The 116,249-nt window shown below is 36.6% G+C and overlaps 5 protein-coding genes, 1 long non-coding RNA gene and 1 other non-coding gene across 8 annotated transcripts; 6 read left to right on the top strand and 1 right to left on the bottom strand.

The window, feature by feature from the left end:
• Positions 1 to 10,945: 10,945 nt before the first annotated feature.
• LOC106050427 (uncharacterized) lies at positions 10,946 to 23,952 on the top strand. Its single transcript, XM_056041066.1, has 9 exons — positions 10,946 to 10,966; positions 12,230 to 12,333; positions 13,606 to 13,719; positions 14,620 to 14,782; positions 17,378 to 17,480; positions 19,237 to 19,398; positions 21,724 to 21,905; positions 23,268 to 23,474; positions 23,671 to 23,952. Exons 2-9 carry the CDS (start codon positions 12,264 to 12,266, stop codon positions 23,744 to 23,746), a joined length of 1,077 nt encoding a protein of 358 aa, XP_055897041.1. The 5' UTR covers positions 10,946 to 10,966; positions 12,230 to 12,263; the 3' UTR covers positions 23,747 to 23,952.
• Positions 23,953 to 26,656: 2,704 nt separating this feature from the next.
• On the top strand, positions 26,657 to 27,721 carry LOC106060512 (pyrokinin-1 receptor-like). The gene has a single exon (XM_013218422.2). The coding sequence runs from the start codon at positions 26,657 to 26,659 to the stop codon at positions 27,719 to 27,721; it is 1,065 nt and encodes a 354-aa protein (XP_013073876.2).
• Positions 27,722 to 30,551: 2,830 nt separating this feature from the next.
• On the top strand, positions 30,552 to 31,649 carry LOC106064867 (uncharacterized). The gene has a single exon (XM_013223502.2). It carries the CDS (start codon positions 30,552 to 30,554, stop codon positions 31,647 to 31,649), a length of 1,098 nt encoding a protein of 365 aa, XP_013078956.2.
• A 7,779-nt stretch (positions 31,650 to 39,428) lies between these two features.
• Positions 39,429 to 62,479, top strand: LOC106077242 (tyramine beta-hydroxylase-like). 2 transcript variants are annotated; one of them, XR_008779903.1, is made up of 12 exons: positions 39,429 to 39,556; positions 43,937 to 44,120; positions 45,176 to 45,305; positions 45,871 to 45,972; positions 46,923 to 47,099; positions 49,412 to 49,572; positions 49,977 to 50,115; positions 50,341 to 50,448; positions 51,023 to 51,119; positions 52,586 to 52,663; positions 54,108 to 54,270; positions 61,361 to 61,500. XR_008779903.1 is itself a non-coding variant. In XM_056042160.1 (12 exons), exons 1-12 carry the CDS (start codon positions 39,534 to 39,536, stop codon positions 61,626 to 61,628), a joined length of 1,722 nt encoding a protein of 573 aa, XP_055898135.1. In that variant the 5' UTR covers positions 39,429 to 39,533; the 3' UTR covers positions 61,629 to 62,479. The 2 variants fall into 2 exon arrangements, 1 of the variants encoding a protein (XP_055898135.1); XM_056042160.1 differs by having other exon boundaries at positions 52,586 to 52,755; positions 61,361 to 62,479.
• A 919-nt stretch (positions 62,480 to 63,398) lies between these two features.
• On the top strand, positions 63,399 to 64,415 carry LOC106077243 (uncharacterized). The gene has a single exon (XM_013238008.2). It carries the CDS (start codon positions 63,399 to 63,401, stop codon positions 64,413 to 64,415), a length of 1,017 nt encoding a protein of 338 aa, XP_013093462.2.
• Positions 64,416 to 70,228: 5,813 nt separating this feature from the next.
• Trnay-gua (transfer RNA tyrosine (anticodon GUA)) lies at positions 70,229 to 70,314 on the top strand. Its single transcript is given in 2 exon segments — positions 70,229 to 70,265; positions 70,279 to 70,314. It is a non-coding gene; the product is annotated as a tRNA-Tyr (tRNA).
• A 6,884-nt stretch (positions 70,315 to 77,198) lies between these two features.
• LOC106077247 (uncharacterized) lies at positions 77,199 to 80,298 on the bottom strand. Its single transcript, XR_001219576.2, has 4 exons — positions 80,079 to 80,298; positions 79,654 to 79,798; positions 79,466 to 79,545; positions 77,199 to 77,624 (listed from the first exon to the last, which is right to left on the bottom strand). It is a non-coding gene; the product is annotated as an uncharacterized LOC106077247 (long non-coding RNA).
• Between the last annotated feature and the right edge of the window lie 35,951 nt (positions 80,299 to 116,249).

Here is a 116,249-nt window from a genome sequence, read left to right as displayed (position 1 = left end):
GTACACCCAAAATAGCTTGCTGTGAGTTGCACCAAGTGGATAGTTTCCTTCCGGTAAAGTGCAGAGAGCTGATACTTAAAGAGTGGCATTACGTCATTAGTAGCGTGAGTGTCCAACGCCTAGACAGATACCTCTGATACCCAGGAGGATTCACAATCCAGTTTGACCACAGACCATTGTCTACTAGCTGATACTGTCAAGACTAACCTAGCAACTTGGCATAGTTATATTAGTTGTAATTGTTAGAATTCATCTTTTTTTATCCCAATACAATGTGAAATGCGGTTTTAACTATTAGAGATGGTATCTTGTCGTATATTATTGCTATACATAGGAGTTGATCTTTTCTTGTATTTTTCCTGTTCTTCATATTAAATATTAACGTGGGAAGGACTATGCCTGCCGATTTCAAATTGTAATTTAACTCTCCACACCACTAATTTTGTATTTTTTTTTCTCATTTATTCTTGTCTCCCTTTCCCTTTGTTGTAAATAGTGTCCTAGAAGTGATAGCCTTAGCTGGACATATTTCTTTTGTTAGGTTAAAAGGGGCTATTTCACTTTAATGTACATAATATACATTTGTGTGTAGATATATATGTTTATATATATATGTATATAATATGTGTATGACACAGTGTGTGTATGTATATATTTGAATGACTGTTATCTAATAACAGTCATATCGTGAGAGGGGGGATGTCAGGGAGAGGTATGGCGAGAATGAATGTTAGTTTGATATTTTGGTATGATTGTTATATCCCCTTGTTGTGAATGCGAAGTGTTGCACGTGTTGTGAACTGAGTGATTAAGTCTTCTTTGAATGTGCGAGAGGTGTGTTAGTCAGTAAGGTCTTGCTCCCGGTCCAGGAAGGTTGGACGTTGCTTCCTGGACTTGTGTTTGTTTAGTAATATTTATTGTGCACTATTTGAGCTATATTGGTTATTAAAATATCATTGTTATATTCTTGGAGATCTAGAGTTGGAGTTGATGTGTATCTAGTGGTAACTGTTCTTATTTGAGTAACTAAGCAAGTATTAATAAGTGTAATTGAGTATTCATACCCCTAAAGAGCTACGTCAAGAAACACAGAACAAGAGCCAAGCAGTATATATATAATTTAGAACCCTGACAGGTCTCATATGGCCACTTTTACTTTTCCCCAACTAATGTCAGGTACCCATTAGAGCTGGGTGGGCTCAGAGGCGCCCGAATATTCCGAAATTAACAATCCCAGTCCTCACCAGGATTCGAACCCGGGACCCCCGATTCAGAAGCCAAGCTTTACTGCTGAGGTCCACCGCGCCTCACTGTCTGCTATAATGAGAACTAAAAGTTTACTTTAAATTTTTTTTTATAAAGACTAAGAATGCACATTGTGTGTCAAGATTACTCACATTTAAAAAAAATACATGATAGTTTGGTCCTACGGATCTAAACGAAGATCACAACCCTCTTAGTCCAAAATAATTTCATTAGGTAGGGAGCATTAAACTTTAAACTGTATTTAAAATCCAAAAGGGTAACTAGCTGGCGGTTATGAAAGAAAGTTGATATCAAAATCTTATCTTATATATTATATATTGGGGTGTTATAGAATGATCCTAACCATGAAATTCGGGTGTTATAGAATGATCCTATCCATGGAATTGAAATGTCAAAGGAGGATCTATCCATGGAATTGGGGTGTTATAGAAGGATCCTAGCCATGGCATTGGGATGTTATAGAAGGATCTTAGCCATGCAGGGGTTGACTGGGTGTCAAAATCGGCCCGGGCTTTTCTATACAATCCGGCCCACAAATTGATGGACATCCAATCATAGCCTACCTGTCCTCAAAAGTATCGTGTCAAGTTTGATAATGGATCGGAAGTAGCTGGTATTTTAATAATTTAGTAGATGATTTTGAAACTATCTAAAAAAAACTCTATTACTAAATGAATAAAGTATAACATTTGGATTGGGTAGAAAATTCCACCAGTTAGGCTACAAGGCATCTGGAGGTCCCCCATCAACGAACATATAGTTTATGATATAGTTTCACTCCTTGCCATTTTCTCAGGCGTATAGACTTCAATTTACAAATACAACTCTTCATCCTCCATTATTTAACTGCCCATCTCACAAGGTCATTGGAGCACAAAGTCTGAGTGGTTAAGCGATTCCGAAACTGCAGTCCTGGGTTCAAATCTCGGTGAAGATTTTAAATTTCGGGATTTTTTTAGGGCGTCCTAACTCTAACGTGTACCTGACTTTAGTTTGGGAAAGTAAAGGCGGTTGGTCATTGTGCTGGCCACATGACACCCTGCTCGTTAACCATTGGCAAAAAAAAACAACAGATGACCTTAACATCATCTGCCCTATAGATCGCAAGGTCTGAAAGGGGAACTTTACTCTACTCTAACTGCTTTCTCAATAACTTAGAAACCTAGTTTGTCTGTCTGCATCTTAGAGCTGGCTACACACACAACAGAACATTAAGTCCACTTGTTGGAAGGTAATTTAATATCCTTACGTCCAGTAAAACAAATACTGTCAAGATTGTTTCATATTTTAGCAAAACCTCTTTGTATTTCTACTTTCACCTATCTCTTTGTTGTCTTGGGCCTTGAGCCTATTCATTCATAAATGATCACCATAAGGTTGGTGAATCTCTAGTGAGAAAATATTAATAATTTAACTACATTTTTGTTGGCACAGGATTTTAGCAATAGTTGCTTTTTCTATGTTACTTATTTTCTGCTCCTTTTTTTTTTATTCTCTTGCAATTTTGAATCCAATCAACACATTTCTACACTGTCCAGGATAGCCTAATAATTGTGATTTGTGAAGGACTTCTTAACGGGAACAACATGAAATCATGTAACAACTCCACCAAACCAATAAGAATTCGTATGTGACAGGACATGTCATCTATAGGACTTGGAACGTTCTAGATTCATCTGAATATATATTCACACTGACGTCGATCTCAATAAGAAATAAAGTTCTTAAGTTTCTTGTTGATCGTTTAGTATGTATAACGAATTGACGTCTACTAGACGTACTACAATAGGATGAAAGGGTATTTGCGACAATGCTTTAGATTAGTATTCGACATTACAGTGTATACAATTATTTTTTTAATCACAACGCTCAAAGTCCTGCTTTTAAAGAGAAAATTATAAATCTTTAAAACTAGCATTCATAAGGCCCACTCGGTGGCCCTACCGGCCTTGTAGGGTACCGGCCCACCGGGCATTAGCCCAAATGCCCATATAGCCAGTCCGCCCCTGTAGCCATGGCACTGTGATGTTATAGAAGGATTCTAGGTATCGAAGACCGCATCACAATTTAGAAAGTTTGAAACAGAATCACCATAGCAATTGGCCTAATGAGCACAGAAAAAAAAAAACGCAAACTTTAACGTAACGGGTTTTATTGCCTTTTCACGATGTCCACAGGGCTCGAAAAGATCTTCCTGCAGGGAACAGTACCAGGGAAAAAAATACAGGCAGACAGAAAACGCGATGGGAAGACAATATCTAAGAATAGAATAGTCTGTCACTGAAATGGACTGAAGATAAAGAAAAACAGAGACGAATGGAGAAAAACGATTGACAGATCACGCGTGGTGCCCCAACGGTCTAAGAGACTAGGGCAGGGGTGGGAAACTTTTTCCTATCAAGTGCCGCATTACAAAAATTTTGGGATTGGGGGGCCGCATATATATGTATATATATATATATATATATATATATATATATCATGGGCGTAGCCAGGGGGGGGTTTTGGGGTTCAAACCCCCCCCCCGAAATTTTTTAAAACCCCTTACCAGGGGGTTTTAAGTTTAAAACCCCCTACCAGGGGGGTTCGAGTTTAAAAACCCCTAACAGGGGTTTTGAGTTTAAAACCCCCTACTAGGGGTTTTGAGTTTTAAACCCCCTACTTGGGGTTTTTGCAGTTAACCCCCCTCTTCTATAAACAAAACAAAACAAAAATGCAAACGAAAATCCCCTAATTCCAAGAGCACAGTTAAGGAAGAAATTGATTTTAAAACCCCCTCCAAAATTTACGATAAACCCCCTCTTCAATATAAAAAAAAAGTTAATTACGCACTCAAAATGTTATGAGCGTAGCTAAATGGGTTTTGACTTAGTTTTTAGTTTAAACCCCACTTCTGCGGGGTTTGAAGGTAAAAAAATACCTCTTTACTAATAAAAACAAAGCAAATTATACACTCAAAATGTTTTGTGTGTGGTCAAAGGTTTTTTTTAGATTAAACTCCCCTCCAGTGGAGTTTGAAGCTAAAAAGTACCTCTTCAATATAAATAAAAGCAAATTACTCACGCTAAAATCTATGAACGCAGCCAAAGGGGTTTTGAGTTTAACCCCCCCCCCCCCCGCCACCGGGGTTTGAGGCTAAAAAATACATCTTCAGTGTAAGAAAAAAAGCAAATTACGCACTCAAAATGCTATGAGCGTTGCCAAAAGGGGTTTTGAGTTTAAACCTCCATTCAGAGGGGTTTAATGCTAAAAATACCTCTTCAATATAAAAAAAAAGCAAATTACACACTAAAATTATTTGAGCGTAGCCAATCCAATCGGGGGTTTTGAGTTTAAACCCCTCTTCTACAGATGGCGTTTGTTTAAGGTTTAAAACCCCACCAGATGGTTTTGAGTTTAAGATCCCCCTTCAGAGCATTTTGAGGTGGCAAACCCCCAACAGATGATTTTGACGATAAAACTTCTCTTTTCGATATAAAATCTAAAGCAAACTACAGTCACTTAATTCCAAGAGCGTATTCAAGAGTGGTTACACATTTTTACCAGTGGCAGGGCTCCCTTAATAAACTGCAGTGAATAGTCATCTGCCGAAATTGAATAATACTAAATGTGCAGTGGCTCAACAAAGATGGCTAAGACAGATTTTAGAAGTCCGTTATAGAGATCGGGTTTAAATCAAGGAAATCCTATGCCGAACTGGGAGTCGATCCCTTAGTAAGATTGTGAGAAAGCGACGCATGAGGTTTGCGGGACATGTTCTCCGACAAAATGAATTACGCATAAGAAGAGTTGCAATGATATCCTAGTACAACTTGACGCCCCTCATTCATTGAGTTCCTCATGGCAGGTGGGAAGAGGCTTCAGACATTACAAGTGACAGATTTTTATGGAAACAGCTTGACGTCAAATGATCCGAACGGCGCGGTAGGGTCTAAGTCAGTAAGAATAGCACATTAGGTTTTTGAAATAAAACTTTTTAATAGCAGGAAAATGCAGTGTAGATACCTCAGAATATGCATTTTGTTGGCTTTCAATATCAGAAATAGTGCTTGGCGGCGGGGCTTCGCCCCACGCTTGGGGAGCTCCTAGCGCTCCCCCAGACCCCCTTGCTAGTATTCGCGGGGAATCTACAATTTTTCCACTAACTCATGGAAGAACCTATTCTAGGGCACAATAAACGTCTTCCGAAAGAATGATGAGTCAGAATGCAATAAAGATTATGTACACACACACACACACATAAATACATATATAAAAAAAATTCGCTGGAAAGGGGGGGGGGGGGTTCGCGGGGGGGGGGGGAGAGAAAAAAATCCCCCCCCCCAAACCCTTCCCCCCCCGAAAAAAAATCCTGGCTACGCCCATGATATATATATATACAACTTACAAAAATGAGCTAGCTAGCTGTGCATACTATCGTTCAATTCGCATTATACTGTATTTAGATTTCATTTTTTTTTTGCATTCCCAATTAGGAATTACAACAAGAGTTAGCAATTTCTGAAACCAATTTTACTAACTTTTTTTTTTAAATTTTTTATCGTCTGTTTACATGTCACATTTCACCACAAATGAATAGTTGTACTTAATTTAAAGTTTTGAACTAATTACACTCGTGCATAATGTTCGGGAACTGTGGAACTAGCTTACTATTTGTTATCCTCGTGACTGCTTCCAGATTACAGACAGTCAGCATTGACCTGTTTTTATTCTAGTTTATTTTCAAACCAAAAAACTCTTGTTCACAAATGAATGTGGACCAAAATAATGTGAAAGTTTAGCATCAACTTTTTTAAAGTGTGTAAAAACAGCTTTGGCACCCATAAAACTCCCGCGAAATAACTGAATGGAACTTCTCTTTCAGGTCATAATTTGCTTGGAGGTATTTCCTTTAGAACTGAATCAGATCCTGCAATAAATGGTGAGCTGAGGGTATTGAAAACTAATTCCCAGTTCTTGACGTCTTAAAATTGGATTCCAAGTTCCACAATCAAAGTATCGAAATAAGTCTTGTACTTTTCAACCATTTCATTTTTAACGAAACAAAATGACAAACCTGTTTTCACGTGATTGCCTGTAGAAATCGGATAGCTTTGTTTGAAAAGACTTAACGTGTATCTGTGTGTTGATGAAAAACATGAAGTCTGTCTTTTACTCTTCATCAGAAATATTAGTAATAACGTCACAGTCAATCTCTTTCAAGGGACATAACACTTTCTTACGTGTGCTCAATACCTTGGCCAGGCTAAGCCAGAGAATACTGCTGTGATACCAAACATCGGAATGTTTTGTTTCCAAATCTTCAAGTACTTCTCGGAACTAACTGTGGTTGAAGACCCCTGGCACTGATAAGTTTGATCATTGAGATAAATAAATTAACAACATGTCAGATATAAAATGCAGCTTGCTCTTCTTTAATTTATTAAAAAAAAAAAACACTATTTTTCTCAGCTAAAACACGTCATTTCGTTCTAAGCTAACCTAAGACTTTCAACACAGTTCTTCAAAGCATTGAATAAATAGTAACCTGAGTTCAATATGTAACTGAATGTTTCGAAATATTGCCAATAGGAATAATGTAAGTTTACTTTAAGCTTTTTAGAATGACATGTAGAGACAATGTTTTTTTCGCATCTTCATCCTAATGATAGGAAAGGGAAATTTCAATATTTTATATAAATATTTAAATTTGTTATTTTTAATATATTAGCATTTTTATATGTATAATCTGTAAGTAAACCTGATTTCTATAGGTGTCCGCGGGCCGCATAAAACAGTCCGGCGGGCCGCATGTGGTCCGCGGGTCGTAATTTGCCCACCCCTGGACTAGGGGATATTTGAAGGTGAAAACAAACAAATTTTAAAAATTTATTTTGTTCGTCTACAGAAGTCGTGAGAGGAGAAAGCCATCTCAAGATAACCTGATAAATTATAACATAGTCTCTTATCTTATCTTATATAATACATACGTTACTTCAAAAAAGAAGTTGATTACGTCCTACGCGTCAAACATTCAGTCATGCATATTAACCAATGACTTAAATTCTGCCAAGTCACTGTTTTTTCTGTCAACCCATTCCATGCTCAAATAGCACTAGGGAAGAAGGAGTATTTGTACAAATTTGTCTTAGCATATGGGATGAGGAATTGTCTAAATTGTTATTAAAGGCAAATGACAGAGAAGTGTGCCTATGGATAAAGAAGGTTGACAGATCTTGTGTGGTGCCCTAACGGTCAAGAAGACCAAAGGATAGGTGAAAGTGAAAGGGAAGTTAGATGTGATCCTGGCCTTCATTGTCATAGTGCATTAGACTTCTAAACTCAGGTCCAACAGTACAGGCAACGTCATGGCCAGTCTCACGGACTCACTGTTTCCATCGGCTTCGTAAATGTCCTACTAAAAATGTTTTTCTTATGGTATGCGCTTCTTGGCAAGTGACTAACATGTTTTAGGAACATTGTTTTCTAAACAAGTTCTTTTTTTTTCTCCTTTCCACTAGTCTTAGTCTGGCTGAAAATATTCTCACTACATCAGATATTTGGAGTCGCGGTGGCTGAGTGGTAAAGCTCTTGGCGTCCGAACCCGGAGGGTCCCGTGTTCGAATCCTGGTGAACTGGGATTTTTAATTTCGGGATCTTTAGGCCCCTCTGAGTCCACCCAGCTCTAGTGGGAACCTGGGATTAGTTGGGAAAAGTACAGGTGCTTGGTCGTTGTGCTGGCCACGTGACACCCTCGTTAACTGTTACTTAGACTTAGGTCCTCCCGCGCTTTCGGGGCATTGGGCGGCCAGCTGTCTCCTCAAAGATCTGTCACTGGCAAAGTCTGAAGCCACTTCTCACCTGGTGTCCACTGTTCTGAGGTCCTCCATGAAAGTGTGGCGCCAAGTTAGATGAGGACGTCCTGTTTGCGCTTTCCTCGTATTGGCCTCCATGCATCGCAACTCTTGGTTTGCGTAGTTCATTTTGTCCTTAACTGTAGGCCACAGAAACAGATGACCTATAGACCGCATGGTCTGAAAGGGGAACTTTAATTTTACATTAGACATTTGGACGAAGCCTTTATGGACATTTCGTAGTCACCAAAAAAAAACATAGGAACCCATAGGTACTGATTGTGTGTGTGTGTCTGTTGTCTTGTTCTGCAGTGTGTATGTTGTTAGTGTAGGCGTCTGTACTGTAATTGGAGAGTTTCACTTCGAACAAAACAATGTCAAGGGCGCTAACTTGAAAGTCACTCTTGCCAACTAAATAAAAATGCATCGAACTATTATTGTAACGAGATCTCAATGTCTGGCAGTTGATTAGCGTATAAAATCTCCTTGATTTCCGCTAATCAGTTGCCGATTTGTTTTTCATTGTTTGAAGTCCTATTTAAAAGTCTGGTGCTTTTGGCATATTGAAATTATTTTGCTCGACAAATGGAAGAGCCTAAAAAAAAACTGGATTCTGCAGAACTTAAAAGTGCAAAAAAACAACAACGTTAGAAGACATAGCTTACCGATTCTTCTTTTACTTTGAACACCATTTGTTAGTTCTACATGGCATTGTACATGCCATACACCAAAAAGTTAGCTATTTATAGATCTTTCAACATGTATGAAACTCTCCAATAATTGTAATGCTGATATGGACAATTGTAGTCAAATCGAATTTCAATTTGCTAGAAAAATCAAAATAATCTTATATTATCTTATATCTTGTGCATTTTATACTTTTTAGAGGCTCCCGAAAGTGGAATAGACGCTATTGGTTTTGTGTGGTCTTTCCGACCGTCCCGATTAGATCTCGTGAACTAGAAAAGATAGTGACAATCTGACATCATGATATTTTAGACCATTCAAAGTTCTGGTGCAACGGCTACTTTTTTTCTTTTCTGAAAGCAAAAAAAATAATTTTTAAAAGGAAGTATGCAAGCAGTTTTTTTCATTAAAATACTTCCTTTTTACAACTATTCATTATTAATAAAAACTAACACTGGAGGCTATTACTATATACGATACACACTCATGCAAACGGTTTTAGATTTAAAAAAAAAAAAATTTCCCTTTGTCGAAAATGATATATAAAGCATACTAAAACAAATAAATTGCATGCAAGCATCACGATTTTTATTTTAACGTTGGCCTGTCTTTACAAGTGATTTCTTTATAGATAAAACTGCTTCTTTGAACAGGCATAGACTTTGATTATAAAGCCCGTCACCTTTGTTTATCTTCTGGACTTGCTATTCTTCAAAAGCCTTGTGAGGACAAATCCACCATTTCACGTCTATGTATTATAAAGACGTTGATGTTGCATAAATCCAATGCCACTAGTGAACTGCCATTATCTTTCTGCATAATTATAAAGCCATGCATGTCAGTAATTGTATACATAAAGTTATCATTGATTATAACGTCATTTTATTTGCCCAAGCTGTGCAGCTATAACTAATAGGCAAACAGTGAGAGAATAGTTTGAACCTTCTTACCATTCAATACTATGCCTCAGGGCTTTAATCATCAATTTTTTATTTTAAATATCAAAGCAGATTATGTTGAGGTCGAGAATACATTTTTAGTTTTGTTTCAGAAATGTCCAGAATTATTACATCGAATCATTAAACGCGAATTATTTGAATGTATTTGTATATATATATATATATAAGTATGCACATTTACATAGGCAACAAGACGATTTAGTGGCCTAATCATTAAGTCGAATAATACTTCATAAAAAGACAATGCAACAGCACGATAAGCTTTAGTAAACTTTGCGTGTTCTTGAAGAATTCTATGTATATTATTGCAAATCATTTTGTTTTGAAATAAAATTTTAAAGTGCAAGACATTCATATTGCAGATTTGGAAGCGACCAGAAGCACATTCTTATAGAGTTATGTGGCATGAGTATGCAACAAAAATATATTAACAACGCTCTTTAGATTAAATTATTATTATTATCAACAGGCGGAAGTGTGAACGACTAGAATCACGAAATAAATAAAAAAATAAATAAATATAAATTCCTGACAAAGAAATAAGTTATTTTTTTATATAATTCCAATTATCTAATCATTTAAATTATGCAATTCTTTTTTAACTTAACTCTAAACACAAAAACACAAGAACGAACAAAATAAGTACAGTTATTCCCCTTCGACTACAGGTTTAAAAATATTTAAAATATTTAAAAGAGATTTACCCGAAAAAGGAGAAATGAGCCATATTACATTCACGAACAGCATTTCAGGGAAACCTTTGCAAGCAGTACAAATCTCAGTAATAGTAATACAATTGACTGAACTCTATAATGTACTGTGGCCGGATGTGGCCAGATGTGGTCAACCTTGAGGACGTCCCCTCCCGTCGATGCACTATTTGATAAAAAAAAAACGAGGCCTGAGGTTCAACTGTACTTATCTCACTAAATATCTGTAACTAAAAATAGACAAAATCAACATATTATCTCAATGCCACCTTAAATTTCGTTTTAATTAAAGTCACAGATTGATAATTTTTGTTGACGCGTTGTGCCACTCACGGACCTAAAATCCAGCAGCCCTCACCAGCTTCAAAGATAACGCTCGATAATAAAGTTTACTTTCTGAATTAAGTGTTCGTGGAATTATTCCAAGCTTGATTTATAGCATAGCTAAGGATTAAATACTGATGGAATGAGACCAATCCGTTGGTATAAATACATACTCCTGGACTGTATGGTAAGTACATCTTTGGTAAGTTGTAAGAAATTTGTAATGTCTTTAAAAAAACATAATAATAGTTGCGTACGTAGCTTAAGGCGCTGGTTAGTTGAGGTTTTGAAATTATATAGTTTGTCAGTCTAAGTTGTAAAGAAAAACAAACTATTTTCTATTTCACAAGATTTTAGCAGTCTAACATTTGTGTTTGAGTTATGCTAATAATTGCAAAAAGTATTACATTGAAAAAAGTACAGTTTAGAAATCATTTATACAAAGTGACATGAATGCGAGATTCTCTACCTGCGAAGATTTGTGAAAGGACTCTATCACAGACCTATATATAGAGAGAGGTTATACCTGGACTGGAAAACGAAAACAAATGTTTATCCAATCGTGATGTGCGTAACTCTTTTTTCAAACTTGAATCTTGGAAAAACGCTTTTTTTTGTTTCTGTCTTATGAAAGTAATGATCTTTAGTTCCCAAAGTTTAAAAATAATGCAAATCCCATTTTGCGGAGTTTAATTAGAATGTGCTATTGATCACAGAACTATAAGTCCACACAAATCTATGATATAAAGGCATTTTCTATTAGTTTCCATTGAGATATCGCTTCCACAATCCAAGATATAAAATAATTCAAGCCTGTTGATTTTACATTGTACATTTAAATAGATTGATTAACTACATCTTTCTAGATCTACATTCTGGATCTAAAAATTACAAAATAAAAATTTTGAGACAAGTGTGTTGTCATTATTGGCCATCTTCAGTTCATCGGACTAAAACATTATGACGGTTATTAGTATTATGTGTTACATAGTTAGGTTTAAAAAACAACAACATTAATTCAATGAACTACTTTACAAAACAAAAACTTGTTTCAGATCTTTTTTTTTTTTTTCACGACATTTTTGTGTTGTGTTAACGATAGTCTAGATCTATATAGGTCTGTGGCCGTTATAGTCGAATCTCTCTTTTGGAAGAGTGAAATCATGCTGCTTCTTGGTTTTTCCTATTGAAGATTTTCAACGATGGCAATAGCTATCTGGTGTATCCGGCGTTCGTAATATAAGACGTGTTGATAAGTTAAGAATTTTAAAAGGCATAAGATAATTTTGTGCTCTCCTTAGCACTATACTCGACAGACAGACAGTTGTAAAATGCAATTAAAGTTCTATTCGTAATTCATTATTTACCAAATACTCGTACTTGAAATTTGAATCTGTTTTTAGCTTTTTAAAAATTCATATGATATACATTTTTATGGTTTTCTTTTCAGCCTATCGTTAGCACCAAGCACCAACTCACAGACAATGTCGCCACTGTCAGGGCTCCTTTTACTTTCAGCTGTAGCTGTGGTCTGCCTGGGATGGTCATTAGAAGGTAAGTTAATGATGACTAACGCATTTATTTTTCGAGTTAATCCTTCGAGGTAATCATTTTTTTAAATTTGGAATCATAAGATGCCGACAATAGAGATTTGAAATTGGTAATCGTACTATAAACCAGAAAACGATTGAATGGACACTTCGACCACACACATGTTTGTTGTAAAGGGACGAAACCTGGAAAATTTTATAACGTCCTATTTTTGTTCCAGATTGATGTTGTTAAATAGAATATTTTGGTTTCCTAACTATAATATACGGTTTGATTTAAACCCTAAATCCTTCATGCTTTGGTGTGTTGTTACATAGAAGCAGTTTACTGTTTTAATCACTTTTTAACAAGATAACTCGATAAGAGATAAACGTAGATTCTACTGTCTGTCTATCTATCTATCTATCTATCTATCTATCTATCTATCTATCTATCTATCTATCTATCTATCTATCTATCTATTTCCTTTCTTTAAATGAAAATTTGGAACTCCAACTGAAAAAAATGGCTTATGTCGTGGATGAATGAGAGCCTGGGAATTAGCCATGATGCGCACCTCGTTGCACGCACAAAAGTTCTCCCATCTCAACACAGCAGTGGAGTCTAAAAAGAATGCTAAATAACCCATACAGTTTGGAATCAGCAGCGTCGCAAGGTCTTCCAGACGTTAGCATCGTGCTACAAGCTGCCTAAGGGTCACCAGCTCATTATTTTTTCTTTATGTTTAACTCAGAATTTTATTATGCAGGATCGGATATAGACTTCATAATGCCGTAAGGTACTTGGCTTGAGCTCTAGCTTGTGTTGCCTTTAAGTAAATCCAGCACTGTAAACGTGGTTTTAACGTGGGTACGTGGGTTGTACCTCAAGGCAGCGGAAATTTAGATTCAGAGTTTTCATTCTCCTATGTGGGTAGCCTTCCAAGGTTAATGAGACTTTCTGATTCTCGCCTTGGCCCATTCTCTTGTCAATTAGAACATTTCCGCGGACGCAATAACTAAGCCACACGTGAAGCCCTTGATTTGGGTAGGTTGTTAGGGGCTATTTGAGGCACATGACACTAGAAGCAATTTGTAGGTAGTGGAGTACTCGTATCCATTACCACTTCCTGTAATATCAATGGCGACTTTTGAACTCCAAACCACTCGGTTTAAAAGCCAAGCTTCTAACCACTCTACCACCCCATTATATTTTCTGACAAATTGTTGGAGATTCCAGGTTTTTTTTTCCTTCATAGTATTGTTTATATATAGTTTAATCATTTACACTCGCCAGCTCTACACCCAACTCCCCTGTGTGTCGCTAATGCTAGATACGATCCATTCTCCAAAAGATGCAAGTGTAAACCTGGATTTAAAGGCAGTTCAAGATTGTGCTGTGGTCCAGAAAGTAAGTTTTATAGATTTTACATTATTAGGTTGGATATGTAGGCTATGTGTATGTGTAGGCTATGTGTTGTGTAGGCTATGTGTATATATATATGCAGGCTATGTGTAAGAGTATATGTAGGCTGCGTATATGTGTATGTGTAGGCTATGTGTATGTGTAGGCTATGTAGAGTATCTAGATGTCCATGATCTTTGGTTTAAGTATATTAGATAAGTGTTTATTCATTAAATCAACTTCCATTTATAAAGTTTCTGACAAGAGCAACTGATTGACTCATTCTTTTTAGCGTACATATATATCTATAGCATTAGCACTGGTCATTGTCACATTGGAGGTAGATAAATTAAATAACCACTATGAAAAACAAATCCCCTTTTAGACCTTGAGGTCTATGGGGAAGATGATGTAAAAATCCTCTGCTTTGGTGACCCAAGGTAAATGAGGTTGTCATATGGCCAGCGCAACGACAAATCGCACTACTTTTCTCCAACTAAAGTCAGGTACCCATTATGGGTGGACTCAGGGACCCCAAAAAGCCGCAAATTTAAAATCCCAGTCTTCACCAGTATTCAAACCCAGGACTCCCAATTCGGAAGCCAATCACTTTTTCATTCAGCCACCGCAACTCCAAATCACCACTATGACTTAAAGAAAAAAAAATTGAATTTATTTTTTTTTCTGTTCAAAGACAGGACGAAATTAAAAGTTTTCTTAATGTGTGAAATAGAAATGTCTTGTGGCTTCACTGTCCATGGGACCTGGATTATCTGACATCAACAGGTTAAGCGTTTTGTTCTGCCGCCAGTATTTTCTTGTCCTTATCTCTTCTGTTAACAATTATTTGTTAGATATATATATATTCAAGACGTATTTCTAACGTATACAATGAATCCTGTTTAGACGAAGGAGTTTGCCGCTTGGTGAGTGACCCAATCTTAAACACTGCCCATGACTTTATCTCTGAAATCAGCTACCCGTGTACAACAAGTATCGCAGTCATCAAAAATAACGATGGAGGCAGGGATTGCAGTGTGAGAATCACTGTGGCTGGACCCTACAGGGAGTAAGTCAATTCTTTCAAGTCATACGAATCCCGTGGCGTCAGGGCCGGCCTTAGATAATTGAGGCACTAGTCAAAGTAAATTTGGTGACCCCAAATAAAATATAAAAATAAACAGCGAAAAAATAAAACTACACAATTTTTTTTAAAAAAACCTAATCTACTTTAATAACAATAACAGTGGAAAGAAATTTCACAATTTCCCGAAAAAAAAACAATTTTTTTTTAGTTCAGTGCGAGAACAGCCACATGAGGAGGCACAAAACACAAGTACAAAGTCCTCAGCCCCCCCCCCCATGACAAAAAATGGTCATCATCAAACCACAATGGACGATCTATATAATTATTATCGTCTCTATTGCTGCTACACTAATAGCTTGGTAGGGAGGCGTGGTAGAGAAGCTAAGTACGCTTAACTTGGCTTGACTTGGCTACCTATGAAAGGGGGCTCGAGGTTCGACACCCGACTCGAGCAGAGTTGAGTTTACTGAGCTCCCAAACCTACTCCCAGATACCCCCTCCACCCACTGGTCCACAAATGAGATTGGACCATAGCGCTCTGAGCATGCTATAAGCATGAAAGTAGAGCTATATAAAAGCCCTATTTTATTTTATTTTATTTTATTTATTTATAGTCTCTAACCTAAACGCTTCGTAGTTTCCTGTCTAACTCTAGAACCACTTTTATTTTCGACATTGCTATACATAAAAATAAAACTTTGTCTAATTCTACTCATCATGTATCCTAGCATAGTAAACCATTTACATTGATCGATAGGACTATCAACATTTAAATCCGCATTCTAAAGAAAAAAACGTACACAGCTGAGTCAAAGCTGTCGAAGCCGTGTACAACTGAGCTATGCATGAACGGGACAGTTTTTCAGCTCATTCGAGAGGGAATGCTTATGATAAAAAAAAAAAAAAACGAGCTCATTGAAATAAAGATTATTACAGAGGTTGGCAAAAGACTTGACCAGTGTCAGGGATTCAAGGCAATGCGTGAGTATTTTCTAAAACAAACAATAGAAGACTAAACAGAGAACTAGGAACTGGAGAACAGAAGTCAGATTTCATTCAGTCAGATGTCAGACTGACCCATACCATATCATGAAAAAATATCCGCTATAGACCTGGTCTGTAAACGCCTTTTTGGTCTTGACAAATATACCCATGTGTGTGGAATTTTTAACTCTCAATACAACTAACTAGAAGAAAGAAAGAGCGTGTACCATGCCTGCACAGCAGACAAAATGACTCTCAATACATCTCAGATGCAGACCAAGGAAACGATGTATCGGTGTAGTCAACTCTTTACCACATACACTCAAGGGACAGAAGTTAATCATAGATTAAACTATTGACTTAAAATACAACACTCGTAATAACTTATCTTGTTGACACGTAAACCTTGTATATAAATTAGCAACCAGATGTTTCATTAAATCAATGATACTAACAACATTGTTTGACAGTAATTCAATAATTTTATCAAGGGCATAATTGTCTTTGTTGCTTCGAGATTACCTAGACGCCATGGACCTGATTTGACTAAGTTTCATTTCTTTCATATCCCTATGTTGTTTATCGGGTACATTTAATACGTTTTAACTGTAAGGTATGGACGTGGTTTTGTTATAAGCTTTGAAAGAGTGAAGTAAAAAGACGAATTTCAAATAAAGCGAAAGTATCCGGCAGACCCTTGGAAAAAGGTGAGGCACGAAAGATGCTGCGTGATGTAACCCAGTGACTGCGTGATGTAACCCAGTGACTGCGTGATGTAGCCCAGTGACTGCGTGATGTAACCCAGTGACTGCGTGATGTAAACCAGTGACTGCGTGATGTAACCCAGTGACTGCATGATGTAGCCCAGTGACTGCGTGATGTAACCCAGTGACTGCGTGATGTAACCCAGTGACTGCGTGATGTAACCCAGTGACTGCGTGATGTAACCCAGTGACTGCGTGATGTAAACCAGTGACTGCGTGATGTAACCCAGTGACTGCGTGATGTAACCCAGTGACTGCGTGATGTATCCCAGTGACGTGAATGTTTTTCAAAAACACTGAGAAACAAGAGTCTTTAAAAAACTCACATTTGACCTTTAACCCGAATTTTTGTTTACCATTTTTGTGTGTTTTTTGTGTGTGTGTGTACTTTTCCTACCTTGAATGTCTGGGATCCCTACTTGCCTTAGACCCGAGATAGTCTCTTTGAATGTTCCTTCAGAAGTGAAGATTATTACATCCTAGCCTAATCCAGTCCCCCACCCCAGTGGCCGGGGAGGGGGGGGGGTGGAGACGGGTAAAATTCGAACATTGAGACCAGTCCAGAGCGCATGCAGCCATAGCGCATCTTCTACTCCACTAAAGGAAACCAGTTTTAATGTATAATGTCAAAGTTTTAATGTCTACCAATTATGTCTGTAAGAGAAATAAAGAAAGTTAAGCTAAAAAAAAAAGTTATTAAAAAAATCCCATTACAAAGCCTACGAAACAATGAAACAATGCCTAGTTGAAATTAGAGATCTCAGAAACAATGTTACGTCATTCCAGTCGATGGTGAAACCTTTTCCGTTTTCCTTTTATCTCATTACAGTGACGGAGCTCTATTTTATAACAGTGCCATTCTCCATTTGACTGTCGATGGGAAGACCAGAGTTGCTGAACTCATTGATCATAAAAGAATCCTGTTTCCAAAGGTATCTATTGGCAGATAAAATGTTACAGATAAGAAAGTTATTCATAAATTTAAAAGATCATGTTTATTTTATCTTATTTTCTTAGAGAAGCACTTTTGTGATCCCAAAAAAATTCTCTACCACAAATCCATATATACACATTAATTTCATAGTACATAATTTAGGCTTTTCAGTGCTAACATTGTTTTGTCCAGTGTTTCTCAAAAGTTTTGACACATGAACTCTTTTGTAACCAAAACTTCACGCAGATACCCAAATGAAAGAGCAACATGCATGCACAGTATAAACAAAAAATGTTGAAGAAGTAATTTTTGAAATTATAACTTCTGTTAAAAAATACAATGAAAACAAAATCAATAAACTGGATGAACGTGGTGAGATTTGATGAGTGCACTGATGTCCTGCTCAAAGCTTGTTTCTGAGCAGCAACCGGAATTTCCCACTAGGCCGAAGCCAAGGTTTTATTTGTGTGTTCTTTTTGAGAAGAGGCTCCAGACAGCAAGGAATCCACGTTTTTACCAAATAGGAAGACTGGAAAGTAGATAACAACTACTGTACGATGACCCAATAATGCAGAATATAAAAGTGTGATTTACGTACCTATACCAGAATGAATGGTATCCTTGTTCAAACTTTGGCTCAAGATTCTCATGTCTATGAACTCATCTGTGTTTGGGATCTGTCCACACGCAAAAGAGTTCAACACCAAGTCGGGTTTATGCAATGGAAAAATGTTTTTAAATCTTTGGTTCATTTCTGTACGAAGAGTCTTTAAGTTTAACAGTGAGCAATCAAATCCTAATCTCCAATTTGCAAAGCTAAAACCTTGGAAAACACAACATTCTCCACTTCCCATGTTTTGTTAGTACACACAAAGTTTTGAACCAAACGGTGATTTTAAGCTTCTTGTTTTGATTCAATGTAATTGACAAAAAAAATCATATATATTCTATCATATTAACTATTATTTTTGTGGGTAATTTAAATTGTCAAAATTTTCTATGCATTACAGTAATTCCAAATACCCAATCAAAATAGAGCATACGATAGATTTAAACGTGCACTTTTAGATAACAAAGTACTTCTGTTTGAAGCAATAAACAATTAATGTCTACGTCTTTGAGATTTTCTAGACAAAATTGAGCACATTAGCTCTCATTGAAGGCGTTCCTTTTGATTTTTTTAAATGCTGCTCCAGTGACGTAAGCTAGTGGTCCGTACAAACGTTCAGGAAATTTGTGAGACGCTTGACCAGGCAGTTCACCAAATAGTTTTTTCTTCTATAGGAGGGTTTCGGGTCCAGAGTCTTGTTCTGGCCTCTCGATAGAGTATACAGCTTTGAAGGACATTCTCTGGTGATTCTCTATAAGGGCAAGTTTCGCTAGTCCCGACTTTTATCTTTCGGAACATGAGTAGTTTCATTCTGCTGTTTCCGGTTCTGGGGCTCCATTTCTCATTTCTGGTACTCTCTACTCTATCATTTTCTTTATTTCTTCTGGGTAGAGAGGAACTTTGATTTGTTTATTCATTCTCCTATCAGATGCACTTTTTTCCCACTGCATTCTATTTCAATATGCGCTGAAATCCATAGAAATGCTATAAGTTGCTCTATTGAATGTTTTTATGGTGTAAAACATTGAGAAAAACTGGGCTTGACTGTACAGAAATGAATGTTTTAGCATATGTTCTAATTTGAAATATTTCAATATTGAAATGTGTAAAATGATGACCAAATTATTTATTTCCTGATATCCAGGAAAACAGGAATCAGACTTTAACAGAAAAGACGGAAAACACCATTGACGTTGATAACTACAAGTTCAGTGTCAACGTAGACGATCTGGATACATACAAAGTAACTGGATGTGGAGGATACTTGGTCTACAGACCACCAAACCCTGCAGTTCAGTCGCAAGAGGTATAGACACCAATACATTATCGGGAGCGTAGCGAGGTGGGGGATGTCAAGGGGGTGGCGATCATGTCCTAGCTCTAATTATATCCAATAGGTCACTGAAGTGAGAGAAAGGATTGAGTGTGTGTGTACTTAGCGAATCTAGGCTCTTCAAGTCTGCTACCGCAAGTATCTAGATCACAGCTGGGTCTGCCAAGCCAAATGAAATACTGTACTCTCCCTTAATCTCCGGATTCATGAAACTTATCAATGAAAGCAGTTAAGCACATCCAGGGCCGGATTTAAGTATATGCAGGCCTCGGGGCAGAGTTTTTGTAAAGGTAATAGCATGCCAAATTATAAAGGAAAGAGATTAGTTATAAATTAAATTAAATTTAACTTTAAAAAAAAGTATTTAAAAAACTAGTTAGAGAATACGAGCACACTATAAGCGAAGACTTTTTAATCATGACATTGTTGCCAACTGTAAGATTTTTTGGTAAAAATGCTAAACCATTAAGAAAAAAAAATGCTGAGCCGGCGAAATATAGATTTTTTTCTCTTTTTTGGGAACTTATTGTTGTGGGCTGGCCTTCCTTATATCCGGCCCTAAACACATTACTACTAAAAGAAGTCAACAATCATTAGATGCAACGGTTTCTTTCTAATATATATATATATATATATATAGTTCGTTAGCAGTATTTGTGTGTCCTTGGTGACGTAATAATTTGCCTTTGTGTAACCTTGACACTGAACACCATCTTGACCTAATCAATTTGTACAAATCTCAAATTTTTATGTCTTCGTGGTGGTTGAGTTGTAAAGTGCTTGGGTTTCGAACAGAGGTGTCTCGAGTTTGAATCTCGGTGAAGATTTTCGGGATTCTTAGGATGCCCCTGAGTCCATCCAACTTTAATGCATTCCTGACATTAAATAAGGAAAGTAAAGGTGCTTGATTGTTGTGCTGCCACATGACACCCTCGTAAACCATTGGCCATACAAGCAGGTGACCCTTACGTCATCATCCCTATAGATTGCAAGGTCTGAAAGGGGTACTTTATCTAGTAAATAGAACCTTTTAAAACTATTTTAAAGATAGATTTCTGTAACAATATCGCCTCAAAAGTTTTAATACTATACTTTCCCTTGCGCATCTTTTACTAAAGTTAATTGTACGCTGAAGATGCCTGTAGAATGCATTTCTTGGCTCTGATTGAAAGTCAGCTGTTTAATATTTGTCCATCCCACAATCATTACTTTATTTTTTTCTTTTACTTACGCTTTTCTTATTAGGAGAAAAAGTGCGTTTTAGACGTTAGGATAAGGAAATTTTATAGCTCAGAAAGAATAAAAATTTTGGTTCCAAAGCTCCAGCTAAGCTGGATGAACTTTCACTGCGAGCCCAGACACCTTTGTGGTCGGAAGGAAAAATTGCAGTCTGTCCAATGCTATCTTGTGAAATAAACTTTTTTTTTTAGTATTGAAACACTTAAATATTACCTACGAAACACTGCGTCTATTGTCATGTGGATTTCAAACATATTGTAAATATAAAGAGATACAAAGAAAAACCGAAAAATTGTGATATGATTTTACGTGTTCTAATTAAATTTCTCTTTTCATTGCATTCTTAAAAGTCTCTTAGATCCAGCGGCAAAGCCTACACGTTCTCCTGACTCCAAGCTGGCTAAGGGAAGCGCGAAGGAGTTGTCGTTTTTTTTTCGTTTAGAGGTCTGTAACATTTTACGTCTCGAGAGACGGTCTTTTCCCTTTGCAACTTCTTGTGTGACTAAAGAGGCCAATCTTTGATACACAGGAGCGGTCTCAGGTTGGGCATATGTAGTCACCAGGCGCCGTTTTCACCCTTCTTTCTGCTGCTGTAATGTATGGCATCTGCAATCTGAGACTCTTTCTATATGCTCTCTCTCCATGCGGATCAATCCAGCGCCACTTTTATCCAGCTGCTAGTGTCGATTTTGAAGAGCTTCATGTCGCGTTTGCATACATCCATCGGAGGTGGAAGACATTCAGCTTTTTTTTTCCAGACATGAGTAGCTTGACCATGTTTCACCTCCGTAGTAATAAGTGCTCATCACACAGGTTTAGAGGACGCCACTGGTAAAAGAAGAGAGACACTGACGTGCACTGTTGGGAGGTTTAGGGGCGCGCCAACAGTCCTTGCCACCATGGACGCATGTCTATCTCAATACTCTACTCTGATCGAGTTGTTTATGTTTGTGTGTGTGTGTGTGGGGGGGGGGGGGGACTAGAGAGACTCTCGCTGCCAATTTTCTATTCTAATCACCTAGAATTTCAAATAAATATTTTTGTATTTGTTTTAACAAGTCAAGCCCACCAGGTATCTGTGTTGTCGCCCCTCAAAGAATCATCGCCGAGAGTCTCAGCGAGGGAGAAGTCTGTAACCTTGAGCCGTCCTTCCAGCCCGCACCTTACGCAACCAAGGAGCAGGCTATACTGGCCAGTATGATTCTTGGCTATCCCGCTATTGTGGACAGATACAATCACGAGTAAGTCTTTACAAAGCTTATATTAACTCACCCTGTCCGTATGTCTGTCTGGTAAATGGCTTGTACACGTTATTTCTTCGACACAGTCTCGAATCAAGCTGAAAGTTTGCCCACTCATTTCTTTAATCTGACAACACAAGAAGTGGAAAAAAAAATCACTATTCGTAATTAATTACATTGTTTGGTATCTCGAACAAGGAAAAGAAAATGTACTTGACTGAAGTGGTGGTATAGGCTGAATTGGTCCCCTTTTTAGGTCGCCGCTCTAAATTGAAACAAACAATATATAACTAAGCAATCTTCTTTAGTCATGAGTACATCACTGGCAGAGTGGTTAGCACGTCGGCTGGAGAAGGCGTGAACCACGCTCTCGAATTTACGTCGTTTCCTTTTTTTTTTAATTGTATAATTATTATTTTTTTTTTTAAATTATTTTTTTTTGTTATTTTTTTTTTTAATTTTTTTTTTGCTTTAAAAAAAATATTGATGATAAAATCCACCCAGATTTCTCTTCCCCCCCCCCGGCCACTATCCCGATTGGTCTAGATAGGATCATAACATACTGAGTAAGCTAAAAGCATCAAATAGCACTAAACAATTACAATTGTTAAAACAAGCAAAATATAAAAATATCCTTAAAATAGGCATATCTGATCTAAAGAGAAAGAGGACCGTCCTTGAAACTACATTTACCAATAATGTTCAAGTTATTTTCCTTATTCAATAAATGAGGGTAATTAATTGACTAATTGAGTATTATTGTTTACTGATTCATCTTTTGTAAGGTACAATAAAGAATTGTTTAAATTATCCACTTAATCGGAGAATGTGTGAGGGGGAAATATAGTGAACAATTATTAAAGTGGACTAAACTCAACAAATTTAGCCATATATATGAATACTGAAGTATTAGTTTCCCTTGTTGCTATTTAAAAAAATAATTAATTACCAGTAATTAAATGCCTAATAGGTAATTTTTCTTTATTGATTCATGTCTTGTCTATGTTAATAAATAATTGTGTAAAGTTTCAACTTGATCCGAGTATGGCTGTGGCAGAAATAGCGTGTATTATACCAGACGGACAGACAGAGTGAGTTGATATAAGTATTGTAATAATATTAATCACACAGATTTATTATTGTTAGTCTAGATCTATTAGAAATTTAATTACATGACTGAACCTTATTACAGTTGATTTTTTTTTAAAAGTATTTTTTTGTGTTTTCTTGTTGTCTTTCAATTTTCAGCTGTTTAAAGAAAGTTCCTTTTATACTCGTTAGAATCACTTTTCCTTAAAATGTATTTGTATCATGTATTTGAATTATGTATTTTCATTATATATTTGTATTTGCATTATTTAGCCCCCCAGGTTACGGCGATAGATGCAAAAGCGTATCCGATAACTTTGCAGAATGCAGAAGTGAAACCGACAAGACCAAGGCCATCCGGAACTGTGGCAACATTTTGTTGTTTTTCAAGAATAGACACTGTCTGAACAAGTCCAGGAACCAGATCTTCGAACTCTTCGATGACTGTATCAAGGCCACATGCAGCAATAACCAAGCGGCGTAAGTAAATTCATCCGCTTTCTGGAGTTTTTAAACTTAAGTAGTTCGTAGAAGCATAGGCTACCATTTTATACCCACATTTATCGAGCTGGTCAGAGCTTTCATATTCCAAACTGCTTAGTCATATCTTAGTTATTGACAATGAATTGTCTTAGTTGAACTTTAAAGACATCTTCTCGTACTTATTGTTTCACAGTTGCACACGTCTTCAAGGAAACCCAGATATTCAAAGATGTCTGCCTAATCAGATTGCATGTGGTACTTCCCCCTAATAAGCCTCAACTGTTAGAGAAATGAAGACTGACCACGTACTCATGGACACGGATTCTTCCACGTCGATCTATTTCTTCGTAGTTGCTTTTTTTTTAAAAAATTAAACCAATGATTTCTTGAGAAAAGAAAGAACAATTATTTCATTGCTTTTTAATTATCAGATAATGGCATTGAATAATAATAATAATAAATGGAATTAAAAACATTGTTATTTTGTTCATTTTGTATTGGAATGTTTCCTTTTGCAATCATTGCTACACTGTATTGAGGCTTCATTTTCACACAAAATTGGACAACTCACGACTGGGGTCTTTTGTGAACATTTAACTTTGAGTTAATAGGTTTTAAATTCATCAGCACTATTTACACTAGACCCATTTTAAATATTGGCAAATTTTCTTAAAATATACTTTTAAAAGAGAAGCTAATTTAACAATCAAGTATTCGCTTTTTCCCTGTCATCGTTGGCTGCTTCATCTAGCAGAGAGGCCTCTTAAGGACATAGCAAGTCCCACTGGAACCAAATAAACTACTAGACCAAGTTGCATATTAATAAATAAAATAAAATAAAGCATTACGAGCCGGATTAGCTACTAAACTCTGACCTTCGTGAGGATGAGTTACTTAGACCTTAGTTTGAAAATGTTCATTTTTATTCTTTGACACTAATGAAACATCAACATCTGTTCTACACGTTCTGCAAGTACATGGAGATCAATTAAGTCTCATTTTATGTAGCACTACCTTTTTATGACTCAAACCTTTAAATGATATTAAATGATATTTAAATGATATTATTTACATGTGACTGCTTCTGTCTCAAAAGACAGACAGAAGGCATGACACCCACAAATGACAATTGTGTCTATTTTTCAGGAGATTTTAATAAGTGCAGAACATTTCCAGGAATTTTACGTATATATTTTGCAATTAATAATTACACATCAGAATTAGCGCGGGGCCTATGAAAGCGCGGGTCCCACTCCGACCGCATAGGTTGCAATGGCCTAAGGCCGACCCTGTCTCCATGCTGTCTTGGTCAATTTCATCACACGCGCTTAAATTCATGCATGTAGCGAGTCCATTCATTAAAGAAGGCCTGAACACTGACCTGCAACATCACAACCTTACAGACTTGATACGTGTCAAAGAGCAATTGGTCTAAAGTGCCCACAGGTCGTGACGTCGCTGGTCAGTGTTCATGCCTTGTATAACGATTGGTCTCGCCTGCAGTCCTGAGATCACGCTTGGAGTTCTCTGTAGGTTAGTCTTGGGGCGTCCAATGGTCTGACTCCCTCAGCATTAATATACATTTTCATATTTAGATATGAGATCCCAGAAGTGTTCTAAAACACACGATACTGTCTACCACTGACATTGCAGCATTTCGGCGGGATACGATGAGCCAGAAGTGACCTACTTATTATGTTCTCTTCTTGTGATCGTTTTTTTCCCCCCGATAATCTAGATAAAAATTACAGCCAGTGTAAGAGGTTACATACAAAATAAAAAAAAAATGGCTTCCTTAAAAGGTATGTTTGGCACGTGTATGTGCAGAGCCGGCTTAAGAGGTGATGAGGTCAAGGGTCAAGCCTGCCTTGCCCTAACTACGTTCCTGTGTATGTGTGTCTGTGTGTGGGCATTTGCAAAGCAAAGTTGCCTTCCTCCAGACCTAGCGAGCCATGTAAAGCTTATCTTTTTCTATAGACGTCGGTTGTCACGTGAAACTGATGCAATTGAATGTCATCTCATCAACTGGGTATGACTTTGTCATGGGGATATTACGTACGCCAGACTACACAGCGTGCATATAGCTAGAGATCACTTGCTATCAAAACCATTTGTCTAAACTTAAATCACAGTTTTATTTCATTTTACAACTGAAGATCACTTGCGGAAAAAAAAAAAGCGTGTGTCTAACAAAGAATTTTTAAGCAAACAAAAATGTGTATTTTTGTTAACTCACAAAATCTCAACCAAACCAACTTGTTAATTTTTTAACTGTTTCCCCTTGTTGGGTTTTTCAATGTCATTTTCTTATTAATTAGACAAATAGTTCAACTTCCTGTATACATAGCAGGCTCGGTGTTAATATAAACAAGAGCGTACACTCAGGTCAAAAATGGAATTCACAGTTTGCTAGGGTATGGTAACTATGGCATAGAAAAAAATCCATGTTATCTGTTTAACATTATAATTTGTTGACACAATAAGGAAAACTAAGGGAGATAATTATTCCCTTCTGCTGTAAAATTGGAAAAAATTAGATGAAAAATAATACTAATTAGGAATATCAATTCGATAATTCTTGTAAAGCAAAATGGTATATCTAGTAGGTTAGTTAGTTCACACAAAGACTGAATCAGGGTAGATATTAATTTACTATGCCATCTCCACTTTCCATTCCTTTATTGATCGAATCGTAATATTGTAAGAATGTAGGCGTTACAGGATTCCACCCACAGTCACCTATATCACAGATAATAATATATTTACTATTTTATTGTTTAAATGATAGGTTAGTCATTCGCAAGTAAATCATTGACTGCGATTAATTTTTATGGATAATTTAGCCACTCGTTTAGTGTTTTTCAAATATATTGTTAGTAGCAATGTTATTTCAATAATGTGCCATTGCATACTGACAGTACACAAATATTCCAACTAAATACAAAAAATATTTAGTTATATCTAATATCTCTTAAGAGTGAGCTTACTGCGCTTTGGTAATAACTAGCTCAAATGTTGTTTATGTGATACAGACTAGACTCATATTGACTTATTAGATTAGAAAGACTTTTGACAAAATTTATTGTAGATATCAACATTTCATTGCGCATATAAAAATGAATGCACCTAGGCAATGGTTTCAATTCCAGAATTTGTTACTTCATGTATAATTTCAGAAAATGAATAATTTCACAAGTTTACAGACGACCCAAGCCAATACTTTAACCCTTCAAGTCCCACTTATCAGCTTGCAGACGTACGAGCTCTGGGTGGAGATACTGCACGTGCCGACTCTGGCGCTCAGCATTCTGGGAATCATCACCAACATCGTCAACATCCGTGTTTTTCTAAGGCAAGGCGTGACATCGGATAGCCCCACCATGTCTCTCTTCGCCCTCTCCGTCTCCGACTTTCTCGTCTGTTCGCTCATCTTTCCCCAGGCCGTCTGCTTCTACTTCGACGCTCATTCGGATATTCAGAACGTGCTGATCAAAAACTGTTTCGTCTTGTCCACCATGGCGTCGACTTACCCTCATATCGTATGCACCAAGATAACTTGTTGGCTGACAGTGTACATCTCCGTGGAGAGAGCTGTATCTGTTGTTTTACCTCTAAAAGTCAAGTCCATGTTCAAGGTCCAGAACACGGTCAAAATCATTGTTTTGATCTGTTTGGTGTTGGTGGTCGCGCATATACCATACGCCACGACTACCTCAGTCATCTGGCTATCGGATCCGAACCGCAACAACTCGTACCGGGCGGTCAACTCGCACTCGGCGCTGGGCTCCCTGTTTTTCCAACTCAACAACATCATCATCAACTTATCTCTTACTTCCGTCGCCATGGTCGTCGTCGCCATGGCGACGTTTACTATGGTTACGCGTTTGATCCGATCACGAAAATGGCGGGCTTTGGTTTCTTCAGCGAAGTACACCCAGAGGACAAGCCAAAACGATAACGCGTCTGACGCTCTATCCTTGAAAGAAACGGAAGTTGTCAAGACGATGGTTGCTATAACAACCATTTTTCTGGCGTGCCAGGCAGTCAGTCACATACCTGCCATAGTCATGTCCACTGTTCCTGGCGTAGCAGTCGATGGGTATAACAGATATGTATTTAATCTTATTTATTCTGTGAGATTTGTCTTTGAAGTGCTCAACTCTGCAGTGCATTTCTTTGTCTATTTCAAGCTAAGCTCTAAGTACAATAAAACTTTGACGGAACTAAGAACAAACACTTCATGAAAATGTTCCACAATATAATCTATTATATATTTGTAAAGTACCACTGACACAATCATTGATCACGAGATCTCTTAAGTCGTCGTTCAAATGCACATGAAATTTCGTACACATGTTACATTTAAAAAAAAACCCAACAATCTTAATAGCATTAATAAGATAGATCTAGTGTCTGTTTCTTTTTCTCGAGAATGAGAGAGAGAGAGAGAGAAAAGAGAGAGAGAGAGAGAGAGAAAAGAGAGAGAGAGAAAGAGAGAGAGAGCAAGTATTTTGTAGCAACTAACTAAAAAACAACTAAATCATAATAGCATTAAAAAAGATAAATCTAGATCTATTGTCATCTCGCTACATTCAAAAGGAGTAAGAATAAAAGGTTACAGTTAATAAAATCAAATCTGGCCTTCAATTGGGGCCTTCGGAAAATGCATTTTTTTTTATCGAAGCCTGAAACTGATAGTATGAAGAAAACTATTTATAGTCCAACACGTGCATTGCTTGCACTAAGATTAAAAGTTGAAAAAAAAGGGGTGGGGGTCACGGTCGAAAAGTAATATAGATAGAATTGAGAAGCCGAAGAAAAAGTAATATGAGTGCGTGCATGTGTCGGGGGCGCATAATGGAGCGGGTGTTTCCAAATCAAGTCAAAAGTCTATGTCGGAGAAATTACTTTGCGCAAGTTAAATGAAAACTAAATGTTTCTGAGAGCAAAAAAGAGAGAGACAAACAGACAGAAAAGGAAATAGAGAGCCGGCCGTAGAATTTCATTGCAACAGATACACTAATTCACGGGCTGAAAAAGTTTGTTTGGTTGATAGTTAACATGTGTCAGTATCGTCATACTTATTTTAATATGTTAATGGTGATTTTTTTGTCTGGATGACTTCTACTGACCTCTGATGTGAATGACTTCTCAATGTTTTGATTTGCGAGAATGACCAGTGTCAGTGTGGCTTGTATATGGTATATTGACTATGACTGTATCGTCTAGTCTAGGAGTCTAGAAGATAGAGTTAGTATGACTCAAGACATGAGGAACTAGAGATTGTGGCGTGAGATGGATAACACGTCCAGCCGTAGACTTTGATCTTTGAGGTACATCAATTCCTGTCAACTTTTGGATGTTAAAAAGGATATTTACCTGTACATGTTTCATTCTGTTCTCTATTCAAGTATACATTTTGTGTGTGTGCAATTTTGCATAACTGTTTAATCTAATTCATATAGCTATTTTAGAGAGTACATATACATTTCTTATATTTTAATTTCATGTAAATAAACGTATGTTACGTACATAGAAGCACCCATGGGCGTCAGTTTATTACTCAAGTAATTCGTTGCTGTTCCTGACAGTGGCCAGTTGATTACAATGCAAAAACTATAAAAAAAGGTGGTGTTCCGGTCATAATTATCAAGGTCATAATGGACCTCATTCACCAATCGTAAACAAACAACATTTAGCACGTGGTGCTCTATCTCTTCTATATAATTTACGATCTCATGTTAACACACAAAAAAGAGTTTTCTTTTTTTAAAGAGAAAAAAATCTATTTAGTATGCATATAAGTGAAATATAATTTAAAACATCAAATAATAAGTATTTTTTTTATTTCATATTATCGCGTGAACAGCAGCGCAAAACACTATACCAAAAGGAAGGGGAGATTTTTTCAATTTTTGTTTTTTACGAAAATTTTTTTTTCCTTGAGGCTTTGAATAAGAGATTGACCAGTTACAAAACAATTAGATAAATTAGATAATCATTATATGACATCAGTTAGGCCAGGATCGCATCAAAATTCACTTTCACCTACCCTTGGTATGCTGGACCGTTGGGGCACCACACAAGATCTGTCAACCTTCTTGATCCATACCTCTCTGTCATTTGGCTTTAATAGAATTTCATTCTGATATTCTTTCTGAAAATATTGAAACCTATCTTTTTTACCAGCATTGGTGGACCACTTCGGGGTCCGATTTTCCACACAAACTGTCTTTGTAACCTTGTTTAAAGTAGTTCTTTGTTATTGTAAACCTATAATTTTATTTGATACAGCAAGTTCGCATCAATTTCTTTGTCTAAATTTCCCTTTGTCGAAAATGATATAAAAAGCATACAAAAACAAAGAAATTGCTTGCAAGAAAGGTGATTTTTATTTTAACGTTGGCCAGTCTTTACAAGTGATTTCTATATTGATAAAACTGCTTCTTTGAACAGGCATAGACTTTGATTATAAAGCCAGTCACCTTTGTTTATCTTCTGGACTTGCTATTCTTCAAAAACCTTATGAGGACAAACCAACCATTTCACGTCTATGTATTACTTGTTGCATAAATCCAATGCCACTAGTGAACTGCCATTATCTTTCTGCATAATTATAAAGCCATGCATGTCAGTAATTGTATACATAAAGTTATCATTGCTTATAACGTCATTTTATTTGCCTGTGCAGCTATAACTAATAGGCAAACAGTGAGAGAATAGTTTGAACCTTCTTACCATTCAATACTATGCCTTAGGGCTTTAATCATCAATTTTTTTTTAAATATCAAAGCAGATTAGGTTGACGTTTACATTTTTAGTTTTGTTTCAGAAATGTCCAGAATTATTACATCGAATCATTAAACGCGAATTATTTGAATATAATTGTATATATATAATAAGTATGCAAATTTAGACAGGTAACAAGACGTTTAAGTGGCCTAATCATTAAGCCGAATAAAAAGACGATACAATACAGCGATAAGCTTTAGTAAACTTTGCGTGTTCATGAAGAATTCTTTGTATATTATTCCAAATCATTTTGTTTTGAAATAAAATTTTAAAGATAAAGTCATGAATATTGCAGATTTGGAAGCGACCAATAGCACAGTTGTTTCTGCTTCTATAGTAACTCCGGAAGTTTATAGGCTGTGTATTGAGATACTTCAAGTGCCACTGTTTTTCTTCGGCATCTTTGGAATCTTCAGCAACGGTTTCAACATTATGGTGTTCGCCAAGCAAGGGGTAGCCTCAGACAGCACCACCGTATCCCTTGTCGCCCTCTCACTCTCGGATTTGCTGGGCTGCGCCTTCATGCTGCCCCAGCCCGTGTGCTTTTACCTCAAGAGCACCTCGGACTCGGGCGCCGCGCTGGAGCACAACTGCTTCGCCCTGACTACGATGACCTGCACGTACACTCACATCATCTGCAGCAAAGTCACGTGTTTCATCACGGCCTACATCTCGGTCGAGCGGGCCGTCAGCGTCGTTTTCCCGCTGCAGGTCAAGCGGATCATACGAATGCAGAGCACCGTGACTATCATCATCGCGATATTCATCGTTGCCGTAGCTCTGCACGCGCCTTACGCAGCCAGTATTGAGATGGTCTGGGGTTCTACATTTGACAACAGCACAGTCGTCACGCTCAGAGTTACAGCCCTTGGCAAGTTGTTCAACGCGATCAACAATATTTTAATCGCCATGGTTTTAACGACCGCGTCGATGGTAACCGTTGCCATAGCGACCGTCGTAATGATATCACGCGTTCATGTCTCGGTGAAATGGCGTCTAGGTCACGCGAGAAACGGGAATTCCTTTTTAGCCAACGCCAAGGCATCGGACAAAAACGACTGCACGAAAATGAGCGGGAAAATGTCCTCTAAAAATATAGAAATGTGCAAGACAGTTATGGGTATCATGACACTTTTTCTCGTCTGCTCTGCCTGCAGCCATATTCCAGCCATGGCTGTACTATCACTACCCGGCATGTCAAGCTATGGCGTTAACAGATACTTGTATGAAATCTTCTACACGATGAAGTTTGACTTTGACCTCATCAACTCTTCGGCCAATATGTTGTTTTATATAAAGATAAGTTCCAGATATAGACAGACAATGGTTCACATGCTTGGAAAGTTCAAGTCTGAGCCTCGCACTTTGAATATGAAGTGAATTAAGTACAGAACAATGCCACGCTTTGAAAATTTGAAAATCCACCCGGGCCCCCACTTAAGAGGGCCCCCAAATAAGTATTCGATTTTTTTTGAAAATTAAATATTAAATATTACATTATCTCATGTCGAATTTTAAAAATCCAGGGGCCCCTAAAGAGGTGAAGCCCCCGTCCCCCCCCCCTCAATGATTGCATTATTTTTTTTTCCCTAGCTACGCCACTGTTAGAAAGTATGTAGTAAAAAGGTAAAATATTCAATCCACTCCATAAAACATCCCCTATCTCCTTATATATGTAGGATTAAATAATTTCATTTAATTTGGGTAAAATATAGAGACTTTCATATAGTGATCTTAAGCCTAAATAGATATACATTTATAAAAATCTACATGGTATATCAAACCATAAATATTTGGCATCGAGATTCTGATGTCAAAAGAATTTTTTTAGGGCAAGACAATCTATCTATCTATCTATCTATCTATCTATCTATCTATCTATCTATCTATCTATCTGTCTATCTATCTATCTATCTATCTATCTATCTATCTATCTATCTACCTACCACCTACCTATCTATCTATCTACCTATCTACCTATCTATCTATCTATCTATCTATCTATCTACCTATCTGTCTATCTATCTATCTATCTATCTATCTATCTATCTATCTATCTATCTATCTATCTATCTAATTGTCTTATATTACTTAAAAAAATATGTCTTTTTATGTTATTTTAATATATCTCTCGTCTCATCTATATAATAAGTAAAATAAATAATAAAAAAAAAGCTTATGTAAGAGAACAGCAAAAATCAATGTCATATATCTTAATAATGCAGGGATAAGCTCCCTTTTTATATAAAAAAATAAATTTAATTAATTACCACGAATTGATACATAATTGGTTATTATTTGTACGGACCTAAACTCTGAATAATTATGCAAGAAATTCAACTTGATCCAAGAATGGCAAGTGGGAGAGATAACGTGTGCTGGGTGTAAAAAGGGAAATAATTCCACATATATAGCTTCATCTCTCAATAAGTAGCATTTATTTCTCTTTTCAATGCCAAGCAAAATAAGTAATTACCAATAATTAGTTAACTAATTGTTTTTTTTTTATTCATTATGTTTTGTTAGGTACAAGAAATAAATATACGAAGTGCTAGAAATAATTTTTACAAAAATTGTGTCAGACAGACAGACAGACAGAGTGAATTGATATAAGCTTTGTCAAAATCCTGTTCAAATCCGGGCGCATTAACAAGATCTATTTTTTGAAACAAATTATCTACCGTGAGAAAGAGTCGTCTGCAAGGAAGTCTGTGGTAACGCCTCATTGCGATCTCAAAGATAAAAAAAAACATGTTTGTATCTAGCGGAAAGTTCCGAAGCAGATCAAATGGGCGTTCCCAGCACACCAAAAGTCACGAGGCACATGTCGATGTGTACCAAAAAAGAATGTTGTTTGAACCATATATTATAGACACGGGATTAAGGAACGTGGAGGGGGGGGGGGCGCTGAGCATGCTAACCTTTGAAACACGTAAAGACTGGGTGAATTTTAAGCAGGGCTTATAAGCAACACACCTGTGGAGGCTTTCAGGGTATGTCAAGGAGTCCCATTAAGGATTATGGGAACAATTACCTGCTATAACTCATCAGAATTACAAAGACACTCAAGATAAGTTAGTTAGAAGTCCAAAAACAACATAAAATGTATTGTGGGTTATATTTTTTTTTCAAATCAATCAATTGTAAATATAGGCAATTAAAACAAATAATTTAGGATAAAGAAATAGATCTTTCAATCTTTGGTCGACATTAATACTTCCTCTTATTGACCCATTTTGATCTACATAGGTAAGGTAAATACAGTCTAGACACCCAATGACTCACATCTGGAGTCAAGACCATGTAACTGAAATACGCCTAGTAAAAAAGTAAAGTTCCCCTTTCAGACCTTATGGTCTATAGGGCAGATGATATAAAGGTCATCTGTTTCTGTGGCCTACAATTAACAAGGGTGTCATGTGGCCAGCACAACGACCAACCGCCTTTACTTTTTCCTAACTAATGTCAGGTACCCATTAGAGCTGGGTGGACTCAGAGGCACCCGAAGATCCCGAAATTAAAAATCCCAGTCTTCACCAGGATTCGAACCCCGGTCCCCGGTTTGGAAGCCAAGCGCTTTACCGCTCAGCCACCGCGCCTCCTAAATTCGCTTATATCTATCTACGTCGTATCCACACGACGCTTTACAATCTGGACTGCATCCATAAGAAATGATTACTATCATTAGCAGAAAAAAACAAGGTTACAAAGAGAGTTTATGTGGAAGCACTAACTCAGAATTCATAGTACAGCAATAAATGGACAACGCGATGACATCGTCAAGGCGGAAGTAGCTAGACTATATTAAATACTAAACCACAACTTGCAGATAGAAAAACAAAACATTACGAAATACCCAGAAAGACACAAAGGTAGAGGTCATGGGCGTAGCCAGGATTTTTTTTCGGGGGGGGGGGGGGGTAACCCCCCGACCCCCCCCCCCCCCCCCGCGAAATTTTTTTTTATATGTATTTATGTGTGTGTGTGTGTGTACATAATCTATATTGCATACTGACTCTTCATTCTTTCGGAAGACGTTTATTGTGCCCTAGAATAGGTTCTTCCATGAGTTAGTGGAAAAATTGTAGATTCCCAGCCAATACTAGGAAGGGGGTCTGGGTGAGCGCTAGGAGCTCCCCCAGCGCGGGGCAAAGCACTATTTCTGATATTGAAAGCCAACAAAATGCATATTCTGAGGTATCTACAGAGCATTTTCCTGCTATTAAAAAGTTTTATTTCAAAAACCTAATGTGCTATTCTTACTGACTTAGACCCTCCCGCGCCGTTTGGCGCATTTGCCGTCAAGATGTTTCCATAAAATTGTAGATTCCCTGCCATTACTAGCAATGGGGTCTGGGAAGCGCTAGCGCGGGGCGAAGCCCCGCCGCCAAGCACTATTTCTGGTATTGGAAGCCAACAAAATGCATATTCTGAGGTATCTACAGTGCATTTTCCTGCTATTAAAAAGTTTTATTTCAAAAACCTAATGTGCTATTCTTACTGACGTAGACCCTACCGCGCTGTTCGGAGCATTTGACGTCAAGCTGTTTCCATAAAAATCTGTCACTGCCAGTCACTGGTAATATCTGAAGCCTCTTCCCACCTGCCATGAGGACCTCAATGAATGAGTGGCGTCAAGTTGTACTAGGATATCATTGCAACTCTTCTTATGCGTAATTCATTTTGTCGGAGAACATGTCCCGCAAACCTCATGCGTCGCTCTCTCACAATCTTACTAAAGGGTCGACTCCCAGTTCGGCATAGGATTTCCTTGATTTAAACCCGATCTCTATAACTGACTCCTAAAATCTGTCTTAGCTATCTTTGTTGAGCCACATTTAGTGTTTTTCAATTTCGGCAGATGACTATTCACTGCAGTTTATTAAGGGAGCCCTGCCACTGGTAAAAATGTGTAACCACTCTTGAATACGCTCTTGGAATTAAGTGACTGTAGTTTGCTTTAGATTTTATATCGAAAAGAGAAGTTTTATCGTCAAAATCATCTGTTGGGGGTTTTCCACCTCAAAATGCTCTGTAGGGGGATCTTAATTAATCTCAAAACCATCTGGAGGGGTTTTAAACTTTAAACAAACGCCATCTGTAGGAGGGGTTTAAACTCAAAACTCCCGATTGGATTGGCTACGCTCAAATAATTTTAGTGTGTAATTTGCTTTTTTTTTATATTGAAGAGGTATTTTTAGCATTAAACCCCTCTGAATGGGGGTTTAAACTCAAAACCCCTTTTGGCAACGCTCATAGCATTTTGAGTGCGTAATTTGCTTTTTTTCTTACACTGAAGATGTATTTTTAGCCTCAAACCCCCCACTGGCGGGGGGTTTAAACTCAAAACCCCTTTGGCTGCGTTCATAGATTTTAGTGTGAGTAATTTGCTTTTATTTATATTGAAGAGGTACTTTTTAGCTTCAAACTCAACAGGAGGGGAGTTGAAACTCAAAACCCCTTTGACTACACTTAAAACATTTTGAGTGTATAATTTGCTTTGTTTTTATTATTAAAGAGGTATTTTTTACCTTCGAACCCCGCTGAAGTGGGGTTTAAACTAAAAACTAAGTCAAAACCCATTTAGCTACGCTCATAACATTTTGAGTGCGTAATTAACTTTTTTATATATTGAAGAGGGGGTTTATCATATATTTTGGAGGGGATTTTAAAATCAAAATCTCCCTTAACTGTGCTCTTGGAATTAGGGGATTTTCGTTTGCATTTTTGTTTTGTTTTGTTTTATAGAAGAGCGGGGGTTAACTGCAAAAACCCCAAGTAGGGGGTTTAAAACTCAAAACCCCTAGTAGGGGGTTTTAAGCTCACAACCCCTGATAGGGAGTTTTAAACTCGAACCCCCCTGGTAGGGGGTTTTAAACTCAAAACCCCATTGGTTGTGCTGGTACAATTGATGGTTTAGTATTAAAATCTCACCTAAAATAAACAAAATCAAAGCAAAAAATCATTCACTAAATTCCGATCCCCCCCCCAAGGGGGGATTTCATTTCGGGGGAGGGGGGGGGGGTGAACCCCAACCCCCCCCCTGGCTACGCCCATGGTAGAGGTACATTTCTTATTCCAAACGCTAGAACAAATTCGTACAAGCGCTCCTTCTTCCCTAGTACCATTAGAGAATGGAATGGGTATCATGAATCGGCCAGGAAATCTAACGACTTGGCAGAATTTAAGTCATTGATTAACAAGCAGAACTAGATTGACACATGAAATACATAGGGCGTAATTATCTTCATTTTGAAGTAACGTCTGTAGTATATAAGATAAGATAAGATAAGATAAGATAAGAAGAACGACCACACTTTGCGCACCAGATCAACAGTGAATCTGGCCTGATGTTATTGAATGATTATTTAATTTATTGTGCTACTATTCTATATTGCATATTACACTCCCCCTGCACTCCTGCTTATTAAGTGTTTTTGTTTAAATACAGTCGACGTATGTAAATTCTAAAGGGTCTCGGGTTCAAATCTCGGTGAAGACTGGGAATTTTCAGCTTTGAGGTTGTAATGACGCCCCTGAGTCTACCCAGCTCGAATGGGTACCTGACTTTAGGAAAAGTAAAGACAGTTGGTCATTGTGCTAGCCCAATGACACTCTCGTTAACCGTTGGCCATTGAAACAGATGACCATTTACATCATATTCCCTATAGATCAGAAGTTCCCGGGGCCCCCTTTATATAGCCAAAACTTGTCCACGGACCGCTAAGGAAGAAAGCTACATAAATAAATTAAACATGTAAAACATTTTTTTTTCAAGTTGTTATTGAAATTATAAGATTTGTTGAAAATAAAAGTTTAAAATAATGAATGACTTGAATGAGATTGATGAGATGTTATGAGTGTATTTATGTCCCGCTCAATGTTTGTTAGTAGCCACCGCAAATCTCCACCAGCGCACATTTCTAGTCGGTTTCTTGTATTGGTGATAAGGTTTATTACGACAATGAATCCATGTTGTATCAAATAAGTAACAACTTCTGTACAGTGACTCATAATGCAGGAGATACAAATTGGAATCTCTATATTTGTAACCAGAATTTCTGGTCTCCTTGTTTAAATATTGGGTTAAGTTCCTCGTTTGTGGATATTTCAATAAGCTGCCACTGTACTAGTATTGATTTATGTGTGATTGGGATCTAAGTTTACGCGCAAAAGGGTTCAACATCCTGTCTGGAATATCCAGGTGAAAAATGTTTACAAATATTTGGTTTAGGCGGTCATAGAATAGTTCGTAACAAATATATAAAACAAGAGTGAGTGGCAAGTTGATTATGATTCAAACTCTCGGATTAACTAGCTTTCAGCGAAGACGTTTATTTTAATTTCTTAAAATAAATTTTATTTATCTGAGGATCCCAAACGGTCGTCTTGAGGACCCCACTATAGATCAGAAGGTCAGACAGGGATACTTTGTTTTTTTTTAAACCCAAGAATAATGTAATCAGGGCCGGCCTTAGGCCACTGCATCCTATGCGGTCGCAGTGGGCCCCTCGCTTTCATAGGCCTACGCTAAAAATATGTGTAATTATTAATTGCAAAATATGTACGAAAAATTCCTGGAAATGTCCTGCACTTATTAAAATCTGAAAACTCATAAAAATCTCATGAAAAATAGACAAAATTGTCATTTGTGGGTGTCATTCATTACGGAAAATGCATTGTCAGCTTTCATGTTGCAAGGTATAATTAAAATAAAGCAGTGTTTCTAAACCTTCGGCGTAAGAAAAACACACGCACACAAAAAACAGCCTTGTTGAGATCTTTCTCTTGACAGCTAAGTGGTCTGGGGGAGCGCAAAAGCGTTTTCTTACATTCTTCACTGCAGAGACGCATTTTCTTGACATCTACAGCTCATTATTATCGTATTAAAAAAGGACCTTTTGAATAATGTTTTACTTGAAAAATATTCTAATATGAATTTACAGGCCCTTACTACATTGCAAATACAACCGATTTGTTCAATGAAAAAATAAGATATCCCACATATCGGCGCCGAAAAAAAATATTCGAAAAATAATATTTAAAAAAAAAGCTCATTTGTAAGTGATACATTTTGTTCATTAGGCATGTTTGTAACTTTGTTTTGTTACAGAACTATAATTCAAAGCTCTAAACAAAATATTTCGGAAGTGGGAGGAGAAATTAAGTGGGCCAATTAAATTCTACTCTAAGATCAGAGTGTGTGAGCGACATAATATACAAATGGGTTAAAACATCAATATTTTGCTTAGATTATATAGATATTCAACTAATTTTGTTCACAAACTATGATTTCTCCTTAAAAATAGGACCGCCCCCCAACTTAAAGGGCTAGAGTGGGGAGGGCAGTAGAATAAAAAAATGTTTACTTTTAGATAAAATTTAGTCGTTGCACCCGAACCTAGCCAGACTTCAAATATCATAATATTTAAATACATTTTTATTATTTGTGATCTAAACTTGACAGACGGAGAGACAGACAGACTAGAGCTGCTAACGAAACGTGCGAAAATAAAAAAAACAAGGTTACAAAGACAGTTTGTGTAGAAACACAAACTCAAAATCGCCCCCCCCCACCCCCAAGTGGTCCACCCAGGCAGTAAAAAATGCAGGTTTCGATATTTTCAGAAAGAATATCAGAATGAAAATCTATGAAAGACAATTGACAGAGAAGAATGGAGAAAGAAAGTTAACAGATCTTGCGTGGTGCCCCAGCGGTCCAGCAGACCAAGGGATAGGTGAAAGTGACGAAGAAGATAGATGTGAACCTGGCCTTACTGATGTCATATAATGGCTATCGCATTTATCTAATTGTTTTATTAAGGGTCAATCTCTAATTCAAAGCCTCAAGGTAAAAAAAAATGTTTCTTTCAGACTCAGATATGCATTCCATTTAATGATGGTGCCGATAAACACAGACAAATGAAACTTTTATATGTTTAGCTGTTTGGTTTCATTTTGTCTTCAAATGAGTGCATTTAAAATCAGATATATAGATCTAGATTAAACATGACTAATCTGAATAACTTGGCCCACTTTAAACTTTCTTGAAATACAAACTTACGGGAGTTCCAAATTATTGGGAACTTCTCTGTATCAAAGATAAGGACATAACCATCTATATATATATACACATATATACGTTAACACCAAGTGTCAATAGCTAAGCACTGATTGCTGATCACGTCATACACACTGAGTTACTTTAATAAAAAAAGTAAACTGAAAGATTTTATTTAAAAACAACGTTTTGGATTTTAAACAATGTCAATCGCTGTGATATTTAGGTACGTGACTAATTTTTCATCTTCTATAAATGTTCCACTAGTGATTCTCAACCTGTTTCGTACTTATAAATTTCTGATGTGTGCTCTTGGGTTGCATCGCCATAAAAAGTCAAGTCCAGTTCCACCGTTCTTCTGAAGCTACATTATATTTTGTGAGCTGAAATTTCTAGGGTCCGGATAGCACCGACATAGACCGGATGTGACCCATGGACCGTAGACTCGGCATCACTGTTATTAACATTATACGACAATTAACAATAAGACAAGTTAAACTAACAAGTTTCCTATAAAAGAATAAAACAAGAATTGTAAATTTGTTGATTCTCTAAAATTTTTTGAAGAATTTCGAAATTAGTTTTTTGGCACATTAACACAACTCCGGCAATGTGATGCCCTCGACAATGTGGTGCCCTCGACCATGTGGTGCCTAGGGCCATGTGATGCCCTCGGCCATGTGGTGCCTAGGGCCATGTGGTGCCTAGGGCCATGTGGTGCCCTCTGCAATGTGGTGCCCTCGACAATGTGGTGCCCTCGACCATGTGGTGCCCTTGGCAATGTGGTGCCCTTTTTCTCCAAGGGAGCCACTTATGATCACACACACACACATACAATTGCATCTCTTACTATTAACTGAGAACGACTTAAAGTGAAAGAAAATTGTTAATATGTTAAAGAGGGGCACATTAAATATTTTTTTTAATCTGTTTTTTAACGCGGCACCATAGTTCAAAGGTCACATATATTTGTTTTTCAGAGGTCAAAAATAAGAATAGAAAATTGATCGTGCAATCGACTGCATCAAGTTCTCTAATCATTGTTGTTTGAAAGTATGTAAAGGTGTTTTAAGCTACTAAGTTTTAACATTTTAAAGAAAAAAAAATTGAACAATGATACTCTTAAGACAATCTGGTGCTCCGAAGCACTATCTCAACAGAACAAAGTCAAACAGGATCTTTAATACAAACGTGAAGTCGGTTCTTTTATACGGTTCTGAGACATGGAGGGTCACGAAAAGAGACATGGAACAAACTCCAGACCTTCACAAACAGATGCCTACGCCGATATTGAGATTTAGGTGGCCTGAAAAGATATCTACTGTCAACTTGTAAGAAAGATCCAAGTAAAATCCCACTAGCCCAGGACAGTAAAACGTGAAAATGGAGCTTGACAGGACACACATTGCGAAAACCAAATACCAGTGTTGCAAGGCAGGCACTTGATTGGAAAGAGGGAAGTGGGCAGACCCAAGCAAACCTGGAAGAGGTCAGTCATCAGTGTAGCGGAGGGTACTGGAATGACATGGGAGCAGATGAAGAAAGCTGTTACGAACTGAGTCTGGTGGAGAGATTGGGGGGAGAGGGTCACAGGAATAAGTAATTAAGTACCATAATCAAACGAAGGAGCTACAGCATATAATAAAATATAGTTACTGAGTGGTTAAGGGTTAGGGTGTGTGCGCGTGTGTGTGTGTGTGTGAGAGAGAGAGAGAGAGAGAGAGAGAGTTTGAAAAAGGGAAATCAGAATTCCTAAAAAAAATATTATAAGTTGGAAATCAGAATCACAAAATGATATTGGAAGTTCACTGAACCATGTCGTAATATTTTTCTCTCTGTTTCTCTTGTCAGTCAAAGCTGGAAACTTCCGGGTACATTGAAAAATAAAGTTCAAATATTTTCTTTGTTCTCTCTCTATAGTTATTTAAGTGCTATCCTTAATATTCTAACTATCATACTAAACATTCTGACAAACTGCTGTTTTAAACATTCTAACCTAGTGCTGTCCTAAACATTCTAACGCAGTGCTGTTTTAAACATTCTAACGCAGTGCTGTTTTGAACATTCTAACGCAGTGCTGTTTTAAACATTCTAACGCAGTGCTGTTTTAAACATTCTAACCTAGTGCTATCCTAAACATTCTAACGCAGTGCTGTTTTAAACATTCTAACGCAGTGCTGTTTTAAACATTCTAACTCAGTGCTACACACTTTAACTTTTATTCAGTAATATCACCAGTGTTAAAAAAAAAGGGGGCATTACACATTTTTAAAAAAGTCTCAAAACGTTACAACCGTTTAGACACAGAGGTTAGTGTAGTTCACATGTGATATTCGAGATTTCATAATAACAATAAAAGTTTTTAAATAAAAAAACAAACTCTACTATGTTTGTCACTTTGTTTGTTGATAACGGTGCACTGTGTCAGTCGAACAAATGCATACTACAGGCAGTACAGGGAAGCGAGATGATGACGTCTTGGTGAATCAGAAATACTTGGGAAAAGAAAATGCATTCGGATAAGTTTGTAATGAAACAAAAGACAAAAATGATTTCTCCAGGCGGGATTTCGAAAGGAGTTTCAAAGCGGCAAGTTTTGGCAATATTATAACTGGATATATTTATAGACCAATAAATGTTCTGTGTTAGCATGTGATGTGTCATGCTACATGAAGACTACAAGAAAAATCAATTCTGCTTTTGAAAATTATGTTTAATCGTTATAAAAGACTTAACGTTACCTAAACATTGGAGACCTGCGCAAGGGAAATAACAATGTTGACAGAACCAAATCAATAAGACTCTATGTACAGGTATTTTTTTTTTCACGGAGAGCGAATGAAACGCCATGATAATCTCACGAAAGGTGTAAATCTTCAGCGAATCCGGGCAGGGGCGGACTGGGTGTTAAAATCGGCTCTGGCATTAACATACAATGCACCCCACAAATTGTGTAGCATACAATGAGCGTACAATCGTACCAGTCTTATACATTTAATTATCTATTATGTTACTAATCTATCGAATACGTTGTTTAAAACTGTATACATATGCACCCAAAAAGTCTATGTTGTGCTATTAAACATTGTATTAAAGCTTTATATATAGACTGCAGCCATTTAGGGGAAATACCGAAAGTAAATACAAAGGTTTAATAGAAAGCATTTTTTCCCCTCGAATTCCACGCTCAGGCTGTAAATCTGTGTCTGTTCAATTTTTGTGTATGTTTCTGTTGTGTTGTCTTTATATGAGAAAAGAGTCCTTGTAATCACAACAAATTTCCTTAAGGATCAATAAAAGCAGTCAGTCTTAGTCTTAGTCTTAAATTTATCAAAGTCGTTTCTTAACCTTTGAGATAAAAGAAACCTGTGTGCGAAATTTCAAGTGAATCCGTTTAGCGGTTTCATAGATCTCTTTAAGAGCAGTGAATGAGGGGTATTTCGCAAATATATCGTAGATAAGGCCTTCAGTTATTTCATAAGCAATTGGTGACGATTTAACAAGGGACAGAAGCCCATAAGAAACACGGGCTGTAGGTACAGGCTAATAGTAGGGGTGCACCGGATAGTACTTTTTGATATCCGGCCGGAGCCGGATAGTGAAAAAGTGCCGAATATTCGGCAGAAGCCGGAGCCGGAGCGACTATCCGGTGCACCTAATAGGCATACATAAAATTGAAAAAATGCGTTTGTCTTTAAAAAAATGTTTATAACGTAAGGCTAGGAACAATCGTGAAAATTTTTACAATCTTTTGACAGTGCAACAATCAGAGCTTTACTGACCTTCACGAACCCGTCCGGCGACATCAACGACCCATTGAGTTACCATCCTATAGGTCATTTTCCTGAATGCCAGTGTAGCCCCTCCGCCCCCTGAATTGCATAGTTGAGACTTAAAATAAGTTATTAGAAGTAAAGTTTCGTAGCTATACATTCCAAATTCAATTATTCATTATTTCTTGTATCACCTACTGTGAAATATTTTCATGCGTGAGGGGCTAACGTATTACGGTACAGAACAAACTTGTCAAATTGTCATTGCCTCTATCACTGCATGGACTTTGTCCTACGGGACTAGGACCTACTGAAAGTTCACCAACATGATTGATTCAAACAATCTACTGGAGACTTTCCGACTTAAAGTTAATCAGCTCTTTGTTTATGTATTTATATTTCTATTTGATTCTACGGTACTAAAACAAAGCGCTAAAATGTATAGTTTATTTATGCTTCCTTGCACGCCAGATACACCAAAAAGATAGCTTGCTATTCATGGCTTTGCCTTCACTTTATGAGAATCTCCAATACAAAAGAATATTTCAATATAAAGAAGTCTCTTAAACTCGTAATTATATAAAACATGCAGTGGCGTAGCTATGGTGGGGGAGGATGGGGAAATTTGAAAATCCCCCCTAGCACCCATTTGAGGGGGGCCCAAAATGAGTGTTTTTTTTACATTAAACATTAAATATTACTCAAAATGCAGGGGCTCCGAAAGAGGTCAAGCCCCCCCCCCCCCCACAGGCCCTCAAATGATGGAAAATTCCTAGCTACGCCCATGAAAACATGATACTATTGGCTAATCCTGTGATTTGCTTTTATTCCAGCGTGTTTCTACTGATCCCTTCCAGTTGGACTTATCCTAGCTTTCAAGACCAAGTACCTAACGGTTACAACGTCAGACATCCTTGTATTCCGAATTATCGGTGGCCAGGCCTGGGGCATATACATCGTAATGGCGGAGGAGCCCGAAATGTCTTTGGTCAGGACTTTAATAAAGCTGGACAGCAGGTTCTTATCATCTAACACTTACATACGAGTATTATTATTGACTTCTTACAGATGGTTAAAGTTATTTGTATTCAGGCCGAATTGAGAAAGAAACAAATGTAATGTGATACTATATCAGAGTATGCTGTGCATAACAGTTGATAGATAACCATTAGGAAATATAGAAAAATATCACCCTTTTTAGATCTTGTGATCCATGGCAGCAGACTATAAACGAGGGTTTCATGTGGCTAGCACAATAACCAACCACCTTTATTTCAGGTAGTCATAGCAGTTGGGTGGACACAGGTACTCAGGAATTCAGGGACACAAAGACTCAGGGATGTCCTATAAATCTTGAATTTCAAAATCCCAGGCATTCAAACTCGTAATCCGAGAGCATTATCACTCGACCACCAAGCACCAAGGGGAATAAGGGAAAGAAATTTTATTTGACTGAGGTGGTGGTATAAGCTGAGTTAGTCCCCTTTATAGGTCACCGCTCCAAATTGTCATAAACAATATATAACTATACAATCTTCTCGATTCATTAGTACCTCACTAGCAGAGTGTCTAGCTCGTCGTCCCGAGGATACGAGAGACACAAGTTTGAATTCAGGTTGTTCCCTATATTTTTTTTTTTTTTTTTTTTGTAAATGCTTTTAAAAACCATTTACAGTAAAATTCACTCAAATATCCCTTTCTTTCTCCCCCCCCCCCCCCGATTTTCTCAACTGGTCCAGACAAGTGACAGGATGATAGCGTATTGAGAAAGCTAAAAGCATTAAGTAGCGCTAAACAAAAACAATTGGTAAAAATATTATTAATTGCACATATATATTATTGTTGGTCTAGATGCTAGATCTATTACAAACTCAAACAGGGCTACACAACTGATCCAAAGCTTCGTTTTTTAAAAAGTATTTTTTAAATGTTTTTCTTTTTAAGTGACTGACTTTAAAATGACTTTTTGCCTACCAGTGGTGGTCGATGCCAATCGAGTGTGTGTGTGTGTGTGTGCAGGGAGATACTGTTTTGTTTCATCATCTCACGTAGTGTACATTTCATCTTACTAGTGGACCACATCACTATGTCAACTAGATTCGGATGGTGATGGACGAACTAACGGAGATGAACTCGGTGACCCAACGTGTGTCTGGTCACCAGGTCAAATTCCTACCCGTACAGTGGACATTACACATCCAGGTAAACAATAACCAGCTCTAATGACACCTGTGTGAACTACAACAGCAAACACACGTATTTAGTTGCAGATAATGGTAGGAGATAAAACAGCAAACATTGTGATACGATGGGAATGAAGCTCAAAATAAACATCAATAGTATGTAATCAAATTAAACATCAATAGTATGTAATCAAATTAAACATCAATAGTATGTAATCAAATTAAACATCATAGTATATAATCAAATTAAACATCAATAGTATGTAATCAAATTAAACATCAATAGTATGTAATCAAATTAAACATCAATAGTATGTAATCAAATTAAACATCAATAGTATGTAATCAAATTAAACATCAATAGTATGTAATCAGATTAAACATCAATAGTATATAATCAAATTAAACATCAATAGTATGTAATCAAATTAAACATCAATAGTATGTAATCAAATTAAACATCAATAGTATGTAATCAAATTAAACATCAATAGTATGTAATCATATTAAACATGAATAGTATGTAATCAGATTAAATATCAATAGTATATAATCGAATTCCTACACGGACCTTTTTTTTACAGGTGTGTGTGAGCCTATGAACAGTTCTGCTTGTGCCGGAAAAAATAGTTTTGTGTCATGTCAGTTAGAAGCTCTAGACAACTGCCCCGTGTTAAATAATTCAGGTACATTACACATTGTTCTACGTCTGTTTAATTACTTGAAGGCGCGGTGGCTGAGTGGTAAAGCGTTTGGTTTCCGAATCATAGGTCTCGGGTTCGAACCCTGGTGAAGACTGGAATTTTTACTTTCGGGATCTTTAAGTGCACCTGAATCCAACCAGCTCTAATGGGTACCCGACATTAGTTGGGAAAAAAAAAAGCGATTGGTCGTTGTGCTGGCCACATGACACCCTCAGAAATAGATGACCTTTACATCATCTGCCCCATAGATCGCTTGGTTTGAAAGGGAAACTTTACTATTTAATTACTTAATTTATTATAACAGGGTTTGCAAATAAGGCCTAATAATGATTTTCTAAATAATTATAAAAAAATCATTGATTTCACCTCAATAGATATTACACATTTTAAAAAAATGGGATTATCATATATCAGAGGAAACGCCATGACTCAATCTAGTTTTTATAATTAGAAACTTATATTAAAAAACCTTAGTGAAACTCTGGGGTGATAAGATTTAATTTAAACACTCTTATGTAAGATTGAAACCCAGTTCCAGTTATCTTACAAGTATTAGACTTCAGGTATGCAACAATGACTCAAAAAGAATGTTATATTAGATCAAAGGGCTGTATGTCACTGCAGCAAGGTGGCAATAGAATCTTATAATATAGCTCAGTGGTGAAAATAGTTATCCACAATGGCTTGATTATTTGGACCATTGCTTTGTGGCTTTTGTTGGTTTGAGGGAAAAAAACGGAATTCAGTTTTACACAAATATTTTATTTAAAATTATTAATTTAAAAAAAAAAAGGACGAAATATGTAAAAGTAAATATATTCTGTTGGTGTATGTTAAGTACCATTCGAAAATAGATCAACAAGACTTAGGCCTATATTACTTTGAATTCTTTTTTATACGACAATGTTTGTTTAACCTGTAAATGTTCTCAGATGTCAAAATGATCGATCTGACTTTCACACCATTCACCGTGCCTGGAACTGAGACCAATTACATCTGCATGACCTTTGACCTACCAAGTGACCAGGACTATCACATCATCGCTGACCAGCCAATCATCAACAACAGTAATGTACTTCACCACATGGTGCTATATGGCTACGAAAGAGGTACACCCCTTCCACTTCTCTTTGAGCTATATTGCTACGAAAGAGGTACACCCCTTCCACTTCTCTTTGAGTTATATGGCTACGAAAGAGGTACACCCCTTCCACTTTTCTTTGAGCTATATGGCTACGAAAGAGGTACACCCCTTCCACTTTTCTTTGAGCTATATGGCTACGAAAGAGGTACACCCCATCCACTTTTCTTTGAGCTATATGGCTACGAAAGAGGTACACCCCTTCCACTTCTCTTTGAGCTATATGGCTACGACAGAGGTACACCCCTTCCACTTCTCTTTGAGCTATATGGCTACGAAAGAGGTACACCCCATCCACTTTTCTTTGAGCTATATGGCTACGAAAGAGGTACACCCCTTCCACTTCTCTTTGAGCTATATGGCTACGAAAGAGGTACACCCCATCCACTTTTCTTTGAGCTATATGGCTACGACAGAGGTACACCCCATCCACTTTTCTTTGAGCTATATGGCTACGAAAGAGATACACCCCTCCCACTTCTATTTGAGCTATATGGCTACGAAAGAGGTTCACCACTCCCACTTCTCTTTGAGCTATATGGCTATGAAAGAGGTACACCACTCCCACTTCTCTTTGAGCTATATGGCTACGACAGAGGTACACCCCATCCACTTTTCTTTGAGCTATATGGCTACGAAAGAGATACACCCCTCCCACTTCTATTTGAGCTATATGGCTACGAAAGAGGTTCACCACTCCCACTTCTCTTTGAGCTATATGGCTATGAAAGAGGTACACCACTCCCACTTCTCTTTGAGCTATATGGCTATGAAAGAGGTACACCACTCCCACTTTTCTTTGAGCTATATGGCTACGAAAGAGGTACACCCCTTCCACTTTTCTTTGAGCTATATAAGCCGAGTTTACAGAAAGAAGACTTAGCTTAAATGTATTGCAAGTAGACGGCCTTAACCAATTTAAGTTTAAGCCTACATGCATAGCTAGTCGAGTTTAGGCTTACTCAGTTAAATTCTGTCTTAATTGTTTGTTTCGGGAAATAACTTGCTGTTTACAAATCTAGAGGTCGAGTTCGAGTCTATGTAGTTATCGAGTTGATTCTACTCTTATCAATGTGCTAAGCACATAATCCCGTCATAAAGGATTAAGCAACGAAATATATGAGCTGCAACACTTTGATTGGACATTTTAACTTTTTAGGGGGTGTGAAGGGGCTGAATAAAACATGATATTCACCCCTTCTTTCGAGGGTGGTACCGTAAATTTGCCCCAAATACTATTCGTAATAATGAGGTGTACATAAAGGAAAACAACATTTCCAAGTCCAGGTCTGGTACTGGAATGTTTCAGTTGTAGAGTAAACAAGAAAAACACTTGAAGAAAATATTTAGAAATAAAAGACAACACCTCCTATTCTTATAGAGCGACTATTTTGCTATTGATAACTAATGAATGTTACAGTAAAAATAAAAAAATAATTGCCCTGCCCTATTCCCTCCCTCCCAAAAAAAAATCTGGTTATAATTTTTAAATGACAGACCTTTAGATCTAGACCATGTATATCTATTGTTGTCGGATTTCCGAATTCTGAAAAGTTGCATAATCTTCAGTCATAGAGATTAAACAAAACTACACTGCTGTATAATAAAGTACACAAAATTGCAAGTCACAAATTTTCGTTTCATAAAACTCTTTTATCGGCCAGACTATATTTATTTATGTCCATGTCCAGACTCCAGAAAACCCGGAAGGTTCCAGGTTTTACCCACCCTGAATGGGAGACTTAATGAGAAGTACTGTTAAACAAAACTGGCATCAATTTTGAATGAAAATAATTTTTGATTGATTCTGAAACAAACTGTTTGCAATTTGTTTTACCAAGCTTTATATCAACTCAGTCCGTCAGTCTGGTACAAACTTTGTGCATGATGTTTCACCCACTACCCGTCCTTGGATCAAGTTGGAACTTTTCATAACTATTCATTGTTCCTAATGAAACATGAATCAATAAAAAAAAAAAATTGACCAATTAATTTCATTAGTGGTATATCATTATTTTTCCTGTATATAGAAAAAGGTAAATAAATTGTACAGTATTGAGATACATTACTTTAAATGTGCAGTTCTTTCTCTCATATAAGCTTTTGTAAAAATATTTTTTTTACAGTTTTTCTTGTTTCTTTTTTTCAAAGGTTTACTTTAAAAAGTTTACAGAGAGAAGATGATTTTTTAAAATATATTAATTTGGGCTCAGAAATTGATCATTATGTATTTTAAACTATACAACGTTCAAATGTTTTTCCGGAAATATTTTCATAAAGCCAGTATCGCCAACATCTCCTCTCCGTCAAGCTGCAGTATGGACCTGGATTCATTCACCACGGTCATCGCTGGATGGACAGTCGGCTACTCAGGCACATGTTATGGTGAAACAGTTGGGTTTAGGTTCGGCTCTACAGGATACACCAGAGTCAGACTTGAGGCAAGTTTTTGTATTTGTTTGTCAAAGTTTGATTTAAGCTAAAGATTTCTATTCGCGGCTTAAGTTACAGTAGTTTGATAAAAGAGAAAGAACGCAATTATCACATGCAAATGTAATAGCCTCTCCAGTGGTCATTTTTAAAACCAAAAAAATCAATTACTTAAATCCAAAGAAATAAACAAACAAAACTTTTTACTGTAGATCTACTGCATGACGCGTAGAACGTAGTTATCTTCTTTGTTGAAGTAACGTCTGTAAAATATACGATAAGAAGATCTTAGTGCAAGACAAGCAACATAACAGATGGTATTGTTCTTATTTATATCAATTCCTTAATATGCGTTATGAGTAAACTACACCCCAGAGACATGCTTCCATTCAGCTGCTGTTCTTATCAATCACAGATCCACTATAACAATCCAAAGCATATATCAACCTACATGGACGCCAGTGGACTGCGTCTCTACTACCGTCCAGCCAGACCTGAGGTCCAGGATTTGTTTAGTTTCACTACTGGTCAAACGTTTTTGCAACTACCTCCAGGTAAAACATTTGAAAACGTCTCTAGTTTGTCCGCCTTTAAACTAATGTTAGATTGTATTGTTAACTTCAAGCCGTATGACATAATTTAACATAATTATATTTAGTTATTAATTAATTGAAGTCTACGGTATAAATGAATACGTCCAATTCTATTAGTGCATTGTATTAGATCTAGACTATGTGGATGTTAAATTATTTGTATGTAAAGGTAAACTTACTGTACAGGTCAACAAAGAGTTGAACAGGTTGGTGTCTGTAAAGGTTCCTGTACGTCACTGCTACTGAAACAACCTGTCTACCTGATCATAGCCCTAAATCACATGCACTATTTTGGTGAGTAGCACAGTCACAGTACAGTTAACTATTGTACAACTTTACAGGTGTACAGTCTACTGAGTACTGACATTCAGTGCTGTTATGCAGGTTGGCGATATTCAGTCTTTGTTCTACTGTTGTATAGTTATTAAATGTCGAAACATTCTTTACATGTGTTCATAGAGAATTAGTTTCAGCCAGCAGTTAAGGGAATTAGTTCCGACGGTACCTATTAGTAGGAGCGTATCTTGTGGATGGGGTGAACAGGACCTTTCTTTGTGGCAGTCAATTAATTTCAAAGTTAACTTAACACTTGTTCTTAAAAACAGGTAAAATGGGTACCGGTATCTGCGTTATATAATTAGCTGTATGCCCTACGCATCTTCCTTTTTCAGCCCATAGTAAATACATTTTGGCTACGCCTTTGTTTATGAGTCTTTCCTTCGTCTCTCTACATTAATCGTATGGGAAAATAACTAAAAGGATATTTTACATCAGATTTAAAGATATCAAATACAGGCTATATGAACAAAGAAAAAATTGTTAATTCTTCGATTTAATATGCTAAATGTTTTTTCCTCCATGATTTCAGGTCGTTCAATGAAAGTGGAGCTCTTCCGAAATGGAACACTTATAGCCAATTTAACCAATGATGAGTACTACAGCTACGACTCACCAGTTGTTTACGTGTAATGCCTTATAAAGTCTTTTCACACTTACACTAAAAGTCTGTGCACTCCTTCACACATACAATCTATTCACATCTTCACACATACAATCTCTTCACCCCATCACGCATACATTTACGAGAACAAAAATTAATTGAAACTTTATAAAATAGCTATATTTTATTTCTATAATAAAAAAAAAAGGCTCTAAGCCAGTGGCGTAGCAAGATAGGTCTATCCATGGCCCGGGTATTTTAGTGTGACTGAACACAAATTTTATTCATACTGTATTTATGAGTAATTTTTCAAAAATGTATTCTATTATACATAGGCCTAACACCTTTTACAAAGAATACACTTGAGGCATTATGTCAATGCTTGCACAACTTTATGTTTAAAAAAGATGAACAGGTGTTTCATATTGAGAAACCTATGTTTATGAGACCTTTTCTGATTACTCATATTTATAGTCTGAATAAAAAACCGAATGAAGTGTAAAATATTTACCAAAATCTAGATCCAGACCTAGATATGCTTTTATAAATAGATATCCACTTTCTATTTTTGTACTGTGTAGTACTGTGTAGTATATTTTTGTTAAATGCTGCGTTGCCTGAGCTTCCAAGTAGCTGACTCAGAAATAAAGTTTGCTTGTTGTGACTCGTTCAATGGAGAGTACTAAAAGTGAAGCCAACCTGCTTTTTGACAGAGAACTTTTATCAATCACAACTTTGAAACTGACCACTCTGTTTAACGAACTGTCCATCGCAAACTAATGAATAGCAAGTATGTAGTCATAACAATTAGTGAACTTCATAATAAAACATAGTTGTCTAGCAGAAATTAAATTTTGTAATGAACACACAGTCTTAATAAACAAGCAAAATACATAAACAAGCAAAATACATAAACAAGCAAAACATAAAATAAATACTTTAAAAAAAGACAATACCTCTTCATACAACTTACATCTTACATAGCGATATATATATATATATATATATATATATATATATATATATATATATATATATATATATATAAGAAGGTCAGCCAGGAAAACCAGTGAATTGGGAGAGTCATTGATTAACATGCATGACTAGATTGACACAAGGACACGCGTAGGACGTAATCATCGCCTTTTTTTATGTAACGTCTGTATTTTTATAAGATAAGATCCATAAGATATATGAAAATATATTTTAATAACTGTAAATGTGCAATAATTTTAAGTAAAAGTAAATAAGAAAATGTAAACTATGTATTTTCTGACAGTCAACACTATTATTTCCCTTTTTTCTTTCTTACAAGAGCCCGTTTTGGGCTCCTGTTGGGCGTGGGCCAGGGCGGACTGACTCCCTTCGCACCATGGTTGCTAGGCCGCTGCTCTAAGGAGTGCATTTTCAAAAACTTTTTTTTTACACTTGTTTCGCAAATAATTCATATCTGGCAGATATTATTAGTAATAAATATAATATTTTTTACAGACACTATCCGCCTATTCAAGTATTGCCGGGTGATGAGCTAGTATCAACCTGTGTTTACAGCACACTCTCGTCTAAGAGGTGGGTCTATTTTGGAGAAGGAACTACAGATGAAATGTGTTTTGGTTTTTTGAAGCTTTTCCCCAAAAGTGCGCTGTCTGGTTTAACTTTAAGTAAGCTGGAAATAAAGTTAATTTTCTGACCATTTTAGTTTCTATTTAGTAGCAAGTTTGTTTCAATAAGCGCTTTGCTGAACTTTATCTTGAACTAAAATATAGTTTTGATACATTTTCCGGAAACATCAAAGTTGTTAAGAGCGTCACTTCAGAGTATTTCGTCCAAACCCAAGACCCCTTCAGGACGGGAGGGGTGTGGAAGCGGACAGGGCTCAAACTCATGATCGTCGTGTTGACAGCTCGGAGCGCATAGCACACCGACCAAGGCAGCCGTGCTTCTAGACTATGCTATCTGATCAAATTAAAATTATTTACCGCTATATAGTTCCGTGATCATATTCATATCATTGTAGCAAGATTTGATAGAACTCTATTAATGCTGCATTCTTTGTCTCCATTGTTGTGACTTGGCACATTGTCTGTTAGATTGTTGATCACATTCCACTTCTAGTCTCATGTTGTTTTTTCCTCCTTCTGCGTCTCATTTAGTGTGAGGCCTATTCAGTGTGAGACCCCTCTAGTGTGAGGCCTATCCAGTGTGAGACCCATCTAGTGTGAGGCCTAACCATTATATGAGGTCTCTTAAACTTTTTAATCTTTCGAACTTAGTGCTGCATGTAGTACACCCAGGGCAAACTTTGACCTATGTCAATAGCATCTTATTTTATAGTATCTTATAAATTTCAGATAATCTTTCAAAAGAGAAGATAATTGCCAAAATAAAAAAACGAGTATCCAGGTTTAAGTCTAGTCATGAATGTGAATTAGAGACTAAACTTTGATAAGTTTGATTGGCTGATTCAGGCAGCCCGTTCCAAGTTCTTGTGGCACTAGGAAAGAAGTAGCGCGTGTAGAAATTTTCTTAGCGATGCGACTATGAATCATCCCATAGAAATAAGATGAGCGATGTCGCCCAAGCATAAGTTCCCCCCTCTCCAAGGGAACAAGAGCCGATACAGTTTGGGATTACCGGCGATGCAGGCTCTGCCGAGGTGTAACACTGTATGCTGAAAACTGCCTAAGGGTCGCCGGCTCCTGATTTTTCCTCAGGGTTGACTCCCTAAGACTTTCCATTGTTGGAGTATAGCTGAAAGGCAGCAGAGATCTGACTTCAGAGTTTTCTTTCTCTTTAAGTGGGTAGCCACCTAAAGCTAACGATCCTTTCCTGCGCTTGCTTATGGAATTAAGAAATAGGACTTCATGCAACGGTAGACTTCATATTATGACTCTAGCCACTGTGGCCAACATTTGAGTTCGGGACTGCTCGCATTGACAGTGGAAAACTCTACCACTCAATTAAAAATGTATCTTTATAATTATGTTCTGTTTCATTCTGTTTCGTCTTTCAGGTGGATCTTGTGTGTCCAGATCAACTTTGTCATCATGTGAGCTCAACCTCGGCACACCAATCAACGGATGTGACTGGAAAGGTTTATCTAATGCCAGTAATCCAGAGACTTTCAAAATGGCAACAGATCTGAGCAAGAATTGCAACTTGGATGGATTCTGCAGGTACAGTTCTGTTGAAATGTTAATCACATTAATGTCAAAGCAACAATGTGTTAATTTTCTATAATGAATCAAATTGAGAAAATAAAATTAACCATGGGCGTAGCCAGGATTTTTTTTCGGGGGGGGGGGTTTTGGGGGGGGGGGATTTTTTTCTATTGTATATGTATTTATGTGTGTGTGTGTGTGTGTGTACATAATCTTTATTGCATTCTGACCATTCATTCTTCTTTCGGAAGACGTTTATTGTGCCCTAGAATAGGTTCTTCCATGAGTTAGTGGAAAAATTGTAGATTCCAGCCAATACTAGCAAGGGTGTCTGGGGGAGCGCTAGGAGCTCCCCCAGCGCGGGGCGAAGTCCCGCCGCCAAGCACTATTTCTGGTATTGAAAGCCAACAAAATGCATATTTTGAGGAATCTACAGTGCATTTTCCTGCTATTAAAAAGTTTTATTTCAAAAATCTAGTGTGCTATTCTTACTGACTTAGATCCTACCGCGCCGTTTGGCGCATTTGACGTCAAGCTGTTTTCATAAAATTGTAGATTCCCTACTATTAATAGCAATGGGGTCTGGGGGAGCGCTAAGAGTTCCCCCAGCGCGGGGCGAAGCCCTGCCGCCAAGCACTATTTCTGGTATTGAAAGCCAACAAAATGCATATTCTGAGGTATCTACAGTGCATTTTCCTGCTATTAAAAAGTTTTATTTCAAAAACCTAATGTGCTATTCTTACTGACTTAGACCCTCCCGCGCCGTTCGGAGCATTTGACGTCAAGCTGTTTCCATAAAAATCTATCACTGGTAATGTCTGAAGCCTCTTCCCACCTGCCATGAGGACCTCAATGAATGAGTGGCGTCAAGTTGTACTAGGATAACATTGCAACTCTTCTTATGCGTAATTCATTTTGTCGAAGAACATGTCACGCAAACCTCATGCGTCGCTCTCTCACAATCTTACTAAAGGGTCGACTCCCAGTTCGGCATAGGATTTCCTTGATTTAAACCCGATCTCTATAACTGACTCCTAAAATCTGTCTTAGCCATCTTTGTTGAGCCACATTTAGTGGCAGATGACTATTCACTGCAGTTTATTAAGGGAGCCCTGCAACTGGTAAAAATGTGTAACCTCACTTGAATACGCTCTTGGAATTAAGTGACTGTAGTTTGCTTTAGATTTTATATTGAAAAGAGAAGTTTTATCGTCAAAATCATCTGTTTGGGGTTTTCCACCTCAAAATGCTCTGTAAAGAGGATCTTAAACTCAAAACCATCTAGAGGGGTTTTAAACTTTTAAAAAACGCCATCTGTAGAAGAGGGGTTTAAACTCAAAACCCCCGATTGGATTGGCTACGCTCAAATAATTTTAGTGTGTAATTTGCTTTTTTTTTTAATATTGAAGATGTATTTTTTAGCATCAAATCCATCTGAATGGGGGTTTAAACTCAAAACCCCTTTTGGCAACGCTCATAGCATTTTGAGTGCGTACTTTGCTTTTTTTCTTCAACTGATGATGTATTTTTTAGCCTCAAACCCCCCTGGCGGGGGGTTTAAACTCAAAACCCCTTTTGCTACGCTTATAGATTTTAGAGTGAGTAATTTGCTTTTATTTATATTGAAGAGGTACTTTTTAGCTTCAAACCCCACTGGAGAGGAGTTTAAACTCAAAACCCCTTTGACTACACTCATAACATTTTGAGTGTATAATTTGCTTTTGTTTTTATTATTAAAGAGGTATTTTTTACCTTCAAACCCCGCTCAAGTGGGGTTTAAACTCAAAACTAAGTCAAAACCCATTTAGCTACGCTCATAACATTTTGAGTGCGTAATTAGCTTTTTTTTATATTGAAGAGGGGGTTTATCGTAAATTTTGGAGGGGGGTTTAAAATCAAAATCTCCCTTAACTGTGCTCTTGGAATTAGGGGATTTTCGTTTGCATTTTTTTTTTGTTTTATAGAAGACTGCAAAAACCCCAAGTAGGGGGTTTAAAACTTAAAACCCCTGGTAGGGGGTTTTAAACTCAAAACCCCTGGTAGGGGTTTTTAAACTCAAACCCCCCTGGTAGGGGGTTTTAAACTCAAAATCCCCTGGTAGGGGGTTTTAAACTCAAAACCCCATTGGTTGTGCAGGGGCAAGTGATGGTTTAGTATTAAAATATCACCTAAAACAAACAAAATCAAAACAAAATATCATTCACTTAATTCCGATCCCCCTTGGGGATTCTATTTCGGGGGGGGGGGGGGGGGGTTTGAACCCCAACCCCCCCCCCCCCCCTGGCTACGCCCATGAAATTAACAGGATATAAATGAGATAAACTTAAACATTATTGTACTATATTATGTAGTATGATATTGTTCATCCATCATGTTTGATTCATAACCAATTTGGTCATCTAGGGGGCTGAGGGCGTTGCCCTGCTGTTTTGTGCCTCCTCATGTAGCTGGTGAGACCTCTGAGAGCCTGAAATGTTCGCTACACTGCACTCTGACTCTTCTCTTCTGCCAGCTCTGTTCTCTTGATCTCGGCAATTTTCGCGCCAGTTTTCACCTGATGTTCTATCGTGTGCTTCCGTCTCCCAGGTGCCAGGCTCAAGGTCGTTGGCTCTCAGAGACACTTTCTGTTAAAATAATAATTATTATAAGGCAGCGTCTTCGATTCCGGAGATTAACGATGAGACCAATATTGTACGCAACATTACTCGAGTATTTTGTCACATATGCCGGACGTCCGCTGGGTGGTTATAATTATCACTTGTATAGAGCAAGGCAGCTGGCAGAAGATGTCCTCTAAAAGCTACAGCTGGAGATGCCCCACGGTGGTATCGGGATAAACCCTTGAAACCTTAAGAAAAGGCCTTGCAGATGACAAATGTTAGACACCTTATTTATATAGGTTAGTTATTTAGCGACGCACCATAGAAGACGCATATTGAACGGGACTAGTGACGTTTGGGATATGTTGGGTTAGAGACTGAAAAAAATCAGTTAGCGATAGAACAATCCAGGGTAACGACGTGTTTAGTGACAGAGACTTCTACTGTGGCCTTTTATCATAATAAACCCATGTACAAGTGTTCATCAGTGTTGACTACATCTCTTCACTAGTTATAATCGATGTGCCAGTTCTTGTTTGACTTGTTGGTCAACTGCACGTAATACACCCGAACAATTACACCCAAATTTATATATTTTTACTTAGCCTATATTAGTTATGGCTATACTTTAAACTTATTTTATTTTTAAGTTTTTTCAAACTTTTATATAAGTTTTAAATGTTATGTCTCTATCTATAGATTTAGTAAATGTATAAATCTAGTATGAGTTATTATGGTTATATTCAAATCTGTATATTATGTCCAGTATCACGCAAATTTAAATCTAGTATATTATAGTGTATATAATAGTACTATTTAGATCTATAGTTATCAAGAGCACTATGACTATTAGTATGAATAACTATGATCAATTTTAAAATTTGATGTGACTGAAGTGTCTAGAGTAAATTCAAAGACTGTCTAGAGTCTAGATCTAGAGTAGATTATGGTTCTATTCAACCATATGAAACAAATATGTTTATACAATGTCAAATATATCTTCAACAAGATATATATATCTAGAATGTACTACCTTCATTCATCTTTCAATTAATAATATTTCAAATTCGAGTCTAGATAATTTAATTGTACCAAAGAGATGTACAACAATTTGCAGATCTAAATTTAGCCAGACGACAGTGTTTGACTACATAGCCAGTTTCGGCATTATTCTCATGGCAAAATCATAATTGATTTTAACCGCTCAAACTAAAATTATTTTAGTCTGATTCACAGTAAAAGAATCCTACCCGCACTTTCTATCATTAAGTGAAAAAAAAAATTACAGATCTAATTAAATTAATAAAAATAAATAATTTAAAATAATATAAACAAATGAAATAATTAAATGAGACTATCACTATGGGTTGGGATGTGACAATATGGCACACAATGATAACGTCACGAAGTAACCAGGCAACAACGGATATGACGTTTACACAAACAAAACAAATTACAACTCTAAACGTATAATATAGCTTTTCATCTAAATTATGTCTTTACCCCGAACGGGTTTAAGGCTTCAGCACCACCTGAATTTACTCAGGCTAACATACCAAATTTAGACAAAATCTATTTCTAAGGGCAATCTAAACATACACTAATAAGAAAAATGGCACTTAGCTTTTGATAAGAAAGATCCCTTTGTTCGGACTCCCGAATATGCTAGATCACAACAAATTCCACTGCCTCTCTTCCAGTTCTGACTCTGTTCTCCGGTGCTACCAGTATCCCACGTAATGCCACAGATGTCCTGATATGCCACAGCAAAATGTTTCAGTTCCTTCGGCGACTGTTGATGACCGTATGTGTAGTTCTGACGACTTTGTGTACACAGTTACTGACGAATAGGTTAACGGTTCTTCTGGCGATGACTTGACTTGTGTAGACGACTACTGACAAATAACAGTCTCTTGACGGCAACTTGATCTGGACGACTGACGAATAACGAATTTCTTGACGATGACTTAATCTGGGCTGACGAATAACGGTTCTCTAAAATAGTTCACTGCTTCTGCTGCTACTCTGGTAGTACGACGAAGTTTGCTGTTGTACGTTGCTTCACTAGACCAAACTGTCCAATGTAGACTAGGTGAAACCAAGGTCACCTCCGACGACGTTCCGTTAGACGATTAACGGTTTTCAACGAAATTAGGTGGATGTAGCTGTTTCCACAACTTCAATATCAGTACGTCTAGATATCGTCTAGACCGACGAATACTAAATATATCAATGTTCAGTAATGATACATACAACTTTACTAACCTTCCAAAGGTTAAACACAGTGACCGTTATAAACGTGGCAAGCAACCGGTTCAATGAGCAAACTGCTCCACAAGAATCTCTCCAAGGGTAAGACGACAGAGCGATTTCGATTTAGTTAGCTACCAAACTTGTAGTACTCACAATACTTCTGACAGCGGGCAAACTGTCCTTCTCGAACTGGCGAGGTAAAACTTGATACTCAATGTGGCTCCTATGACGAAGAAAAAAAAAATATATGTCCAACAGGTTCACTAACGATCTCTCACCCGTTATGAATGAACGGTTTCTCTGGTTGTAGGTCGATTCAGCATATGAAGATTAGGCTTTGATAATATACTGGTTAAGTAGACCAGACGTTACGATGATTACTGTCCTGACGAAGGTCACCCTGAGTTAACGGCTCGTTGAACGTACGATCAAGAACATGTAGATCTAGAACAAAGTCACTCTGCGCTGATGTTGTGTTCAGCCGTACTCCGATGAAATCTTATATCTTCGAGTGCACGACCCTCACCTGAGTAAACGTTCTGCTTCGAGGTCCGGTTCGAGGTTCGTCGGGCTTCGAGGTTCGGGGTCGCCACTGTGATGTTGCTAGTTCAGGCTGTCTTGAAGTCAACCAATTACTCTGCAATCGTTTGGGTGTAAGTGTTCGGGTGTATTACGTGCAGTTGACCAACAAGTCAAACAAGAACTGGCACAAGTGTTCATCAGTGTTGACTACATCTCTTCACTAGTTATAATCGATGTGCCAGTTCTTGTTTGACTTGTTGGTCAACTGCACGTAATACACCCGAACAATTACACCCAAACGATTGCAGAGTAATTGGTTGACTTCAAGACAGCCTGAACTAGCAACATCACACAAACGAGGAAAAAAAATCTTTCGGAAAATTAATAATTATATGAGTAACTTAGACTTTGACAAGGTTGTCTTTCAATAATTATATATATATATATATATATATATATATATATATATATATAATGCAACAAAAGTAGGCGACAAAGTCTATTGCTCATGGAGAGTCGACAGCCTACTTTTGTAGCAAGAGAGAAAAAAAATGCAATGGATATAGTGGTGTCTCCTATTGTTGCTTCTCTTAGCTGGCAGAGCTTTAAGATTTGATTAAGTATGTGTTTAGACTTTTGGAATTCTGCATTTATTTAAAAGTCGACTACCTTTTATTTAACAGCTACAAGCTATTTATTTCATGCAGTCACAAACAACAAAATAAATTATGCACTTACAAAGCTTATATCAACTCACTCTGTCTGTCTGGTAGAAAACTTATATCAACTCACTCTGTCTGTCTGGTAGAAAGCTTGTATCAACTCACTCTGTCTGTCTGGTAGAAAGCTTATATCAACTTACTCTGTCTGTTTGGTAGAAAACTTATATCAACTTACTCTCTCTGTCTGGTAGAAAACTTATATCAACTCACTCTGTCTGTCTGGTAGAAAGCTTATATCAACTTACTCTGTCTGTTTGGTAGAAAACTTATATCAACTCGCTCTCTCTGTCTGGTAGAAAACTTATATCAACTCGCTCTGTCTGTCTGGTAGAAAACTTATATCAACTCGCTCTGTCTGTCTGGTACAAATCTATTTTGTATACGTTATTTCTCCTATATTTCGTTCTCGGATCAAGTAAACATTTTGCACAATTATTCATTGTCCCTAACAAAACATGAATCAATCGAAGAATAACTAATTATTTTCTGACGTAGTCGTAATTAAGTTTGTTTTATATAGAGACAGTTCTAGCAAAGGGGAGATAAACTTTGTGTAGAGAAATAGGTCGTTGGCTAAAATTTTGAAGCTAACAAAAGATAACAATAAAACCTTGTATTTTTTTTTTATAAGTACTTCTTTAACTAATCTCCTAGCATGTCGACTTTCCTTCAGGAAACGTTTTTTTTTTCTTGCTTAAATTGTTTTTGGAAAGGTAGAACGGAAACCTTCTTTCGGACACCCTCTTCTCACTCCCCCCCCCCTTAAAAACAACTGGTCCACACAAGTGATTAGACCATAGCGCACTGATGCATAAAAATTGCGCTATAAAAATAGTAATATAAATATTCCCAATAGTACAAATGTATTATTGTTAGTCTAGATCTATTAAAAATGTATTCATTAAATCAAAATAACTGATACAATTTTACTTATTATAATCTCTGTGGGTATTAAAAAGTATTTTAAAATATTTTACTTATTCTAAAAGTCAACGGTGTTCTTTTCAGACCGGAATGTAAGGACCTGGTGCAGAACATCACATCGGGTCCGTGTTTTCAAGGCCAGACTTCACAGTTTGTCAAAAGCATGCTAGCTACAAGTAAGGAAGGTTTAGAGATGCTAGGAAGACTACAGTCGTGTCCAGCTGGTCAAGGAGATACCTGTCCACAACCAACCTGTCCCAATCTATGTGAAAACAATGGAAGTAATTACCATAAAGTGTCAAGGGCTTTAGTCCTAGTTATAACCTTCCTAATTGTAGCCATTAGTTGTTAGGGTATCAGTTGTTATGATTCGTTATTGGTCTTAATAGGTAAAGTGTTATGACTTGGCCTACATTATATTGACTGATTTAAATGAAAAACAACAACAACAACACAAAAATACCTATATATGATGAGCAAAGATTGCAAACTGTTTAATCATAATTGTATTGAATGAAATCATGACTTTATTGAATGTATATTCTATTATAAGAATGACATTATTGTCTGTGATAGTTCAGAGTTGACTTCTGATTGCTGTATAAACAAAACACTTTCCTGTAAATATAAAATATTTTAATATAAAAACATGTTACTGTACAAATAAAACACGTCTCTATGCTCTCTTCTTCAATTTATGTTTATGCTTTTGTTTATATAACATACAAACCCACTGTGTCGGAGTCAACAAAATATCATTTGACTTTGTCTAGATCTTATACAGGGAATTTGAATAATGTGTTTAATTTATTAGCCTTTATATGTTTCAATTTATTTTCTTATATCAACTCACTCTGTCTGTCAGGTAAAAAGTTTGTACACGTTATTTCTCCCACACCCAATCTCGGGTCAAGCTAAAATTTCGCACAATTATTTCTTGTATTGGTAATTAATTATTTTGTTTTGTTTCTTGAGCAAGGGAAAGAAATTTTTATTTGACTGATATGGTAGTACAAGTTGAATTAGTCCCCTTTATACTTTGTAGAGAGAAAAGTTTGAAACTCACAATAGATAACTATAAACTATAGTGGTTATACAGTTTACGTGAGGAGGCTGGGGAGGCTTTAGCCATCGAATTCAAATTCAGGTCGTTCACCTATTATTATAAATGCATTTAAAAAGCGATCACCGAGATACTCCTTTTTCTTCGTATTTAATGTGCCGTTAGTGTTCGGTTTTAAAACATGATTCTACTTGTCTGTTTTAAACTCAACTCGAGCAAAACCTTATTATATTTTTTGAGCCGTCTTTCACGAGTTAAAACAGAATGCCACACCTTAGAAAAAGTCATACAGTCATAAAGTATAAACTATATTTAAACTCTACAATTATAAAGCACTTACATGTTTGTCCAATGTCGTTTGATATTACATCATTACTAGTCATTAAAGAAAGATAACTGTGATAATTGTCAGTATCTACGGTAGACAAATCGAACACCAGTGTTGTTCATCTATTGTGCGTAAAAATCAATGCAATTTCTAGTAGTGTAGATTCTAGTTTTAATTTTTAAAGTCAGACATTTATTGTAAATCAAAAGCTTATTTAGTATTTTGTTCTTTTTAAGTGGCCCCATCTTCCTATTAAAAGTGTTTGTCGCTAGTCGAAAGCAAAATAAGTTTAACTGTTCTTTTTTTAGCCTATGACTCATCAAATTTGGTCACGTGCCAGGCGTGAGCAGGGTGAAAACCAAATGGCGAACAATGGTTCGGTAATTTTCCAAGACATAAATGTCTTAATCGAACAAATCATTCCCTTTTTTTTTTTGCGACATTACAATGAATTAAATTAAATCTGTCAAATTAAATTTCACAGTCAGCAATGTAATTATAACCTAATCAAAATTTATAGTAGTTTCTCCTCTTAAACTTACACGCCTAAGTTGAACATGTTTGGTCTATGCAACATCTGATGGGTGGCCATCTGTGATATACGTAGTCTATTATTATGGTAGCAGAGTGTGTACTGTCCCTGTGACTTCTACATAGTCTTCAACATAATACTAGAAAAGTAGTGAAGAATATTAGGTCTACATAGTAGTGAATAAAAGACCGACCCAAGAATGTCTGTATTAAGTGTTGATGTCTATCATCTCTGCTTACAAATCCTGCACGTCCCGCTCTCTGTCTTTGTCATCCTGGGCATACTGACAAACGGTGTGAACATTGTGGTCTTCGTCAAGCAGGGAGTCACGTCTGGAAGCATCACCTGGGCTCTATTCGCCATGTCCGCTACCAGCTTCCTGGCCAGCGTCATCCTTCTGCCGCAGGTCGTGTGCTATTACGCGGAAATGGTGAACGCTGACGTCTACAACGCGTGCTCTTTGATCTCCACGGCAACGATCTTCCTTCACTTTATATGGAACAAGGTCACGTGCTTCTTCACTGTCTATATCAGCGTGGAGAGAGCTATATGCGTGGTACGCCCACTGCACGTGCAGACCTACATGAAGCTACAGTACAAAGTTTTGATTGTCCTCAGTCTGTGCGTCGTTACCACCTTGGCTTACGTCGGGTATTCAGCTACGCTGAAAATAGCTTGGGTCCCGAGTCGAGTGTGGAACGGGACAATGGTGTTCCTGTTGTCGCAAACAGACTCCAGCCCTCTGTTCTACCTGTTAAACTTCATATTCAACTCCTTGGTCGTAACCAACGTAGCCATTGTTACCATCGCGACATCAGCCGTTGTCATGGTGATGCGGCTCAACGCCACGCGCAGGTGGAGGGAATCCGTATCACACACCGCCAGACCTGCTCATCCCCGTAAAGGATCCAAACCCAAACCTTCGTGTAAATTGTCGTCCAAAAACGTCGAGCTCTGTCGTACTGTGGTGGTCATCACCTTGTTTTACCTGGCCTGTCTGCTGTGCAGTCACCTGCCAGTGATGACCTTCTTGGTCATGCCCGGGGTCTCGTTCGACGGGGAGAATAAGATGTTGCTGGACGTCATTCTGACCATCAGGTTTGACCTGGACGCCCTCTACTCGTCTCTCAACATATTCTTCTATTTAAAGCTCAGCTCCAACTACAGAGAGATCTTCTTCTCACTATTTAACTCTCCAAAATCGGGTGTACATTGACGTCGATTAAAGAGAAAACAATTCTTGTTCACATCAAGCTAGGACAGCGGTTCTCAACCTTTTAACCTCGGCGACCCCTTTTTTACAATCCCCCACTCTGTCGCGACCCCCAACCACACAGCAATAGAAGAGTAGACAAAAACAATCCATATTTTTCGATGGTCTTAGGCGACCCCTGGCAAATCGTCAATCGACCCCCAAGAGGGTCGCGACCCACAGGTTGAGAACCCCTTAGCTAGGAGAATCTTTTCATTCTCAACAAATTTGATAAATGCCAACGTTACGGTCGTAGCGCAGCATGGCGTGAATGACAAATGGTGCGAATGTGGGTGATGTCATTGTAAGTGTGGATTTTTTTTTTTGTCTTTTTTTTTTTTTTTAAGTGGCTAGTAGTGTATTGTGTGTGTGACTGTATGGATTGACCATATGACCTTCATTGTGCATGGATGAGTGAACAGCGAAGAAAGTGTTCAAGCCAGGACTGTGTGGAACTGGGTCAGAAGACTACAGGATGCTGGAAAAAAGAAGACGAATACAAAACTAATAAAACAATGTGTTCATTTAGACTGTTCTTGTTTTTAGTGTGTCAGGTTTGAATGGAAGGAATGTTAAAAAAAAACTAGAAGCCGGAAAAAACATGGATATGAACAGAGTTTCCAATGTTATGATAACATTCTTTATAAGAATATGAAAGTGTTTCTAAAAATATCAAGGACCTGAGAGTGTGATAGAGATAGAGCCGTGAGCTCTCTAACTATTGAATAGTCACAATTTTGAAAAATACTAAAATTATAGACACTACAGGACTCAAGAGTAAAAAGTACATCTATCTATCTATACATATAATTCTCTTCTTCGCTCAAGAGTTTGGACGAGAAGAAGAAGTATAGGAAAGATCCCTCTATTATTTCTGCGGATAGAGTTATCCCACGAACTTTACGAGCCTTAAGTGTAGTAAAGTCATACAGTATATCATGAACATTTTATTTCCTACGTAGATCACGCTCAATAATAACAACCTATAATTGTTACACTCTGTCTACGAGAATTGTTGACCTCAAGTAATTCTTCGTTAGTATGAGGCGCGAGAAGTTTCTTTAACCAGATTACATAATTACGGGATAATGCCGTTGTTTTTTTTTTATCGCGCGTAGGATTGGCATTTTCCATATTAAATGACACACCAAAATGACAATTTTTGTCTATATATTTCAGGAGATTTGTATGAGTTTTATAAAGATTTTAATAATATCCGGATATTTCCAGGACTTTTTCGTATATTTTGCAATTTCAGGAGATTTCAAGGAGCTCCTGAAAAATCGACAGGAGGCCGCGGGAAATCTGTTATAAGTTAAACAATGGTTTAACTTAATAATTTATACACTTAGAATTTGTGCGGGTCCTATGAAAGTGCGGAGCTCACTGCGGTCACTTAAGGCCGTCCCTGCAAATAGCGGCGTATGATACGCCGCCGGTCGACTAGTTTGCAATAATACAATATAATAATTATAGAACACAACTCTGATGTAAAACTTTAAAAAATACAGACAATAACAGAACTATAGCTTAATGAAACAGAAAGACTCAAATATGATACTAGGCCTATAGTTCTTATTCCATAACTCGTACAAGTGCACATTGTAACGGTTTAACCGTAAACTATACATAATGTATTGTGTATGATTTTACTCATGTGCCGTTAGAGAATAGAACGAGTTGGCTGAATACGCAAAGAACACCAACGACTTAATAGAATCAAGAGTTTAAGTCTCAAGTTAACATGCAAAAGTTCTCCTAAAAGACCTTGCAATCTATAGAGCAAATGATGTAAAGGTCATCTGTTTATGTGGCCCACGGTTAACGAGGGTGTCATGTGGCCAGCACAACTACAGACGGCATTTACTTTTCTCCAACTAATGCCAGGCACAGCTTTGTGGACTCAGAGACGCCCTACAGCTCCAGAAATTTTAAATCCCAATCTTCGCCACGATTCGAACCTGGGACCTCGGATCGAAAACGAAGCGCTTTTACCACTCAGCCACCGCGCGTATGGCTTGGCTAACGCATAGTGTGTAATAATTATATCTGTTTTCTTGATCATTAATTTAATTTAGTAAGGGCTGGCTTAACTTGTATACTTCTTTTGGTACAGGACTACCCTTGGAAAAGGGACGTCACTCTTAATTATAAGTATAGAACTTTCCAAAACATATAGATCTACTGAAGCCATAGACTATATATCTATACATAGTCTATGACTGAAGCAGAAACATGCCAACTAAAAATATAACACAATTTTGTACATCGACGATTGATTGAAATGGTTGACGCGAGCTTAACAATAATAAGAGCAACTCTTATAAGAAAGTTCGGGGATGGGGTAGAAAGAAGACTTTTGTAATGGCGAACAATGAGAGAAACAAAACCAAAACTAGTTGTGTGTGTGTGTGTAAGTGTCTGTGAATGGAGACGGGTGAGGGGAGCTGAAAATAAACAAATCTGCCTCTGAGTGACATGCAAGACATGAGAAGATAAAGACAAATCTGCCTCTGAGTGACATGCAAGACATGAGAAGATAAAGACAAATCTGCCTCTGAGTGACATGCAAGACATGAGAAGATAAAGACAAATCTGCCTCTGAGTGACATGCAAGACATGAGAAGATAAAGACAAGCGGACGTGTTTCGAATTGTTCTCTTTTAATGTGTGTGTGTGAAAGAGAGATAGAGAGAGACAGACAGACAGAGAAATAACAAAATTATTTGTCATTCCTAGTTTCTTGTTTCTTTGTTGCTGACTCCTACAACTGGGCTACAACCTAAAAGTTTGAGAATGTCATGTAAATTATTTTAAATACTGTGAAAACCTATTGCTAATACATTTTGGGACTCTACGGCCATTGACTAAAGTCCTGTTTCTCCACTAAACTTTAGACTTTGGACTAAAAGATTAAAATCCACCACAGGTTTATTTACATCTGGTGCTGTTGTTGTTGCTGCAGACTATGGCCGAGACCCTTAATAAAAAGCTTTATCTTATTAAGTGCTGTTTAATGAAAGCAACAAACGTTTCTATGATAACAGACTTATATACTTAAAATAGTCCCATACAAAATTAAATAGTCATAGATCGTTTCTTTTTAAAAACCGTTTAAAACAATATATTTATATTAAGCACATTGCAATGTTATTACAACAGTAGAAATACCTGCTAAGGGAGATAATTCCTTTTTTTTTTAAATAAAAAAATCAAGATCCCCGAATCATTAGTTATGTACCTTTATTCTTAAACAAACACACACCTGAATAAATAGAAATAAAAAGTGAATGAATAAAATAAATTAATTTCACTGCGTTGCTGTCATGTCCTTACAAAAATAATAAAACATATTGTATAGAAAAAAATAACAGTAAGAAATAATAATTTAATACCTTAAAATGTGAGAATGCAGTAGCTAACTAATGCTGCATAGGCCTATATTACTGGTATATCATAGACCTCTATACAATATGATAATTATAGTTTCTAGCTCATTGATACCTCTATAGTTACAGCTTGTCAATTTCTGAAATACTAGGAATAGTAGGAAATACTAATTATTGCGTTATAAACCAGATATTGTGCAGGAGGTCAGGTCAGATGGAGGCATGATGTATTAAAGAAATAAAAGAAAAGAATCAGCATGCGTCACAACATCCAAGTCATTTGAATGTACAGAATTGAGATAAAGCGGTGAGACATGCTGGGTAGTCTTGTATAGAGACTCCAAGTACGTATCGACATGTTGGTCAAAATATGTAGACCCATACACTGTGCCTTTATTGTGTGCCTTTATTATTGTGTATTAAACAATATTGATGCAAATCAAAGTTCTCCTTTCAGACCTTGTGATCTATCGGGCAGATGATGTAAAGGTCATCTGTTTCTGTTTCTGTAACGAGGGTGTCACGTGGCCAGCACAACGACCAACCGCCTTTACTTTTACCCAATTCTACTGTTGACCCATTAGAGGTGGGTGGACTCAGGGGCGTCCAAAGATCCCAAAATTAAAAATCCCAGTCTCAACAAGAATTGGAACCCGGTAGCTCTTGTTCGGAAGCCCACGCTTTACCTGTCAGCCACAGCGACTCGTAAATAAGATTTGAGTACATTGAATTTTCTTTCGGCCGGAACCGAATGCATGCATAAAGATGAATTCTAAAGATCGAAATCTTTCTTATATTTCCTAAGACGTTATTTGTTTCTGAATGAGCTGCCCGGTATGTTGTTTGTTTTTTTCAGTTCGTCTATCTACGCATATCCTCTCTGAGGGCATTTTCTGACCATCGACTTACATCATACGTTTCCTGAAATCCAAGGCAGGAGTACAGATAAAAAAATAAATAAAATGAAGGGGCGAAAGAGAGATTACAAGAGAGCCTTGCACATCATCGGGTCTCACACACCTTCATCGGACCTCACGCATGGTCGTCAGTCCTCATGCTTATCATTGGGTCTCACACACCTTCATCGGACCTCACGCACGGTCGTCAGTCCTCATGCATATTCATCGGGTTTCACATATTTAATCTCCACTCGTGGCCTTCTAGGTAAAATATATATATATATTATCTATCTCAATGTTTCCCAAACTTTTTCTTTATCGGAACACTTCGCACGTTCCGTTTATTTAGCGGAATACTTTGCGTATTTTTTTTAGAAAAATTAATTCTCATCGTAGTTAATTATTCCAGTAGTTCGTGGAACACTTATTCAGGCCTCGAGGAACACTAGGGTTCCATGGAACACCTATTCAGGCCTCGAGGAACACTAGGGTTCCGTGGAACACAGTTGGGGAAACACTGATCTAGTTGTTAAAAAAATAACTTAATACATTGAGTATATTACAACCAAATTAAAAAAAAAAACTAAAACAAACAAACAGAAAACTGTTGAATGACTTCTATGAACCTAAGGCCTTCTAAATACCGTAATATTAAAATTATACTTTGGACATTTATTTGTAAGTAAAGAAGAAACGAGGTCACAGTTGTATACACTGTGGGGAGGTGGGTGAATTTGAATAACTACCGGTACTTATTAATTGTTGTTTATAATTATGTTAGAGTTATATGCATACTAAATATATTTTTTTCTCTTTAACAAAAAGTAAACATTTCTTTTTTTTTGTAAATGTAGTAATTAGTATGACAAAACTTATTTAGCTTAGCAATACATTTGTAAAAAAAAAAATGTTGACAAAAAATCTAAAACCATCTGCATAAATGTGTTGAAAATATGGTACGTAGCTATCTCCCTTATTAAATAGCCTCCCGTGTTTGTAACTATTAATAATGAATAGTTGTAAAAATGGTATTTTTATTTTAAAAAAAACTGCTTGCATAGCTGATTTTAAAAATTAGATTTTTGGCTTTTAGAAAAGAAAAAAAAGTAGCATTGCATCAGAACTTTGAAAGGTCTAAAGTCTAAAATACCGGTATCATGATGTCGGATTTTCATTATCTTTTCTAGTTTACGACATCTAAACGGGACGGACAGACAACATAAAACTAATAGCGTCTATTCCACTTTCGGGGGCCGTTAAAAAAGTTAAGGCGAAAATAATATATATATAAAAAAAGCAAAAGCTAAAAGCACTTCCGATCGTTCATGGTGTTTGCTTGTATTATCTTTGTATTTATCTTTATGCAAGATCTAGATTTCCGTGACGTCACTGTCACAACCATGACTCTTAAAATAGATAGCACATCTATAACGCGCATTTAGTTAAGAAACTGATGAAAGAAGATAATATATTCACTCTGTCATAGTATCCCGCGATAGCTCAGTTGGTAGAGCGGAGGACTGTAGAGGTGTGCAAGCAATCCTTAGGTCACTTGTTCGAATCCGGTTCGCGGGAATTTTTTTTATATATATATTTAGCTAACGTTACAAGTTATACAATAATATGCCTACGTTATTGATACTATAAAGCCTAAACCATATTTGTTGTGTAATCTATGCCTAGATTTAAGGCTAAATTTGCTTTCGCTTGTTGATACGCTGGCAATATACAAAAAATGATAAATTATTTACGTTCAAATCTCATTAGTTCATTACTAGGCCGATATATTTTGATAATTATTATTAAACACTTATTTACATTTAGATCCTCACGTGCCGTTCGGCGCATTGGGAGGCAAGCTTTCTCACTGGCGATATATGAAGCCTCTTCCCAGGAGGTGTCCTCTGCTCTGAGGTCCTTAATGAATGTGAGGCGCCAAGTTATACGAGGTCGTTCCTTTTTGCTCTTTTCTTGTGTCGGCCTCCATGTCATTGCAACTCTTGGGATTCGTTCTGTCATGTGATTAAACCTCATTCAACGTTCGGTCTTCGACCTCATTAAGTGGTCTAGTCCCAGTTCGACATAAGTTGTTTTGTTATCTCCGTAAGTGACTCCTAAGATCCTCCTGAGCCAGTAGTTTTGCTGAGCCACATTTAGCCTTTTCTCGACTATGTTCCCATTTGTGGACCAGATTGGGGAGGGGTATCTGGGAGAAGGTTTTCATGCTGCCTTTTCAAATGGCTATTTAAAATCAAAAGGTTGCTAGAGTCTGTATTTGAACTTGAGCTATCACGTCTGCCGCACATGATGGCAAGCCGACGTGTTAGCCACTGAGCTATTCATATTTGATAGAAAGTTTTAGAGTCTAAAAAAAAACGTCTATAGTTGAACATTTTTAGCGAACGAAATTATCAATGTTAAGGACATTATGTTGAAAGAATACTTTATGCTAGATGCGTAGAAATTAGTTTTTGCCAATCTAAAAAGTGTAGGCTACAAAAACCATATATACCGGTATTTTGTAATAACTTAAGGGAGGCAACTAAAGGAGGCAGGGATGTTTATTCACAGGACATCACAAATACATCATAACAACATCTATCTTTAGCACAATCTCTTCACTTCTGCTCTCGACTAAGGCGGAAATCGTTCTTCTTCCTAATGTAAACATCCTTCCTAGTCTGGTTTCTAGAAGTGCGCACCTTCTGCACTAGCCTGGATGGCGGTGCGCATGGCAGAGTTATAACAATATATATATACCGGTATATATATATATATATATATATATATATCATGGCGTAGCCAGGATTTTTTATTATTTATATGTAGTACGTGTGTGTGTACATACTCTTAATTACATTCTGACCCTTTATTCTTTCCAAAGACGATTATTGTGCCCTAGAATAGGTTCTTCCTGGAGTTAGTGGAAAAATTGAAAACTCCCCTCCACCGCCAGGTAGAGGATATGAGGGAGCGCTAGGAGCCAAGCACTTTTTCTGGTATTGAAAGCCAACAAAATGCATATTCTGAGGTATCTACAGTGCATTTTCCTGCTATTTAAAAGTTTTATTTCAAAAACTTAATGTGCTATTCTTACTGACGGAACATTTGCCGTCAAGCTGTTTCCACAAAAATGTCACTGGTAATTTCTGAAGCCTCTTCCCACCTGCTCTGAGGACCTCCATGAAAGTGTGGCGCCAAGTTGTACTAGGATGTCATCGCAACTCTTATTATGCGTAATTCATTTTGTCGGTGAACATGTCCCAAACCTCATGCGACGCTCTTTCAGTCTTACTCTTGTCACGCGACAACCACGATGAGGTGAGATCTGGAATTTCACCAGATTATGTAGAATATTTGTATTACACAAATAACAAACTAGTGTTTAAGAGGGAAGACATATTAGGAACTCCATTTATTACGTAAACACAAGCGGTGTTGCACTGACGCGCTAGTGTGCAAATGTACTTATAATACTATTATGTTACATCTCTCTTCTTTAATTCAGAAAATCTATTTATCAGAATAACTAACAAACTAGTCAACTAAAAAAATCAAATCAGTTCATCACAAATCAAGTCTCTTGGGTTTGTTAACTATTCTGCCTGAGCGTGTTACGTAAGGTTCATGTGGTCTAGATGTGTTGGAAGAAGCAGTGTGTAGTGGCGGCTCTACATCTAGCGTAGTTTGTAATCTTGGACTCTCTAGATATTGTTGTTCTGGTTGTTCTGAGATGTCATCTGGAAAGTCATAATTGTTGTCAAATCTGTTTGCTTTCTGAGAAGACTTTCTGATGTGTTTTCTGTTTCTTCTGTAGACCTTATTTCCACTTTTGACATTATATGATCTAGGCTTAGAATGCTTCGAAACTACTGTTCCTGGTTTCCACTTAGAATTAAGTTGCATTCTGACTGCCGTTCCGTCTTGTAGTGGATTATGACTCTTAACTCCTTTCCTCTTATCAAAATAATGTTTCTGAGACTGTTTCTCGGAGTCAAAGTGTTTCTTCACCATCTTGAGATCTGGTGTCTTAGGTGTGAGTATTTCCTCGCTCGAAGGTAACAAATTTCTGGGTCGGCGTCCCATGAGTAATTGTGCTGGCGACAAATTAATATTACTCAGTGGAGTAGTTCTGTAGTCTAATAGCGACAGAAATTTGTCTTCGCTTTTCTTCCACAGTTTCTTCACTGTCTGAATAGCTCTTTCAGCCTCGCCATTAGAACTCTGAAAATGAGGACTCGACATTTCATGCTCTATTCCGTATGATTTACAGAAGTTCAGGAATTCCCTTGAAGCCAACTGTGGCCCGCTATCTGACCTTAACCTTGTAGGCATGGGCGAAGCCAGGGGGGGGGGGGTTCTTGGGGTTCAAACCCCCCCCCCCGAAATGAAATCCCCCCCTTGGGGGGGATCGGAATTAAGTGACTGATTTTTTGCTTTGATTTTGTTTATTTTAGGTGAGATTTTAATAATAAACCTTCACTTGCCCTAGCACAACCAAAGGGGTTTTGAGTTTAAAACCCCCTACCAGGGGGGGTTCGAGTTTAAAAACCCCTACCAGGGGGGTTCGAGTTTAAAACCCCTACCAGAGCGGTTCGAGTTTAAAACCCCCTACTAGGGGTTTTGAGTTTAAAACCCCCTACCAGGGGTTTTGAGTTTTAAACCCCCTACCTGGGGTTTTTGCAGTTAATATAACTCCCCCTCTTCTATAAAACAAAACAAAAAAAAAATGAAAATGAAAATCCCTTAATTCCAAGAGCACAGTTAAGGAAGATTTTGATTTTAAAACCCCGTCTAAAATTTACGATAAGCCCCCTCTTTAATATAAAAAGAGCTAATTACGCACTCAAAATGTTATGAGCGTAGCTAAATGGGTTTTGACTCAGTTTTGAGTTTAAACCCCACTTCAGTGGGGTTTGAAGGTAAAAAATACCTCTTTTTAATAATAAAAAAAAAGCAAATTATACACTAAAAATGTTATGAGTGTAGTCTATGGGGTTTTGAGTTTAAACTCCCCTCCAGTGGAGTTTGAAGCTGAAAAGCACCTCTTCAATATAAATAAAAATAAATTACTAACTCTAAAATCTATGAGCATAGTCAAAGGGGTTTTGAGTTTAAACCCCCCGCCATCTTCAGTGTAAGAAAAAAAGCAAATTACGCACTCAAAATGCTATGAGCGTTGCCTAAAGGGGTTTTGAGTTTAAACCCCCATTCAGAGGGGTTTGGTGCTAAAAATACATCTTCAATATAAAAAAAAAAAAAGCAAATTACACACTAAAATTATTTGAGCGTAGCCAAGCCAATCAGGGGTTTTAAGTTTCTTCTACAGATGGCTTTTTTTAAAGTTTAAAACCCCTCCAGGTGGTTTTGAGTCTAAGATCCCCCTACAGAGCATTTTGAGGTGGAAAACCCCCAACAGAAGATTTTGACGATAAAACTTTTTTGCGGGACATGTTCTCCGACAAAATGAATTACGCATAAGAAGAGTTGCAATGATAACCTAGTACAACTTGACGCCAATCATTCATGGAGGTCCTCATGGTAGGTGGGAAGAGGCTTCAGACATTACCAGTGACAGATTTTTATGGAAACAGCTTGACGTCAAATGCTCCGAACGGCGTGGGAGGGTCTAAGTCAGTAAGAATAGCACATTAGGTTTTTGAAATAAAACTTTTTAATAGCATTAAAATGGACTGTAGATACCTCAGAATATGCATTTTGTTGGCTTTCAATAAAAGAAATAGTGCTTGGCGGCGGGGCTTCGCCCCGCGATGGGGAACTCCTGGCGCTCCCCCGGACCCCCTTGCTATTAATGGCGGGGAGTCAACAATTTTATGGAAACAGCTTGATGGCAAATGCGCCGAACGACGAGGGAGGGTCTAAGTCAGTAAGAATAGCACATTAGGTTTTTGAAATAAAACTTTTTAATAGCAGGAAAATGCACTGTAGATACCTCAGAATATGCATTTTGTAGGTTTTCAATATCAGAAATAGTGCTTGGCTCCCCCAGACCCCTTTGCTAGTAATGTCGGGGAATCTACAATTTTTTCACTAACTCATGGAAGAACCTATTCTAGGGCACAATAAACGTCTTCCGAAAGAATGAAGGGTCAGAATGTAATAAAGATTATGTACACACACACACACACACACACACATAAATACATATAATTTTTTTTTCGCGCGGGGGGGGGGGGTCGGGGAGGGAAATTCACCCCCCCCCCAAAACCCTCCCCGAAAAAAAATCCTGGCTACGCCCATGCTTGTAGGTATTCCATGGCATGCGAATATACTCTTCATTGCTTCGATGATATCTGATGTGGTTTCCTGTGACAGTTCTTTGACATCAATAAACTTTGAGAAGTAGTCAACTAGAAGAACATACTTTTTACCCTCAAAGTTAAACAGATCACACCCAACCATGCTTTATGGAAGGTCTGGTGTCTTGGTAGGCATTAGCGGTTCTGACACATTTTGATTCTGATGTTCAGCACACCTGCTACAATCCCTAACTGTCACTTCAATGTCTGCATTCATGCCTGGCCAATACATGACTTCTCTGGCTCGCTGCTTACACTTGACTATTCCTAAGTGAGACTTGTGAATCAGATTTAGCATGTATTTACGTAAGCTCGGTGGCATGACTATTCTCAGACCTTTGTATATAATACCATCCGAAGTTGATAACTGGTCTCTTGAATCCCAATATGGTCTGACTTCAATTGGAGTCTCGCTTCTTGTGTCTGGCCAACCAGTCATAATTACTTCCAGAAGCATTGAAAGTTCCTTGCTTGTACAGTCTTTAATCTCACTGTATTTCGAATCACTTACAGAGATCATATGCACTGAATCATCTGTAAATTTACATGTCTGTGTATCAGTATTTGGTAGATGTGCACGAGAAAGTGTATCGGAGATAAACATTTCCTTGCCTTTTCTGTAACAGACTTTCAGATCATACCACTGCAGTCTTATTAGCATCTTCTGTATTCTCATTGGTGCTGACAATAGAGGTTTCTTGAAGATTTGCTCCAGAGGTTTGTGATCATTATAAACTGTTACTTCCTTACCAAATATGTAACAGTGAAATTTGCTTGTACTATACACAATTGAGAGCATTTCCTTCTCAATCTGAGCATATCTTGTTTCTGTATCTGCGAGAGCTCTTGATGCGTATGCAATTATACGGCCTTCCTGGAGTAATACTGCTCCCAGTCCATCTTTACTTGCATCACATTCTATCTCTACGTTATTGTTCACATCATAATATGACAAAACTGGAGGGTTTGTACAAAGATGTTTCAATTCTTCAAAACTCTTGTTTTGTTCATGATTCCATTGAAATTCTACATCTTTTAGAAGCTTTCGTATTGAAGCATCTGCTTGACTTAGATTAGGAATAAATTTTGCTAGGTACTGAATTAAACCTAGAAATCTTCTGATTCCATCTTTGTCTTGAGGAGCTGGCATGTCAATAATTGCCTTTATCTTTGCTGGATCTGGTTCTAAACCTTTCTCTGACAAGATATGACCCATATAAGGTACTCTGTTTTGCCTTATCTTGCACTTGTCATAGATCAGCTTTAGACTTCTGACACCATGTAGAATATTTGTATTACACAAATAACAAACTAGTGTTTAAGAGGGAAGACATATTAGGAACTCCATTTATTACGTAAACACAAGCGGTGTTGCACTGACGCGCTAGTGTGCAAATGTACATATAATACTATTATGTTACAGATTACTTATATACCCTAGACCTACATATAGTCATTTGTGTGAATGCATCTGGTACTTTTAGTATAATTACATGTATTAAAATTATTTTTTTGTATCATGTTTATTTTTCAAGAACCGGTACCGGATCAAGCGAAATATTTAAAATGTCAGCATGTTCTAAAATTTGACCATATGTTGGAGACTGAATTGGAACTCAAGATACTTTTTATTTTATCTACTTAGTACCGGTATTAAACATTTCAATAGCTAAGACTCACTAGATTCAAAGGTTGGTTGATGAAACCTAAGTATGTTGTTTTTTTTAAAACCTTAAATTCACTTGGCCTGAACTAAAATAGTACCGGTACCATGTGTTGGCTACTAAGATTTAGAAGTACTGGTATATTAGAAATGTATAGTAGTAGCATACTGGAACTCACGTTTAATGTTAATACCGGGTAATTTTTTTTGTATCACTAGAAAACTAATAAAAAAGGTTTTTAAAAAAAAACAAAAAAACGGCACACCTAAGTTACAGGCCTACATCTACAAAATATAAAAACAAAAATGTTTGTAACTTCTATTGAGTGTAACTAATAATCCAGTACCCTACTGTGAAATATAAATTGTGTAGTTTTTGTTGTTTTGAACTGCAGAAAACAAACAAATTAATTCAAAAACCTGGAACTAGTGTACAAAATATTTTATTTAAGATCACCTGACCAATATATATATATATGGTAGACATAACATGATTGCAAGAAAATGCTTCCACTTCGTTCACAAGATTTTGTAAACAAGAAAAATAATATCAGATACAAGTGTAACATCAACAAACATTGTATTGGTATTTCCAATTTATAGATACAAGTTAAAGATGTTATCTTATCCATTTGTCTCGAGTGAGATGCACAGAAACCTACCCAGCTGATGACATTTCACAAACCATAAAGGCAAAATATTTTGCCATAGGGAGTAGCTTATAAGACATGCAAAATATTTGTAATGTATATTTGTTGCAATTTTATTTTTAAGTAACTTTCAATAACAAAGAATGAATAGTGAAGCTATCAAAGTCTCCTGGAAACAATGCTGGTCTGTACAATGTGGCTTTAAAAATTTTCTACAGAATCTCTGGAAAACTGGATTAGGCAACAGACTCTCTGAAAGAAATTAAAATGATAATATTATCATACACATTGGACTTGCCACAGTGCATGCAAATAATGTAAGAAAAAAAAAAGTTTCATTGGCATCCATTTAGTAAAATCTCTGAGGCTGCTGTGCTAAGATCTAGAGCTTATTACATATCCTGAAATTAGTATATTAGGGTTAAATATATAAGGTAGACCTATTTTAAACTATTGTATAATCATACTAAGTTATAAACAGCCATGCCAAGGGCATTAATCACGATACAAGACTTTGATTCGATTGCTTCTTTCATTCTAAATTGTTCATGCCTTTTTTTTAAAATACACTTTTTTTAACCAAAAAGGTGGGATAATAATTTCAAATACCGGTATTTAACAAAAATTTCAAATCGAATTAACTGTTGAAAATTAAAATAGGCCTTTTTCCCATCTAAGGTCATAAAGAGAAATACATTTTACATTTTTAATTCAACATGTTACAATTCATTATATCAGCATTATATGATCAATATTGGGCTTACAAAATTATTAACTCATTAGCTACTAAGCCCATACCTAAGAAGCATCTCTCTTAATACTAAGCAAAGGGAGATAACTCCAAAACATCAATAGACTGACTTTACTAAATATATATTAAAAAACATAAAACAACATCTATCAATAACAAAAAATACTTCTAAAAAAAGAGAAATGGATGACCTTTAAAATGATGTATAATTTAAATAGGTTTTACAAGATTAAAACAATGAAAACAACAGGTAAAGACGAAAATTTGTTCGAGTGCCTGATTTTTTGAAGACTGGTGGACCCCCCCTCCCCCCCCCCATCAGATCTGTAATTTTAGGTAACCTTTAGCATTTACCCAAAGACCAGTAATGTTTATAAGTAAGAATTTAGTAGGCCTATACAATAAACATTATGCTTTTATATAAAATCTGTATAAGTCTTGAGTATTTACTGACTTTCACTGGGTGCGCGTGAGGCCCTTAGTTGCCTGAACATGGCATCATGCTGATGTGGTTCTGCATGTGTCTCAGATTTCATGACTTCTAGCATAACAAAGTAAAAGTAATCAAACTCAAACCATTGTCCAAACCAACGTTGTGAACACCCCAGCGTTAAATTCTAATGATTAATGTTTAGATCAATATCAAGTTCATTATTAGCTGTATTTAGTGTATTATTTGCGATAATGGGTCTAAAAATTGAAAGGTCATTGAGAAAATGGCCTGTGCAGCTAAGGAAAATTGAAAAAAAAAAATCAACAAACTTTGAAGGCCCATAGAAACTGAAGTGAAAGACATAAAAACATCTGTTTTTTTTAACGAAATGATCTATATTTCTACTTTTTAAAAAACCAAGCCAGCTACAAATACCACGCGTCACGCAGGAAAACGAGAGCTATGCAAGTCACGCTGTGTGTGTGATGTGGCGGGCGCATTAGTACTGAGGGGGGAAGGGCGCATTAGTAGCTAATGAGTTGATAAAAAATACAGTTAATATGATTAAACTGAAAAAGTGATTTTAATCCAAAGATGTGCTGATTTTTTTCCCCCTAACCCTAATGCCTTTCTATGTTTGGTAACTTAATCTTCACTTGAAGTAATACTTGTCATTCTCTAGAATTACTTTTCAAGCAAGTAGGGAATGGCAAACTTATTTCCTATTAAGCCTGAACATGTTAGGCAATCTGTTTAATTCTCTGGTAACATACAAAGTTTTGTCAACCTAATAAAAAAAATTCAGGAAAAGATTCATGGCACATAGTACTTTTAAGGTTTTGATAACTGACTAAATTCACATAGTAAAAACATGTAAAGTTTTGAAACAAGAAATAATTGTGTTCTTACATTATGAAATGCAGGATGAGCAGAGAACAGAGCAGGAGAGATTTCAGTCATAGCCATTACACTGTGTGGAGGTTTACTCTCTGTGGAAATCAAAAGTCACTTTAAAATATTGAAAAAGTATTCAAGTGTAACAAACACTATCCAGCTGTATTGGAACTGATTGTAAGAGAGGAACAGAAGTAACGTACCATGGCATGAAGAAGTTCAGTAAGTGTAGTTTCTAGTGGTCACTTTGTAGAAGCACAGGACATGTTGCCATGGACCATTCAACAACTTCAGCGTCCAAACAAACAAGATTTCTTTCATGGGTAGACATTGTCTTTCTCAAGAGTTCTATTTAGATTCAGATAAAGTAATCATTTTAGACATTATTTTACAAAATACCACCAAAAAAAATAAAAAATTCATAGCTAATGTCAAACAATTGAAACATTTTTAAAGCTAATTTGTATAAAAATGCATCTAGTACAAGCCAACAATCCCACTCCAACTGTTGCTATTAAACAAATAATTAATTACTATCTTTGTTCATGTTTTTAAAAATTGGCACTCACAAAAAGTTCTAGCTCTATTTTATTAACTATAGTGGGGAAAAAAGAACATAGTGAAATACCTTTGATTTGTAGTTTCCTTTAGTCCTTTGTTGATGTATATGTAACCACTTTTCATTTTGATTAGACTCCTGAACAAGATACTAGCAAGTGCCCTAGTAGCTTTCCTGGTGTAGAAAGTGAACTAGGTAGTCATTTAGTATAGCATTTTCAGATTCATTTGATGTAGCTGTTGAACTAGGTGCTGATGTTTGAAGTAGTCATTTGATGTAGCTGCAGTTCTAAGTAGTCATTTGGTATAGCATTTTCAGATTCATTTGATGTAGCTGTTGAACTAGGTGCTGATGTTTGTAGTCATTTGATGTAGCTGTAGATCTAACTATAAGCATGTTCTAAGTAGTCATTTGGTATAGCATTTTCAGATTCATTTGATGTAGCTGTTGAACTAGGTGCTGATGTTTGAAGTAGTCATTTGGTATAGCATTTTCAGATTCATTTGATGTAGCTGTTGAACTAGGTGCTGATGTTTGAAGTAGTCATTTGATGTAGCTGCAGATCTAAGTATAAGTATGTTCTAAGTAGTCGTTTGATGTAGCAGTTTCAGATTCATTTGATGTAGCTGCAGATCTAAGTATAAGTATGTTCTAAGTAGTCGTTTGATGTAGCAGTTTCAGATTCATTTGATGTAGCTTCTGAACCAAGTATAAGCATGTTCTAAGTAGTTGTTTGATGTAGCAGTTTCAGATTCATTTGATGTAGCTGCTGAACTTGAACATTAAACATGTTTCCTGGTGACATAATCTTCTATGTAGTCCACTTTTGAAAAGGGTTTATGGGTTGATATAACTGGACAAGTTGCTGTGAATTGATTGGGTGGGATAAATTGATGGGTTGATAAGGCTGGAGAAGGTTTATTGGTTGATCAGAGTATGATTATGTGGCACATCAGCATACTTTGGGCCATGGCATGGGTTAATCAAGTTGTAAAGGGTTAAGGATTGAGTGAGGTAGAAAGGGCTAAAGGAAAGATGGAACAAATCTCTAATGATTGATTGAGTTGGTAAGAGTTAATGGAAAGATGGAACAAATCTCTAATGATTGATTTGGAAAGAGTTAATGGAAAGATGGAACAATGAGTTTTGATGGAAAGATGGAACAAATCTCTAATGATTGAGTTGGAAAGAGTCAATGGAAAGATGGAACAATTCTGTAATAATTGAGTTGGAAAGAATTAATGGAAAGATGGAACAATTCTGTAATGCTTGAGTTGGAAAGATGTATGGATTAAGAAGCAAACAACTGAAAGCAACTAGAAGAGAAAATCAGAGGGGTAAGATCAGAGAGCTGGCTGTGGTAAGATCAGAGAGCTGGCTGTGGTAAGATCAGAGAGCTGGCTGTGGTAAGATCAGAGAGCTGGCTGTGGTAAGATCAGAGAGCTGGCTGTGAAAAGATCAGAGAGCTTGCTGTGGTAAGATCAGAGAGCTGGCTGTGAAAAGATCAGAGAGCTTGCTGTGGTAAGATCAGAGAGCTTGCTGAGGTAAGATCAGAGAGCTGGCTGTGGTAAGATACTTGGAAGATGACCAAGTAAATATCTCTGGATAGAGAATGTAAATAAGAAAAAGATATTTCCTGTTCAGGTGAAATGAAATGGTGTCATGAAGTGATGTGACAGAGCATCACTTAAAACATCAGTGCTCTCCAAGCAAGAAGAGTTTGTCAGCAAAGCTTTTGGCATGCAGATGCAACAAAGTGAAGTTGTAAAGCACTCATGACCTGAGGATATCATAAAGAAAGAAACTGATGGACTGCTATTTGTGTGGTCATCTCGCTAAAGATTGCCAGTACCAAAGAAAACAACTATATTTGCAAGGGCTTGCCCCAAGTCAAGGAAGTCAGATCCAAGTTGCCTCTCTGCAACCAACAGACTGTGAAAACTATCACAAAACAATGATGTTCTAAATAAAAAAAAAGACACCTGAGAATGAGACAAGACAAATGTAAGAAGGTAATAGAAAATACAGCTCACACATACAGACATTTATCAGATTTAGAGCCCTACTAAAGGGAATCACACTTAAGAATAAATTCTCTATGCTTGAGGATGAGGAAATAGAACAACAGGAAAACAACATCACTCCAGGAATACTGGGAAGATGCCCAAGCCACAACACAAAAATTCAAAAGTTAAGAAATTGGGGCACCCCTTAGGAGGTCTTCCACTATCCAATAGCTCCAAGTAGGTCCTTTGGAATTAACCACAGATTCTAGGATTATACAGTGGCACTGTGGATGTCTACCACCTCATTGCACACACAGAATGCAACCTCTTAATGCCTCTTTCATGAAACTGCAGACAACATAACAGGATTCAGAAATACAAGTATAGTTAAAGATCACATCCTAGATGAATCGTTACTGAATTTCAGCTTGCTAATTCCCAAAAGCTTATTTATGTGCTGCCAGCTTTGCTACAGAAATCATTGGGTTTGGAAAGACATGGATTCGACTAGTCAATAGAAACATTTCAGACTTGCAATTTAAGGCAGCTGCAATAAAAATAGCATCTGAACACTACAACTAATTTAAACAAACATCCAACAATACAAATAAAATTGACCCTATTCTAAAAGAACCTAGTGTTTCAGAAACTTTAAACAAATCCTGGGGAGCAGCTGACAGTAGTCCTTTTTCAAACAAGAAATAGGCAAAGGAAAAGGGCAGCACAAAAGATGTGTAGCTGTGTTGACAAGTTCACCATACTGACAGTTACTTGGTGAGCAGTCCTCATAAAAAAATATCAATAAACAGGTAAAAGTAAAAAAAAAAAACAAAAAAAAAACAAACATAAAAAAAAGAAAGTATCAAATCTTGAAAACAGTAAGACTCTGTGCAAACTGCAATGGACTGTTCTCCGCAGATATGAATAGACAACAATGGATACAATGTGAATAAACATACATTAGTATAGTTATTACCACTAATAATTCTTTCTGTTTGACTTCCCACTGGGGACACCATTTTTTTCTCTAGATCTAGAAACTGTTTAACATACAAGCTCTACAAAGAACAAAGTTTACTGAAAAAAGACAACTAACAACGGAAAGTAAATAACTGGCTCTAACATTATCCAAGTGGATTCTTTTTTTCACAAAATACTTGATGAAATAGTTTTAAGAGACTAATCGTTATCTAATGTGAAAATTCAAGCCATAAGAACCTTTCCAAAAAACATCCATTTTGGAACATTTACTGAAATGCTTATTTAAGTGGTCATTCTGAGAATGACTATGCTAAAGACTGGATTGAATACATGCCTTCTTATACTTACCTCTTAGGTAGGTTTCTACAAATTTATTGCACAAACACCTGGGAGAAGAAACAACTGCAAGCAAATTTGAAAAATGATATAAGTACAGAGAGAAAGCTACCTAACTATCTGGATGGTTCACTCTAAAATCCAGATGCAGAGGTGTGATAAGGACATTTGAAGCCCCTCATCAAATCATGTACAGCAAAAGGGCTCTTAAAATGTTTGATTTTCAGTATCGCAGGGCTCACAATGCAAGAGTTGAAGATGGCGAAGTCAAGTTTGTCATGAACAAGATGATGACTTGGTTGGAGACCTAATCATTTGAGGAAAAGCAGAGAATTATTTGATTCTTAACTTGCTACCAAGAGAAGGGACGAAATGACAGCTTGGTAGACAAATTTCAATTGCTTTGAGATAGAGATGCACAGAAAAGAGACAAGAAACAGTGTTCTCAGCCAGAGAAGGCTGAGATGTAATGAACTTATTGAATAGATACAAGGACTTGTGAAAGCTCTATCAATATTTTACTGTTTACTTTACCACAAAACACTCAGTTTTACAGACCAAAACAATTAACCTAGGACCACTATTATGACAAAATGATACCGTTACCAGCTTGAAAAATTTAAAGGAACTTGTATATTTAGAGAGACAGATCATGCTGCAAGCTTGTGAAAAGTGTTGCTTAATTGCATCAAAGTTCATCTCATTTTAGAGTGGTGGAATAACATTCAGGATTTAGCAACATTTGCTGGCAAGAAGGTATAAAGGCCTTAGATCTAAGATGTTAAATCGAGTAAACTAAGAGAGCCCATGATTAAGTTTTGTAACCACATATTCTGTAACACCCAAATTTCCTTTTATCTCCTTATGAGCTTCTTATTCCTCCTGACAATCTGATAATTGTTAAGATAAATCAGCGCTTTTTTTTTTGTTTGCAGAACAATACAATACAAGATAAATGCATAACTTTTATTAAAGTCTTAGAATTAGTATTTTTAATAAAAAGACCAACATTTACAAACACCATAGAAAAAAAGGCATGATATCCATTTTTTTTTAATTTGAAAAACTTTCAGAAACTTAATGTAACAAATGAACTAGTCTGACTTTTAATGCCTAGACTAGCAGTGGATGAGACAAAATTATTTTTTAGTAACATCAAGAACACCAGAAAGTGGACAATTTAAAGAAGAAATTTATTATTAGCTGCAACACTTGAAGAGATTTGTTTGAAAAAAAAAAAAAAAAAACATTGTCAATGACAATACAGTATAAAGAAGAAGAAAATCAGTAATAGTAAATCAAAAGAGGGCTCCCAGTCATAACCAAAACAGCCTCCCTCCTGCTTCAAACAATTACAAATGTACCTATACTTAGGAGAATTGAAAAGCTCAACTGAAAGAACCAAGAGAAAAAACAATTGAAACTAAGAAAAACTTGCAATGTTAGAAGAAACTAACTAAAAAGAGGAAGTCTTAATAAGCAAATAAAAAAAAAATTTTGAAAGAAAAATTCATTTACCTGTACTCTATGAACAGACAAAATTAGATTAATGCTACCCAAAATACTCAATCCGTTTATTTCAAAGTATGTCAGCTCAATGAAACGGAATCAAGTGAATGTGTACCGTGTGTGGCATTCAAAGGCTTAACCCTCTGGATCCTGCTAAGCATTATGATGTAACTAATAAGAGAACATCAATTAATCAATTAGGCTCAATAATGCCCCACTTGAAAAAGTATGAGTGCTAGGTGTAAAAACATTTTCCATACCCACACACTTTCTCGTTATATCCTGTAATTCTTAATTTCAAAGATATGGCTATGTAACTAACTATGAATATTGGGTAACCTGCCAGAAATCAGAGCAAGCATTTCAAGTAATTCTTAATTTCAAAGATATGCATATGAAATAAGGAATTATGTAGAAAAATAGGTATAACATATTTTTCATGTTATTGTTTAATTGTGTAGATGATATTTATGTCTCTCTTATTAGGCTTGTAAACAGTGACATATCCATAAAAGTAAGGATATGACTTGTAATATTTGTTTGGAGAAAGTAAAAGATATTTCTACAAATGGCTATTTGGCCATACAAGAGAATTGCAATCACTGCTTTTGTTTCAACTGCCTTGGATTATGGCCAAAGAACATGGCTATGGCAAATAATGAGTAGGTCTATTTTTATATATATATATATTCTCTCATTAAGTTTAATGCTATATTTCTTCCAGACCCTTAATTTTTAGTAATGCTGAAAACAAAAAGGTTTACAATTACATTTTTTAAAATAACTGATTTTTTTTTGTATGGAATTATTAAATTATTATTGTATATTGGCAATGTTTATAAGAAGATTGTTCATAATTCTGAAACATGTGAGACATGAGTAATTATTACAACTCATTAAATTGATTACATTGTCCTTAGTTTTGATCATTGCCATGTATTTCTTGCACAGGGCCTGTCAAGGGTGCCAAACACCCTCTGGCTATGTAATTAACAATGAATATTGGGTAACCTGCCTGAAATCAAAGCGAGCATTGATAGCCGAAGTATTATAAATAATTTTGCCCAGAGACAAAAGCCCACACTCAACACATTGAGAGAGTCGAGAGAAATTAGATGGAGTACACTAAAGGCTGACAACCAGAGACATCATATGTTTGGACACAATGGAAAAGGACCAAGATATTGTACATATAGCTAACACATCCTTTTCTTATTGTTTACAAAAGTATGGAAAAAAAAACAATGTGGGTCACAACTGCAGAAATGCTTGCAGCTTCTACACTTTCACACAAAACCACAACAAAACAAAAATATTCATGGCTATCATTAGAACCCTTAATGCATGATACAAAAACACACATGCCATACATTAATATAACATTATTGTATACATTTCAATGTGGTTGAAATTTTTGTTCACCAAAACAACAACGCTTGCCAAGACCTGTCACTGGTTTTAACATTTAGATCTCATCCCAGCCCACTGTAAAGCATTACATCTTTTTTCTTGCCTGCCTTTTTAACTCTGTGCCTGCAAGTACTTTAGTGCAAGTGTGGGTTCACAAACTAAAACCCCCTAAACATGCTAAAATGGCCATCTTTTAGCCCCGCTTGTGCAGTATCCCGAGACATGACGTTAAACTGCGCTCTTCTTTCCTTAGCTATTTTGGAGTTCCAAAGTGCCCTACTTCTTTTCTATCATTGTGTCTGCCTCCTCTTTTTTCTCAGTCTGTCTTCATTAACCATCACTCTGTCTCCTTATCTTTAAAATCTCCCTATGTCTTAGACCAGTCCGTTTGATGTGGACTGAAATGGGTAAGGGGGGATAAAGCGATCCTGGTATTTAAGTGGGTGATTATCTGAGGATAAACCACCACAACCCAGTACTTACTGTAGAACAAGATGACCCCAGGTGGTTCAACCGGCTGGTCATGCAGAGCTACCATTATAGGCCTTCGACCTATGCTGGAGAGCAGTGGCTGGAGAGTCAATCAGGGAACTGCTGTATTGGACACATGTGAGGTATTGTTTAAAGACCTGGCAAGTTTAAAGAAATGTTTCAGACAACACTCACAGATAGGGCCTCGGTCAATAATTGTGTCAGTCAGCAACTCAGTTCTTTGCCAAGGACCTCATAGTCTTGCACTGCAATCTTCATCCACTTGATGGCTTGGCGACTGAAGTTAAGAAAGTTCTCAAGAGAATGGATTAAAAGTATGCTTTAGCCAGCAACACATTTGGCACTGAAAGAAGATCTGCAAACTTGATTTTAGCAATTTCAAAGCTTAGGTAAGTTATCAAAGAATATATTTAAATTCCACTATATATATATATATATATATATATATATATATATATATATATAACCCTGCATAACAGGATTGCTTAAAAATTATGTTATTTTTTTCCCAGGTATAATGCAACATCAGGCAATCTATCTGGTTTTTGGAACTTGTAGGTCAGAAAGTAGACGTGATTACCAGATATGTGGGTAATAGACTGCATATTCTGTTCCACTTTGCAGGGATCATTCACTTAAAGGATGATTTGCTGCAGTACTTGAAGAAATACGAAAAAAAACAACAAAAAAAACAACCCCACCCTTTCATCTTTCTTCGACTAGAACCTTACAGGAACCCTAACTTCTTAATCAGTTTTAGGTCATAGAATTTACAATCATGTTCATTAAATTGAATATAATGATTTACAGATAATTCTTTTTAGAAAATGTAAAACTTATTAACATTTATTACTGCTTTTTAAAAACAGGGCTGTTTGGAAAGATGCTAACAGGACCTTGGATGACACTATTCTATCAAAATGATATACAGATGAAACATCTTGAAATGGTAACATAATACTAATACTAGTGATGATGTTCTGAGAGCCCTAATAAAGGAGAGTGCTGATGAAGTGTTTCATAAGATTATGAGAGAACTTGCTGAAGGTTTTTGCAAGGTACTAAAGACACAGCTATCTGGATGGCTCCCTTTCAAATCCTGATGCAGAGACTCTGATAAGGACATCAGAAGCTCCTATTCACAACATGCACAGCAAAAGGGCTCTTGGGAAGTTTTAGTGTCACAAGGCTCAAAAAACAACTTTTGGCTTTAGAGATGGTTAAGTAAAATTTGTTATGAACAAGACAATTACCTGATTAAAGACTAAGCCAGCTGAAGAACAGTGGAGAATTGTTTGCTTTGCTCAACGATTTGCTGCCAAAAGAAGACGGAAATGATGGCTCAGGAGATTCAGATTCACAATGCTTCAGCAGAGAGGCTAAAGATAATGGCACGGCGAAGAGACAACAAAGAGCATTTCCAGCTGGAGAAGGCTATCAGAGATGGCACTGAGGACTTCACCAAGATACCCCCAGAGATGAAGGCTGACTGTGATCTGATTCTAGCAAAGCCTTCAACCCACATTGGCGATGTTTGGACAGATGACCTAGTGGATACAGTTTTTGAAGGAAAAGTGACAAATATTCTTCATGGAAGTATTATTTCTATTTTATATAGTTCAGAAACTGAAGCTACTGAGTTATCTGTGTATGAGCTTGTAGCTGATATTATTCTGGAAGATGCTAATTTATTGTCTGATTAAAATGTTAGTGTCTTTATGCTAATTACTGTCAAGGAAATTTTTTTCACATGACAGCTGCATTGCACAGTACTTTGGCATTGCGAGAGGAGTGTGACAAATGGAACACTGGAAACTCATAAATCGGTGAGGTAGACAAGGATTTCAGTTCCATCTCCATAAAAATCGATGAAACAAAATATTTCCACAGGAAATATCACCATGGACATAAAAAAAACACCCAACAAAATACTTGTTCCAGATTTGTGTCTGGGCAAGACATCGAAAATAGAGGTGAAAAAGGAGGCCACAAGAAGCTGTACTACCTGGCCATCATTTGTGGTGATCAGGTCACAGAGGAGGGGAAAAGCCTGACAAAGATGAGCCCTTTTCTCATCTACAAGGGACATAAGACAATAGTGGGAGAGCCCATCTAAGCTACACAAGTAATTGGAACTTCTCGTAGAAGTTAATGGGCTTTTACGATGCAGAAGAATCTGTGATCTCCATGTGGAAATAATGCCACACAAGAGTCTGAACACCAGCAGAGGTGTTATCAGCTCTAGAGACCTGCTGGAATGTTCTGAGAAGGAAATAGTGGAGGGCATTGAAGGAGTCACTTTAACAGGAGAAGGACAGAAATATGACGGATGTGAGCAAAGAGACTTTGACAAACCTAAGGGACATTTTATCTGATGATATACTTTTGGGAGGTTGATTTATCACTACTGGTTTGATGAATCTGTGCATATGGTAGAATAATGAGAGTGAAGAAAGAATGGAATAGGAAAGAAAGCTGTTGAAAGATGTATATGAGATGTCCTACTGGTCAATTAAAAAGGATGTAAGTGACCATGTTGATTATGACATAAATAAATATGTTGATTATGACATGAATAAATATGAATTGGCTTGTGAGGTACTGTTTAAAGACCTGGCAAGTTTAAAGAAATGTTTCAGACAACACTCACAGATAGGGCCCGGTCAATAATTGTGTCAGTCAGCAACTCAGTCAGTTCTTTGCCAAGGACCTCATAGTCTTGCACTGCAATAACATTGCTGGCAGCATAGATAACAGCTTTGATGACTACATTTATATCAGCTCAGATGACAGCAGGGATGTCATCATGATTGTAGAGGAACCCACCGAGAAGAAGACAGAGATCTGCTCATTGGAATGTTTAGAAGGCTCGTCCTTTTCATCAGAGGATAATGCGTCCTTTTCTTCAGAGGATAAGGACCTAACATCGGAAATGTGCTCCAGGAACGCTGTGGGTGAATGTCACGACCTTGCCTGCCCATTTGTACACGGGCAAATCTGCGAGTTTTGTAAAAAGCCAAAACTCCATCCAACAAATGTGAAACAAAGATCCCAGCATATGCAGGTAAATAGTATAGTATGTATAAAAAAATTAGAAACACTATCCCTTAGTCGGATGGACCATTAGGGTACAACACAAGATCTTTTGACTATTTTTCTACATACCTCTCTGTCTTTTGCCTTGGATAGAATTATAAAATCTTTTTCAATGGTAGAGCCATCCATTCTTTTATATTATCTTCTCATTGCTTTCTCTCTCTGCCTCTTCTTCTTTTTCCTACCAGGTACTAATAAAAATTGTCTCATTGGTCAGTTTATACAATTGAAGACTGAAGCTAAGAAAGTTCTCAAGAGAATGGATGCTTTAGCCAGCAACACATTTGGCACTGAAAGAAGATCTGCAAACTTGATTTTAGCAATTTAAAAGCTTAGGTAATATATCCAAAGAATATATTTAAATTCCACTATATATAAATATATATTTTTTTAAACCTGCATAACAGGATTGCTTAAAATTGATGTTAATTTTTTTTCCAGGTGTAAGGCAACATCAGGCAATCTATCTGGTTTCAAATCTTTTTTGAAACTTGTAGGTCAGAAAGTAGGAGTGATTGCCAGATATGTGGGTAACAGACTGCATATTCTTTCCACTTTGCAGGGATCATTCACTTGAAGGATGATTAGCTGCAGTACTTGAAGAAATACGAAAAAACAACAACCCCACCCTTTCATCTTTCTTCGACTAGAACCTTACAGGAACCCTAACTTCTTAATCAGTTTTAGGTCATAGAATTTACAATCATGTTCATTAAATTGAATATAATGATTTACAGATAATTCTTTTTAGAAAATGTAAAACTTATTAACATTTATTACTGCTTTTTAAAAACAGGGCTGTTTGGAAAGATGCTAACAGGACCTTGGATGACACTATTCTATCAAAATGATATACAGATGAAACATCTTGAAAAGGTAACATAATACTAATACTCTCAAGAAAATGACAGCTGCATTGCACAGTACTTTGGCATTGCGAGAAGAGTGTGACAAATGGAACACTGGAAACGCAACACAAATCGGTGGGGTAGACGAGGATTTCAGTTCCATCGCCATAAAAATTGACTAAACAAAATATTTCCACAGGAAATATCACCATGGACGGTGGCGAGAAGGACATTGGGTCTTCCGAGGTATAGAAAGAGGCGGTGGACGCTGTTTAAAGGTGGAAGTACCTGACAGGTGTGCACAAACATTGAAAAATTTAATTACAGTTTATTCTGCCTGGTAGCCATGTCATTTCAAATGGGTTGGCAGCATACAGCAATATAAGCTGAATTGGAAAAGGAATGTATTCTCATTCAGTAATAATTCACAAACAAAACTTTGCCAGGAATGCATATTGTTTCTGATGGCTAGGCAGCTTATGCTAACATACAAATCATACACAATGGAATATACAGTCCCTGAGTAGTCATACACCAGAATAATTTCGTGGATCACATGGTCAATGACACACTCAAATTGTAGAGAATCTCTGGATGTGAGCAAAAAGAAAATTAAGAGACTATTTGGTACAAACGATGTGCTGTTCACTTCATATCTGAACGAGTTTATGTTCCTAAATACCTTTCAACACAATCATGGCTTTGGGGAGCTCTTAGTAGGTATTACGGAAACCTACCCCATGCAGTGAAGCTTTTTTTCATACAATTATATAAAAATATATATTACATTTTTAGAAAAAACTTATTATATTAAACAATGATTAGAAAGTAATCACAGAATGTCTATTTTATGTTGCAGAATTTAAACAAAAATTTTATAAAACAAATGTTCAATTCTGTAAGAGTGAGAGAGAGATTACCTTCTAGAACATGTAATGTATTATCAATAAAAAAAAATAATAATAGACTGTCTTCTATATATATATATATATATATATATATATATATATATATATATATATATATATATATAGGAGTACTACCAGTGAAAGAGTATTTTTAGTGTGAGGAGTGACAATGAGTGATCGCAGGATACCATTATATGTGTATATTGTTGTATCATGATTCATCACATCTACTGTTATTATATTTTGTGTATATAATAGCAGCAATTTGTAATTTGAAGTTGCAATAGCTAATGTGTTGCAAAGTACAGAGCCATACCCAAAATTTGGACCTGACAGAACCGTACCCGAACAGTAGATCTATATCCCCTAGCCCAGCCCATTTTAAAAGTACGACCCCTCTCGTCCCCACAAGCAGAGCGGACTTTGAGGGTGTAGAGTGTAGAGGAACATACGTGGAAAAAACTTGAGATATCCTTTGATCGGGAAACAGATTTATCAGCATATCGAATTTTCAGTAAGAGATACGATAAAAATGTTTCATTTTTATAACCTAGTTAAATTTTTGGTGGATCTGTATAGACCAAAGTGGCCTGATAGCTCCATTTCTATTGATATGGAACTTTTTCACCTAATCGTGGACGACCTGTTCAAATATTACTAAAATCTTTGCACATGGGTTTGAATCGCGGCGCAACTGATGTCTAAAACAAAGAAAATTTGCCAAAACCTGGATCAGTACCGGTAATGTTTTTTTGTAGTTGAGATGTGAGGCTTAGACTGGAGGTTCTGATAGCAGGTAGCTCTAGGAGATTGTCTGTAGGGGCATCGGAAAGTGGATAACATTTTCTAATATTGGTTAGTGTTTGGGTTGCTAAGTTAGGTCGGCAAAAGGGCAGCAGCGGCAAGAAGTATGCAGCGGTCCCAGAGGGAGGGGCACGGTCAAAGAGGAGGACAAGACGGCAGCTCCCCCCATGCCTGTGGAGTAGGTTAGACCATTCCCATATTAATTTATTAATTATAAGTATCTATCTATACTGAAATATTGTGAAGTATATTAGCCACATTGGTAAAACAGTCGTACTTCCTATTCCTTATCTATATCTACTCAAAGGCAAAAATTGTAGCTCATATTAAATCTATTGAGAAAGATTTTATTACAGCAACATCAAAATCAGATCCTCAACAAAATATTTTGTGCGTTCAAACATTTCATCAGCCTAAAAGTAATAATGCATCAACAATCATTTGTGATAAGCCTTCAGCTTGTCCTAGTCAGCTCATAGATTCTAGTCAAGTAGATAATCACAAAGCAGTTAGCACTAGCAGTGCTCATTATGATTTAGATTCAGGGGATTTCACTCCAGACATTAATCAATCAGAATCTTCATGCTATGAACACGACAAGTGCTAAGACTGTGATGATATTGAAACAGGACTCTCAGATCAGTTAGCATTGTGGGCAGTTAAATTTAACATTAGTTTATCTGCAACTAATGCTCTTCTTAGTATTTTGCACCCATCACACCCCAATCTTCCCTTAGATGGGTGTACACTATTGAAAACCCCACAGAAATATTTGGTTAAAGATATTGAAGGTGGTCAGTATTATCGTTTTGGATTAATACATTCCCTTACTGCGGCTTTGAAGACAATAACTTTTAGTGACAGTCTTATAAGATTAAGCATTCAGGTAAACATTGATGGCCTGCCCCTTTTTAAGTACAGTTTTGGCCAATACTATGCAGAGTTTCTCAACCATTTTCAACTGAGCCTTTCATTGTGGGACTGTTTTGTGGTGAAAAAAAAAACCTGACAATGTACATGAATATTTGAATGACTTCGTACAAGAAATGCAGTTACTACACACTCAAGCTGAACATTTTAAAATAGAAGGATTTGGGAATATTACTATACACGTGCCATGTGTGATGCACCAGCCAGGGCGCACATTAAGCAAATAAAAGGGCATGGAGGATATTATGGATGTGAAAAATGCAAACAGAAAGGAAAATGGTAGGGAAGAGTTGTCTACCCTGATGTTAATGCTTTGATAAGAACCAATAGAGAATTTGATTTACAGACTGACAAAGAGCATCACCAAGGAGTTTTCACCTTTAAGTGCAATAAATATTAACATGGTTACACAGTTTCTTTTAGATTATATACATATGGTTTGCTTATGAGTTATGAAAAGAATGTTATTGTATTTGGTCAAAAGCCCTGTCAATAAAGGAATAAGATTTGGCCATCAAACGATATCAGAAATATCAAGATATTTATTGAGAATTAGAAAGTTTATTCCAAAAGAATTCTCCAGAAAGCCAAGGTCATTACTTGAATTAGATCACTGGAAAGCTACAGAATTTAGGCTATTTTTGCTTTATGTTGGAGTTGTGGCTCTAATATAGCAAACATAAATAATGGGGTCTATAGTCATTCTGTAGTAATACACCAAGACAACTTTGTAGACCCAAACGACAGCGATACACACACTCAAAACATTGAAAATATGTGGATGAGATCTAAACGAAAATTAAAACACCAATTCGGAACCAGCAACAGACTCTTCCATTCATATTTAAATGAATTAATGTTCAGAACTGCCTTAGGGCATAAACATATTTTTGTGAACTATTGGTGGGAATTACTGAATCATATCCTATGCATTGATGCTAACGTCAATAACTGTTTTCTTTAAAAGGTATATACTATATACGTTTATGTATAAGTGAGGCATATGTTATTATATATGTGTTTGTGAAAAAGAGGAAAACTTTTTTTTTAATTTTAACATCAGCTAAATAAGTTTGTCAATAATTATTTTTTTTGGGTGACCTTTCACTGTTTCAGGCCCGCAATGTTTGCCCCATGAGGGTTCCATCAGGGCCCCCCTAACTCAGCCCAGACTTGACCCTTAAGGGTCCTATTTAGGCTTTCATTAATTGTCCCCAAAGGGCCAAGTATCTCTGGTCCTGTTGGGGCCCACAAGTCCTTCTCCTAAATACTAGCCCCACAGGGGTTTCACAAGGGGATTTTCTGGACCCCCCTGACTGAGCCCAGACTCTGCCCTTTTTTCTGGACCCCACTGACTGAGCCCAGACTCGGCCCTAAGGGTGCCTGTTTGGGCCAACGTTCATCACCTGAATGGGGCCCATCTAGTTAGTATGGGCTGGCCCAGTTTGGGGTCCTTACCACGGACCGGGCCCAAAATCTTTGCTATCATTATCAATATGATGATAATAATGATATTATCAGGGCATTAGTCTAGAATGTAGCTAGGCGAAAAAACCCGGAAGTGCGGAAGTAAAAAATGGCATAAAAAGTTGAGATTGCGTTTTTGACTTTTTTTTTACATAGGCCACACTTGGAAATATATTACACTTATGAATGAAATGTGAGAAATTTTAAACTTGTGTTATCGATTACTTTAGACAATGGCCTAGTTAATGCTTAATTATGTTTTTTTTTTAAAGTTATTTATAATTTTAAATTTATTATCAAAAATACCCCTTTTTTGTTTTTACCAATACAGGAAAATGATCAAACAATTTTTTTTTCTACGCTAGATATCATGCCTGGCTATCGCGATGTAATATGCCCATTATATGAAAAGTTGAAAATATGGTTAGCATTGTTGGCTATGGGATTTTCCAGTTTTTAATAAAGTTTGATAAAGAAATTTCGTAAGTTAAAAAAACAAACTCTTCAGGCCATGTAAGGCCTAATATTCTGCATATATTAAAATAGTTTTTGTATACTAAAAATACGCCCATTAGTCTAAAAGTGCATTTGAAGAAACAGTTGTTTCCTAAATATTTTGATTATTTTCTTCCGCCATATTTGCTAACTCAAGCCACAAATTTCTCTTCATCATTTGATAACTATTCACTGTTATTCAGCTTTAAAACTGTTTAATACTAATCCAAACTAGGTAAATATGAAGAGTCTGAGCTATAGACTTAAAAAGGAATTTAAAAAACTTAAACTGAATCTGGCAAAGAAGAAATAGCTAAATTGAAAAATAAATTAATAGCCACACAAAATAAATATAATCATTCAATAATTAAAATTAAATCAAATTATAAAAAAGAATTGTCTGAGAGGGACACAATCATTAAGGCCCTTCAGTGTGGCAAACTGGTCCTTAAAGATAAAGTTTTACAATTAGAAAATATTAATGCTACGTCCCTTAAAAAAGACAAAAAAACTTATAATGTAATAGCCAGATTAATTATTTATGATTGTATTTCTAACAATGTCCCCATCAAAAGAATCCCCTCTGTAATTGATAGTTTGTCCCACAAAATGGGGATCCTTATTGATTCTGTCCCTGACATGTAATTGATAGTTTGTCCCACAAAATGGGGATCTTTATTGATTCTGTCCCTGACAAAAGTTCTATTGAAAATTGTGTAAGAGAACTTGGTGTTATATCAGACCTCCAAGCCGCTGAAGTTGTCATGGCTACACCAGGCCTAACACTGGGTTTGATGTCACAACCCAAGAGGGTGTACATGTCAACTCAGTGCATCTCACCACCAAGTCTAATACTTTAGTAATTGCTTTAGATGACCAGAGTGGTGGGACGGCTGAGGATTATGGGAATCACATCTGTCAAGCAATTCAAAACTTGTCAGAAGTGTACTCTAATTTTCACAAGACAGATTTAACACGAGTGCCGGGATAAAATTATCCAAAATATTTCGAACACTATGTCTGACCAGGCTCGTGTAAACCATGCCACTGTGATGCGATTGTCTGAGTTGTGGGACAAATCCTTGACTGAGCTTAACTGCCACGTGCACCCGCTTGATAGCATTGCTAAAGGCTGCACGGAGGCACTTAATACCCTGCAGACAGAACAAGGTAAGCTTTTTGGTCGTGACTGCTTGGCAGGTAACATTGTCTTGCAGCTGACCAAAATGCGTTACAAAATGGGTACAGGCAATCCCAAAGCTTTTGTTTCATTTTTAGTAAAAGAAAAATTAAAGAAGGGCCTTATTCCACGGTATAGGGGTTTATCACATTTGAGTTCCTGTGTAATCTTTAACATTATCTTCTGTTTGATCTAGTCTCATTTACCAATCCCCAATTTCCGATGCATATTCAGGCCACTATATATAACCCTCTGACTGGTGTGTCGATACATTTGATTATTTTCAAAGACACCAACATATGCTTATTTTTACTGTGCTTTTTGTTTTTGCTCTATGTTATTGTATTTCAAAATAGGCCTATAAAAAGCACTATAGGTCTATATATTAGACTGAATGCCGAGTGCAGGAAGATAGAGAGCTAAGACAGGCCTAACAAGTGTTTGTTCTGAAATGCGGACCATATTTTTTGTGTAATTTCAGTATCAAGTCAAATATATTTATGAAGAGATGTAAATGTCTAGGCTGAGTCCGGTCTACTAGGTATTAAAATTAAAAGAAAAAAACAAACAAAACAACAACAGCGTCAAATGAATCTTTGCAACATTATCACTTTTGAAAAACAAACAAAACAACAACAGCGTCAAATGAATCTTTGCAACATTATCACTATTGAAAAACAAACAAAACAACAACAACGTCAAATGAATCTTTGCAACATTACCACTTTTGAAAAACAAACAAAACAACAACAGCGTCAAATGAATCTTTGCAACATTATCACTTTTAATAATTAAAACAAAATCACATCTTTGTAATTTTTTTTTTCGGGATTGCTTGGTTTCCCCTACTCTAATTATTCTCCTCTCAACCCCATCAGATAGCCTAAAATATACAGGCAATCTTCCCTTCATCAATACCGGTATTAAGAAATCCAGCGTCCTCTTGATACAACCTCATTTCGAAATTTTCCTTGTTACTAACACATAAAATAAAAAAAGAAGTGGTGCTGCAGTGGTGCATCCGGAGGAAACTTATTAAAATGAAATGCGATGCAGTCGCTGCAATGAACTTAGCTCATCAAACAGATACAGTGAAAGCCTATAGGGCTACAGATGCGTGTTGCAACACATGCTACACAAGAAAATCGGTGCGCCATGACTCATTTTTTTCGGGAAGTCACCTCAGCATAAAGCAGATTCTAATTCTAGTTTATTGCTGGGCCTGTGACATGCCACAACACCAGAAGTCCAGTGAGGCCGGCCGCGTTAATAAGTCTATTGTCACCGATTGGTGCAATTTCATGTGAGGAGAGTGTGACAAAAGTAACATCAGACATTAGATGAAGATTTCAATCCTATCGTCGTAGAAATCGACGAGACAAAATACTTCCATAGGAAGTATCACCATGGGCAGTGGAGAGAAGGACATTGGGTCTTTGGAGGTATTGAAAGAGGCAGTGGATGCTGTTTTATGGTGGAAGTGCCTGACAGGAGTGCACAAACACTGTAAAATTCAATTATACAACACATTCTGCCCGGTAGCCATATAATTTCAGATGGCTGGGCAGCATACGGCAATATAAGCCGAATCCAAAATGGAATATACTCACATTCAGTGATCATCAACGAACAAAACTTTGTGGACCCCAATGACTCTAATATTCACACTCAAAATGTAGAAAACTTATGGATGAGGGCCAAAAGAAAACTGAAGAGACAGTTTGGCACTAGCAATGCCTTGTTTGCCTCTTATTTGCAAGAGTTTACATACAGAAACAGCATCCGTGAAGGAGATATTTTGGTAAAACTTTACATCGAAGGACCCTAGTTTTTCAGGTCAATTATTTGGCAGCTGTCTATTCGCACGTATGATGACGTACTGACGTGACCTCACCTGCTAGCGCGCAGAGCGCGCCCGGTCACTGCCCTCTCTCTCTCTTCTTTTAGTACGTTAAATCGTAGATCTACGTAATATAGATTTAGATTTTTTTGTACAAATTATTCTTGGAATTACTATTAATGTTTAGATGGTATTTTATGTTTTTAATTGGGGAATTTTTATTAATATATTATTATTTAATTATAGGCCTACGTCTATTTGCTAAAAAAAATAATATTATAAATCTAATCGTGTGTTAACTGTTTTGTCTACCGGTATTTTAAATACGTATTTAAATACATTTTTTTCTGCCCTCGTTTTTGTATGTAATCTTATTTTTCTACTTTAAAAATAATTATAATTATTAAATATCAAAAAATGTGTATTTTGTATATTTTTATGTTTGCGGAAATATAGGCACAGGGTTGACGTACTGCCGTAAATCAATAACTGGATTTTTATATTACGAGTACCCTACAAATGGACATTTTGTTAACCATGACGAGGTTGCTGACCGTAATATGTCTCCTTCTGTCTTGAAAGACAAAGGATGTAAATAATGTACTCACATGAGTCAATATGCCTGTGTTTTATGGCCGACCGTCTAGCGAGTTTGATAGCAGACGTGAGAAGAACTATTGCGCCGGAGAACAGAGATCCTTTACGTTGGTTACGGTAAGACACAACGCCGACAGCGCAGTAAAGCACGCGTAGCAAATAAATGGGAAATGGTGAAAATGTTTCAAATAACTATACCAATGGGATTTTATATAGCATATTTAAATAAACACACTTTTTATTTAATTATTCTAATAATTAGCTAGATAAATAAACAAAATCTACGTATCTCTCTTTCTATGCATCCATCTATCTATCCTCTCTCTGTCTAATTTATCTCTCTCTATCTGTCTATTTATTTCTCTATCCATCTATCTATCTATCCTTTATCTCTCTAACCTATCCATCTCTCTCTCTCTATCTGTATATCTAAAAGGTTTCTTTTTAAAAGCTATACAGTTGAAGATACCTGAATCTTTTTAAGTAATAAATGTAGGTTTACATACTCAATACATACAATACATGCACGCAGGTCATATAAGACAGATGGCCATGTTGCGTAACTCCCTCGCCAATGCTAGACTGTCAACATCCACCCATCCCTTCCTATCACTATCATTGTCACTCCTCACACTAAAAATACTCTTTCACTGGTAGTACTCCTATATATATATATATATATATATATATATATATATATATATATATATATATATATATATATATATATATATATATATATATATATATATATATATAGGAGTACTACCAGTGAAAGAGTATTTTTAGTGTGAGGAGTGACAATGAGTGATCGCAGGATACCATTATATGTGTATATTGTTGTATCATGATTCATCACATCTACTGTTATTATATTTTGTGTATATAATAGCAGCAATTTGTAATTTGAAGTTGCAATAGCTAATGTGTTGCAAAGTACAGAGCCATACCCAAAATTTGGACCTGACAGAACCGTACCCGAACAGTAGATCTATATCCCCTAGCCCAGCCCATTTTAAAAGTACGACCCCTCTCGTCCCCACAAGCAGAGCGGACTTTGAGGGTGTAGAGTGTAGAGGAACATACGTGGAAAAAACTTGAGATATCCTTTGATCGGGAAACAGATTTATCAGCATATCGAATTTTCAGTAAGAGATACGATAAAAATGTTTCATTTTTATAACCTAGTTAAATTTTTGGTGGATCTGTATAGACCAAAGTGGCCTGATAGCTCCATTTCTATTGATATGGAACTTTTTCACCTAATCGTGGACGACCTGTTCAAATATTACTAAAATCTTTGCACATGGGTTTGAATCGCGGCGCAACTGATGTCTAAAACAAAGAAAATTTGCCAAAACCTGGATCAGTACCGGTAATGTTTTTTTGTAGTTGAGATGTGAGGCTTAGACTGGAGGTTCTGATAGCAGGTAGCTCTAGGAGATTGTCTGTAGGGGCATCGGAAAGTGGATAACATTTTCTAATATTGGTTAGTGTTTGGGTTGCTAAGTTAGGTCGGCAAAAGGGCAGCAGCGGCAAGAAGTATGCAGCGGTCCCAGAGGGAGGGGCACGGTCAAAGAGGAGGACAAGACGGCAGCTCCCCCCATGCCTGTGGAGTAGGTTAGACCATTCCCATATTAATTTATTAATTATAAGTATCTATCTATACTGAAATATTGTGAAGTATATTAGCCACATTGGTAAAACAGTCGTACTTCCTATTCCTTATCTATATCTACTCAAAGGCAAAAATTGTAGCTCATATTAAATCTATTGAGAAAGATTTTATTACAGCAACATCAAAATCAGATCCTCAACAAAATATTTTGTGCGTTCAAACATTTCATCAGCCTAAAAGTAATAATGCATCAACAATCATTTGTGATAAGCCTTCAGCTTGTCCTAGTCAGCTCATAGATTCTAGTCAAGTAGATAATCACAAAGCAGTTAGCACTAGCAGTGCTCATTATGATTTAGATTCAGGGGATTTCACTCCAGACATTAATCAATCAGAATCTTCATGCTATGAACACGACAAGTGCTAAGACTGTGATGATATTGAAACAGGACTCTCAGATCAGTTAGCATTGTGGGCAGTTAAATTTAACATTAGTTTATCTGCAACTAATGCTCTTCTTAGTATTTTGCACCCATCACACCCCAATCTTCCCTTAGATGGGTGTACACTATTGAAAACCCCACAGAAATATTTGGTTAAAGATATTGAAGGTGGTCAGTATTATCGTTTTGGATTAATACATTCCCTTACTGCGGCTTTGAAGACAATAACTTTTAGTGACAGTCTTATAAGATTAAGCATTCAGGTAAACATTGATGGCCTGCCCCTTTTTAAGTACAGTTTTGGCCAATACTATGCAGAGTTTCTCAACCATTTTCAACTGAGCCTTTCATTGTGGGACTGTTTTGTGGTGAAAAAAAAAACCTGACAATGTACATGAATATTTGAATGACTTCGTACAAGAAATGCAGTTACTACACACTCAAGCTGAACATTTTAAAATAGAAGGATTTGGGAATATTACTATACACGTGCCATGTGTGATGCACCAGCCAGGGCGCACATTAAGCAAATAAAAGGGCATGGAGGATATTATGGATGTGAAAAATGCAAACAGAAAGGAAAATGGTAGGGAAGAGTTGTCTACCCTGATGTTAATGCTTTGATAAGAACCAATAGAGAATTTGATTTACAGACTGACAAAGAGCATCACCAAGGAGTTTTCACCTTTAAGTGCAATAAATATTAACATGGTTACACAGTTTCTTTTAGATTATATACATATGGTTTGCTTATGAGTTATGAAAAGAATGTTATTGTATTTGGTCAAAAGCCCTGTCAATAAAGGAATAAGATTTGGCCATCAAACGATATCAGAAATATCAAGATATTTATTGAGAATTAGAAAGTTTATTCCAAAAGAATTCTCCAGAAAGCCAAGGTCATTACTTGAATTAGATCACTGGAAAGCTACAGAATTTAGGCTATTTTTGCTTTATGTTGGAGTTGTGGCTCTAATATAGCAAACATAAATAATGGGGTCTATAGTCATTCTGTAGTAATACACCAAGACAACTTTGTAGACCCAAACGACAGCGATACACACACTCAAAACATTGAAAATATGTGGATGAGATCTAAACGAAAATTAAAACACCAATTCGGAACCAGCAACAGACTCTTCCATTCATATTTAAATGAATTAATGTTCAGAACTGCCTTAGGGCATAAACATATTTTTGTGAACTATTGGTGGGAATTACTGAATCATATCCTATGCATTGATGCTAACGTCAATAACTGTTTTCTTTAAAAGGTATATACTATATACGTTTATGTATAAGTGAGGCATATGTTATTATATATGTGTTTGTGAAAAAGAGGAAAACTTTTTTTTTAATTTTAACATCAGCTAAATAAGTTTGTCAATAATTATTTTTTTTGGGTGACCTTTCACTGTTTCAGGCCCGCAATGTTTGCCCCATGAGGGTTCCATCAGGGCCCCCCTAACTCAGCCCAGACTTGACCCTTAAGGGTCCTATTTAGGCTTTCATTAATTGTCCCCAAAGGGCCAAGTATCTCTGGTCCTGTTGGGGCCCACAAGTCCTTCTCCTAAATACTAGCCCCACAGGGGTTTCACAAGGGGATTTTCTGGACCCCCCTGACTGAGCCCAGACTCTGCCCTTTTTTCTGGACCCCACTGACTGAGCCCAGACTCGGCCCTAAGGGTGCCTGTTTGGGCCAACGTTCATCACCTGAATGGGGCCCATCTAGTTAGTATGGGCTGGCCCAGTTTGGGGTCCTTACCACGGACCGGGCCCAAAATCTTTGCTATCATTATCAATATGATGATAATAATGATATTATCAGGGCATTAGTCTAGAATGTAGCTAGGCGAAAAAACCCGGAAGTGCGGAAGTAAAAAATGGCATAAAAAGTTGAGATTGCGTTTTTGACTTTTTTTTTACATAGGCCACACTTGGAAATATATTACACTTATGAATGAAATGTGAGAAATTTTAAACTTGTGTTATCGATTACTTTAGACAATGGCCTAGTTAATGCTTAATTATGTTTTTTTTTTAAAGTTATTTATAATTTTAAATTTATTATCAAAAATACCCCTTTTTTGTTTTTACCAATACAGGAAAATGATCAAACAATTTTTTTTTCTACGCTAGATATCATGCCTGGCTATCGCGATGTAATATGCCCATTATATGAAAAGTTGAAAATATGGTTAGCATTGTTGGCTATGGGATTTTCCAGTTTTTAATAAAGTTTGATAAAGAAATTTCGTAAGTTAAAAAAACAAACTCTTCAGGCCATGTAAGGCCTAATATTCTGCATATATTAAAATAGTTTTTGTATACTAAAAATACGCCCATTAGTCTAAAAGTGCATTTGAAGAAACAGTTGTTTCCTAAATATTTTGATTATTTTCTTCCGCCATATTTGCTAACTCAAGCCACAAATTTCTCTTCATCATTTGATAACTATTCACTGTTATTCAGCTTTAAAACTGTTTAATACTAATCCAAACTAGGTAAATATGAAGAGTCTGAGCTATAGACTTAAAAAGGAATTTAAAAAACTTAAACTGAATCTGGCAAAGAAGAAATAGCTAAATTGAAAAATAAATTAATAGCCACACAAAATAAATATAATCATTCAATAATTAAAATTAAATCAAATTATAAAAAAGAATTGTCTGAGAGGGACACAATCATTAAGGCCCTTCAGTGTGGCAAACTGGTCCTTAAAGATAAAGTTTTACAATTAGAAAATATTAATGCTACGTCCCTTAAAAAAGACAAAAAAACTTATAATGTAATAGCCAGATTAATTATTTATGATTGTATTTCTAACAATGTCCCCATCAAAAGAATCCCCTCTGTAATTGATAGTTTGTCCCACAAAATGGGGATCCTTATTGATTCTGTCCCTGACATGTAATTGATAGTTTGTCCCACAAAATGGGGATCTTTATTGATTCTGTCCCTGACAAAAGTTCTATTGAAAATTGTGTAAGAGAACTTGGTGTTATATCAGACCTCCAAGCCGCTGAAGTTGTCATGGCTACACCAGGCCTAACACTGGGTTTGATGTCACAACCCAAGAGGGTGTACATGTCAACTCAGTGCATCTCACCACCAAGTCTAATACTTTAGTAATTGCTTTAGATGACCAGAGTGGTGGGACGGCTGAGGATTATGGGAATCACATCTGTCAAGCAATTCAAAACTTGTCAGAAGTGTACTCTAATTTTCACAAGACAGATTTAACACGAGTGCCGGGATAAAATTATCCAAAATATTTCGAACACTATGTCTGACCAGGCTCGTGTAAACCATGCCACTGTGATGCGATTGTCTGAGTTGTGGGACAAATCCTTGACTGAGCTTAACTGCCACGTGCACCCGCTTGATAGCATTGCTAAAGGCTGCACGGAGGCACTTAATACCCTGCAGACAGAACAAGGTAAGCTTTTTGGTCGTGACTGCTTGGCAGGTAACATTGTCTTGCAGCTGACCAAAATGCGTTACAAAATGGGTACAGGCAATCCCAAAGCTTTTGTTTCATTTTTAGTAAAAGAAAAATTAAAGAAGGGCCTTATTCCACGGTATAGGGGTTTATCACATTTGAGTTCCTGTGTAATCTTTAACATTATCTTCTGTTTGATCTAGTCTCATTTACCAATCCCCAATTTCCGATGCATATTCAGGCCACTATATATAACCCTCTGACTGGTGTGTCGATACATTTGATTATTTTCAAAGACACCAACATATGCTTATTTTTACTGTGCTTTTTGTTTTTGCTCTATGTTATTGTATTTCAAAATAGGCCTATAAAAAGCACTATAGGTCTATATATTAGACTGAATGCCGAGTGCAGGAAGATAGAGAGCTAAGACAGGCCTAACAAGTGTTTGTTCTGAAATGCGGACCATATTTTTTGTGTAATTTCAGTATCAAGTCAAATATATTTATGAAGAGATGTAAATGTCTAGGCTGAGTCCGGTCTACTAGGTATTAAAATTAAAAGAAAAAAACAAACAAAACAACAACAGCGTCAAATGAATCTTTGCAACATTATCACTTTTGAAAAACAAACAAAACAACAACAGCGTCAAATGAATCTTTGCAACATTATCACTATTGAAAAACAAACAAAACAACAACAACGTCAAATGAATCTTTGCAACATTACCACTTTTGAAAAACAAACAAAACAACAACAGCGTCAAATGAATCTTTGCAACATTATCACTTTTAATAATTAAAACAAAATCACATCTTTGTAATTTTTTTTTTCGGGATTGCTTGGTTTCCCCTACTCTAATTATTCTCCTCTCAACCCCATCAGATAGCCTAAAATATACAGGCAATCTTCCCTTCATCAATACCGGTATTAAGAAATCCAGCGTCCTCTTGATACAACCTCATTTCGAAATTTTCCTTGTTACTAACACATAAAATAAAAAAAGAAGTGGTGCTGCAGTGGTGCATCCGGAGGAAACTTATTAAAATGAAATGCGATGCAGTCGCTGCAATGAACTTAGCTCATCAAACAGATACAGTGAAAGCCTATAGGGCTACAGATGCGTGTTGCAACACATGCTACACAAGAAAATCGGTGCGCCATGACTCATTTTTTTCGGGAAGTCACCTCAGCATAAAGCAGATTCTAATTCTAGTTTATTGCTGGGCCTGTGACATGCCACAACACCAGAAGTCCAGTGAGGCCGGCCGCGTTAATAAGTCTATTGTCACCGATTGGTGCAATTTCATGTGAGGAGAGTGTGACAAAAGTAACATCAGACATTAGATGAAGATTTCAATCCTATCGTCGTAGAAATCGACGAGACAAAATACTTCCATAGGAAGTATCACCATGGGCAGTGGAGAGAAGGACATTGGGTCTTTGGAGGTATTGAAAGAGGCAGTGGATGCTGTTTTATGGTGGAAGTGCCTGACAGGAGTGCACAAACACTGTAAAATTCAATTATACAACACATTCTGCCCGGTAGCCATATAATTTCAGATGGCTGGGCAGCATACGGCAATATAAGCCGAATCCAAAATGGAATATACTCACATTCAGTGATCATCAACGAACAAAACTTTGTGGACCCCAATGACTCTAATATTCACACTCAAAATGTAGAAAACTTATGGATGAGGGCCAAAAGAAAACTGAAGAGACAGTTTGGCACTAGCAATGCCTTGTTTGCCTCTTATTTGCAAGAGTTTACATACAGAAACAGCATCCGTGAAGGAGATATTTTGGTAAAACTTTACATCGAAGGACCCTAGTTTTTCAGGTCAATTATTTGGCAGCTGTCTATTCGCACGTATGATGACGTACTGACGTGACCTCACCTGCTAGCGCGCAGAGCGCGCCCGGTCACTGCCCTCTCTCTCTCTTCTTTTAGTACGTTAAATCGTAGATCTACGTAATATAGATTTAGATTTTTTTGTACAAATTATTCTTGGAATTACTATTAATGTTTAGATGGTATTTTATGTTTTTAATTGGGGAATTTTTATTAATATATTATTATTTAATTATAGGCCTACGTCTATTTGCTAAAAAAAATAATATTATAAATCTAATCGTGTGTTAACTGTTTTGTCTACCGGTATTTTAAATACGTATTTAAATACATTTTTTTCTGCCCTCGTTTTTGTATGTAATCTTATTTTTCTACTTTAAAAATAATTATAATTATTAAATATCAAAAAATGTGTATTTTGTATATTTTTATGTTTGCGGAAATATAGGCACAGGGTTGACGTACTGCCGTAAATCAATAACTGGATTTTTATATTACGAGTACCCTACAAATGGACATTTTGTTAACCATGACGAGGTTGCTGACCGTAATATGTCTCCTTCTGTCTTGAAAGACAAAGGATGTAAATAATGTACTCACATGAGTCAATATGCCTGTGTTTTATGGCCGACCGTCTAGCGAGTTTGATAGCAGACGTGAGAAGAACTATTGCGCCGGAGAACAGAGATCCTTTACGTTGGTTACGGTTAGACACAACGCCGACAGCGCAGTAAAGCACGCGTAGCAAATAAATGGGAAATGGTGAAAATGTTTCAAATAACTATACCAATGGGATTTTATATAGCATATTTAAATAAACACACTTTTTATTTAATTATTCTAATAATTAGCTAGATAAATAAACAAAATCTACGTATCTCTCTTTCTATGCATCCATCTATCTATCCTCTCTCTGTCTAATTTATCTCTCTCTATCTGTCTATTTATTTCTCTATCCATCTATCTATCTATCCTTTATCTCTCTAACCTATCCATCTCTCTCTCTCTATCTGTATATCTAAAAGGTTTCTTTTTAAAAGCTATACAGTTGAAGATACCTGAATCTTTTTAAGTAATAAATGTAGGTTTACATACTCAATACATACAATACATGCACGCAGGTCATATAAGACAGATGGCCATGTTGCGTAACTCCCTCGCCAATGCTAGACTGTCAACATCCACCCATCCCTTCCTATCACCCCCCCCTGCTGTTTTTTCATGTAACCCTCACTTAAATGGTCAAATCACACACATTTGGATAACCCACGACAGATTTGCATGATTGGTTTGTTTGTCTTAAGTCACGTGTCCACGTTTTAGTTAGGGCAGTTTATTATCAAGCCATCTAACAGTGAACATCGCATCGTCGCTTTCCCTTTTTTATTTCTGATTGATTCGGATACAAAACCCAGTGTGAGTTTCAATCTTTTCAATTCTTTAGTTGTCTCATATAGTTTCATGTCATGACATACTAGATTCCGTTAGCTTATCTGCTTCTCGCTGTGTAGCTTTGTATGTGTCATGAAGGTTTGATTGCTCTATTTTAGTACAATGCATATCACTGAGATTGTCGACATTGTGAGTGACGTAGGAACTGCGCGAGAGTTCCTTTGAAACCACAACATTCTGAGGAGAACTCTGCCTAATTGTCCTGTCCCTGAATGTGGCCGCAGAATGTCTGAGATAAGCAGCGCCGATAAAAAGGATGGCAAAGTCTTTAGATGCTCCACTCACAAAGGAAGAAAGGTTTCTGTCAGGGAAGGAAGTTTTCTCTCAAAAGCTAGATTGTCTTTAGGCGAATTTATTTGGCTTGTTTATTTTTGGAGCATGTCCACTTCCAACAAAACAGTGATGGAGACGTTACACTTTTCCAGTAAGACAGTTGTTGACTGGTTCAGCTTTCTTAGAGGGATATGCACTAGATATCTCACTCTCCATCCTATACGTCTTGGTGGAGAGGGACATGTGGTGGAAATAGACGAGACGGTTGTGGCCAGAAGACAGAATCATGTCGGTCGTTACACTCCTCCGAAATGGGTCTTTGGGGGTATCGATACGACTACAAATGACGGTTTCATGGTATTTGTTGAGGATCGTTCAGCAAATACTCTGCTTCCCATTATTGAGCAGTATATCAAACCTGGAACAATGATCCATTCGGATGCATGGGCGGCCTACAATGGAATTGCTCATTTGCCTGTTTTGCCCCCGTATCAACACAATGTCGTCAACCATAGGACACATTTTGTTGATCCGGCAACCGGCGCTACAACTAACCACGTTGAGAGAATGTGGAAGTCAATGAAGCAGAAATTGAAACGAATGAGCGGAACATCTGATGACCTACTGCAGAGTCATATTGATGAATTTCTGTGGAGACAGCGATGAGGCAAAACAGGCAATGATGCATTCAACAACATTCTTGAGGACATCAGTTCTTTCTATCCTGTGCCATAACTTTCCCAACTGATTTTTTTTTTTCGTAGTTTCCTATTCACTTAATGCTTACTTTATTACATTAGAAGTTAAAACTTGCGTCACTTGACTTTGTCTCTATAAATATTTCTTTGATCATAAATAGGTACCTAGCTGTAATTCACTTAAAAAATCAGTGTAGAAATGGGGAGACATATGTTATTTAATACAAATGCTAATTTTTTATTAGGCATAAATAGTTTGTTCAACATTCATTATCTATTAATACAGTTGATATCAATTCACTTCACTGATTTTATGTAAAAGCCTTAGAGTTGCTTCTAGTCTCACTCTAGTGTAGCTGGAATAAGTATTTAATTTAATTATGACATTTGCAAAGAAATATAGTCTATGTGGACATAAAAGTAGTCGCTATAGTTTAAATATATCATTCTTCATACATACAACTAATGATGTAGCTCGAAACTATGTCTATCCCAAATTAATACCGAGCGCTCATTTATTATCGGTTCCCGAAGACAAAAGTGGACATCATGGTCATGGTAATCTATGTATCTTTCTTTACACAAAAGCTTCTATACAATTAATATTTGAGCGTTGTATGTTTTACGGTGGATTTCACAACTTGAAATAATTTTTTAAAAAAAACTGTAGAGATCTGTTCAATGAAACTGGAATTTTTTTAGTTGTGGAGTAAATTTTTAGCGTGTTATTTCCACTGTGACTCCAGTGTAGGCCTACTTTCCTAAATTTTATGCTTGAGAGCCACACGTTTGAACTGAACCACAAATGTTCTTATATTTGAACATCTTCTAGTGTAGGCCTACCTTTCATCTCTTTTTTATTTTTACATATATTCGTTTATACGGTTTAGGTGCAACTGCAACTTATTTCATTTACATTAATACAGCAATCATCAGCAATGAGCCTTTGTATTGTATAGCATATGTCTCCTCTACCGGCTTTAAATATAAAAAAAAAAAACAAGTACATTTTAGTTAAAATGCCGGTAACTCCACCGTTGTCTGGTTCCAAGTCCAGAATGTGAAAGGAGGAGGGGCGAGCATATGTTAGGCTACACACTACTCTTCATAAACATCTAGCTACTATATCTGTACTTATAAGGAAACCCATTAAGTTTAATTTAATTTGAAAATAAAATAAAGAATATGTTGCACATATACGAAACCCAGTATGATTGGTTTACTTTAAAGTAAAATTACATTAAATCAATTTAGGTCTGTAAAACATTACAAATGAGAAAAAAATAGTGTCGGCAAAAATATATAAATATAGGCCAATAACCCGTACATATATAGGATAACGGTACCATACATTTGTGACACAAACAAAAAAAAAAAAATTAGAAAAAAAAAAAGATTAATTCATTCTCATTATTTATTTTTTATAGCCTTTTTAATATTTTTTTTATTACATAATATAGATCCAGAGTTTTCATGTCATTAGAGACTAGATCTATCACGAACTATTACATGATACTACCGACACCGTCTAGCCGGTAGTGACCTTGTGACCTGATTACCGTAGCGATAGACAGCGAGGTGCTGCCACTTGCGTAGCATTCTTCAAAAGGGTCCTTCACTTCATCCACTGCCACAATTTTCAATTAACTCCATTGTGCTTCGCTTCACCCATATTACTCTTGTGCTTCATCACATTGTACTAACACTAGAGCTTCATTGACTTCAAGTATTGATCATTGGTCTATAACTCATTCTATGGCTCACAACTCATTGTATTGTACTAACAGTAGACTATGATTGAATTCAAGTGTTTATCGTTTATTGGCTACAACTCATGGAGCATGTTATGGTTAACACCTGAACTTACTAAGAATCACCTGTATTAATGTTTGTCACCATCAACAGTATTATATGAATGTTGTACTAACACTCTAGATCTTCATTGCATTCGACTACTACCTACAACTCATGTCATGGCTAATACCTCATCTTGACATACTGAATCAACTGTATCATCTTCAACTACTGCCTACAACTCATGTCATGGCTAATACCTCATATTACCATACTGAATCGCCTGTATCATCTATGTCATCTTCAGTATCATACATCAGAAACTTTATATCCAGATGAAGCAATTGATTGTAAGTTGTCATCAGTGACTTTGTTACCCATCATTGATGAGTTGAACTTTTTTAAATGTTAATTATTATACAAATCAATATATAGAAATATAGATCTACATAGGTAATGTACAACTTTAGCTTTCTTCTGATACATGGTTTTGTGTTTGTTTATTAAAAATAACGAAATTATCGTTAAAAAAAATGTTAATTACTAAGCAAAATTTTTTTTGTTCACCTCCCTATCAGGCTATACTAGACTCTATACTATAGACGGTGAGTATAGTATAGACCGTATAGAATGCATAGATCTAGATACTAGATCTATAGTTATAATTAGTCTAGATACCTAATGCTAATCTAAAATAGCATCATGTTAAACTTAATAAAAAATTATAGATCTAGATCTAAAGAGAATCTTTTATCTTACCACAACACGATTGAACATCAACATCATGGCCCATGGGCCGCGGCATGGGTCAACATGAACATCACAAAATGAAAATCTTGAAGAAGATCAGCACCAGTTGACGAGGACGCAAAATATGTTATTCAATAATGATATAATCAATTGTCAATATGAAACACAAAGGAAAGATGATGATGAACTCATACTGCACTAGAGTAGAAAATAAATGTGTAGATAAATAGATTTAGAGTGCCATTCATTAGTCTTAGACTGACGAGTCTTGTTCTCCCTACGTCTTGCTGCAGTACTTGGATCGCCAAGAAAATGGTCTACACCTGTGATTTAGCGAGGGCTAAGGAACTAACCACGTTTTTAAGTTACTGGCGCGGAGATTTGCTAATAAAAACCCATAAGTCCGAAATCTGGGTTTTTTTACGCTGAAACATTTTTTGTAACTGTACCAAATCTTTTCATGTCAATGAATATAGGCCGAGATCTATAACGTACTTGCTAATTACTAATATCAACTATTGTTGATATATGATGTAATGTGTGAGAGTTTGATCTAGTTCCCTTAGCGGATTAGGGAGTGTGTATTGCAGTTCCTTATCTAATATGGTTCAATAAAGCCTGTGTATGTTTTGTAAACCGGCCTTGTCGTTTCTCTATTTCTACTTCACTACTTGTATTTATGAGTATATTAACAAATATTTTTAAATGCAAAACAGAATCGATTTATCTATAAAACTACAATTAAAAATAATATTAAAATACCGCTTTAAAAAAAAAGCAATATCTACTAGAATCTAAGATCTTAGAAAGAGCCCATTAAAGAGGCAGATAGGCCCCAAAAGAGGCAAAGTCCATAAAAGAGGTAAAGAAAATAGGTATTGAGCCCAAGGATATATACCCATAATGAAAAAGCTTTTAATGAAAAGCACATATAGGCCTACTGAAGAAAAAAAAAAAACAAGGTTACAAAGACAGTTTGTGTGGAAACACAAAACTCAAAATCGGCTCTCGAAGGCCCACCCAGGCAGGTAAAAAGATAGGTTTCAATATTTTCAGAAAGACAGGGTTCGTAGCACTCCTAAAATCTCCTTTAAAAAAAAAGAAAAGTCTCCTGAAATTGTCCTTAAAAATGTAAGAATTCTCCTAAAATTGTGTCCAATCTCCTAAAATTTGTACACAATTTAAAAAAAAAATATAATTTTGTTCACCCACTTGTGAAGCGCGTCCTCGCGATTGAAGACGGCCTTGGCTCAAGCAAGCATTTCACGACCGGCTTTATTTGTCTGAAGGCAGCCGAGAAATTGATTTTTTCCTTTCATGGTTACCATGCCGTGCACTGAAGACGCGCTAGATCTAGTCTCTAGTGCAGTGGTTCCCAAACTTTTTGGTCTCGTAGACCCCTTGCCATGCTTTCTGATTTTCGGTAGACCCCCTGCTTAACTTGCACAAATTTTTGCAAATTCATCAAAACATTTTTTGAAAACAAATTTGTAACTGTAGTGAGTTTAAGAGTGAAAAAGTAATTAAAACTACACATTACGTTATAGAGATCTATCTTTTTTATTGATAGCATTTAAATTTAAACCAATAAAAGGTTTATCATCCGTTGCTACGGATACTATAATTCATATAGATTTAGAAATTTGTTGTTCTATGAAGTAGTCTTTCAAACAGTAAATACTAATTAATTAATTTGCCTTAAGTTGGGTTTTGCAAAGAGCAGTTTCTCGTGTATTTCTTGATCTTTCACGTGTGGCTCAAATATTGAGTCTGCAGAACGTTTTTCATTAACAGGAGAAGGGGCAAAGGCCGAGTAACTGGCACCTAAACCAGTAAGCTTTGAGAAGGACGGGCCTTGGTTTGCTACCCACCTAGCAGAAGAAAAACTGAATTAAAAAAACTGAATTCAAAACTCTGCTGCCAAAATGGGAAAGGTTTCGTGGGTCAACCCTGAGGAAAAATAAGGAGACGCGACCATTAGGCCGTTTGTAGCACACAGCGCTACACCTTGTCACACCTGTGATGCCATTGATCCCAAACTGTATATATGTCATTTGCAAAGAATTATATAAGAAGCGTTTACTTTATAACTCATGCCACCGATGTGCCCTTGAACTGTATTAAAGAAATTCTTTTAATAATAACAGATGTAGGTTTGTGTAAAACGGCTGGTAAAATCATTGTTTGGCCTTTGCTATTTAACGTATTTTGTTATAAGTAAAGAGATATTGTAAAGACTCTCAGAAACCATCATCTTTGTGGAAGAGAGATTTTTTGGTTCTATTCTGAACTTTATCTTTGAGTGTTCGACTGTTTTTGAAATCTTTATCTATTTTGTCACAGCTCAGCAGCAATAAAGCTGGCTAGAAGAAGAAGAATCTATTTTGTCATGGTGGCATTGTCTCAAATAATCCTCCAGCGTAATTGGTTTCATATCGTCTTAAATAGGTATTTAGGCAACCGCTTGTTTGACAAGGAAGGAAGGAATCCAAATTTTAAATGATCAACGCTGCACAGTCAACATTGCTTTTTTAAAAACATTAATTACATGTAGACAAGATTAAGCTATTTAAATAAGTATTGAAATTGAAAGGACAATTTTTCGTTTGAATATCAGGATAAATATTTATAGGATTGACTAAGATACAAATCATATATTAGTGTATGAAATAATTACATGAATAAAATGTGAAAATAAAGTCACGACTTCCTTAAATGAAATCTATTATCGTAGACCCCCTTGGACATCTCAAAGACCCCCAATTTATTTTTTCACTTTCGTAGACCCCTTGGAAGTCTTCGTAGACCCCTAGGGGTCTATATAGACCACTTTGGGAATCACTGCTCTAGTGATTATTGTCTATAATTAGAGCAATGACCAGGCTCACCTAAAATCTTCTTGTTGTAAGGAGTGACTTCGCGCGGAAAGCCGAAAATCATCTAGCTAGTGACAGTGTGTGTGTTTGTGTACTCTACACCAAGCTTTTTTTTTTTTTAAATCTTGCAAGAACGTTTGTAAAAACATCTTCTTCTGTATGTGAATGTATCATCGGCAATGTGTTGACGTTTGTCATGGACTCTAAAGGAAATATTACTGTTAATTTAAACCCATCCTTACAACAGTTCTTGGCCCTTTATGAAAACATTCGTATAGTTATTTGAACATTCAGTAAATTCGTTGATGTACTCTGTATGGTATCTGGAAATTTAGGCACCGGATATTTAGGCACCCGGAAATTTAGGCACCCGGATAATTAGGCACTTTTTGACAAGGCGGAAAATTAGGCACCGGAAAATTAGGTACTCTTTAATTAGCGACCATAATTTTGAAAATTATTTTAAAATGTTAACGTCTATTTTATCCTTAGGCTATGGGCTATCGGTGACGTTATAATAAATAGCAACTAAAACGATTCTAACTAAATAAAAGCTGACAAAATGGGGACAAAATGACAATCATGACGATGTGTGGGAAAAAAAAAGACTCCTAAGTTATTATATAATATAGACATCACAGGATTCAGGGGAAGGGAGGTAGAGATGATTCTCCGCTGATTGATTCTCTCCATCACCAACCCCTAAGGTTGACTGGTGATTTTTTAAAAATTGATGATTATGCAATTTGTGTAAATATTAAGTTACTAATGCAAATACTTTAGATTAAAAAGTATTATAAAATATATTTATTATGTAGGAGAGTTTTGGCGATAAATATAATCGCAATCGCCTTCTGCTTGTGGGAAAGGGAAGGGTCGTACTTTTAAAATGGGATGGGTGTTGGGGGGTGGGGCACACACTCCCACTTTAAGGAGAGGATTTCTCGCAGGTAGATGTAAACTTTGTCGTAAAAGTTACGTAGCGAATCTTTAGCCTACACGCGGGGGTCAATGGTATAGAAATAAGATCAGCTTGGTACAAAGGTGTTTAAATGGAAGTCTGGGATTATATTTTAGAGGCCTTCCAAAAACTTTGGTGGACACATTTCTGTTAAAACCATCATAATATTAATACAGTAATAAAAACTATAATAAAAGGGAAATGTAGATAGTTTAATTTTATTGGGCAGTGTTGAAAGTTAGGGAAACCAGTGATGTTGTTTTTTTGTTTTAATTATGTGTGTGTGCGTGTGTGTATTTAATAATGCATGTTCGAACTTTTTTTATTGTGAAGAGCAAACAATTGGTACTGAAAACAAAAGGAATGGGGGAATCATACCTTCGCGAAAATCATAATAAATATTTTTGATTTTATGTTTAAGAAGGCGAGCTTGAATTGGAACATCAACATTTTCACCGCCCCATTCCTTTCCTTTTCGAAAAGTGCGACATCCTTCAAAAAGAAACAAATTAAGTTTGAAGGTGTGAGGGCGATCTTATTTGTCTAAGGGGCTAATATTTAATTTAGCTATAATGAATAGTCTCGGTTTCAACTCCTCTCTTTCCATAAACTCTTTAGTTTTATTAATTTTCAAAACATTATATTTTATCGTGATTTCTAGACATTTTGCAATGTCCAAACATATATATTTTAAATCAATATTATATTACATAAATTTACATATATATTGAATATATGCGTAGGTATAGGTAAAAATTAATTAACACAAAAATTTGAAGGAGGTAACACACCTATACACTCACACAATAGATCTTCCTAAAGGGGTTACCCATTATTAATATAAAATGGGGTGTTGATAATAGAGATTTGCTGTTATAAAAAATGAATACTACTTTGGTTTATCCACACATTTAATCCCTATAAGTAACGCAAGCAAAGCCCTCCTCCTCATTCCCATACCCACAGTAAGGAGACAAGTTTCTCCAGACTTCCAATTTAGCACCTCTTCTGTTCATACCCTTGACCTCCGCGTGTAGGCTACGTAACTTTTACGACCAAGTCTACATCTATCTGCGAGAAATCCTCTTTTTTAAGTGGGAGTGTGTGTCCCCCCCCCCCCCCCAACGCCAATCCCATTTTAAAAGTACGACCACTCCCTAGATCTAGCGCGCCTTCAGT

The sequence above is a fragment of the Biomphalaria glabrata genome, chromosome 9, assembly GCF_947242115.1.
Source record: "Biomphalaria glabrata chromosome 9, xgBioGlab47.1, whole genome shotgun sequence".
Lineage (NCBI taxonomy): Eukaryota > Metazoa > Mollusca > Gastropoda > Planorbidae > Biomphalaria > Biomphalaria glabrata.
Note: the sequence above shows the minus strand (reverse complement) of the source record. Positions and strands in the feature narration are given on the sequence as shown.

Coding starts and splice junctions, on each gene's coding strand:
- LOC106060512 (XM_013218422.2), top strand. CDS start 26,657: ATGAATAATTTCACAAGTTTACAGACGACCCAAGCCAATACTTTAACC.
- LOC106064867 (XM_013223502.2), top strand. CDS start 30,552: ATGAATATTGCAGATTTGGAAGCGACCAATAGCACAGTTGTTTCTGCT.
- LOC106050427 (XM_056041066.1), top strand. CDS start 12,264: ATGTCGCCACTGTCAGGGCTCCTTTTACTTTCAGCTGTAGCTGTGGTC. Junction 17,481..19,236: donor AAAGAATCCTGTTTCCAAAG/GTATCTATTGGC, acceptor CCTGATATCCAG/GAAAACAGGAATCAGACTTT. Junction 21,906..23,267: donor GTGGACAGATACAATCACGA/GTAAGTCTTTAC, acceptor TGCATTATTTAG/CCCCCCAGGTTACGGCGATA.
- LOC106077243 (XM_013238008.2), top strand. CDS start 63,399: ATGTCTGTATTAAGTGTTGATGTCTATCATCTCTGCTTACAAATCCTG.
- LOC106077242 (XM_056042160.1), top strand. CDS start 39,534: ATGTCAATCGCTGTGATATTTAG. Junction 39,557..43,936: donor TCAATCGCTGTGATATTTAG/GTACGTGACTAA, acceptor CTTTTATTCCAG/CGTGTTTCTACTGATCCCTT. Junction 51,120..52,585: donor GACTCACCAGTTGTTTACGT/GTAATGCCTTAT, acceptor TATTTTTTACAG/ACACTATCCGCCTATTCAAG.